The sequence below is a fragment of the Brassica napus genome, chromosome A3 (assembly GCF_020379485.1).
Source record: "Brassica napus cultivar Da-Ae chromosome A3, Da-Ae, whole genome shotgun sequence".
NCBI lineage: Eukaryota > Viridiplantae > Streptophyta > Magnoliopsida > Brassicales > Brassicaceae > Brassica > Brassica napus.
Genome location: NC_063436.1, coordinates 19,413,769 through 19,520,940, shown reverse-complemented (window position 1 = coordinate 19,520,940; position 107,172 = coordinate 19,413,769). Strand labels below are relative to the sequence as shown.

At 33.5% G+C, this 107,172-nt stretch overlaps 13 protein-coding genes, 5 long non-coding RNA genes and 2 other non-coding genes across 27 annotated transcripts; 10 read left to right on the top strand and 10 right to left on the bottom strand.

Annotated features, from left to right (window-relative positions):
• Window positions 1-9,942: 9,942 nt before the first annotated feature.
• Window positions 9,943-11,355, bottom strand: BNAA03G36400D (vascular-related unknown protein 1). Its single transcript, XM_013885679.3, has 3 exons — window positions 10,906-11,355; window positions 10,574-10,645; window positions 9,943-10,329 (listed from the first exon to the last, which is right to left on the bottom strand). Exons 1-3 carry the CDS (start codon window positions 11,290-11,292, stop codon window positions 10,147-10,149), a joined length of 642 nt encoding a protein of 213 aa, XP_013741133.1. The 5' UTR covers window positions 11,293-11,355; the 3' UTR covers window positions 9,943-10,146.
• A 121-nt stretch (window positions 11,356-11,476) lies between these two features.
• On the bottom strand, window positions 11,477-16,924 carry LOC106444174 (glutathione S-transferase T3-like). 4 transcript variants are annotated; one of them, XM_048776556.1, is made up of 4 exons: window positions 15,662-16,924; window positions 15,414-15,551; window positions 15,187-15,298; window positions 11,477-13,821 (listed from the first exon to the last, which is right to left on the bottom strand). In XM_048776556.1, exon 4 carries the CDS (start codon window positions 13,044-13,046, stop codon window positions 11,784-11,786), a length of 1,263 nt encoding a protein of 420 aa, XP_048632513.1. In that variant the 5' UTR covers window positions 13,047-13,821; window positions 15,187-15,298; window positions 15,414-15,551; window positions 15,662-16,924; the 3' UTR covers window positions 11,477-11,783. The 4 variants fall into 4 exon arrangements, with proteins under 4 accessions (XP_048632513.1, XP_048632514.1, XP_048632516.1 ...); XM_048776559.1 differs by having other exon boundaries at window positions 13,515-13,821; XM_048776557.1 differs by having other exon boundaries at window positions 11,477-15,551; window positions 15,662-15,856; window positions 16,224-16,924.
• Window positions 16,925-20,965: 4,041 nt separating this feature from the next.
• Window positions 20,966-22,928, bottom strand: LOC106439649 (septum-promoting GTP-binding protein 1). The gene is made up of 5 exons (XM_013881141.3): window positions 22,331-22,928; window positions 21,959-22,082; window positions 21,770-21,866; window positions 21,650-21,689; window positions 20,966-21,573 (listed from the first exon to the last, which is right to left on the bottom strand). Exons 1-5 carry the CDS (start codon window positions 22,667-22,669, stop codon window positions 21,325-21,327), a joined length of 849 nt encoding a protein of 282 aa, XP_013736595.1. The 5' UTR covers window positions 22,670-22,928; the 3' UTR covers window positions 20,966-21,324.
• An 8,254-nt stretch (window positions 22,929-31,182) lies between these two features.
• LOC106439650 (protein DETOXIFICATION 40-like) lies at window positions 31,183-36,003 on the bottom strand. Its single transcript, XM_013881142.3, has 7 exons — window positions 35,627-36,003; window positions 34,874-35,505; window positions 32,453-32,509; window positions 32,002-32,240; window positions 31,786-31,904; window positions 31,562-31,648; window positions 31,183-31,490 (listed from the first exon to the last, which is right to left on the bottom strand). The coding sequence occupies exons 1-7, from the start codon at window positions 35,942-35,944 to the stop codon at window positions 31,425-31,427; spliced, it is 1,518 nt and encodes a 505-aa protein (XP_013736596.1). The 5' UTR covers window positions 35,945-36,003; the 3' UTR covers window positions 31,183-31,424.
• A 1,575-nt stretch (window positions 36,004-37,578) lies between these two features.
• Window positions 37,579-42,159, top strand: LOC125607035. Its single transcript, XR_007338282.1, has 2 exons — window positions 37,579-40,162; window positions 40,193-42,159. It is a non-coding gene; the product is annotated as an uncharacterized LOC125607035 (long non-coding RNA).
• A 24-nt stretch (window positions 42,160-42,183) lies between these two features.
• Window positions 42,184-45,094, bottom strand: LOC125607181. The gene is made up of 3 exons (XM_048777017.1): window positions 42,979-45,094; window positions 42,382-42,904; window positions 42,184-42,307 (listed from the first exon to the last, which is right to left on the bottom strand). Exons 1-3 carry the CDS (start codon window positions 45,092-45,094, stop codon window positions 42,184-42,186), a joined length of 2,763 nt encoding a protein of 920 aa, XP_048632974.1.
• A 3,793-nt stretch (window positions 45,095-48,887) lies between these two features.
• Window positions 48,888-54,862, top strand: LOC125607034. Its single transcript, XR_007338281.1, has 3 exons — window positions 48,888-49,775; window positions 49,854-53,887; window positions 53,966-54,862. It is a non-coding gene; the product is annotated as an uncharacterized LOC125607034 (long non-coding RNA).
• A 1,773-nt stretch (window positions 54,863-56,635) lies between these two features.
• On the top strand, window positions 56,636-59,309 carry LOC106439651 (alpha-taxilin-like). Of its 2 annotated transcripts, none has more exons than XM_013881143.3 (5): window positions 56,636-57,363; window positions 57,451-57,524; window positions 57,613-57,724; window positions 57,827-57,894; window positions 57,978-58,187. In XM_013881143.3, exons 1-5 carry the CDS (start codon window positions 57,120-57,122, stop codon window positions 58,083-58,085), a joined length of 606 nt encoding a protein of 201 aa, XP_013736597.1. In that variant the 5' UTR covers window positions 56,636-57,119; the 3' UTR covers window positions 58,086-58,187. The 2 variants fall into 2 exon arrangements, with proteins under 2 accessions (XP_013736597.1, XP_048632512.1); XM_048776555.1 differs by having other exon boundaries at window positions 56,643-57,363; window positions 57,978-59,309.
• Window positions 59,310-59,934: 625 nt separating this feature from the next.
• Window positions 59,935-61,732, bottom strand: LOC111214659. 3 transcript variants are annotated; one of them, XR_007338280.1, is made up of 4 exons: window positions 61,277-61,732; window positions 60,869-61,008; window positions 60,706-60,781; window positions 59,935-60,550 (listed from the first exon to the last, which is right to left on the bottom strand). It is a non-coding gene; the product is annotated as an uncharacterized LOC111214659 (long non-coding RNA). The 3 variants fall into 3 exon arrangements; XR_007338279.1 differs by having other exon boundaries at window positions 59,935-60,781; XR_007338278.1 differs by having other exon boundaries at window positions 59,935-61,008.
• A 1,814-nt stretch (window positions 61,733-63,546) lies between these two features.
• On the bottom strand, window positions 63,547-68,093 carry LOC106444175. The gene is made up of 2 exons (XR_001288186.3): window positions 64,007-68,093; window positions 63,547-63,926 (listed from the first exon to the last, which is right to left on the bottom strand). It is a non-coding gene; the product is annotated as an uncharacterized LOC106444175 (long non-coding RNA).
• LOC125607334 lies at window positions 64,533-64,625 on the bottom strand. Its single transcript, XR_007338494.1, has one exon. It is a non-coding gene; the product is annotated as a small nucleolar RNA snoR118 (small nucleolar RNA).
• Window positions 64,709-64,782, bottom strand: LOC125607797. Its single transcript, XR_007338864.1, has one exon. It is a non-coding gene; the product is annotated as a small nucleolar RNA R66 (small nucleolar RNA).
• An 839-nt stretch (window positions 68,094-68,932) lies between the features above and the next one.
• LOC106444176 (CSC1-like protein At3g21620) lies at window positions 68,933-74,025 on the top strand. Its single transcript, XM_013885683.3, has 11 exons — window positions 68,933-70,306; window positions 70,952-71,289; window positions 71,374-71,523; window positions 71,605-71,740; window positions 71,823-71,924; window positions 72,007-72,126; window positions 72,199-72,279; window positions 72,360-72,700; window positions 72,774-73,344; window positions 73,417-73,650; window positions 73,727-74,025. The coding sequence occupies exons 2-11, from the start codon at window positions 70,976-70,978 to the stop codon at window positions 73,946-73,948; spliced, it is 2,271 nt and encodes a 756-aa protein (XP_013741137.1). The 5' UTR covers window positions 68,933-70,306; window positions 70,952-70,975; the 3' UTR covers window positions 73,949-74,025.
• Window positions 74,026-74,789: 764 nt separating this feature from the next.
• On the top strand, window positions 74,790-76,123 carry BNAA03G36360D (uncharacterized membrane protein YuiD). The gene is made up of 5 exons (XM_013885684.2): window positions 74,790-75,042; window positions 75,166-75,322; window positions 75,390-75,440; window positions 75,532-75,624; window positions 75,785-76,123. The coding sequence occupies exons 1-5, from the start codon at window positions 74,888-74,890 to the stop codon at window positions 75,842-75,844; spliced, it is 516 nt and encodes a 171-aa protein (XP_013741138.1). The 5' UTR covers window positions 74,790-74,887; the 3' UTR covers window positions 75,845-76,123.
• Window positions 76,124-76,318: 195 nt separating this feature from the next.
• Window positions 76,319-78,272, top strand: LOC125607033 (senescence/dehydration-associated protein At4g35985, chloroplastic-like). The gene has a single exon (XM_048776554.1). It carries the CDS (start codon window positions 77,629-77,631, stop codon window positions 78,193-78,195), a length of 567 nt encoding a protein of 188 aa, XP_048632511.1. The 5' UTR covers window positions 76,319-77,628; the 3' UTR covers window positions 78,196-78,272.
• Window positions 78,273-78,722: 450 nt separating this feature from the next.
• On the top strand, window positions 78,723-79,374 carry LOC106442353 (senescence/dehydration-associated protein At3g51250-like). Its single transcript, XM_013884051.3, has 3 exons — window positions 78,723-78,927; window positions 79,037-79,121; window positions 79,230-79,374. Exons 1-3 carry the CDS (start codon window positions 78,723-78,725, stop codon window positions 79,372-79,374), a joined length of 435 nt encoding a protein of 144 aa, XP_013739505.3.
• Window positions 79,375-79,808: 434 nt separating this feature from the next.
• Window positions 79,809-86,961, top strand: LOC106439653 (protein ABCI12, chloroplastic). 2 transcript variants are annotated; one of them, XM_048776553.1, is made up of 8 exons: window positions 79,809-80,223; window positions 80,543-80,659; window positions 80,818-81,054; window positions 81,139-81,303; window positions 81,405-81,480; window positions 81,554-81,618; window positions 81,702-81,854; window positions 86,907-86,961. In XM_048776553.1, the coding sequence occupies exons 1-7, from the start codon at window positions 79,882-79,884 to the stop codon at window positions 81,852-81,854; spliced, it is 1,155 nt and encodes a 384-aa protein (XP_048632510.1). In that variant the 5' UTR covers window positions 79,809-79,881; the 3' UTR covers window positions 86,907-86,961. The 2 variants fall into 2 exon arrangements, with proteins under 2 accessions (XP_048632510.1, XP_013736599.1); XM_013881145.3 differs by lacking the exon at window positions 86,907-86,961 and having other exon boundaries at window positions 81,702-81,962.
• A 1,382-nt stretch (window positions 86,962-88,343) lies between these two features.
• On the top strand, window positions 88,344-91,479 carry LOC106442354. The gene is made up of 4 exons (XM_022716572.2): window positions 88,344-89,239; window positions 89,790-89,997; window positions 90,074-90,203; window positions 90,293-91,479. The coding sequence occupies exons 1-4, from the start codon at window positions 88,476-88,478 to the stop codon at window positions 90,544-90,546; spliced, it is 1,356 nt and encodes a 451-aa protein (XP_022572293.1). The 5' UTR covers window positions 88,344-88,475; the 3' UTR covers window positions 90,547-91,479.
• A 4,952-nt stretch (window positions 91,480-96,431) lies between these two features.
• On the bottom strand, window positions 96,432-100,825 carry LOC106444179 (BAHD acyltransferase At3g29680-like). Its single transcript, XM_013885685.2, has 2 exons — window positions 100,772-100,825; window positions 96,432-99,015 (listed from the first exon to the last, which is right to left on the bottom strand). Exons 1-2 carry the CDS (start codon window positions 100,823-100,825, stop codon window positions 97,717-97,719), a joined length of 1,353 nt encoding a protein of 450 aa, XP_013741139.2. The 3' UTR covers window positions 96,432-97,716.
• A 3,128-nt stretch (window positions 100,826-103,953) lies between these two features.
• On the top strand, window positions 103,954-105,843 carry LOC106360630. The gene is made up of 5 exons (XR_001272793.3): window positions 103,954-104,447; window positions 104,513-105,000; window positions 105,082-105,132; window positions 105,228-105,265; window positions 105,439-105,843. It is a non-coding gene; the product is annotated as an uncharacterized LOC106360630 (long non-coding RNA).
• Window positions 105,844-107,172: the final 1,329 nt, after the last annotated feature.

Here is a 107,172-nt window from a genome sequence, read left to right as displayed (position 1 = left end):
ATATTTATCCTCTCTCTTCCTCTTTTGATTTTTCCGCAATTTCATTCTTTCATCTCTCATCTCTGATTTATCCGTCGAAACCATGATTTGTTAAAATCTGCCATATCTCTTCCTCTTTACTGGGTTTCGACGAAGAAACCTTGGAATAAATCTCCTTCTAACTCAATCGCCTCTATCTCTCTGGCAGAATCCCGATCGCTTGATTCTGTTTTCTCGGCTCACCGTATTCGATATCCTCTTGTTCGTTCTTGTAAATTTTTTCCTGTATTTTTTTGAATCATGTACTCTATACAATAGTCGTTCCTGCTCTTACTGAAGTTATCCGGCAAGACTTTACGTCAGAGTTGGCTGGTGCTGAAGTTGCTGATTTTTCACACATCCCCTCGTATCAACCCAGCGCACGCAAGGACCTTGGATGCCGCTAAAAAAGTAAGCCCCTTCACAAACTCCTCATCCTTCATTTGCTTTCCACCACACACGTATAGCTGGACATTGACTACATTATACATGTACTCTATACAATAGCCGGCCAACAGAATCGTGTTGTTGATTATGACTATTTTAGTCAATGTAGCAGGAAAACAACTGAGTTAGACATACAGTTTTAAAAGTAGCCGGTCCTGGAAGAATATCATAGTGTATATATAATGATTCACTTCTTTTGTAACCGGCTAATCATTCATTTGATTTTTCCAAATATACGTCTCCAAAAACGGTATGTGTAGGTACGTGTGACTTCTGTCATACCGCAGGACACAGACTTTGAGGTCGACGAGGAGTTACGGGGTGGCCAACTTCTTTGAATGGTACGATGAAGGCGAAGTTGTAGGTGGCCAAAGAGGTCCCTAATTAAAGCACGTGACGAAATTAGACAGAAAAGACTAGAGACGAAAATGTAGACACGTTACGGGCCGAGCTTCAGAAAGCAATGTCTTTCCGAGGCTCATCCAAAGATGTAGGACGTCGGCCAACGCTCCCATGAGGTATCGGTTGTCGCACCAGATTTCAATTGGAAGGATATCCTGTTTGGATGCTTTCGGTCGAATTAGTATAATATCCTTCATCATGCCCGTGTTGTTTGTAGTCATCTTAGTCATGTTTAGCGGGAACAAATCAGCACAATGCACTAGTTATCAATGCATGTTGTCTGTCATTTTTATTTGTAGCTGCTGTCAAATAACCTGCTATTTTCTTTACTTTCTCGTACATTATGTACTTAGCCGTCTAATGTTACTTTAGCCGTCTAATGTTACAGATACTCAACAGATACTTTAGCCATATAACATGTCTTTATATAACCGGAATCAAAATGTTTTATTTTATATAGACACGATTAGCCGGCCATTCTAAACTAAACATCAGCATGCGACCAACTCCCTAAAAATAATTTAATTAGAACTTCGAGACTTCACTAATCTTAGCACAACGAATCGTCATAAGTAGCTAAATAATCGTCACTAACTTCCTCACAACGAACCTTCAAGTATGTTTAAGAATAATTCTCAGATATCAAGCGGCTTGGTCACTTATATAATATTAAGCCGGATTTATGTAAATATATCCAGACAGAAACAAGAATAGCTTCTTGTTTTCTTAGACCATCTCCAATGTATTTCTCTATTTTTACCTCTAAAATAGAGGAACTCTATAATTGAGCTGGGTTTTACTCCAATATATTTCTTTAAAATAGAGATCTCTACATATAGAGCAAAACTCTATAAACAGATAAAAAAATAACAATTTCTATTTTAGAGGCAAAAATAGAGATAGGTTGGAGTGATCTTGCTTCTAAATATTATTATAGAGGTAAAAATAGAGGTGGGTTGGAAATGCTAAGAAAACCTACACAATACATATCGATTATATAACATGCATAAGTACATGCTCCCGTATGTTTTTAGTGAAAAGTTTACGATTTTTTAGATGATATAACTGGTCAGAATTCATGGCTACTCTAGATCCACGGGCTATACCAATGTAAACAGTTTTATGGGTGTATATATTTAGTAATGATTACATGCATGTAATGATTACAAACCTTTTGCGATTCATATGTAAAAGAAAGAGACGATAGGGTTAGAGCAACTCCAAGGGGACTCTATTTTTTCTCTATAATTTACACTAAAATAGAGTAACTTTATTATAGAGTTGAATTTGCTCCAATGGTTCACTATATAATAGAGTTACTCTATAATAGAGTGAAATATAGAATAATCTTTTTTTTACTCCAAATATATAGTAAAAAAACAAGAATACTCTATATTTCACTCTATTATAGAGGGAACTATTGGAGCAAATCCAACTCTATAATATAATTACTCTATTTTAGAGTGAAATATAGAGAAAATTATAGAGTACCATTAGAGATGGTCTTAGTGCTATCCTTTCGCATGAACAATAAATGGACCTCGTCTTTGGGCCTTTCATTTTTCCATCTTTACAAATTTCTCCATCTTTCTATAATTTTCATGTAAATCGCTCTAATAACACACTAGGTGTAAGGAAATTTTTAAATCTAACTTATATTTTAAAATAAATTTTATTAAATATTATAGATTTTACTATTTTCTTACTAATATTTAATATAGATTTTATATATATTAAATCAATTTGTATAAAACTAATAAAATAATATAAAATTATATAATTATCAAAAAATTTAGCCTAAACAATATTTATAAAATTTGTATGTATATAAAAAACTAATGATCTTACGATTAGATATTTAAATTTTTTAAAAACTGTAGAAATTTTTGAAAGCTTTAGTAATACAAATTGTATAATTATACAAAAATAATAATATTTTGAAATTTGAAACGTTATATATGAATATATTTATTTTATAGATGATGTATGAACTATTGCTATATTTAAAAAAAGTTTACCAAAAGAAAATATCAATATTAAATGTAATATATGAATTATTACCATATTCTAATAAGTTTGCAAAAAATATAAATCAACATTAAATGAAATTATCCATGTCATATTTTTCCAGAAGTCATGTCATCAATTTCAGTAGCCATGTCATATTTGTTTTGTGAAATTAATTGTAGAGAGGACTTGTGGCAAAATCACTTCGTAAATATAGTATTGGGGATGAGATATATTTACTTGAGTAAAAAGTAAAAAATAATGGGACGAAACAATAAGGTTATACAAATAAGCTTTTAGGACTCTTGCAACGTTAAAAACAAAGAAGACCCTATTAAAATTCCCACTGATTGATTGTTCCCAATTTTAATTATTGTTATATTTATTTCTGTTAATGTCATAAGATGATAAGAAATCCTAAAAATTCAAAAATAAAAATTATATTTCTATTAGTGTCGGGGAAAAGTAAGCGTCCACACAAATTTCTGTAAAGATTAAAACGGTAAATGAAAAATATTTAAAAATCATAAATGTGTATAATTGTAAGAAGTAAAATGTAAACAAAAATATAAAACTTCAAATATAAAGTATCTCAAAATTTTAAATTTGAAGTTTTAAAATTTTTTATAGAATTTTTTATATATTTAAAGTTATAAATTGTTTTTTTTGGAGATGCTTTAAAAGACTAATTTAGAAACATATTTTGTTTGCTCATTTAGCCAAAAAAAAAACATATTTTGGTTGCTCGACTTGTTCTTTGCCTTGGAACCTTCGCTAGACAACCTAAAATGAAACAGTTTGTACTACCTTCGAAGAAAAATTATACTCCCTCCGTTTTTTAATATAAGTCGTTTTACAGGTATGCACGCAGATTAAGAAAATCATTAACCTTTTATATTTTCTAAACAAAAACATCATTAATTATTTACCTAACCACAATTCAACCAATAGAAAAATAGAAGATATATTACCATTGGTCATACAACATTAACTATTAATAAATTTTACATAGAAAATCGAAAACGACATATAATTTGGAACAAAAAAGTTTCTCTAAAACGACTTATATTAAAAAACGGAGGGAGTAACATCCACAAAATAATAGCTATAAGGGGAAAGATAACTAGCATATTTTTTGCTGGGCTTGCTCTTTGCTTCGATTTTACAGAATCAGACTTCTTGGTTGCGGCATTTTTTTCTTTTTTTTGAGCAACAACGGCAATTAGTTTTCTGATATTAAGTTTTTCAATAAGATAAAGATCGTCTTCTTTTGATAATTTTTTTTTTTTGGGACCAGAAGTCTTCTTTTGATAGTTGATGCGACAAAAAGTAAAGAGTCTATTTTCATGTTATTTTCTGATTGCATAAAATACTTTGTTTCAATATCATTGATATACATGACGTATGTGACATTTTTTTTACAATAATGTCATTGCATGAAATTCCAGCGGTCCAAACGACTACGTTCAACGGTCGACGATTTCCTTTTACCTCACCACGGTACTATAATCTCCGTCATCATCCTTTATTTTTCTCGTCTCTCAAAGTTAATTACCGCGATATTGCGCCGTACAAGGCTGTTGTTTAATGTATGTATTGTGTATTGAAGTGTAAATGAGAATCATATTGCTCATTGCTATACTTTTGATTTGTAACATTGAAACAAAAAATTCAATGTATGATTGACACGTTAATTTGTCGAATGTAAACAGAATCAACCTTTGACAATAAAGCAAAGAGTTGGGCACTTTGCACATGGGATTAACTAACATTAATTTAAAAGACTAGTGAGATTAAACTTTATATTGCGAATCAGTGGGTCCCATACGTCCGACCATCGGAATGCCAACTAAAATTCCCAGCCCGGCAATCACGCGTTATATTCCTTCATTGCATTCGTTTTTGTTTTCTTAATTTTTTACTTATTAATACGATTATATTAGGATTCTTCGTGCATGGTTACATAGAACAACATGACAGTTCGCATTCATAACTTTTTGTTAAATATATATATATATATATAAATATATATATATATATCTTCATTTTTATTTGTATTCTATGAGATATTGAGACTTGAGAACATGTCCATCGCTAAAAACCTGTAAAAAATTCTAAAAGAAAAATATTATATTATAATGATGTATTTTTTTTTTACAAAACACAACCAATAAATAGCTGACACATATATATGAGTGTATTTCTACATATTTTAAAGGTGTTTGTTTGAGAATTTTTTTTTTCTCTTTCCTAACTTTTCATTATTTTTTAATCTTAAGAAACAGTGTTAAGAATTTAGTGTTAAACAATGCTCTGAAATATTAATCATTCGTATCTGATATATAAATGACTACTTATTGGTTTCCATGAGAGCAACTTCATCCATGAGATACTCTTTAAAGTTTTTAACCAAAAAAATTAATATTTTAGTATAATGTGAAAAAATTAAAGTTCAAATTTTGAATTAAAAATTACATAATAAAGAATAGACAAATGTTGGATAGGGTTCTAAAGAGGTTCTTAAAAGTTCTTATTTGAAAACTCCATTTCTTTTTATCTCTTAACTTTTATTTATTTATTATCATTTTTAATACTGAAAACTCTCCATGACAACTTCCCGTTAGAAATGATCAAAAAGTTCAAAATTACATACAAGTATCTAACCTAACTGTATGAGATGTGGAGTCATGAATAGTAGTAGTAGTAGTTAGTTATCAAATGGATCCTTTTCCTTTTGGTATGTATGTTAACAATTCCTCAGTTGTGTTTTAGGATTTTCAAAGAAATTTTAGGGGTTGATTGATTAAGATGTTGGTTTAGGAAATAGCAAATTGGTTTCGTTAAGTAAACGGTTTTAGTGATAAAAATCGACTAAATACAAAATTATTAATCTTAATCAACTTAAACTTCCAAAATATAATAATAAATTACTCAAAGAACCCAAATGAACAATTACTGAAAATCTAATGGATATTGAAGTTAGTGAAACTGTGAACTAATCAACGTGAACTGATGCTTTGTTTAACTTCTTAGTTGAAACCACAATTTAGGATTCAAAGATTTTAGGCAGTGAAATCGGTGCTTTGAGGAAGACCAGTCATCTTTCGTGATATAAGGTCAAGAACTCTTCTTAAGTATTATTTTTTATGATAATTACCTTTTTGCAAGTATGAGTTCTCATTAGCTGCTTCCATTTACTTGCTTAGTTCATACAAACAAATAAATCATTTTTTTCATTTAGCTAATTTTCATTTTTGAGAGACTAGTTTTGAGATCTTAGTTTTTTACTCAATTACATATATTCAACTGCCATTTCTCTATATAGTTGCAATATCATATTTGGGTTAACAAACTTGAGCTGTATCAAAGCTTGATATATCTACCTTTTACCAATTTCTAAAGTATGTGTTTGAGTCTTTTATCGAGTCAAAATATGTATTTTGGAATCTTTTGGTGTTATCCGGTGCGTTTATATGATTTAGGTCTATTTGAAACCAAATATGTTGAATTGGATGCAAAAAGAAAATTGAAGATGCAGAACTTTACATATGTGTCAAACGGATAAAAGACTATCCATCGATGGATGAAGCTCAGATTTGTCAGAAATATAAAATTATAGGTTTGAGTTTGATCTATCGGTTAGATAAAAAGTTATGTGTGTTTTACTAAAAATAGTCTTTCTACCCATTCAATTCAAAAAAAAAAATAGATTTTCCTTATGTTCAGTTTGGTTTTGTCTAAATTCGAGCAGAACATATGGTTGACCTATATCTACTATTTCGTGTCATTTATAGGCTAAGTTTTATCCTAGATTATATTTTAGGTTTTGGAACTGTGTGGGAGACTAGAGATTTTTTCTGAATGTATGTTATATCTCTTCAAATCTAATTATGTTTTCTTCATTGATTTGTGTTTATGCTTCTATGTTTTATGACTGAAGTTTTAGGATTTCAATAGAATCGAAAAGATTGAATGTTTATGATTGATATATTAGAAGATTTTCATTAGAGCTCTTCACTTAGATTGTTTTTTATGAAAACATGATTGTCATTTAGTTCATCGATCTTAGGTTGATTAGAGGTAGCAAAAATTGGTTTAATTTGTATGAATATAATTCTTGTAAGCAAAGTATCTTTAGTTGGCGAAAATTGATGTTAAGACAGCTTGTGAATCTAACAAAACTTGTTCTTAATGTGTGTTTCACACCTCTTAAGTTCAAGGACAATTAATTCATTAGGTTAGCTTTTTTAGTTCATTAGTAATTAAAGTGATGACAAGTGGAAAGATTATAAAACTCTGTTCGAGTTCAATAATGGTTCTTCGTTAATTCTCTTACTAATAATTTATATTTATGATCTGATTTTCCGTGAATTTTTTAATACCTAGCATTTTTCTTCCACAGTTTACATCGTTTAATCAACTGTTTTTAATTTAGTTACTTTCGAAGCCAATCTTTTTGTGTCATCTACCTTCATCTGAACTGAGAAGTGAAGTAAGTGTGTAGTTTTTGTGGCTTCGATTTTGTATTACTATTGTTGTATTTTACTCTGCATTTACAATTAGTTTATGAGATTAAAATCCGAGTGATCAAAGCTCTTTTTCAGTAGCAGAAAGTCTGTCACAGCTGACATTCCTTATTATTGATTTATCATTGTCGGTCATTATTATTGGCTAAACGTTGACGATCGGTCCTTGCTATTGAATAACCATTGACGGTCGATGGTTACAATCCAGTAATGGTAAATCCTTAAACTACTAAGGGTCAATTAATAGTGGTTTAGCAATGATGATTACTCATTGTTTTTACTGGTCTTGTTTTCACTGACGGTCATCATCCTCGATTCTTCATTAAAAATAGCCGGACCGTATTACTATAGTATCTAGCCGTGCGACTTCGGTTTTCGGTTAAATTTTTTTTTTTTAAAACCTATTCCGAAATTAACCGAATTAAATTTCGATTTGGTTATCGGTTTGGTTCGGTTATCGGTTAATTTCGGTTTTTAAAATTATTTCCGAAAATAACTATTTTTTGGTTTTCGATTAATTTCGGTCTAATTTTCCAAAAAAAAAATTAGATATTTTGGTTTTTTAGATATCTCAAAAAAATTAGAGATTTTCGATTTTTTTGGTTAAATTCGATTTGGATTTTCGGTTAAATTATGTTAACTAAACTATCAGTATCGCTGTTAACTTCCTAAAATTGTGAGATTTGTTACTATCTGTGCCTATAGACTTTTTTGGGTTCAACCTATGAACCCTATAGATTTTTTTCTTTTTTTTGATCAACATGAACCATATAGATAACAGAAGTATTTTAAAACATGAAGCCGGCAAGTTAGTGACGTGTCTTAAAATACGCAACACGATTGTCATTGACAATGGAGATTACGTCTCAGAAGCAACTTCTAAAAATATTATTGGATGAAAATTCAAGACATGTTTATTGTAATAATAATAATGCATTTTCTAATATAACCAGATTTACTTGAGATTTCTACATATAAATGAACACATACGTATATACGGCGGGTTCACTCTAGATAGTAGTAGACTTCTTTTTTTTTTTCTTTTTTTTTTGATAGTAGCACAACTTCTTTTTATCTATAATGAATTAAGCAAGCTATATCTCCGGTCAAAACCCGAAATGGCGAACGGAGATCATTTTATCACTGAAGACAAAGAAAGTTAAGAAAAATCAATGAATCCGTGATGAGATTCTTGTAAGATTTGATTTGACATCGAAGATGAGATTTAAGGTTGCTTTGTCTAATAGTAGTTCGTAAATATTCTTAGTTTGTTGGAAGTGTGTGAATCTCTAATTAATCATACAGTCTCAAATAATTGATCTTTTAACTTTAATCATATCTTAGGACTAAATGTAAGTGATATATTATCAACTTTGCATCATAAAATCGTGCTCGTGGAGCATGTACTTGGGCAGCTGGAAAATTATTGAATCCTTTGAACGTTGAACATTTTTTTTTTTGCTGTCTATGATGAAAACCAGAAAAGGTTAACCGATGCCCATTTCTTTAACATGCAACCATAATTAATTTCAAGCTTCTTAGTATAGATTGTAAGGAATTAGTTATGTATTAATTAATTTATGCAGCAATTAATATCATAACCGATTTGATTAGACGCTTCATCCAACACGTTTCAGAACCAAACGGAATATCATCAAATATCTCCGATTCAAAACTAAAACAAAGTTGAAAAAAAGTTATTCATATTTTGTGGTGGATGTTGTTTTTGGTATCAAACGTTTTATATTAGTTTTGTTACACAATAAGAAATGATTATTGGTAAGGACTTGATCGATCACCTAACAGGAAGGTTTGGCTAACGGATGCAAGATATATAATTTTAAATATTAAATCAGAATTTGACCTCAGTTCTTTTATCTATATCTAGAGATGCCCTTAACCTTTGTATAATCTGATCTTTTTTAATTGTAAAGGAAGAAAGTTTTTTTTTCATTTCTACAACCATCTTAAGAAATACACATATACACATATATATGTCTGCATATATTTACTTATAAGATATTGACAGATATTAATAATATCATATTATGTATGTACATAGAGATAGAGATATAGATATGCGTACATAATATATATTTGGATAATGTAATTTGATATAGTTATTAATCACCCTATAACATATATATTATGCATTAGCGCGAGAATTGATTAAGTATACCAAGTAGCTTGTTAATTAAATCTGAAGCCGGGACGGCTACGAGTTCATGTAATATACTGTGCCAAACATTTGGTCACTTTCTAATTGATATGTAAGACCACATATAAATATAATTTTGAATATAGAATGTACGTATAATTTAATAAATATGTGAGATTGATGAATTCTATCCCTCAACTTTCTAATTCGTTGACGGTATTAATTTCACACATATAATCTTATCATATCTACATTAAAGTAAACGAAATTTAAGTTGTGGTTACCATCCATATAATCTGCCATAAGGTCTACCCATGGTCCTTATATATAGATAACCTAGATATAACTCTCTCAAACTTTTAGAGATATAAATAATCGCGTGTATTTAAAAAGGCTTTGCATGTATTTAAAAAAGCTTTCGTAAGCTTTATGAGATTGTAGCTCTTAGATATGTTTACAAACGTAAACTACATGTTTTATTAAGCACATACACATTAAGATGTACACATATCAAGCGAATATATGCAAGATGGGGTACATACATAAACACCACCAAATTTACAAGGGTTTACTAGAATTGCTCATCATTCAGAAGCGGCCATTAAAATTACCCAACATGGAAATAGGGACGACGCATAATCCTCTAGCCCTCAAGTCCATATTATTACTGTTACTGTTGTTTCCTTCTCTGAGATTCCTCATCATCGTCAACTTTTGTTCATCTCCTTCTTGGATTTGGATTTGATGATCCCCCATGCCACTCATATTTCCCTATCAATACCGTATACATCCATCGAATATAATGTAAAGATTATTAATACGAAAAGATCATATACCTTCCTTATAAGACAAACAAAGCTTATCTAATAATACAGGACCAAGTCTGTCTTAATAAACTAATATTATGCAAAATGAATCTTCTCTATCTTTTCCGTATGGGTTATAAATGAAATTAAATTCAAATTGATAGGTGGACACATAAATTTATATGTATGAAAGAAAGCATAGAGATTACCATAACGAAACTAGAAGAGACATAGTCCTCATGTTTTCTAGGAGGCGTCTGAATATGTTCAATCTGACTGACCTGTTCAATATCATTTATATAAAATTATACATTTGCTATAACTACTACAAAGGGAGATACTACAAGAGGAGAATAATAATAAAAGGATAAAGTAATTATTGGAGGTAACTGACTCATAATCAATCATATTTGACAATTAAATTAAAATTATTTTTTTTTCTATAGATTTGCACCCAAAAAGAAAAGCAAAAGAAAGATTTTGGATTAAAATTTCAATCATGGATCATGTTTTAATTGGATTATGTTATGTAGTATCTAACCTTAGGGCTATTAACCGGAGAGCTAGCCGTATCCTCCAAAGAATCATCCTCACAAATCTTTTTGGTTCTTGCCTTCCCAAACTTCAATTTCACCGGAAAATTAACTGGAAAACTCCGGCCAGAAAATGCGTCAGTGGCGGCGTCGGAGACCAGAGAAGGAGAGGCGTCCAGAATCGAACACGAACTCTTATCTTGATGATCGTTATCTTCAGGATGAGTTCTGTATTGATTTGAGAAATCTTCAAGATAAGTTGTCCATCCACTCTCCTCTTGCTGAACACCATCATGATGATCATGATCAGGATCATCAATATCAGTATCATTATCGTGACGGTCGAAAGGAGCGTGATTTTGTTCATAAGAATTACAAGAGAATGTATCCATCATGTGGAGAAAGGAGGAATAAACCAAAATAAAATGGAATAATTCGTAGGTGGTTGCGTTTGGTATGTATATATATTAAGGTCGTTAAATTTTCATGATATATAAAAAAGGAGAAATAAAACTAATTGGAGAGACAGTAATCGGAATCTTGATGTGGTCATCACATGGGTCCCAAAGCGTTGATCAAAATATGGAGAACTAAAAGCCAACGACGGACCTCTGTAGAAGTGTGACATTAAGAGCATCTACATTGGTGAACCCCCCTTTGGGGTTCATACCAATTTTTTAATATATTTATGGTGGGACCATGAATAGTGATGAACTTCTTGATTTTGTACTTCTCCATTAGTGAACCCGAAGAAGGGGTTCATAGGAACTAAAATAATAGTTTTTTTAAAAAAATTTAGTTTTGATTTTTTTTTTAATACATGAATAAAATATAATAATTTATAAAATTTTATTCATTACATTGATAATTGATGAACATAGAAAGATTATTCATTACCGAATTTTTGCCATACATTTTCAACTAAATCAGCTTTCAACCTATCATGTTTTCCTGAATCCCGAAGTTCATTGCGCATGCCTAGCATATTATGTGCATGCAAACTTTCTCTCGTTTTGACCTTCGAACCTCTGCTTGACTCTCCTGACTCGAACTCAGATGTATCAGTAAGACTGTATCCGTCTCGTTCGTCCTCCACTATCATATTGTGCAATATGACACAAGTTCTCATAATTTTCCCTATCTTTTCCTTGTCCCATAGTAGAGCAGGGTTTTTAACTATTGCAAACCTCGATTGCAAAACCCCGAAAGCACGTTCGACATCTTTTCTGGTGGATTCTTGACGTTGGGCAAATAGCTCAGCTTTAGGACCTTGAGGAAGTGGGATGGATTGGATAAATGTTGACCAATTCGGATAAATTCCGTCAGTAAGGTAGTACGCCATACGGTAAGTGTGGTTGTTGACCTTGAATTTAACTTTAGGGGCTCGACCTTGCAGTATATCATCAAAAACTGGTGACCGATCAAGAACATTGATATCGTTGAGGGTACCTGGTAATCCGAAAAATGCGTGCCATATCCAAAGATCTTCTGATGCCACAGCCTCTAAGACAATTGTTGGTTTTCCTGAACCACGGGTGTATTGGCCTCTCCAAGCCGTTGGACAGTTCTTCCACTGCCAATGCATACAATCAATGCTGCCTATCATCCCGGGAAACCCGCGCTTCTCGCCAATGTCGAGTAATCGTTGAAGATCTTCCGGTGTTGGTGTTCTTAGATACTCAACTCCAAACAATTGTACTATCCCATTAGTGAAATGTTCTAAACATAAAAGTGCAGTACTTTCACCAAGTCGAAGATATTCGTCATACGTATCTCCAGATTGACCATATGCGAGCATACGTATAGCTGCAGTACATTTTTGAAGTGGTGATAGGCCGTACCTGCCGTGAGCATTTCTTCTTTGCTGAAAGTATGGAACTTCAGTAGTAAGGCGATCAACAATGCGGAGGAACAAGGGTTTGTTCATTCGAAAACGCCGCCTAAACATCACCGGCGGGTAAGTGGGATTTTCGTGGAAATAGTCGTTCCATAGTTGAATGTGTCCTTGTTCCCGATCTCTTTCAATATAAGCTCTTTTTTTGGGCTTGTTGGTTTGAACATCTAGTAGGGAGTCGATGATATTATCAAATTCTTCGTCAAACATATCTTCAAAGGCTTCATCAACGCCATCTGACTCTGAGGATGTCATAACTGAAAAAAACAAATATTTTAAATATCTCTACGAATATCATATTTTCGTTTTTAATTATAACATTAATTAAAAAAAAAAAATAAATCTTGGAATGTCATATTTTCGTTTTTAATTATAACTTATATGTGGAACCTTAATTTTTTTTTTTCAATAAATCTTGGAATTTCATTTTTTCGTTTTTAATTATAACTTATATGTGGAACATTAATTACAGACTATAGATAACAAAACAAAGAATTTTAGATTTTACTTGGTCACTCGATTTTGTAGTCGGCGAGTGTCTAGTGGTTGGCTGGTTCGACAGAACAAGAGTGAGGCAGCTGGTTTGAGAGAACAAGAGTAAGGCGGATGGTTTGAGAGAACAAGATGGAGGGGTATCGACCTTGAGAGAACTATGATTTGTAGATACAGAGAAGAGAACTATGCTTTGGCATTTGAGAGAAGAGAACATAAACACATGTTAGAGAGAAGAGAACATATATGAGAGACATGAAATACTTGTCCTTTTTATAACAAACTTTTACAAGTCCCGTGAAGTGTAGAGACAAACAAAATACTACACTTCATATTACAATCCGTGACACCAAGTTCATCACTAGTGTCTAGTACAAACACTGACCTGCTGCGACCCAAAAGATACATGTAGTACTACAACTACATGAACAACCCGTGAACTACTACTACTACAATACCCGTGACACCTACAAAACCCATCAAGTCCAGACTTTATCTCCCATATGCCCGTGACCAACGGCCCCACAGATCCTTTCACCTGCAAAATAACACAGAAGAATATAAGTTTCAAGTCAACAAAAGCAGTTGTAAAATTATCAAAGCAAGTAAAGAAGCAAACAAAGAGTTCAAGAAATTTTCAACTAAACAACCTAAAGCATCTCAGAAACAAGTTTGTCCTTCAAAGCGACCTCAGCTTCAGTTAGAGTAGCTATGTTCTTAGAGAGGAGACGATCAAGTATTTTCTGTTTCGAAATATTCTGTTTCTTCTCTAGAATGATCTCCAGGCGATCAAATGCAGCTTCATTGCCAGGCTTCTTGCGTTTGGCTGCTTTGCAAGCCTTAACGCCAGGAGGCCTAGCCTCATCCGAGTCAGGCACCGTCTCCGCAGCTTCCTTCATTTTCGCCTTTCCACCATCTCTTGATATAGAGTTCGATCTCCACTTCTGATCATACCTCAGCTCCCTCCACGCGTGTTCAAGTGCAAACTTCGCCTGGTGGTCGTTAAAGAAGATGTCATGAGCTGACTTCATGACATCGTTCTCGTTCTGCCCACTTGATTGCTCCTTCAATGCTGCCTCATAGCTTCCCACAAATTTACACACTTGTTCATTCACCCTTCCCCACCTCTGCTTACACTGACTCCACTCTCTAGGTAGAAAGCCACCTAGCTGAGCGCTTGCATTAAAGTAATCCTCTATTCTTCTCCAAAACGACCCTAGTTTCTGCTGGTTACTAACTATGGGATCTTTGCTTGTGTTTAACCAGGCACTGATGAGGATAATGTCTTCTTGAGTCGTCCACTTTCTCCTTTCACCAGCCGGTTTAGGAACCTCAGACGACCCTACTTCTACGGTTTTACTGGACTGGGAAGATAATAGGTTCACAAAACCGGGAGAACTTTGTGAAAACGTATCCATTTTGGTTTGGGGTTGTGTTTTGTTGTTTGTTAGAAGTTTTAAAAAGGATTATGTATTTTTTAAAGAACTACTTGCGTTTGAGTTACGGGTGGTTTCCTAACTACCAAACATTCATTACACTTAATTAGACAACAACTTGTTCACAGACATTCATTACACATCAAATCAATTCTAAAAAACTCTAAAACGTTTAAGACACAGCAATTTAAGCGCATTCATCACAGCAACCAACCAGAGGAACCAAACTAGTACTAGATATTTAATGAAGTACTACTACACTCCCTACACGGAAACAGTTCCTACTCGAGTTCCTAGTTAAGTCTCAGTTTCTACTCTACACGGAAACAGTTCCTACTCAAGTTCCTAATGTATTATAGACAGTTCCTACTCAAGTTCCTAGTTAAGTCTCAGTTTCTACTCTACACGGAAACAGTTCCTACTCAAGTTCCACACGGAAACAGTTCCTACTCGAGTTGAAAGTTTACCTGTTCTGTTTCAGTCGAAACAGGCCTTCTCCAGAGCAGCCGCCTGGACTGTGAGGTTATAGACGTCACCAGTGAGCTTATCAAGCAGCAATGTGAGCCTCTTAACCTGTGCCTACATAAGAGATAAAGAAAACTTGTAACTCACTTATAAAAACGTAAAAAGTGTTCACAAATTTGATGATCTCAAATTTGATGATCACCCAAAGAGATAAAAAGTGTTCACAAACCTCAAGACTGTCGATCTGTTTAGTGAGAATGGGCACACATTTGATGATCTCAACAGCCTCATCCACACGCTCACGCATGCGTACCATCTCCTCCTGGACACCTATAACCCAAGGCTGACGGTAATGCAACCCATCAGCCTTGGTTAAACCACGGAAACATCAGTCAGACAACATATTTAACTAGAAAATTTAGACAACATAATAAGACATGTGAGATTAATGAAGGGAATGCGAATGATGTGGGTTACCTCGTAGTTTATGCAGCTGAAGAAGCGCTTCCCGGGACGCGTGTCGTACTCCTCCTTCACCCGAACCTCGTCGATGATTCTACCACCACACGGACAGCTTGTCGGCATCCCATATGACGAATCGGCAACGTTGTACAGGTGGTCGATGAACTCCTGCTTCCTCTTAAAATCTGTTATCTCGGCTGAGGGATCCATCTGAAACAGAGAAATGAAATTGATTAACCCTTTTCTATTGAATCAAAAATAATCAAAACCGTGAATCGATTGAGACAAAAGTAGTCAAAACCGTGAATCGAACCCAGTACAAGATCTAAACCCACTTATCGAAACCCCCAAATTCTATTTTGAACCCTAACTCGAAAAACCCTTTTCGATTTCCAATCCGCGAGAATCGAACCTTAAAACTATAAATCGAACCCGTAGACGAGGTAATACAGCATTAAATCAAAACCCTTCTCGATTTCGAACCCTAAATCGTAAAAAAAAAAAATTGAAATTTCCCCTAACTCGATTTCGAAACCAAAACGACATCAATATAAAGGAGATTCCAGTCGAGACCCACCTCTGTTAGTAGAGGAGACAATAACTCGTCGAATCGATGGAGCAAATTCGAGAAATAGGGACAGAGATCGTCGTCGCACGGGGTTTCGCCGGGAGGAAGAAACCCTAGAGTTTTCGAGACAAAAGAGAGAAATGAATCTCTCTCCCCTTTCCACCGCGTGACGTCGACGCCGCGTCTCCAATCAATTCGCGACACGTGGTGTGAACCCGTATCGGACGGGGTCACTCGTAAGGGGCGGGTCGCGAGAAATAACCCATTTAATCTTTATTTTTAATGGTCCGGCCCTATGATACTGAGCCCATGAACCTGTCTAAAACCTCTAATGGGGCTGCTCTAAGCTATCTTTAGGAAATATGTTCCACCATACAAAAGTGAAATATAAGTCTATTTTTATTTTTCGAAATGGAAAACATTTTGCATATGTAAACAAAACAAATACGCAGATTTACATTCGTGGACCGTTCGGTAGAAAGTGGGTGATATATAATGAGACCATACAATCATATAAGTAGGAAACAAAACATTTATATTTGTTCTTTCAAAATTAGGATATTGCTAAACTTGAGATTTGTATGATTTTATTCCTTAGTTATGTTTTATCAATAGTTTTGACCCAAAAATAAGCTTAAATGTGATTTGGCCCAACTTATCGTTGATTTGCAGGCATCTATCTTATTAAAACTCAAGTACAAAATTGGAGTGTTTGGAGACTTGAATAGGACTTTTAAAAATTTGGAGTGTTTGGAAACATGGATTGCAGTCTTTTAAAAAAAAATATTTTTGTTTGAAAACAAGGATAGTAGTATTAAGAAAAAAAGTAATGGGCTTATGTTTTTTTTTAAAATTGAAAGTTATCTAGGCCACTTTTAAAATATACCAAAATGAGTCAATCTAATTCCCTAAAAAAAATTTTTCTAATCTAACCATAAAACAAAATTTAAACTTTATATACATATTTCAAATCAAAATAATAATTCAAATTTGATTTATATCAAAAATTGATTCAAAAATATACATATATTCAAAAATAGATTTTTACTAAACTATTTTTCAATAACCATTATAAAAAAATATTGTCAATATATATAAGAAAAATATAATACAAAGCCCAATTTGAAATACCAACTCAAATTATGGTTTTCATATTTCATATTAAGTTTTAAAAATATAATATATGTAATTATTTATATGATGGTATGTATAAAATACTATTAATTATATGATTACTTATATGATGGTACATATAAAATACGATTAATTATATGATGATAAAATACGATATATAATAATGACTAGGGATGGGCTTTTGGATACCCATACGGGTTTAGTTCTGATCGGTTTGTATTTTGGGTTTTCGGGGTCAAAGATTTCAGCCTTATTAGAATGTTTCTAAATTTTGGTTTGAGTTCGATTTGGATCTTTGCGGGTTTGGTTTGGGTTTGGATAACTAATTTAAATTATTTTTAAAGTCTTAAATCATTATATATTTTAAATTTCTCAAAATGTATAAATAAAATAATATATTACGTATAAATTTGAATAACATATGTCATAATACTTAAGCTTAACATATCAATTGGCTTGATTTAAAATTTTGGATACGAAATCAATAATTATTTTAAGTATTTTTGGTGATTTGAGTATACTTTAACTATTTCAGATATTTACTTTTGACTATCTATATATATTTTCAAGTATTTAAACCAATTTAAAAGTATCATTTTTGATGTTTTATATACGTTAAATCTAAAAATAATTATTATATATAAGTATATAAATCTATTTTTAGATAAATTCGGATACCCAAATACTTCGGTTCGGATCAGATTCGGTTCTTTAAATAACAAAATTTTGAATAATTAGAATATTTAATCAATTTATGTTTGGGTTTGGTACTATATCTTTGGATCGGTATCGGTTATGTTCCTCGGATTCATTTTTCCAAATCCTAATAATTACATGAAAAACAAATATCAACATATTTTTCAAAATATACACCCGCGCGCCTGCGCGGGTCAAAATCTAGTTTCTTTATTATTAGTTGAGACATAGCTTTCCAACAAATTCATTTACGCAATGGTAGAATATAAACTATACATTATGTGTCTGTCTGCAGAAAAAAAAAACTATTTGTAAAGTGCGTTATGATAATCGAAGCAAACGTAGACAACAACAAATTTAAACTTCGCTTAGTGCAAAAACGAAATTTCTAAATAAAAATAGAAGCCATAGAGGGTTGGTTAGTGTGAAAAGTAATCAAACGGCTGATTTCGTTGTGACAAATATCCTCTAGAAACGTTATCATGATGTGGCCATCTGATTTTTTTGAAAGAATAATTAAATAGTTAAACCTAAATTGTTAAAGTGGAGCAGTTGATGCATCAGTTATTAATATTTAACCCTAATACAAACCAAAATAAAAGAGAGAAGGAATGTTATGTATGTTCGTTGAACTTGACCACTTTTGATTTTGCGTGAGAATGGCAAACGCCAAATGAAGTAGACCTTTTTGTTTTATCGTTTAGCCGTTACAGAATGATGACAACTGAAACTATTGGATGTGATGTGCAAAAACATGTGAAGATGGGATACGATGAGAGCTCGGTAATTTTGAAAATAGTATATAGATTTTTAAGCTTAAAAAAATGGAGCACTTTTATAAGTGGATTTTCCCAATGTACAAAAAAATCACTAAATATTAACTAGAGCATCTCCAAAAAAATTCTCTATTTTAAAGTCTTATAAACTCTATATTTAAAGTTTCATGGTGTTTTTCTCCAAAATCAAAATTACATACTTAACTTCAAAATTATTTGTATTTTACACTATGATCTTTAAATTTATCATAATTAACGTAAATCCATTCAAAATTATAAATAACTAGCAAATATATAAGAATATGACAGCAATATCAATTAATAAAATCTTACACTAAAATATAAAATTATAAATTGAAATACAATTAAATATTAAACTACAAGCAAAATACCATATTATTTCATAAAATTATTTCTATAATGATCTATCTTTGGTTACACAAAATTTGTTTGGACAATATTTGGGATATTTTGAAAGTCTTGGAGAAAATTTACAAGATTATTGGTGTTGTTATAATATTTGAATTTATGTAATAATTTTGTCTTCATGTATCTTAAAAAAAACATTTTATTAAGTTTTGTTTATAATATTTTTGTTGTCTAATTCTAGTTTAAACATTTTATTTAATTTTATGTGTAAAATTTGAATTTATAAAAATAAATTTGAAATATATATGAGATATAATTTTTAAGGATTAAAACGCTAAATGAGAAAATACTTATAAATTATAAATGTGATATACTTAATTATAAGGACTAAAATGCAAACAAAAAATGAAACTTCAAATTTAAAGTTTTAAGTAGTCAAAATTCTAAATTTAAAATTTAAAAAAATAAATTTGGAGAACAAAAAAGTTCATATTTGAAAGTATGAATTTTTTTGGAGATGCTCTCATGCTCACTGTAAAGTATTAGGTTAAGGTGCCGTTTAGACTTTATTTTATAAAAATTACCTAGGAAAGATAATTTCTTTTGTGCCCAGTTTGCCACTTATACATCGTCTAGATCAATTTTAAAAACAATTCTTAATAACCATTTTAGAGGTAAAACTAGCGGAGTAGCTTCTAAATTTTCGTAATTAGAAAAGTGATATTTATGCAATTTGCCCACATTTGTATGGATTATAGTTTTTGTTGTTTTAGAAATGTTTTCTTTTTCAATATATAAGTTGTTTCTATATCTTACGACTTTTTATATTTATTATATTGTGTAATCAAGTATAATCTATAACTTTGATTTGAATTGTATAGATTTAATAACCAAATTAAAAATGTTTTCCTAATTTTCGCTTTAGTTAAGCACAAACTATATTATGAAACTAGGTATTTTGTCCGCGAGGCGGGCTTAAACATTTTCATAATTTTTGAAAAGTTCTTTCTACACTATATTTATTATACTAAAATAAATCTTAAAATAACTTAATATTATATTTTTAATTATATAATTAAAAATATTATTTGATTAATGTTTAATTATATAATTTATTTTTTAACGTTTTACTAAAATATATTTTTTCAGATAACAATACAATATATATATATATATATATATATAAATTATCTTTTTTTAATTATATTTTTAGATTTTGAATAATTCAATATTCTATTTTAATTATATAATTAAGAATTTTATTTGATTAGTATTTACTTATATAATTCATGTTTTTACTTTTTAGTAAAAGACTTTTTAAAATTATATTTTCAGATTTTAGATAATTTTTACTATTATTAATTTTAATCAATTATCTAATCAAATAAATTAAATTAAATTTCGTTTTTATTTTTTAGTTAGTTATAGATCTCATTCATTAAAGGTATAAACGATATTAACCACTCTAATTTTTAACGTGAGAGCTTGATTCTAAAAATTTAATTCACAAATAATAGTATAGATAAAATGAATAGTAACGAACAAGTTATTTATACAAACAATTCCCGCAAAGAAAAAAATTAGTTTAGATTGAAAATTTGAGAAATCTGAATTTTACTTTGGAAACCCTCCCATCCTCGAATAAATTAACATCATGCCTCAAAGTCAAAGAAACACACATTCTTAACTACAACGTACATAAATTGTCCAGCTCCTCACTCCTCACTTGAGAGCATGAACTCTGTAGTCTATTTAGGTTAAGGAAAAAAACTCAAAAGCGAAATGATATTTACTATTTAGAATTTGCTGGAACCAAAATTCTCCAGCGGTAATCGAATGCGGAAACATTACAAAGTGAATAAGAAAAATCCACAATACCCCTCTCTCTTTTTTTCTTATCATGTTCCTTTTCTCTCGATACCATTTTTTTCTCTGTTTTTCCTTTTTTTTTGTTTATTAAAAAAAAAAAACAGAAGAAAGCGGGCGAAATCTCCGCCTCATCTCTCCATTTCGCTTTAAAGACGGCTAGAAACTGTGCTCCAATCAACCCCACGGCGGTGAATGAAACAAAAGAAACTATCATCGGATTCACTTGTTTTATATTAGATATATCTACAAATAGGTTTTGGAAGATGCTAGTAGTCGATGATTGGTTCTCCGATGGTGAGATTTCTCTCCACCGTCCATGGTAAGTCGAAGAGCTTCGCCGTCACAAACTTGAAGATCTTATTTACGTTTATGTTGTAAGAAGCACTCGAGAAGAAGAGCGTCGCGTTTAGCGCCTTGGCATAGGTTCTCGCCTGGCTAGCAATAGTCCATTGCAGATCAATAGGGAGCTGAATAAACTCATCAAACTTTGTTCCTACCATAACTGGAATCGCCGTCTGCATAAAAACATAAAGTGTTTTATTAAGGAAAGACCAAACTGAGAATGTTATTAGTGTTGTCTTAAAATCCCACCTGATTAGACTTTCTAGCTTGTTGATACCAGCTAATCACACTGCATTATCATAAAAATAAGAAGAAGCTTTAGAATTAAATCAAAAGTTACATGTTGATAAGGCCAAACAGTAATTATACTTGTTAAGTGTGCAACGACTGGTGAGATCGAACATGAAGAGAATGGCTACAGAGTCCTTGCAAGCCGTGGGGACTAGATCCCGTGATTTCTCAGCTCCTGTTTGATTAACATTCTAGTTAACCTCCAAAGATTGCAATGGATTCAACATTTAATTGGGTGTTAAGAAGAAAAAGAAGAAGAAGATTAACCTTGTAACTCCCAGATACTGTAGGAAATGCGAGCTCCTCCCATGGATAACGTCTTGTCCGTACAATGGATCCCTTTCTCCAATTCTCTCATTTCGACTTGTTTCTCTCCACCAACATACTTCGCCTTCACAATCAAAATCAACCAATTCAAATAATTTTTTTTTTTTGTTTTCTTGTCGCAAATTTTAATGTATGTAAGTTAATCATTTTAGCTATTAAAAATTTTAATTTCAGTGATTTGCTAGTGATCAATGCAACTGACTGATCGATCTCAAATGCAGCAAACATGTAAACAAACATGACCAATTAACCATCAATTTAAAAAAAATAGTAATGACCTAGAGAGATCGAATGTGTATATGTAAAACTAACCAGGAAGCAAGTTTTTCCAATTTCTGGATCACCTAAGAGGCTTATTTTCAGAGAAACTAGATCAGATTCCGATCTGTTGCTGCTATCGTGGTCATGTACCGATGTGCGGCGTGCGACCTCACCGTCCACGTGGGGGACCGGAGGAGGCAGAGAACGAGAGACACTCGGAGACGGAGTGGCGGCCCGTGACAGCAGTAGATAACTCTGTGATTTACCGGGAGCGCAAGGGACGATTCTGCTCAAGAGAATGCGCGTGAATCGACGGAGAATCAATACCCGACGGTTCACTAGGTTCCTGAGATTGTTGGTTCGAGCGATCTTGACGCAGGATTGAGCCATTTCGATTGATTAAGAGAAGAAGGGTAAATGTAAACTAAAAGAAGGAAGAAGAAAGAAGAAGAAGAAGAAGATGCAGAATCAAAAGATAGCTTCAGGAAGATCTGGTGATGGCCAGAGAGAAGCTGATTGATTCCATTTTGGCCATGAAAGAAAAAGGAAAGGAGAGAGAGGTAATATACGGAAAGCTTTCTAGGTTTCTGTGTTTCCTCCTCTTTTTCGGAGGGGACGACACTTCAAAGCTTTTTTTTCAAAATATTATTTGTTATTTTTTATTGATTTTTTTTGACACATGTGTGGGGGCAACGAGATGAGAGAGAGAGGTGGAGATTTCTTGGATGTGACGACCACAAATCACACTACACATTTTCGGGCCTACGTTGACCTTTAATTTTTATTAGTCATGCATTCTAATCTAAATTACAGATTTTAGTATATCTTAAAATGTTTGAATTTCAGGATATTTTAATCTGAATTACAATCATCTAGATACCTATTTATCATTTTGAATATTTTCATTTGATAAATCTTTTCAGTTCTCAAGGTATTTGCAAAGTAGACTTGACTTTAAAATTAAACTGATTAAATTAAAAAAATACAAGATTTAATGAATGATGTGTGTCTTCATGTAATGAGTTCATTTCAGATTTAGCAACAAAGCATGCAATGATGATGTGTTTCTTCATGTACCACATGTGACATGTGAGCCATGTTTTTTATGTGTTTTTCTTTTTGTGAACGGGCTTTGATGTGAGCCATGTTTTTCGATTGATTACGCAAGTTTGGGTTTCTTCCTCTAATTTCGATATACTGAATCACAAGTTGAAGTGATATATACTCTATCTGTTTCACGAGGGTAGATTTTCACACACGAAGAAAATGCATTAATCATTATAATAAATGTATAGTTTTATGCAATTTTCAATTTCTATTTCTAATATCTTTTAACCAATAGTAATTTAATAAAATCAATTAATTGTTTTGAAGTCTACATTTTTTTATAGAAAATACAAAATATCTATACTTGTGAAACAAATTTTTTTCTAAAACATTTATCTTTTTGAAATGGAAAGAATGAAAAACAAGTTTCAAGGTTCTATCGACATAATCAAATATAGTATAAGAGTAAACAAAACTTATGAAACTGGAAAATCAAATGATGTTGATTTAATTCGATTTATAAAATGTTGGTACAGATGATGATATATATTTTGGTTAATAATTGAGACCCACGTGAATTAAAAAACCACATAATAAAAAGTAGCCAACTCAAAGACATGTCTCCGACCACCGTGGCTTTGTTTTGTACTTATTAAAACCTAAATGTACTAACGCTTGATGGCTGCTAACTTCTCTCGTTATTGAATGATTTACTAAAGTTGGGGACTGCATTAGGCTTTCAAAATCAAAGAATTGCATCTTTCATCATATCAGTGGCGATGCTTTGCTTGTCCAAGGTATTTAATTGTTGACAAGAAACGACGCCAATGTAACGTGGCGACCATTATTGTCTTGTTCAGTTTTTTACTATGTTTATAGTTTTTAGTGATTCTGGTCCTTTTTTTTCGTTAAGGTTTTATGAGAATGGTACATATAATATACCGAGAATTTATATTTTTATGGAAAAATGACAGTTATGCAGAGAAACGACCTTGGCTGTTTCTTGTAACAAGTAAATCGACACAACAATATGTTGGGCGAGTCCTCTCCAAACCGGAGACAAACTCTATATCACTATGAATCGAAAACGTTACAAGCTTCGCACTAGTTGCGTGTTCTATGCTTTAGAGAGTTTTATGTTTCTATATCTAACAATGAGAACCTAGACTTCTATTTATACAAAATAGATCGTAGGTTTTCCTAGATGGAAAAGGATTGTATTATTCCTAATACTATAAGGAAATAATTTCCTTATTGAACCTACACTAATCCATATCTCTTATGTCTTGTTTCAGGTTCTTCCTGAAGCCCACCAGCAGGCCCAAGAGACACAAAGCCTCACATTCTCCACCTTGGCTCTTGAGTCACTCCTCGACTTCTCCGCTTCTCCATCTCTCTCTCTCTGCGAAAATGAAAAACTGAAGCACCGACGAGCTCGCCGCCTCGTCTTCTTCAAGCTTCGTTTGTTCCTCGACGCCGCTTCACCGGAGTTGCATGCCCTTTCCGATCCTTGCTTCTCTTCTTTTCTCCGAACACTTCCTCTCTTCGATTCTCCGTGAACCAGACAAGATCCTGACTTCACCGCCGCTTGTCTTCACCGGCGTTGGCTTCTACCGCTTCCGCCATTGATATCTCAGGTTACCTTTGCTCCTCCTTTATCTCTTTCTTCAGATATTTTGAGTAAAGCTCTAACCTTTGATTTCAATTCTGTTTTCCAGCTTGAGCTTTGATGAATCCGTTGTGTCTCCGTGACAAACTCTCTCGATCTCATCTCACGACACCCACGAGACCGAAACCAATACTTGTCAAAATAAAAGGTACTTTCTTTGGTTTTGACTTTTATTCCTTCCTGAATACGTGTCTTGATTTATCTCTTGTTCAGTTACCTCTTTCCAACTTGTTGAGCTTTTGTTACTAAAGCTTTATATTGTTGACTTTTACAGCTCACTTGATGTAGACGTCTCTTCACCAACTTAGCTTCCTTTGGTAATGATCTGAACTTTCCTATCAACGTACACTAGTTGATATATTCAGTGCTGTTTATAAGAGCCTGTGACTGGAAAAATAATAATTTTCCTTTGTTATTAATCTCCAGCCATGTTTGTAGACGATTCTTTGCTACCAACACATTCTCCTTCAGGTATAACATTGGCTTCTTCCTTTTTAAATGATTTCCCAGCTTCTATTGAAGCTTATGGCCCCTGCATAGAAATTCTTTGACTAGTATGAATAATTTTGCAGGTTCCTTGCATAGACAACTCCTGTCTATAACCATTCTTCAAAAAAGTAATCTCCTTCACTCAAATTTTTTTTTTTTTTTTTTCAAGCTTTGTAACTCCCTGTCGAACCATCAGTTTGCTTTTCCTGAAACTGATACTTTCTTTTGTGGCCTTTCCGCGAGGTGATCAACTCGACAGCATTGTCATCTGCAGCCACACGAGACCTTCTAAGGCAGAACCTTGAGGATCTCCAAGCATGTCTCGAACTTCTGTCCAGGTACACACTTAGTTAGAAAATCTGCAGGGTTGATAGATGTGTGAATCTTGTGAACCGTAACATCGCCAGCCTCAATTACGTCTCTCATAAAGTGTAGTCTAGTATCTATATGCTTAGTCCTTTCATGGAATCCTCCATTCTTAGCTAAGTGTATAGCACTCTGTGAATCTGAAAACACTCTCACATCATCTTGCTTGAATCCCAATTCACTAACAAACCCCTTAAGCCATAATGCTTCTTTAAAAGCTTCGGCTAATGCCATGTATTCTGATTCTGTCGTTGATAGTGCGACAATATGTTGGAGACCTGATCTCCAGCTTATTGTGTTGCCTCCGACTTGAAACACATATCCTGTCACGGATCTTCTTCTGTCCAAATCGGTTGCGTAGTCTGCGTCACAGAATCCTCGTACTTTGAAATCTTCTCCTTTAGTAAACAATAGATCTGAATCTAGAGCTCCTTTAAGATATCTCATCACCCACTTAACAGCTTCCCAGTGTATTCTTCCTGGCTTGCTCATATAACGGCTGATTAAGCCCACTGCGAAACATAAGTCTGGTCTAGATCCCACCATTGCATACATTAAACTTCCAACGGCTGATGCGTATGGAATCACATTCATGAACCTTGCTTCCTCGTGCTCTTCTTTTTGTGTCAAACTTTTAAGCTTGAATTGTGGTCCGATAGGAGTAACCACAGCTTTGCTCTCTGCCATGTTAAAAGTTTCCAGCACCTTCTGTAGATACTTTCCTTGTGATAGTTTTAGAGTTCCTTTCTTCCTGTCTCTAATAATATCCATTCCAAGTATTCTTGAAGCTGCTCCAAGGTCCTTCATCTCAAACTCTCTCTTCAAGCTATCTTTGATTCTTTTAATTTCTTTAGAATCCTTAGATGCTATGAGCATGTCATCAACATAGATCAAGAGATAAACCATATGAGATAAGTCTGAACCTTTCATGTAGACACAAGGATCATATGCACTTCTTTCGAAGCCTTGTTGCTTCATGAAACTATCAAATCTCCTATTCCACTGTCTTGGTGATTGTTTTAATCCGTAAAGTGATTTCAACAGGAGACAAACTTGATCTTCTTTTCCCTCCTCAACGAAACCTTCTGGCTGTGCCATATATATCTCCTCGTCTAACGTTCCGTACAGGAAAGCCGTTTTCACGTCTAGTTGTTCCAAATCAAGATCATAATTTGCAACAAGTGACAGCATAATTCTAATCGACACGTGTTTCACCACTGGTGCAAACACCTCTGTGTAGTCGATCCCTTCAACTTGTGAAAACCCTTTAGCTACTAATCTAGCTTTGTATCTCGGCTTCTCTACTCCAGGAATGCCTTCTTTCAGCTTGAAAACCCACTTGCTGCCAATAATCTTCTTTTTCTCTGGTTTCTCAACCAGCTTCCAAGTCTGATTTTTCTCCAACGAATCCATCTCTTCTTGCATTCCCTCGTTCCATAACTTCCAGCTCTTACTTCTTCTTGCTTCCAAATAGGATTTAGGCTCATCCTTATTTATTTCTTCTGCTGTAGCTAGAGCATAAGCCACGCAATCTGAATCATCAAACCTAGAAGGTTTCTTTACTTCCCTCCTGATTCTATCTCTAGCAAGAATGTAGTTGTCTAGATTTTCCTGTTGAGCTCCCACAACTTCTTCTTCACTTTCTGAGCTTGCGGATTCAGGTTCCGAGTTTTCTGATGCTGGAGAAACTCCACCTTGAACTGTATCCTCTGTTTCAGTGTCTGTAGTTGTGTTTGATGGTCCTTGAATCAGCACAGGATTGAACGTTACCTTTTTCGTTTTCCTCTTCTTCTCGCTGATTCCTTTAATGTCTTTAAACATCTCTTCCTCATTGAAAATCACGTTTCTGCTTACTGTACATCTTAGTTCTTCTGGTAACCAAACTCGATAACCTTTAGTCCCGTCTGGATATCCCATAAAAACTCCTTTCATCGCTCTTGGACTGGTTTTGGCTTGAGTCACGTGAACATAAGCTGTACATCCGAATTTCCTTAGATGATTTAAGTCTGTTTTGGTTCCAGACCACACCTCTGCCGGTAGTTTGAAGTTAATAGCTGTACTGGGAGATCGGTTGATTAAGTAGACAGCTGTAGAAGCCGCTTCTGCCCAGAACTTTTGCTCTAAGCCTGCCTCTGTCAACATACATCTCACCTTCTCCATAATCGTACGGTTCATGCGTTCTGATACTCCGTTTTGCTGTGGAGTATAGACGCATGTTCTGTGTCTTTTAATCCCTGCTTCCTTACACAATGTGTCCATCTGTGTATTGCAGAACTCTAATCCGTTATCTGTCCTAAGACACTTCACCTTCTTTCCTGTCTCAGTCTCCACGCATGTTTTCCATTCCTTGAAGTTTTGAAACACTTCATTTTTTGATTTTAGGAAATAGATCCAAACTTTCCTAGAAAAATCATCAATGAATGTAACAAAATAGAAACATCCTCCGAGACTCTCTACCACCGAAGGTGAACCCCATAAATCTGAATGGATGTACTCTAGGACTTCCTTAGTCGTGTGCTTGCCTTTTGGAAAACTTAGCTTGTGTGCTTTGCCCAGAACGCAATTCTCGCAAAACTCTAACGTCTTCACATCCTTTTCGTTTAAATATCCGTCCTTGACTAAAATATTCATGCCCTTTAGACTCATATGTCCAAGCCTAGAGTGCCACCTTTTAGTCAAATCGATATCAGGTCTTGCGACTGCAGCTTCACCATCCAATACTGTCCCTTGTAAGTAGTACAGACCATCACAGTATTTTCCAGAAATAACCTTCTTATCTCCTTTGTAAAACTGCACCATGAAGTCTTTGCCTTCGTATCTGCATCCCATCTTTTCCAATAAACCGTAGGAGATAAGGTTTCTGCCCATTGTAGGCATGTAACGAACATCAGTGAGAATCACGCTCGATCCATCATCATTCATGATCCTGATTTTCCCGATCCCTTTAATCTCGCTGATAGTGTTATTTCCCATCAAAACCTTTCCTCCTTCTATGTCTTCAAGATCAAATAAGACATCTTTATTTGGGGTGATATGAAATGTACAGCCAGAATCAAGTACCCACTCGTCCTTAGTAGCTTGCTGGCTAGCCACTAATACCAATGGTTCCTCCTTCTCTTCTGCTATGTTGACCGAATTTGATGGCTTCTTTCTTTCTGGACACTGCTTTTTAAAATGTCCTTCCTTGCCACACGTCCAACATTCTTTAGAGAACTTAGGTCTTGATTTTGATCTGTTATTGCTTTTAGATCTAGCTCTCCAAGTTTTATCGCTCTTCTTCTCCCCTCTGCCTCTGTTGTCGCCAGCAAACAGCCCCTCCGAGTTACCTTTGGACTTGTTGAGGAGTCCCTTCTCTCTTAATTCTACTTCCTTAGAATAAGCTGAGCTAGTAACATCACGAACCGTTAAAATTTCTTTGCCGCTGCCGTATTTTAATGCATCAACGAGAGACTCGTATTGCTTGGGCAAGCTGGTTAAGATCTGAATTGCTTGATCTTCTTCACTGATCTTAATATCCAGACTTGCTAGATCAGCCACAAGTTTCAGAAACACATCCATATTTTCTTCAATGGACTTGTGCTCTTCCATTCTAAAACCTGCATATCTCTGCTTCATGTAGATTCGATTTGGTAATGTCTTGGTCTGATACTCAGCTTCTAGAGCCTTCCACATAGCCAGTGCTGTAGGCTCTTGCATAACCTTGCGCAGAATAAGGTCAGATAGACACAAACTGATCAGATTCTTTGTACGCAATTCCCGGTCTTGCTCCTTAGGATCAGGTTTTTCATCTTTCTGTTCTTCACCTTCAACATCCGTAGAAGGAGTTTTCTCCTTAAGAACAGACCCCAAACCAAAGATCTCTAACTGACACAGCATCTTATATTTCCATAGACCAAAATCACCTTTTCCATCAAATTTTTCCACTTCAAATTTCTTTGAAATTGCTTCCATCTTTCTTATAACCCGTAAACTTATTTTCCTTTGTTTGCAGGTTGCTGTAACACGCCGTAGTCTTCAAGCTTCAATCACCAACGAGCTGAGTCTTCTTCTCCGCACCAGATAAGAATTCTCCTTGCTTGTTTATTGAATCTTGCCTTCGAATCTCTGTAACTAGGATCTCTGTTAACCTGGCTCTGATACCACTTGTAGAGAAACGACCTTGGCTGTTTCTTGTAACAAGTAAATCGACACAACAATATGTTGGGCGAGTCCTCTCCAAACCGGAGACAAACTCTATATCACTATGAATCGAAAACGTTACAAGCTTCGCACTAGTTGCGTGTTCTATGCTTTAGAGAGTTTTATGTTTCTATATCTAACAATGAGAACCTAGACTTCTATTTATACAAAATAGATCGTAGGTTTTCCTAGATGGAAAAGGATTGTATTATTCCTAATACTATAAGGAAATAATTTCCTTATTGAACCTACACTAATCCATATCTCTTATGTCTTGTTTCAGGTTCTTCCTGAAGCCCACCAGCAGGCCCAAGAGACACAAAGCCTCACAAGTTAGTCTACTAACTAACAAGAATTTGTCTTTCAACCTTTTTACTATGTTCATGCCGTCCCAAAAATGTTTAGGAAGCTCAAAGTTTGTCAGAATGTTGCCTTCATAGTTGTAGTTAAAACTGCCAATGAAAAAATATATAAAAAATGTGTGTGGTGTGGTTTGAACAAAATATAAAGAAGACTAATTTCTCTTGTTTAACCATCAAAGCTACATATAGTTTTTTAAAATATTGCTTATATTTTTTGACTTAAAGCCAATGTTTTGCCAACTTTAGATAAGGATCGGGCCTGGTTATATATTTCAAATTCTTATAATAGTTTGTTATCTTTCTATTAAACACGATAAACATGGCTTCTAAAATTCCAGATAAAAGCTTATATAAAAACATATATATGCACTACTATCAATAGATGGGGTAAGTGGGATTTTTTTCTTTGAAATTTGGAGGAAATTCGACATTAACTCTGGCGGATAGAGAATAGAAAGATTCATTGTGTGGAGAGAAGATAACCTCAAATCAGATACTGACTATATCAACTCCAAAAAAATTTCTGTCTCATCTCAACGCAAACGAACTGGGCTCAAATTATTATATGGGTACTTAGCTTAATATATCATAGTTTCAGTTTTCTTACAGCCAGACATTCTTAGGCCCGTGTATAGGAAAAGCAGCTTCTGCTTTTTCAGTCAAAATTTGGAAATTCTCAACCAAATTGCACCATATTTGAAAAGAGGAACATTGAATGATTCATAATCCAACAAAATATCAGTTGATTATAAGTTGACAGTAATTTATAAGAAAAAGAGGCAAGAATCAAAGATATAAAGCAATGGTCATCTTAATTTGGCATACAAAATACATTACCAACTTATTATTTAGTTTTAACTTTAAAGCAAGCATGCACATAAATTAATCAAAGATAAAATACAGTCCTATAGTACATTTCCCCGTTGCCCCAAAAGAAAAAGTACACCGATTATCTTGAGCATTTGCATCGATTTTCGTTAAACCAATGGATCCAATCGGTTCACATTGGTTACCAAATTTACATCGACTTGCATCATTCGGGAACCACTTCTAGTTTTATATTGCTCCATTTGTCCAACCTTTTAGAAGCTTCTTCCACCTAAAACAAACATAACGTCCGATTTTTTTTTTCAAATCAATGAATGAACACATATGAAAACGCATAGTTACCTCTTTTGTCCAGTCCGTTCTAAACGTGACCCACGCTAATATAACGGTTTGTATAAGCGTACCACATATCATTCCCGTCCATATACCCTAAAATACCATCAAAATTTGAAGGGTGTGATTAGTAGTTTATTTGTAACATTATTAGTACGAGGATCACTGGATAAAATGAATAACTAAATGTAGGTATTTGAGTTTTAAAATGAATGAGCAAAAAATTATCTTGCCTTGGCATCAAATTTGAAGTAAAACCCAAAGAGAGCCCCAAGAGGAATTCCAACAATATAGTAACATCCAACGTTGACTTTTGCCACAAACGTTTGCCAACCACAACCAACCGCAACACCTTGAATAGATATTTTCAAATATTTTTCTTAAACACACATTTCTTCTATTTTGATTTGTAATATTGCGGTGTTAAAAGAGAAATAAAAAGATTTTACCGGAAAGAACTGGTTGGATTCCATTCAAGATAAGTGTTAAGGCAAGAAGTGGACATAGTTCAGAAACCGCAGCTGATACTTTTTCACCCTCAGTGAATGCATAACTCAAAACGTCACGACAAGCCAAAATTACTATAGCTAAAATCACACATGTGATGAACGAATATATGTTAACGATGATTACAGAAAATGCTGCTGATTTAGGATTCCCAGCTCCAAGTTCATTGCTCACTCTTACACTGGATCAATATCAATAGCATCTATTTTTACAGGCTTATTCAATTTTAGTTAGAGAAAAAAAAAGACATCAGGTTCAGTGTGATTTAGCATATTTGAGTGGTTGTAAAATGTAGGAACTTGTATATTTTGGGCGAATATTTTTAGATAGAGGCATTTTCAATTCTGTATAAATTAAATTGATGAAATGAAATCGAGAGATTGGAACACAGACCTTATCGCTGCATTGAATCCAACAGAGATCATAAACACCCATCCTGAAATCGTCATGCTGGATAAACAAATATAGTAAGAAATCGAGCAAAAATATTACAAAACATTGTTGCTTCTCTTTATACAATATTTAATTCTTCCAAAATATTTTAAATACTAGTTTAAATACACCCACTTAGAATGTTATATAAAACTACGAGACTGAGAATTTTATATTTTATTTAAAAAAAATTCAGCCAAAGCCGCTTTAAACTATAATAAATCTCATAAAATCAAATTTTTAATTTTTAATAATATTATATTCTAATTTCTATTTAAAATTTATTTTTTAGTAACTGAGTATTTATAATTTTTATGTAAATCAAATTCCAAATATTTAATTTAATACATTTCCTATTTTTTTTACAAGAAAATAAAATTCTATCCTAAAACATAATCTAGCATAGAAACTCTGTATCTATGTGGATAACATAAGTCGGCATGATTCTTGCGCCTCGTTCCACCTACTAAAATAGTTACTTGAAAACTAATTTAATTAATTAATGAAACAATATTGTATAATGGTGACAAAAAAAAAACAATTTTGTATAATATCTTCAACAAACAAAGGAGATTATGCACATTTTTTAATCGGTTATTTGAGCGAACAAAGAATGATTGCTCGAGTCCAAGTAGATAACTTCAAAATTAAAATTATATATTTAAACATAAAAAATACTAATATACAAAATTAGACAAAATGGAGGATATATGATGCGGCCTTAGATTATGTTAGTAGCAGAAGTGTACTCCTACAAACTTAACTTTCATATAACTACAACCAAACTTCGCTTTGTACTCCTACAAAAATATTTGGTATGTGATTTTCATATATCGAATAACAATATTAAAAGTGTTGTCGAGGTTGTCCAAAAAAAAGGGGTTGTCAAATGATTTCTAAACCATTCATCAGAAAGTCTATAAACATACATTTTAATGATGTTGAATCCTTTTTTTTTGAAAGAATGTTAAATTTTATTCAAAAAAAAAAAACACAGGTTTACAAAGAAACTCTGCCTCATTTCTACAATGTATTACTCATAATCTATAGACATTTTGTGAATCTATAAAAAAACTTAGTTATCTTCTTCCAAACCACATTTCCATAGCTTTCTCATATTTATGTTGAATCTCATGATAAATAAATATATATATATATATACACATCAGTATTATAGTGTTTTGATGAGGAGATGAAATATATTAAATAATATTATCTCTGTTAATAAAATATGTATTAATTATACATAATTACATATTAAAAATATATTAAAGTTGATTATAAATGAAATATTTTTTGGAATTATTTATTTTCATAAATTTAAATTAATAATATTTTGTTCTGAAAGTTTACAGTTCACCATTATTTCCTAACAAAAAATGCATAGAAAACTTCAGGCAAAATTTTCACCACTAAAATTTATAATTCATCTTTTTGAAATTAATATTTATTAAATATCTTATCTTCTAAAAATAGAAAGAGTATAAAATATCCTGTTAAACAGAAAAAGTGTATGATATAGTGAATCCTGCTATGACAAAAATATAGTAAAACCTGAAGCAATTATATCTATATAAACCATCATATGCATTGTATGCGTGAATACATAATTTTAAATTTTCAAAAATTAACTTCTACATAAAAATGGTGCGAATGCGATCAAGATTTGGTACAAGTCCCTGCAGAGAATGTCTCCTTCTGTTTGGTAATGGAGAAAGAAAGAGCCTGGGACGAATAAAATATGATAGTGCGACACCCCAAGCACAATAGGTTGATGGGAAAAGAAAAATCAAATTAAGAGACTATTGTATAATATAGCCCAAAACAAAGACGAAGATGCAAGTAACCGATCATTGGACGAAGAAAGAATGTTTTGTACGACTCCAAGTAAATAATTTCATAGCTACAACCAAACTTCACTTTGTACTCGTACAAAAGTTATGTTATGTTCTTTTCGTACCTAATTGACAATACTAAAAGAATTGACGAATCATTCATCGGAAAAGACTATAACCAACGTATTAATTACGTCGAATTTCAAGATAACAGAATAAGATTATTTGGCTTCGTTCAAGAGCTAGCTATGCCAAAGCATAGAATAAAGTAACGTATAGTATATGATTGTCTTTTTGGAAGAAAAAAGAGAGTATTACTATGTCTAAAATAATGGAATATTATTGTCAATCTTCTTTTACGAAGAAATTAACAAAGATATTGATTAAAAATTGTTAACACGAAAAGGTTTTTAGAAGGAAATGAATTTTTCTTATATATAGATGATTTTCCTCTTTCTTTTTCCTGCCAACCATTTAATTTTCCTATTTATAACAAGAACTAGTAAAATATTTATATATTAAGAAAATATTTTTGGAAAAGACTTACCAAATGGAGAGAGAATCAAGAGCAAGTTCCGGATCCTCGAGTAGTCCGGCGAGAAGAACCAAGATCTGAAAATACCAAGTCTCAAGGCAAAGCATCACGGCGGATGCGGCAGATAGCTTAAAGAAACTAGGTAGCCCCGAGAACGCTTGCACACTAAACCCTCTCCACGTCTCACGACACCGTTCACTCGTCACAATATAAACGAACTGAGCCACCACTATGATCCACCACGAGAGGCTGAGCACGAGAGACGCCCCGAGTAAACCCCACCCGAGCTTGTAAACAGCGAGCCAGCTTAGGAGAAGATGAACGAAGAGAGTGCCGGTCGCAATGTAAGCACTCGGAGCAACGATGCTTTGCGCCTGGAGGAACTTTTGGATAGGGAAGTTCATCGCGTAGGCGAAGATCTGAGGGATAAGGCCGTAGACAAAGAGAGACGCCGCGGAAGCGATCTCCGGCGACTCCCCGAGGAAAAGCAGAATGGGTTTGGAGAAAACATATATTATGGTGAGGAGGACGCCGGTGAGCGTGAGCAAAACGGCGGATCTTTGGAGATAAACGCCGAGCATGTCGTATTTTCTCCCTCCAAACGCTTGTCCACACAGCGTCTCCACTGCACTCCCCATCCCAAGCTACGTATTTTCAAAGTTGGGAAGTTCAAAATAATTATTTTTATTTTATTTTGAACGAACAACTTCAATATTATTACAAAATCTATAATCGCAAAACATAACTAAAAGATCATGTTGTTACCATGAGACCGTAAGCGAAGACTTGTATTCCTGTGTTTCCAAGAGAAGCAGCAGCTAGTTCTAGGTTTCCGAGATGACCGGAGAAGATTTGAGTAGACATGGACATGAGGTAGTTTATCATGTAGACGATGACAGCTGGCGCAGCAAGCTTGAAAAGAAGTTTGGATTCAATCATGGTGGCTTTACGCAGGCGGAGGAACAAGGGAGTTTCTAAGTCGGAAAGCACTCTCTCTAACTCGCCGTTGCTGGATTCCGGCAACGGAGAAAGCTGAGGCTGGAGAAGTGGTTGGTATACGACATCGTATTGAGACGAGTCCATGAGATTCTCGCTTAAGGATATGTGTTGTCTGTGTCAGTTTAAGTGTTGGTGTTTTGGAGGGTGGCGAGTGGCGGCTATATGTACACTCGTGATTCTCGCTTGATGATGTTTTTTTTTTGTTTGTTAATTAGTCAGATATTTCTGCCGAGGCATGATTCTGTGAGTCTAAAAGACGACATAAATTTTTTTTTTTATTACAATAACTTTTTCCTTTTTTCCATTTATCACTTAGTTGAGACTCTACATGTTCAATTAATTTGGAGGCTACGGGTCTCACTACCTTAAACACAGCAATTACGAATGTAGATACAAACGTTTGCGGATAATGTGATTTTGTATCACTAAAACATCGATTAGAAATAGATGTATTTTGCAGAATAGTTATGACATTAATTATCAGATTCATCATTAATTTAATATTAGATTAATGATAATAATATATTATATTTTCTAAAAGAATAATTATATTATATCATAATAAAGTTATCATTTAAAATAATAAATAACAATATTATATTTATTTTAAATATTTAGTTTAGAGAAAGCTATAAGTTTGAATAAATTGTTTTTACGGGTATTCATATTAGTTTTTAAAAAGTATTGTTTAGTTTTAACAGAAAATATTTTAATATAAAGTTCTTATATATATATATAACTTTTGATACTAGTTAGTAAACATAAATTAGAAAATAAAAATATATTCATATATTTGTAACTGATGTATACACTTTAATTTTGGTTTATTATATATATTATTTTAAATAAAAATTGCTTTTATGTATTTTTATTTTTATTTATTTATTAACAACTCGCAGTCAAAAATTCGCAGTCAAAAATGTAAAAATAACTATTTTATTTTGTAGAAGTTGATAGTAATACAATTTATAATTGTTTTAAAACATCAACAACTATCATCCGTAAATGTTATGTTTGCATATGATAACGTAAAATCAGTCTAACTATAATTAGTAGAATTAAAAATAAGAGAAAAAACTAATTTACAAGAAAAATATGTTCGCTTCAAAAAAATTAGAAGAAATTTTCATATATTGTAATTTCTTTTATGCTTCCCAATAAAACAAGCTCACAATTTTCCCCAAGTTTGTCTTAAATAGGTATTCTGATTTATTCTATTAGCAAAATTAACAAAAATTAATCATTCCTTTTTTGTTAATTCCATTTTTGTTAATAGGGATGAGTTTGCGTCAAATCCTAATCTCCCCGAGACCTAGAATCAGCCGACGCTAATACATGATGATATGATATTCTTCTCAATGAAAATCGAATTAAAAACACAATAGATCCACTCTTTCCACTAAACCATTAGTCTAACGACCCTAAAGTCAATCATTCTACTAGCCAAATTCTAAGACTTCAACAACATTTGTGAACGCAATAGCCGAATATAGTTATTTTGACATCTAACTGGTTATATAATGTGGTCAAGGAAATTAGTGGAAGAAAATGTAGGTCCAGCAAAAGAAAAAAAAAATTCTGGATGTGATTCCAAATAAATTTGTTTCCAATGGTTTTATGGTCAACATGCAAGCTTATATCTTGCCTTTATCTTTATATTCCATTGACAGTGGACGAGTTGAATTGTTTTTTTGCATGGTCTTTAAACAAGGAAAAAAATCCCCTCAAACAAAATTATATTCACCGTTTAAGTTGGTCACCTATAAAATTTTTAAATACTAAAAATATCTGGATTTTTTATAAACTTTAATTATTAATTTAGATTTCCGCATAGGATGATCATAACAAAAACTTACTTTATTCATAAAAACATCGTAGGTTTGGTTTTTATATATGATGATTCACAATATTAAATATATTATAGTGTAGATTATTCAAAATTTTAAGATACTTATAGTGTTACTATATTTTAGATTTATATTAAAAAATAATATAGTATTCATATTTTTTATAGAAGCCAAATACTTAAAAGATAGCACAAACAAACTGTTTTTTTTTTTATGTTAACTGAATCTCAAAAAGCAACACTTGCAGGCTTAAACACTAGTAAAAAACTTTCGTATAGCCACTACAACTCTGTGGCTATAGAGGAGAAATTCGTGGCTTGGGAGAGAAGAGCCACGGTTTTGGAAAGGAGAATTACCGTGGCTATAGCCTCGTGGCTGGAACTAAACCGTGGCTTTTCGTGGCTACTAGCCACGCTTTTCCCACGCTTCTTTTCGTGGCTTAAATAGCCACGCTAATAACTCCTTTAGCGTTGCTAGTTTTGGTTTTACAACTTATTTAAAGTGGCTGTCGTTACCACGGTTTTGCCACTATATATTCGTGGCTTTAAAAAGCCACGATTTTGTTTTTTATAAACGTGGTATTGGTTAGCCACGTTAATAACCATTTTTGTAAATGGTTTTCTTCTTTGATTTGTTTTAATTTTCCAAATTCAAAATTTTATATTTTCATTCAAATATTAAAACATTGCACATATAATTAAAACAGAAATTGCATATATATAAAAGAGTAGGTTCAATATTACACAAACTTAGATAATTATACAAGGAAGAAGAGTTTTAAAGAGTCTAAGAAGACTCTACAAAAGATGAGCTAGAGTTTGATGAGCTTTGTTACAAAAGAGAAGACATGAACCTACTTAGGGCTGAGGAGTTGGGACTTGGGGCTGAGCATAAGTCTGTTCAGTAGGTGCTTGTGGGGGACGAAGCATTTGGAGGAGCTGATTGATTGCATCTCTTGTTGATGCAAACTCCTGCTTCATCTCGGACACATCCTGCTTCACCTCAGACACGTCCTCCCTCACACTTTGGAGGCTTGTCTCAAGACCTCCCACCCGCATCTCCAGCTCCAGGTTGCGCGCAAGACCATTAGGGACGCGTGAAGAAGGTGCTTGCTCCCTGTATTGGGCACTGCCGAGTCCATAAACATGCCCCCTCTTACCCTTAGCATTCTGTTGAACATAACAGAAAACAATTTTAATAAAAGCTTTCTTCACTGTAAATAAACAGAACATGCACAGCTCTAAGTCATATCTAATTCTACCCGCAAATAACCAACCACATTCTTAAGCAGCTCTAAGTCATCCAAATCCACATACAAATCAGAACATAAAACAACTGAAACCTAGTGTATGAAAGATACCTTTAGATAAGCTTTGTTTATCTTGAGGCGAGAAGGAGTAGATGATGCACTTGGACTCCCGGGTGATCCGTCAGTGTTAGAGAGTTGTGTGGCTTCCATCTCGGCTTGAGTAACCAACTCTTCAGCACGGTAGTCCACAAAAGTTCCATCTGGTCTGGTGTGTGTCGCCCTAACTAGGTCGGTGAATGATGGCCTCTCATTAGTACCAGAAGCCACCATCTGCACAAAAGGAAAATAATTACAGTAGATTAGAAAAAAAAAAGAACATTATTAAGAGTATAGACATGGAAAGATACCATGTTATACTCAATCCTTGCAAAAGACCGAGGTCCTGCATTATGCTTGTGGCAGCCTTTACCCACAGGATCAGACTTGCGAGATTTTGCAGCCTTCTTGCTCTTCTTTTTAGCTGCCTCGGTCGCCCAATACTCTAACAGGAGAGTCCAGTCAGCTTCATTGATGTATACTTTGGCTTCTTATGTTGCCTCTTCTTCTTGCTTATCCTTTCACCAATGGTTGTCCACGTTTCTTTCTTCCAAAGACCGTAGACTAAGTCATTAAACTCAGGGTCCCAATAGAAATTTTGCTACAAAAGAAAGAAAAACAGTTAGCGATTTTAAAACATGTTAACAGCATATACAATGTATACTAGTCACTTACCACAAAGGTTTGCCACCATGATTCCCTCCTTTCATCAGGAACAGTCCTCCAACTCTTCCAAGGCCCCATGTAGTACGCTTGCCAAGTTGCCCGAATGAAAGAGTTGACACATGGGTCAATACCAAACCTAAATCGATAACCAACATCAGTAACAGAAACAATACATCACAAAAAATCCTAAAAAATAAACAATCATCGCTAACAATCCTAAACAGAAACTATCCTAAGCAATCACAGCCATAAAACAATTAACATAAACTATTTTAGTCTAAGAAAGAGATGGAGACCAAATGTAATCTTACCATAAAGCTCCATTGATTTTATCTGGATGGAGATGAGGCTGTGCTAGCCTAGCAGGTGAATTGAGCATGGCATTGAGAGTCATCTGCGGGTAGCTATTGGAACGAGAAGAGGAAGCAGCACGGTTCGAAGCCGGTCCAGTAGCACCAGGAGGCATAGAAGGAGGTCCAGTAGCACCAGGAGGCATAGAAGCCGGTCCAGTAGCACCAGGAGGCATAGGAGGAGGTACTCTTGGTGAGTTCATCTGTTAACAACCAATGACAAAGAAACATTAGTATACAAACAAATATAAACAGAGACAAAGCGAAACAAAAGAGACAGAGAGAAGAACATGAGAAATTTAGACAATTTTTTGGTCACAAGAACACTAACTAGACAGAGACAAAACCCCTAATCGAAACCCAAGTTTGGAACGAAATCAAAACCCTAGATTGGAACGAAATCGAAACCTTAAATTGCATGTGAAATCGAAACACACACAGAAGCGAAGAAATCAAAACCCTAGAACATCTAATCGATTCGGGATCCTAAGATTTCTGATTTAGCGGAGGAGAGAAAGGGGTTACCTTGAGAAATGAGAGACGGGAGACGGTGACGCTTGGAATGGGAGACGGTGACGCTTGGAATGGGAGACTTGAAACCGGAGAAGACGACGCGTTTCGTCAGTCGCGAGTCGAGAGAGAGTTTCGGTTTCTCTTCTGTGCTAAGTGTTAGAAGCAAGAGGAAAACCAATATAAACTCTTTCAGCAGAGCCACGAAAACAGCGTGGCAGATCGTGGCTTGGTTTTAGCATTAACCGCGAAATGTCAAATAATTGGAGCCACAACCGAATAAATTGGAGGCAAACCAATTGGCAAACCAAAATTTCCAATAAGCCACGACAATGCCACAAAAATGTAGTGGCTATTTTTAATATAAACCGCGAAACTAAAAATAATTGGAGCCAGAACCAAATACATTGGAGGCAAACCAATTGGTTTTTTCCAATTTTCACATCCACTAAAAAGCCACGAAATAAGCGTGGCTTATTTCAAAACCCGAAACCACGAACATCTAACACCTAAACTATAATCCCTAAACCCTTTCCCTCAACCTTATACTCACACAACAACTTACATACATATTCCAAAAATCTTACAATCTATTTTAAAACCTTACAATATTTTTTAAAACCATATATTTTACAACCTTACCATTTATTTTACATCTCACAATATATTTCACAACCTTACAACTTATTTTTCAACCTTACAACTTATTTTACAACCTTACAACTTATTTTTAACCTTAAAACATATCTTACTACCTTAAACACATATTTTACAGTCTTGGAATATAGTTTTCTATTCTGAATCATCATCTGAATCACGGTCTGCTTCTACATCACCATCAGATACATATTCATCGTTTGGAGGATTCACCGGAGCAATATCATAATCAGACACATCATCAACAACATGTGTCTCCACCCGTAACAATGAACTTTCAGCAACCTGATCACGTCTATCATCTTGCCATGCCGTTAACGCAATTTCTGGTGTTTCACGGATTCCTCGGGGAATAATTTTTGCGCATGCCCACCAATCATCGACTGACTGTCGACGTACCCGTGGATAAGGAATAAAACATGCTTGATCACAATTACCTGTTTATAGTACAATAACATCATAGTTTCATCAATAATATCAAATCCCAAAGAAATAATTATATATTTTTCACTTACCTGGTAATACAAAAGGATCATATTTTGCATATTGTCTTCGTGGTGAGACATCAACAAGACCAAATGGATGTATTCTCATACCGCGATTTGTTGTGTTGTCAAACCACGAACATTTAAAAACCATGACTTTCAAGCCAACATCACCATGATACTCTACCATCATGATCTCTTGTACAAGACCATAGTAGTCTGTCTCGTTGGTTCCAGGTACACATACACCATAATGTTGAGTTCTCTTATTTTGACCATGGTTATGAGTGTGGAAAGTGTATCCACGTGTGTGGTATATTGGCCAAGATCTGTAACTACGCCTTGGACCTTGTACAAAATCCAACATCCACATAGGAAATGTGTAAAACTGAGTCGCATCATTAATCTGTAATACAATAACATTGTTATAAAATACAAATTTAATTAAAAAAATTGTGAAACTTTATAATATAAAACAATAACTCACGTAGTCCTTGCACCAATCAGCAAATTTGGTGTCTTTCGCTTTTTGCATTGCAACTGGAGTAATATCAGGAACATTTAACGTCATATATTCTTCAAACATCCTGCACATAGACAAATCATAGTTATGTAACTAGAAATATGTATTTATATTATATTCTTCATAATATTAAATTACCTTTCATATGGAGCAAATGTTTCACAGTTGAGCATCATAAATGTCTGAAGAATAGTGTTATCTTCATCATTCAACCAACCAGTTGAGCATTGACCACTAATTCTCCCTTCATGGTAAAACAAGGGGGGTACATCCGGATAATTGTATGTGAAACGAATATCATTCGGACCTTCTGGAATGCTCATGATTTCAGGATGCCCAAAAAAATTTGAGGAAGCATTAGAAATCTCCTCATTTATCCATTGTGCAACTATTGAACCTGCAATACGTGCTTTGTTTTTGACCATCTGCTTCAAATGATACATGTATCTCTCAAATACATACATCCACCTAAAATGGACAGGACCACCTAAGGCTACTTCATCTGGGAGGTGCACAAGAAGATGTTCCATAACATCGAAGAACGATGGAGGAAATATTTTTTCCAAGTTACAAAGCTTCACACCGACATTTGCCTTTAATAAGCCAACATCTGACTCTTTCAAAATCTTCGAAGAGATATCTCGGAAGAAGAGAGCAATATCTGTAAACAAAATATTTAAGTTAATTATAGCATCAATTATAGTAAATTAAAAAATGATACAAACAAATAAATACCTCTAATCGCTGTGTGAACATTTTTGGGAAGGAGTTCAGCAAACGCAAATGGATATAGTCGTTCCATTATGACATGACAATCATGACTTTTCAGTCCATGTAACTTTAAATTGTTTTCGTCAATACATCGACTAAATTTCGAGGCGTATCCATCGGGAAATTTTATGTCATTTTTCAACCAGAGAAGAAATGCTCGTTTTCCCGCATTAGGCAGCCTGAATATTGGCACAGGCATCGTTCCATCCTCTTTCATCTCTAAATCCCGCCTTTTGCATAGTCCTGGAAGATCCAATCTGCTTTTGATGTTGTCTTTCGTCTTTCCAGGAGCATTTAACAATGTGTTCGTCAGGTTGTCGAAGAAGTTTTTCTCAATATGCATGAAATCAAGGCTATGCCGAAGAAGATGATTTTCCCAATACGGTAACTCCCAGAAGATACTCTTCTTTACCCAATTGTGAGTAACTCCATATCCAGATATTGTCTTGGATGGGTTATCATGTCCATTCCCTCTACATTCCACAGATGATGATAAACCTTCGATATTATTTATCCTTTCACGCAATATTTCTTCTCCGGTCAACCATGGTGGAGGAGGATCTAAAACTGTTTTTCCCCGTCTAAATGCTTGAGTGTTTTTCCGGTAAGGATGATCTGCATCTAAGAACCTTCTGTGGCAATCAAACCAACTATGTTTCCTTCCGTTAGATAACCAGAATGCACCAGTCTCATCTTGACAATATGGGCACGCCAACCGACCATGAGTCGTCCAACCTGAAAGCATTCCATAAGCTGGAAAATCGCTTATCGTCCACATCAAAACTGCTCGCATTTTGAATCTTTCTTTCATTGAAATATCATATGCCTCCACACCATCCCTCCACAACATCTGTAATTCTTCAATCAATGGTTGAAGATAAATATCTAAGCTTTTCCTTGGATGTTTGGGTCCAGGAATTAGCACCGAAAGGTAAAGGAATTCTCTTTTCATACACATTCCCGGCGGTAAATTGTATGGAGTTACAATAACGGGCCAAAGGGAATGTGCTTCCCCATTCATACCAATCGGATTAAATCCATCGGTCGATAAGCATAGATAAATATTCCGGCTTTCAGCAGCAAATCCAGGATATACCTCGTTAAAATGTTTCCACGCTATAGCATCAGATGGGTGATGCATTTCGCCTTCCGGAGTCACATGTTCCTTATGCCACCGCATATTGGAAGCTGTCGCCTCAAGTTGGTATAGACGTTTCAGACGATCTGCAATAGGCATGTAAAACATTCTCTGCTTTGCCTTGTTTTTTCCTTTTCCATTGTTCGGATAGTAGCGATCTTCTCCACAAAACCTACAACTAACCAACTTCGCATCTTCTTTCCAAAATAGCATACAATTCTTCACACAAACATCAATCTTCTGAACGGGTAAATCAAGCCCTCGTGTCAGTTTCTTTGTCTCGTAGTATGTTGCTGGAGCATTATTCGGCTGCGGAAGCATTGTTTTAAATACTTCAGATATCTCATCTACACAAGTTTCCGCCAAATTATAATCCGTCTTCATTTTCAACATCCGCGAAGCAAGAGACAACTGACTTATTCCGTCTGCACACCCTTCGTAGAGAGGTTGACTGGCAGCTTCAAATGCTTCAAAAACATTGTCACGATATGGCTCTGCCACATCCGTCTCTGCTGGTGGTGCAATGTCTGCTGGTATGTATGGTGGCGCAATGTCCGCTGGTACTTCTAAATTATCCTGGTAGTGATCTTCATGAGCATTCCAAGTAGGATTTTCCCACATTTCTTCTTCACCCGTTGAATGATTCGCTCCAGAACTCTCACCAGCAGTGTAGAATTTCTCTCCATGACTTGTCCAAACATAATAATTTCCCTTAAAACCGTATAAGAATAGATGTCTTGAAACAACTTTTGCATCTCGTTGCTTCACATTTTTGCATCGAGCACACGGACACAATAATGTTTGCCGCTCTTCATAATCGGCTTGATTACACGCAAATTGAAGAAATGCATTGATGCCTCCAAGAAACACTTCTGAAACAGAATTACTCTGAGGATCAATCCTTTGATCCATCCACTCTCTTGAATCAAAGTAGAAAGACATTTTAGAAAATTTGGTTGAAGAACAAAACTTCTAAATGTCTCATACGGGAAGTGAATATATGTTTGACATAGCCACGCCACAGCCACTTTAAGTTCGTGACTAAAAAAAAATATCACTTCCAAACGAATCTTTCTCTGTTTCGGTCTGCAAAAGTTAAATTAGCCACGACACAGCCATGAAAAAAGCGTGGCAGTGTACACTGTTGCATAAAACACAGGCGTTTTGATGTCGGCACAAAAAAACAAGACGTAGCCTCGACGCTTTAAAGTGCCTATTTCGTGGCTAGTTTAAGTTCCACGTTATATTCGTTGCTGTACCGTGACTTTTTTAGCCACGTTTTGTTTTCGTGACCAATTCGTGGCTCTTTTTTGCGTTTACCGTGGCTATATCTTTTCGTGGCCCTTGCGTAGCAATTTCGTGGCTTATTTTTTATAGCCACGGTTTTGTAGTGGCATTTCCGTGGCTATGCGGTAGATTTCTACTAGTGAAATTCGAAGTAACTAAATGTTGAAATGGTTTAGTTTCATATCAGCATGGGTATACTGATATATATATATACACAAACAAATATTTCGACATCATCATAATGTTAGCATCTGAGAGAAAAGGATCGCTCCTTCCTGTCTTACATATTTATAGTGTTTTCATAAATTAACCACAAACATCAATTAAATTTTGGATAGCCTTGATTTGATGGCAAAATCAGCTGAGACTAATAAAGCCCGACCAACATATTAGGTGGGTGCAATTTATGTGATCTCAGAACCAAAATTTTACTATTTGAGAAGTATATCCGAGAAATGCTACAGGTTTGTTCTTCATTGCCGATAGCTTAGAGAAAGTTTATTCTTACTGGGAGAGCTAATCCGAGATATATAGAAGAATACTGTTCTATTAATGTATATATGAACAAAACATCGAAATGTTTACAAACTTGGGTTATTGAGATATTTTTTTTTCATTTTCATTTGGTTAATTGAGCAGGTTTGAGTACTGCAAACTATTTATATGCCATGCTCATATTTTCATCAAAATATATTTACTATGTCAAAATTTATATGCCCTAATATATATCTATATAGTTGAACACCCCCTAATATATACATATATAATTTATTTCGGTCTTAAATAATTAAAGCCGTGAGTTATAGGTCTGCTGAATATTTAATATTTTAGTCATTATTTACACTATTTATTTTCTTATTCACTTACATTAATGATAGACCAAACCACCTCATATCATCAGGCACTACAAGAAAACAAAACATTAACGACGGCGAAATTCGTAGTAAGTTCGTCGTAAAATCAGTTTTACGAGGAACTAGCGAGGAAACACGTTTCGTCGTTATTTGTTCGTCGTAACGCATATTTCCTCGCTGATTCGTCGTAAACTAACGAGAAAACATTTCCTCGTAAAGACGAAGCAAAGTATTCGTCGTAAAAACCACGTAAGGGGGACGCTACATTTCCTCGTAAATACCTTGAAAACATTTCCTCGTAAATAACACGTAAATGTTTCCACGTCAAATACTCGTTAATCTTTCCTCGTAGTGTTGACGTAAATATTTTACTCGTTAATTCCTCGTAAAATTTCCACGTAAGGTTGTCGTAATTTAGCTACGAATTTACTTTGAGTTTATATTTTCCAGATTAAAAAAAACAATGTATTTAATTATTTAATAAAAATCTAATTTAAAAAGAATATTAAATACGAAAATAATTTATACATAAATAATTTTTGAATTTATAATACAACCAACGAAAAAAAAAACTAAGGGTCGTTCATCCCCGGTAGAATTCCTCACTCCTCCTCTCTACATCCGCGTCGGCATGTGTGACGGATGATGATTCGCCTAAAATTAACATCAACAATAATTAACAAATTCTATAAATCTAACTAAGTTCTCTACATTAACCACCTAATCAACACTAATTAACATAAAATCCGTAAAACTATCTAAATTTCCTACACTAACCACCTAATCTACCTAGACTAATCAAATTAGAGAGGAAATAGAGAGCGTACCATAGCTACAAAAGGAGAGGAAGTTGAGACGAAATGGGAAGTGAGAACTCGCGTGTATATATAGGAAATTATGAAATGTCGTAAATTCCTCGTAAAGTTACGAGGAACTCGTGAGGCCCGTGTTTTTATTTACGAGGAACTCGCGAGGCCCGTGTTTCGTTTCCTCGTAACATCGTCGTTAATTTACGAGGAATTAGCGAGGCCCGCTTTTATTTTTACGAGGAATGAACGAGGCCCGCGTTTTTTTATTACGAGGTCTTTACGACGATTTCTGCTTACGTGGAATTAACGAGTGCCACGTTCTTTAATTTTAAGAATCGTCGTAAGTTCCTCGTTAATTTACGAGGAAATAACTACGTTTATGTTTAAATCCCTAAAATCCAAAACCCCAAACCCCTTCTTCCTTATCTTCCTTATCTTCTACTTCATATATTCCAAACCCCAACCCCATCCTCCCTTTAACCTCAATCTCTTCTATCCATTCCAAACCCCAAATTCTGAAACCACAATTCCTTAACTAATAATCTCAATCTCTTCTTTCTAATTCAAACCCCATTACAAAAATTAAATTATATAAATAGATTTCCATGATTAAATCCATCAAATCACATGCATTAAATCTGAAAATCAATCATATTAAAACACAAATACATCAATCAGATACATCGACATTCTCGTCATTACTAGAAACATCATCATTTTCATTAAACTCGTCTTCAACAGCTTCGTCCGCCGCATCGTCGGTAATATCTTCGTACTCATGATTATGCGGATCAATGAGAAGGATGTCATCAATTTGTTGTTCAGGTACCTCAACTTCATCTATCTGTTCTTCTTGCAATGGTGGTTCTTCTCCACTGATGATTTGTCCACGAGGTGTAACTTTGATCACGGCAAACCAATTTATTCCCGTTTCGTTTCCTCGTTACATCGTCGTTAATTTACGAGGAATTAGCGAGGCCCGCTTTTATTTTTACGAGGAATGAACGAGGCCAGCGTTTTTTTTATTATGAGGTCTTTACGACGATTTCTGCTTACGTGGAATTAACGAGTGCCGCGTTCTTTATTTTTAAGAATCGTCGTAAGTTCCTCGTTAATTTACGAGGAAATAACTATGTTTACGTTTAAATCCCTAAAATCCGAAACCCCAACCCCAACCCCATCTTCCCTTTAACCTCAATCTCTTCTATCCATTCTAAACCCCAAATTCTAAAACCACAATTCCTTAACTAATAATCTCAATCTCTTCTTTCTAATTCAAACCCCATTACATAAAATTAAATTATATAAATAGATTTTCATGATTAAATCCATCAAATCACATGGATTAAGTCTGAAAATCAGTCATATTAAAACACAAATACATCAGTCAGATACATCGACATTTTCGTCATCACCAGAAACATCATCATTTTCATTACTCGTGATTATGTGGAATTTAGTAAGGTAGCCGAAACAAAAAACGTGTTACAATTACAAAGTGGGTGGACTCGAAAATTCTTCGTTAAGTAAACGTAAACTATTTCCTCGTAAAGAAGATGCTACTTTTACGTCGAGCTTACGAGGAAACAGTTTTTCCTCGTAAAAACGAAGTTACCTTGCGTGGTTTTTACGAGGAAATCGTTTCCTCGTTATTTTACGACGAACTAACGTTGATTGTAAATTTCCTTGTAAGATTCTCGTAAAGTCAACGTAAATTTACGAGGACCAGTTTTCCTCGTTAATTTTCATCGTTAATCTTGTATTTTCTTGTAGTGAGGGCTGGATCTGAAAATTTGATAACCATAACCATCTTCAGAATTTTTTATAAAAGTTTCTTTTTCATTATTTGGAGACTTGTTTTTATATAAAAAAACATTCAAAAGATTTGAGGACCAAGACTAATTTTTCCTTGAGCTTTGCCTAAATCTGATTCTGCATATCATAACAAAAGTTTAGATTTTCAGTCATGTGGTTCTTTGTTCTTGCTAATTTTTTTTTGAAACTTTGTTCTTTGTTAACCACATCATGGCACTCTACTGGTTTCCAATGAACAAAGAGCCGCTATGTTGATTTAGACCAGAGATCGATTCTCTTCTAATGCGAAATTGATAATTTTACTGTAACGACCCGGTTCACCCAAACCGGTGTGATTCATTTGTTAATTAATTGTACCAGACCATTTCTTAAACCGTGCTATATATGCATGTGTATATATCTCCTTCTCAAACCTAATAAAAAAACGCATCGTGGGTTAGAGAGAGAGCCGTCACGTTTTATCACCACCAGCGCCAATCTCTAAGGATGTGATCGGTTCATCACCGGAGTGTCAGCTTGCATTGTCGCATCACCGTGCCAGCACCATCGGGACCGTTGCCGTGATCACCGGAGTTTGATCCAGCCACCATTATCAAGCCGTGTCCCACCACCGGAGTCATCATCTTCACTATCAACACCGGAGCCGTCGTCATGCCACTGTCATAATCTTGTTGCAATAGATCCATCGATATTACCATGCTTTTGTTCAATAACGTGAACAGGCGGAGACTAAGAAAGAGAGTGAAACCAGATCCGTCAGCGTCTCGACACTACCAACACCGATCAACACCATTATGAACCGTGAGCCACCTGAGTCACAGCTTCCGTCGACGGAGTCCGAGAAGCTTAAGCCGTGAGGTTAAGTGCCATTGTTATTGGTCCTTGTGTTGCAAGAAAAATATATAACGTAAACCTTATTCATGCACATGCGCGCAGGATGCAATCATGCAACTTTAGTGTTACTTGTATTTCAAGTAATTAATTCTAAAGTTGGACTGAGTCTTGTTGGACGAGATCTTGGATCATTTTTGTGATTCATCTCCAATTTTGGCTAAGGTGAGGGTCTTTTCCCGAGCTTCTCTTACACGGCTTAGGACCTCGAATAAGTATAATTTATTTCTAATGTGTTTCCGTTTGCGTGAAATTGAGTCTGTCATTGTTTTGCTTAGTTTTAGGTTCTTTGCTTAACCGGAACTAGGGTGTTAGATGATTCAACAATGTTTGTTCATTTGTAATTGATAATATATATATATATATATATAGTATATTGATGTGATTTGGTTGATAGCCGACTATGGATATTTCGGCTGGAGACAGTACATTGGGTGTGGTGTTTGCTGCGGCACAGCGTAGTCGACCTGTTGTGCCAAGGCGTGGAGGTCGATAAATCGTCTACGGGCGTGTGTTACCGAGCACATATTCGGTGGTGTTTTGGCCTGTTAGTGGGCAGCTTGTTTGATCTCTGGGTACTTTAGGTACCGTGTTTTGCAACGTGTTAGGATTAAATTATATTTATTCGGAGTGCTCTGTCCGGGTCCATGGACTTCGGGTTTAGTATCCCCATACCTCACTGGGTAACTCACCTGTTACTCACCCCTCATTTGCCCCATGCAGGTGAGACTGACGAGTATATGATATTTGGATGGATTGGTGCTACTGGGCTTTATTTCGGATTTTTATTTGGGCTTAGGGTGAGTGGAGTCATGTATATGGGTTATTATGCTATGAGATATTGTTGGTGGCACGCTGTTCTCCAGATAGGAGGTGACGGGTGTTACAATTTGGTATCAGAGCGGGGTTCCGTCCCGGCCTCGACCCGGGATGGCGATTAGGGGATTCGGTTTTCTACGTTTTCTTTTTAAAGTATAAAATACTTTATATATATATATATATAATAAAAAAAAAATGTTTGCGAAGTTCTTTTAGCACCATTCGATCCAGTAATTACTAACTCAATTGTCTCTTTCTATGACGATGAGAAAAATCATCGTCATTCATCCTTCGGCTAACAGGGTTCTACACAGATGTTCAGCAGCAGATGTGTGATGTCTCAGTTCGTCAGTTGTCTCAGGAGTGTTATCAGTTCCTTCGGTCATGATTCTGAGATTATCCAGGAGTGGATATGTGACGTTTCTGTTCCACCCTACTTCAAGCAATCGTTCCACGAGTTTTTGATACTGGAGATTATGTGGTGTGACGTATGAGCCATTGGTTGGCATGTGTTGTTTTTGTGTACGAGTATGTTGACTATTTTGGAGGTATGTTCAGTTTGTAAACTCGTGGGGATCGCTTTTGGATTGGGAGTGCGGCAGCTTGCGTTGTATTAATACTGGAGTTACGCTTGGTTTTGTATGCTAGTTTTTGGCATTGTTAATCGTTTCAAAGATGTTTCAGTTCAAACAGCTGACATGGGATGTGAGAGCTATTTATATTCATCGCAATGTACCAGTTATGTTCGGAGGACTGATTTGTTCGGAGACTCTTCAGAGATGGAGCTACGTTTTTACGATGTTATCCATGGGATGGATTGGCTACCATGACAACGAGTAGAGTTGGATTGCCTGAGGACAAGAGTTGATATTGCTGGAGCAGATGAGAGGTTGTATTGTCTACATGCTACATGCTGAGGAGTTATTGGATATAGGAGTAAATGGATTTTTGGCGAACATTTTGATGGTTAAGGATGATGGACATCATGAGCTGCAGGATTTTCAGTTATTACAAAGTATGAGGATGTATTTGAGGCTTTAAAAGGATCACTGCCAGCTAGAGGAGACGTTCTTGCGATCGAGTTGGAGTCAAGGACGACACCGGTTTCACGATTTTCTATACCAATTAGCGCCAGCAGAGATGACCGAGTGGAAAGAGCATATGAAAGATTCATCAAACAAGGGTTTTACAAGACCAAGTACTTCATCGTGAGGAGCATCATTATTATTTGTGAAGAAGAAAGATGAGAGTTTCAGAATTTGTATCGACTACAGAGGTCTGAACAAAGTGACCAAAGGATAAGTATTGTTTCCGCGTATTGATAAGTTGTTGGATTACCTACAGGAGGTACATAGTTCTTGAAGGTTGACTTGCATCAGAATACCATCAGATTGTTATACCTGAGGAGTATCTACCGATGTGGATTTTTGTATATGTTATGGATATTATGAGTTATAATGTTACCCATTAGCTGTGGGCGGGTCGGGGCGTTATAAGTAGCATTCGTGAAGCTTATGAGTGACGTTTTTGAGAACACTTAGATAAGTGCGCAATTGTATTCATCGACTACATCCTGATTCATTCTCGGAGCAGAGAAGAGCATGCTGAGCATTTACAGATTGTGTTAGGTAAGCTTGGAAATCATCAGTTGTTGCTAGCTGAGTAAGTGTAGTTTCTGGCAGAAAAAAAAAATAGGAAGCTGTAACTACATTGTGTCTATATCAGACTTGTTAGATGGTTAAAGCAGAACATCAATTATTTATGGGATTACTACACCATCTACTTCTTCCAGATTGGAAATGAGATATGTTGATTGTTGGTTTCCTCATTGGACTATGGAAGTCAAGTTTCATGAAGAATAATGTATGATCGATCATGGACCGTCTCGCTAAGTTAAACTCGAAAGGGCATCCTTGGGTTTTGTCCTTAGCTCACGGAGAAAAAAAAAATTGAGAAAAACATCTACCGCTGGAATAGTTCATGTACAACAACAATTATCACTGGAGCATTCATATATCACTTTCGGAGGCTTTTTATGGAAGATCATTCAAACACATGCTAGACCCGGGGAAGCACTAGGACGTATAGCAACCAATGGTTTAATGGACGTTGAAGCAAATAGACAATGCTCAATAACCACCTTAAGGAAGTTGATGGCTAAAAAAAAAAAAAAAAAAAAAATGCAGTTAATGCTCGAGAGACTTGGAAGTTTAATTGGATAATTTAGTGTACCTGAAAATGAAGACATTTCAGAGAGGATCTAAGACTCGAGAGCTAAGGAAGCTTAAGCCAAGATATATGAGACTGTACTTTATTGTGGAGCAGATTGGAGTTGTGGCTTATAGATTGCAGTTATCAGCAGAGTTGTCAAACTTTCACGATGAGTTCCATGTGTCAGTATTGAGGAAGGTTGTGCGAGGGCCAAAACTTATTTTACAGCAGCCACCAAGTGATCTTTAAAAAAAAAAAAATTGTCTACACTCATCGAGTCTGTGGAGATTACAAATCAACAAGTGGAAGCAGTTCAGAAATGATGACCCTATTGATCAAAGTTCAATAAGAAAGAGATAATATCCAAGAGGAAACTTGAGAGACCGAGTCTAAGATGAGGATTGAATATTGAAATTTTATTTTGGAAAATAAAACTAGTAGACGAGTATAGAGACTTGAATTCGAGGACGAATTCCAATTAAGTGGGGAAGAATTGTAACGACCCGGTTCACCCAAACCGGTGTGATTCATTTGTTAATTAATTGTACCAGACCATTTCTTAAACCGTGCTATATATGCATGTGTATATATCTCCTTCTCAAACCTAATAAAAAAACGCATCGTGGGTTAGAGAGAGAGCCGTCACGTTTTATCACCACCAGCGCCAATCTCTAAGGATGTGATCGGTTCATCACCGGAGTGTCAGCTTGCATTGTCGCATCACCGTGCCAGCACCATCGGGACCGTTGCCGTGATCACCGGAGTTTGATCCAGCCACCATTATCAAGCCGTGTCCCACCACCGGAGTCATCATCTTCACTATCAACACCGGAGCCGTCGTCATGCCACTGTCATAATCTTGTTGCAATAGATCCATCGATATTACCATGCTTTTGTTCAATAACGTGAACAGGCGGAGACTAAGAAAGAGAGTGAAACCAGATCCGTCAGCGTCTCGACACTACCAACACCGATCAACACCATTATGAACCGTGAGCCACCTGAGTCACAGCTTCCGTCGACGGAGTCCGAGAAGCTTAAGCCGTGAGGTTAAGTGCCATTGTTATTGGTCCTTGTGTTGCAAGAAAAATATATAACGTAAACCTTATTCATGCACATGCGCGCAGGATGCAATCATGCAACTTTAGTGTTACTTGTATTTCAAGTAATTAATTCTAAAGTTGGACTGAGTCTTGTTGGACGAGATCTTGGATCATTTTTGTGATTCATCTCCAATTTTGGCTAAGGTGAGGGTCTTTTCCCGAGCTTCTCTTACACGGCTTAGGACCTCGAATAAGTATAATTTATTTCTAATGTGTTTCCGTTTGCGTGAAATTGAGTCTGTCATTGTTTTGCTTAGTTTTAGGTTCTTTGCTTAACCGGAACTAGGGTGTTAGATGATTCAACAATGTTTGTTCATTTGTAATTGATAATATATATATATATATATATATATATATATAGTATATTGATGTGATTTGGTTGATAGCCGACTATGGATATTTCGGCTGGAGACAGTACATTGGGTGTGGTGTTTGCTGCGGCACAGCGTAGTCGACCTGTTGTGCCAAGGCGTGGAGGTCGATAAATCGTCTACGGGCGTGTGTTACCGAGCACATATTCGGTGGTGTTTTGGCCTGTTAGTGGGCAGCTTGTTTGATCTCTGGGTACTTTAGGTACCGTGTTTTGCAACGTGTTAGGATTAAATTATATTTATTCGGAGTGCTCTGTCCGGGTCCATGGACTTCGGGTTTAGTATCCCCATACCTCACTGGGTAACTCACCTGTTACTCACCCCTCATTTGCCCCCATGCAGGTGAGACTGACGAGTATATGATATTTGGATGGATTGGTGCTACTGGGCTTTATTTCCGATTTTTATTTGGGCTTAGGGTGAGTGGAGTCATGTATATGGGTTATTATGCTATGAGATATTGTTGGTGGCACGCTGTTCTCCATAGGGGTGGGCACTTTACCCGATATCCGAAGTGGCACCCGAACCCGATCCGAAAAACCCGAACCGAAATCCGAACCGAAGTAGCAAAATACCCGAACGGGTATTGAATTATGAGAGATTGGATACCCGAACCCGAATGGATAATATCCGAACCCAAATGGATATCCGAAGATAACCGAACATATGTCTAATTAACCTTATATTTCTAGTTTACATCTCTCATTTTATATAAAATAATTATATTAATACTACACATACTTTAAGTTCATATGATATACATACAATTCCGGAAAAAATGATTTGCTACTCACTTAAAAAGTATGTCAAGGTTTTTTATTTCAAAAATTAACAAAAAGTTACATCCAAAATTTTAAAACAATAACTAAATTAATGCATTTTTAGTTTTAAAATGTTATGTCCAAATCTATTAATCATTTAATTTATTAAAAATAAAAAAGAAGTTAATTAAAATTTATATTCTTAAATACAAGAAATTTAAGAAATGAAAAATTTAATTTTTTTTTTCAAAATCTAAATATCCGAACCCGATCCGAAATAACCGAACCCGAACTAAAAATACCCGAACCCGATCCGAAATATAGAAATACCCGAACGGGTTCTACACCTCTATACCGAAATACCCGAAAATCCGAAATACCCGACCCGAACCCGAACGGGTACCCGAACGCCCACCCCTAGTTCTCCAGATAGGAGGTGACGGGTGTCACATTTACATTTGGCTACGTGGATATAGATCTTTGCTTAGTCCATTTGAATATCCAGAAAAAGTGTTCATCCGTGAACTACTCTTTCTCCTATAGATTCAATCTGAATCATTCCATACGCACGAAATACTTCTAAATTGAAAAAAAAACTTTGTCCTTGCTAATTTTCATATTTGAATAAAAAAAACTTATACTGTCCTTACATACACCAATAACTAGAGGCAAACATAGATAATTTATTATAGCCCTCGGGAAAATAGAATTATACGACAATTCTAGTTTTTGGCCTTAGATCGACTTATCCCATTGAATACAAAGCATACTTACCTGTAAATAACTCAATAAAACAGTGAACAAATGCAAGTTAAAATCTTAGCTAAAAAATGTTAACTAAGAAAAAGATATGTTAACTAAAAAATGTTTAGAATCGACGTTAATATTCTAGATATATGACATTTTTAATTCAATCGTAGAAATCAACCAAGTGATGTTCAAGCGCTAACTTTCTTATATCATTTTAACTACGCAAACATGGTTGAGTGGTATGCTTTGAAAAGTGTTAAGCACTCTGGATTCGAAACCTACTATCTTAAGTATACTTGTTTGGCCAGGTGACATGAATATCTAATTCCTATTACAAACAGCCGGATCTGTTTGTAGCCGGTGGACAAACCCCTAAAGAATTACTCGGTTGGACTTCAGTCCACTAAACACCCTTGATTATTCAAAAAAAAATATTATATCAGAGCTAAGTAATTTCTAAAAGTGATATAACCCAATATACCAAAATATAAATAACAAAACCAATCAAAATATGAACAATTAAATTAACCTATTATTATGATTTATTAATATATTAAAATCTTGAATTCAGATTTTTCCGTGCTCATGCACGGGTACAAACGTTTACTTAATGTTTAAATTATAACAATTCAAAAAAAAAATTCATTTCTTTATAATTTTTAAATCAGTTTGTAGTTTATTACTGCAATGCCAATGTCTAGTGAGGAAAGAGTAATACAAAATATTATATTTGAAATCACATTTTAATTAAGATGGGAACATGAAGATATTTATACAATTTTTTTTGTCATACATACAAATTACAAAATTACTTGAAACCTATAAACAAACAAAAACAAATATTTTTTTCATTTTTTCAATATTATAACTTATTTATTTTGAATCGAATATACAAATATCAGGTTAAAAATAGTATAATATACTGATAGTTCGAGCCAAATTGAATCGGATAACTGATTAGTTCAGATGAAACATACAGAATACCTTTAAGAACCAGGATATTCGATAGGTATCCCACCCCCATTGACCCGTATTGGTATTAGTTGAACTTTCGATTACTAGCCACCACCATTGACCCGTAGTGGTATTAGTTGAACTTTGGATTGGTAGCCACCCCCATTGACCCATACTGGTATTAGTTGAACTTTGAAGATACAGGTCTGTTTTTTAAGTTATTTTTCAATAAAAGTTATGGTCAGTTGTCTTGTTGCCTAAGTCTCCTGTCACACTTGTAAAATTGAGAGTTTCTCAATCTCGCTAGCTGATTAGTTGTTGGGTACCAGATCCAGAGGCAAAATGGACTCACCGCACTCGAATTTGCTAGCTGCTGCTGACCCACCTCCGGTGACCGACGAACAAAATCGTGATGATGTCCCAATCGAGAAAGCAGAGAAGCCCAGGACTTTTCCCTTTCCGTTGTCTGAAGAAACGGATGGTAATGACGACGACGTTGATGACCTAATCAAGGACTCGAGCAAGCTTAGCTTAGAGCATAAAAAATCATCTCTTCCTCCTCTTCCTCCTCTTCCTCCTCGAGCATGTGAGAGAAGATGTGAACTAATAGATTCTTAATTGGCTTTTTCGTCTTTGTAAACTAACGTTGGTTTTTTTTTTTTTTTTGAGTTAGTATCAAAATGGTCTACTCAACATCCAAACTTGTGCAAGCACAAGGCAACGGATTCGCTCAAACCCAGAAAACACGTTAGCACTTTTTATTTTATTATCAGGCCATAATCATTGATGCCTATACTGCTGTGTTGATGACATGTGTTGTTGATATTGAAAACAGGAGGAAGTGGAGATTACTAAGCGTAAGAGTTCAAAGGACATGTTCAAATCAGAAAAGGAGTTTTTTGAATTAATGCTCAAGTATCAACGAGTCATTTCTGAAAGAGATTCTGGTAAAAAATTAGGAAACCAGTTTTTATTGTCACGTCCGTTGTTCTATGCTCTTGGGAGCCAGCAAGTCATTTGTTTTTTTTTTTCCGCTTTATTTATCTAAGCTATTACTGTCCGTGACAAGCTTGAGTCACTTTGTAGAGAGTTACAACGCCAAAACAAAATGTTGATGGTACATTCTTTTCTTCTTCTTTTTTTTTTGTACTCTAATTGGTTTGCCTTATAGAGTGTCTTGTTGTTCCCTTTGTACAACAGGAAGAATTCAAGCGGGTGTCGACTGAGGAACAGACTTTAAGATCAGATTTGTCGACCAAGTTCCAGGAAGCAATTAACGTAGTTGAACTGTCACACAAGCAACCGTGAAAAGACAAAACACATGATAAAATAACGATCCACGTATGTGATAGATTGATTATATAGTTTGCATAATTCAATAAAATATAAACCGTGCTGTGACAGAACATCTAAGACAATAATTACGATACAATATGAAGAAAATTTTCAGACCTCACAAACTCATTGCAAATGCTCAGGCGCGTAAAACGCTCTCTGCATGTGCTCTCTCTCTCTTTCTCATTCTCAATTGTATATATACACACACCAACCACATAGTTTCATGTCTCTCTATTTTTATTTATACTATATGCATTGAAGACATATCAATGGGGAACTGCCTGGGACACAACAATGACCTTAGCGGAAAAGAGAAAGATAATCTCGAGACCGAGCGGCCGGTTGAGTTATTTGAAGAAGGTAAAGGGAGTAATAGTAAGGAAGAAGAGAGGGAAAGCTCAACAGAAAGAGAGTCAAACGTGGTGAGGATTAAAGTTGTGGTGACAAAAGAAGAACTAAGACAAATCTTGGGTCACACGAAAGGTATCAATTCCATTCAACACTTGGTTCATGTTCTCAAAGATAGTGGCAGAAACATCTCCAGGGCTTATGAAGAAGACAAAGAACTAAGTGAGGAAAGTTGGAGTCCCACGTTAGAAAGCATTCCTGAAAATCATTATTGAAACTACTCATATTTATATTTAACTAAGAATCCAATGTTGACTCAGAAGCATTGGCTCTCTTTCTTTCTTTCTTTTTAACTTTTGTTTCCTTGTGTGCTTTCTAGGATGTATTGTGCTTTCTGTTTTTTTTTTTTGTGTTTGTGCACTACCTTATATATGTCATTTTGTGTCGTATTATATACGCATAAATTAATTAATTGTGGCATTTTAAATATGCGATTGAAATGTCAGGACCTCTTATCTATAAGGAAGTATCTCAGTGTTTTTGTCAGTCGATTAGAACCCGAATGTAGAACTTCAGATAAGGTCATTAGAGCTTCACCATGTTTCCAAAAGGAGTATTGCATGAGTGTATAAGCTTAGGGCATCATTTAAAATATTAATTTATGAGAATTCAAAAGCTCTATAATTAGTTGTTACGACAAGTGACCTATAAAAGTTACAGATGACAAAATGAGTCAGCTTTAGAAGAATATTGAGTCAATCAATACTCATTTATTTTCCAGGAATTGAAGTCGTTTTTAAATTAATATGATTCAAAAACAAACGGATAAAATTAAGCGAGAGCAATGCAAGGCCCATTTTTATAAACAGACAAAATGGTTTTTTCAGTGGGAGCATAGTAATAATATCAGTAGCAAATTCAGTGGAATCGGAGTAGGGCTTGTGTAGAAGCCTTTGCTTATATTGGACAGCTCGATCAGTTCTTCGTAGAGAAGCACCATTGTGAGCAGCTTGCTTGTTTCGCTCGTGGATAAGAGCTTGGCTTAAAAGCATAATGGCATTGCAGAGTTGCTAGAAATTCTTGGAAGTATAATCAATGGTTTCGCTTTGCCTTTAAAAGAAGAGCACAAGTTCTTCCTTGTCCGTGCTTTGGTTCCTCTCCACAAGGCTAATTGGGCATCGGTTTATGATAGGTCCCAGTTAGAGCAATCAATGTTGTTCAAAACAAGAACAAGAACACTTTGGTTTTCAAATACAAGTTTACTGCAACTTTTTCTCTTCTCTCCTTCATTTAACGTAAGCTGATTTTAAATACAAAATAGATTAACTAACCAATACTTCAACTTGGGCAACTAAGAGCATCATTAACCCTATAACCCCATTTGGGTTTCTTAATGATTTATTTAATAATAAAAGTTAGTTAAGAAATTTAGTTAAGAAATCTTTAATTTTTGTGGTACATTGGGAGTTTCTTAATTTAGGTTTCTTAAAACACATTACACAATCAACAAAGTACACAATCACAATCAACAAAACATAATCCAAGATGATAAAATAGTTTAATAGTGTTGAAAACAGTAGATAAGTTTTAGATGAACCAAGATGTAGCAATGTCGTCATGGCTACCAAGTTTATCAAAAGTTCCAGCTTTTAAATCGAGCCTGGCAAAACAAACTTTCAATCATTGAAACCTCCATCGAATTATTTAACTGAACACACATGAGATATGAATAAACCAAAACATAAAGAGGTTCAAGGGTTTCAGATTATGATACCACGAATTCTAACACCTCGTTTCTTGCTTGGTAGAATGCTCTATCAAGAACAAGCACTGATATGTTGAAAGCAAAGTCAAAATTATTAGCTCAAAAGAAATGCCAAACTGAGAAAAAAGAGTTTTTGTCATTATGTAAAGGTTAAGTATATACCTCATTCTCACGATCCTCAAACGTATTCTGTAGTTAATCTGCAACAAAATAAAGTGTCAGATGCTTTTAGCCGATTACAGAGACACAACGAACTTCAAAAACAGGTCTAGTAGCAGGATCTTCAGCCAGTTTGAGCAATCTCAGATGAGTGAGTGCATACCTTCAGACAAAAACAAAGTAAAACATTGAGACATGACAAGCATCATACACCTTCGGACAATAAGACTACAATCATAGTGATTTAAACAAGAACCAAGCATAGTTGATGGTGTCTGATTTAGACAAGAACAAAAGAGAGACAAAATCAGAACTTACAACTCTACGGAGAATAGGTTCCACAGAGGAGCATAGCCTGTGCAAGCTGTCAACTTTCATAGCCTCAACAATCACACTAGCAAGAGCAACAGAAAAAGTTTATAAAGTTGCAAAAAAAACACAATTGGGTGAAACAGAGAAGATGAAGAGAGAACATAACAACATTTCCGACGGTGGAGAAGATAAGATCCCCGGGGAAGAGGAGAAGGACTCGAAGAAGATCGAAAATCCAAGGAACCTTGACATAACTCCAGCGCCACCTCGAGCCCTTCACGCCTCCTCTCTCCGATGCCGTTTCTGAGACTGTACTTCCTTAGCCATCAAGACAGGAACATACAAGTTCTTAAAAAACTAAACAACAACAATAATCAATCAAAGTCAAGCTACTTTAAATATACAGACTCTTCATCAATAAAGGGCCAATCTTTGAACTAGGGCCTTGATATTGAGACTCTTAACCATCTGGTAGAAGGTGAAAACTCAATAAAGGACCAATCTTCGAACTTAGGGTTTGTATCTAAGACAATAATGCTCTAGAGATAAAACTTTCAAGGAGAAGAAGAAAGCTTACGGTTTACAACGAAAGGTGAAAGACTCGGCGGCCGGAGAGAAACAGAATGCCGGCGATCAAGCGGGCGTCTCTGTGTTTTTCTTCTTCGAATCCAAACACGAGAGAAGAGGAAAGAAAGAAAAGAAAAAAAAATAAAAATCCTAAATCACAGTTCGCTGACACGTGTATTAAGAAACTTCATTATGATCGATTACCAAAACTATGTATTAAGGATCGGTTACATTGATTTTCTTTTATTTTGATTTAATTAAATCATTGCTTTTCTTAAAAACTCCACTTAAGGACCTGGGATAATGGTGGTCTAAGGGCAGGTCCAATGGGGATCCTTACCCAAAAATCCTTAGGGATCAATCAGGTATAATATCGTGTGGGACCCACTAAACTTAAGGATTTTTGTCAAAATAATCTTTAGATAAGGATTAGGTTTGTTACTGTGCACGGGTTCCACCGCTACGTGGAACCCCGCGATTGACTTTTTTTTTTTTTAACTAAAAAAAAAATTAAAATAATTTTAAAAATCTATCTAGATTATCGAGCTCAGAGGTACACCATTGTACCTGATCTAACACATCCACTAATTAAGGAAACAAAAATCCCACTAAACATCGAATAAATAAAAATAAACTATTGAAACTATTGATTTGATCTTGGTGAAGTTGGCCACGTCATCTTCTTCTCCATGTTGTATCTCATCAGTTTATCACCAACAGCTTTGTTATTGTATAGTTCAGTTTGTAGAGAAAGACTCATACTGTTATTAGAGGGCCTTGTGAAGTATTGTCCTATGATGAATAGCTCAAAGGAAGTAATGTTTCTTGGTGAGTTAGAAGAAGTCTTGGAAGCAACTCAAGACGTTGAGTTTAAACTTGTATGGTCTATTTATTCCGACAACTTGCTCTATGCATCAACAGTTAACATTTTCAGGTTCAGACATCATAACTCTGTGTTTCTCTCGTTAAGTCTTGTTACCTATAAGGAAGTTGTGTCTTTGTGTTTGTTAGGTTGCTGAAAGAGCATTGTTTCTATGTAACAATGATCACATAAGAAACCATAAAGTGATCATGCCTATAGTCTTGCCAGCTCTTGAGAGAAACACGCGTGGACATTGGACCAAGCTGTTCAGAGTCTGACTCTAAACGTTAGAAAAGTATTTTGCGACTTGGACCAAGTTCTCTTCGATGAGTGTTTAGTCAAATTCCAAGTAGAAGAAGAGGATAAAACAGAGGTTAAAGCGAAACGGAAAAGAACGTGGAAGCGGTCAGAAGATTTGGCGGATAAGGCAGTGATGGTCCCAAGACTTGTGTCCTCAGTCAATCTTGCAAGCATATTTGAGTCTACAGGGTAGTAGTTGAAGAAACTAGCCGATTCAGATTTTGAGTTGTTAACCTAAAGCAGAGGAGTGTGAAGTTATCTCAATTCTCATCAGTGAATACTTTTGTTAACAACTTTTTGGTTTGTTTTTGAGTTTTTCTTCCGGTAACGTATGTACCGTAAGAAACTATAGGGATCGGATATGGTTTTTGAGAGTCAACTGTATAAATATTTTTTTAATCAAACATTTTGGATCAAACTAAACCAAAGAAAATAATCCAATCTTGTTACCAGATCAAACCGACAAAAAAAAAGCAAACCAGTTAGAAATGCGATTCTTCAGAATCAACCCTTCAATTCTTCACATGTATTCTAAAAATCTGAACTGAAACCAAACCGAACATTATGTCCCATAAACCGAAAATATGAAAACTTATAAGAAACGAACCGAAACCTGGATTGGACACAGCTAATTCTAAAACCTGGTTAAAGATAAACCAAGCTCATAGGTGTGATTTATGTTGGTTTTGTGTGAACAACTGAAATATATTATGTTTTGTGGGGAAGCTTGTTAACAGGAGATTGCACAGCTACATCCCAGTCCAAGATATATTGTGGTTGCTCTATCCACTCTGCTTTTGTTAACCAGGAATTGGGACGTGTGAAACTTCCAAACCGATAATCTTGTCAACCTTACGGCCGGTAGAGTTTGCGGTTTGCTATTTATAGAAATGATTTTCTAGGGGGTGGGGATTTCACTTAAAATTTATTTAATGCTTCGGTATGTATGTATATTCCCACGTCACCAGTTGACATTTTTATAAATCTATATATATATAAATATGTTTGCTTCACTCCTGTGAAGCCACATCAGAAAGTCGAGCTCTCTGAATGCGACACCTGTCCCTGTCTTCAAAACTCAGCGTTTTACTTATGTTAGAAGCTATTGGTAACACGTGTCGGTTTGAAATATCAAATTGTTCTTTCATCGATGATGTTATATTGTTATAGATGGGCTTTCATACCAAGAATTGCTTTAGACTTAAAAATATAGGCTGTGGGCTTCTAATACAAGGTTTGGGCTAAAGAGTATTGGTTAAGTGGGTGATTAGAGACTATCGAAGAACGGCCGTCTAGGGTTAACAATGGATCTCCGGCTGGGTTACGAGGGTTGGAAACCCAGGAAATCTCTGGTGGAAACCGCCTTCAGTGCCGGTTCGTGTGGCTTCTTACTTGCTTTCCAAAATCGGAAACGTTACAGATCTCATATGCATTCAATCATTCTCATTAACCTCCAAATTAACATTCATTGCATCCTATTTTCACACAGTCGGTGAATCTGCAATTATAAATAGGTTAGTTTTTATCCAGAAATTCACAATTCCATTCCTCACAATCATAATAACACAAAAACCTTACAAACACAATCGACATGGAACTGAGATCAATTGAAGAAACATCGTCGTCTCTGCAAGTCATGCCATCGAAGGTACGGGTTCTTCTTAGGAGATCAGTATAGGGATAGATTTTTTTCAGGAAAAAAATGTTTTAAAATTTTGTAAAGTGATATATTTCTCTATACAAAAACAGAGATGGTAAAAGCTTGAAGGGGAAAAAAAGAAAAAAAGGTTAAGAATAAAATAGTTGTTAAAGAGAGAGAAAGACATAATCTTAGTTGTTTTCGAGTGAGGGGTGTGGAAGTAGAAAGCTGAAATGGGTGAGTTAAGATTTTAGTTCTAGATGAGAGAGTAATTGGAAGTTCTAAGATGCAGAAAATTCAGAGAAAGCTACATAAGCGTGGAGATGGAAAAATATTTATTGAATAGCAAACGACAGAGAAGTTACAGCTGTGCACAAATTACTTCTAAATTTTGTTGTTACTATGTTTAACCAAGAAACACACAAAAAGAAAGCAAAACGGACGATTATATAATGAAACAACTGAAAATCAGATTAAGCTTTCTAGGCTGCGTTATGCATCAAAAAGAAGTTGAATGTCAATCAACAACTCAGAGCCCAGTGCATATTCATCACCTTCGCTTTTTTTTTTTTGATCAAATTCATCACCTTTTCTAATTAGGATTATTAACATGAAAACAAATGTGTAAACAAATATTAAGGATCCTCAGAGTAAAAATGCTTACAGCGTTTCATCAATAAAAATCAGGTCTCAAAGATTTCATGCCATCATTGGATCCTTATAGAAACATGCAAAAAAAAAAAAGAAAAAAGAACGAATAGATATAAAATCTAGCAGGAGCTTATTGGATACGCATGATTCACATAGGCAAAGCGACTCAACGCCCCTGCTAAAATTTATCGCCTCTCAATCTAAGAAGCTATAAAAAATTCTACAGTATAACCACTCTTAAAAGCGAATCTAATCAAGGGAAAAAAAGATTATAAACATATAAAAAAAAAAGTAAATTACAGAGCGAGAATCAGCTGAAAGTGTTTCTTATTTATACATTGGGATATGATGGAGCTAGGGTTTTGTGGCCGTAAATAGGCCTCACTTCTAAGTGATAGATTAATGGGTCTTTTAATTCATTATTGGGCTGCCTCAAAGAAAACCCATAATCTTTGTATAAGTCCAGTTATATTTTTTTTCTTCATGTCCGTGTTTCTATCGTCAAACAAAACAATAATATAATTCAACAGGATAGGATAGTGCATATGGGGGAAGGAAAGGACTAATAGTATTTTTTTTTTTGTTCAAAGGACTAATAGTATAAAAAGGCGATTCGTTGCTTTCCCTTTTGTTAACAAAAAAACAAAAAAACCTTTTTCCTCTCCACATCTTTTCATATCTGGGTCTTTATTTAATCTAATTATTACTAATTTAATATTTATATCTACTGATTGGGCTGTTAAAACAGTGCTTCCTTCTAATACCTCTATCTAGGCATGTTCATTCCGATTCCTGTCTGATTTCGGTTCATTTTTTTTAGTTTTTTTTTTGGTATTTTGGTTTATAAAAATTAACTACCATATTGGATTCATATCTAATTTGGTTTGTTTCGGTTTATATACTATCGGTTTTCGGTTTATTTGGTTTTATACAAAAACAATATAACTATATTTATCCTAGATAAAAATTAGTTTATATGATTAGAAATCAGATTCATTTAAACATAAATATATATTCCTTACACTAACTTTAAAATATAATATTTTTTATTTTATAAATATATTTCTAGAACAAATATTTACCAATAAAAATCATGTTTTATTTAATTTGATGAAAATGAGAAAAACAAATAATTTTTAACTTAAAACAAAATACCAGATTAGTAGAATGGCTAAGTCGATTGAGAAAAATAGAAAACATAGTTATGCAACAATGGATCCAAATAATCAAAACAAAGACTTGCATGTATACCTTTGCTCTCTATACATAAAAATATGAATGTCAAAGACTAACCTCAACTTTAAAATTGTCCTTACTTTATTTTCGGCTAGAACTGATGTAATGCCACTTCAAAAAAAAAAGAATACTTAACTAATTATCAAAATATCATAGTTTATTTAGACTTTAAAAAAGTACATAATTTAACTACTATTTATATTTTTAACTAATAAAAATTAAAATAATTATTTATTCAAACTATTTCAATTATTTTCGAATATGCATCCCGCCCGTAGGGCGGGCCGACCCTAGTTTCTATAATAAATTTGTCAAGTTCGACGTCGACAATCTCAGCATCTTACGGCAATAATTGATTGATTGTACTGAAATGAATCAGATTTTCTCTTCTTTTTCTTTCAAGTATTAAAAATTTTGAAATTGTGACGGATATTCTTTCCAGGCTAGAATAAGTCTGCCATAATGTTGTGAACATAATGATCATTTCATTTTCTGTGTTATTTTCATAAACAATTGTGTATTACATATACTAAGACCACAGTTAAATGTAGTTTCCTAATCAGCTCAGATATGAAGATGATACTCAATAATTATAAATTGATATGCAATAATGATAATTCAATTATTATGATATTATAATCTTAATACATGATACATACTTCCTCCTGCTTATAAAAACTGTCACTGTCACCTTGACATTTTTTCTTATTACAGAAAAATGTTATTCTCGAAATTCAATGCAACTTTTATCCAAAATTTATGTTCTAACCTTGATTACTATAGTTAATTTTTCTCTATAGATATTACTAATTGTAGTTATTAAAGATACAAATGAATTTTACTCGGGGAAGAATTTTGAAAAGATCTACCTATAAAAGTTGTTTGGACCTATTACTTTTAAATTTTTTTGGACTTACCCTGTATATTATAACAATAATTGACAACCTTTTTTACCCAATAAACCCCCGATTATTACTATAACCATGCGAACTGTATACATTATTATTTATATATAACCACTAAAACCGATTGCTAAACCATCATACCCAAACAAAACACATTACATGAACCAAAACCAAAACACAACCTATTATAACTGTTACGTTAATGAAATATTCATTTCCCTTACATACTACCATCGACTACAAGACATGTTACATGTAAGACACTACACTACATAAAAACTTTATACAAGATTATATGATTCAAACACTAAATTTTCATTAGTGAAATAATCTTTAAGATTATATGATTTAAACACTAAATTTCATAATTAAGAAAAGCAAAACAAAACCAAACCCGCGCTTTTAAGCGCGGGTCAAAATCTAGTTTTCTTAATTAAAGTAGGCAGGGCCACTAGGGTCCTCGGGTTCGGATCTCGTCGGATCCGGGTCTTTCGAGTCTTAGATATTAAGATCTATTAGGATAATTAAAATTTGCTAAGTCGGGTTCGGTTCGGATCATGTCGGGTCCGGATCGATTATGATCTTAGATAGTTAGACCTAATAGGGTAATTAGAATTTTTTATTTTGGGTTTGGTTTGGTTCTAGATCGGGTTCGATTCGGGTCCAGTCCAAAAAATATCCGAAACACACAAAAATACTTGAAAATATTTAAATACTTGAAAAATATCTAATATTTTATCTAAAATCTGACCGAAGACATGAAAATACCCAAAATTTTATTTGATTATCCGAATTATTTTGAAAATCTAAAGTTTACCCGAAACCTAAAACTATACCCAAAAACTCAAATCCAAAACTTAAAAAAATACCCATAATACCAAAAATATATTGAAACACCCATATATACCTAATAGATACCTGAAGTCGGGTATTCCGGATATCCCATCGGATCTCGGGTTTGGGTCGGATCGGTCCAAGACCCGCAGGTCTTCCACAACAAGACTCAATAGAATAAAAAGATCGGTTCAGTTCCTATCCAAACCGAAATTTTTTGGATTGGTTTTGTATCAGATCTTCGGATCTGGATCAAATGTCCATGCATAAATTAAAGTGAAGAGTCAAAATAACACTTTTTAATAAACAGAGGGAATATAAAATTAGTTTTCTTTCATTGCTATTTAAATTCTGAAACATACTACAAGGATTTGATATTGATGATCTAAAAATTCATGAATGATCAAACTTCTCAATAGGGCTGAAAGAAATAACATTTAGGCCTGGGCATTCGGGGTCCCAATCGGGTTTCGGTTTTATCCATTCGGGTTTCGGTTTTTCGGATTTATCAAAATCAGCCCCATTCGGATTATATTGAAAGTTCGGTTCGGGACCGGTTCGGGTTCTATCGGGTTTGGGTCGGGGTTAGTAAATCTTCAAAGAACCGGCACAACCCAATATACTTTCGGGTTCGGGTCCCAATCAGTTTTTCGGTTTAAAAGTACCTGATTTTTACCTATTTTATAACTAAAACATGAGTAAAATCGGTTCTTCAGTTTTAAAATATCTGATTTGTACCTATTTTGTAACCAAAAGTTAAGTAAAATCGATTCAAAAATAAGGAACATCAACCTTGATCATTCAAAATCAAACGAAAAGTAAACATATTTACTGATAAAAAGAAAACCAAATAAATAAAAGCATAAAACGAAAACTAAGTTCTCATGAAATGAGAAACATTGTTTAATGAAAACAAAATCTAAATCTAAATACTTAAAGATTCAACGGCCAACTTCAACCATCAACCTTCATGCAATAGAACCACCAACATTCATGTAATAGAACCACCAACCTTCATGTAATAGATAAGTATTTTAGATGTTCAATATTTCTTAGTGTATTTTGGATACATATTAGGAATTGAGATCATGTTTGGTATAAGATCTTTTCGAGGTTTTAAATGTTTCGGGTTCTATCGGATATCCATTTAGATTCGGGTTCGGTTCGGATAATACCCATAACCCAAAATACCACAAAACAAGATCCATTCGGTATTTACATCGGGTTCGGATCGGTTCGGATTCATTTTTATCGGATCGGATTCGGTTCGGGTTATCGGATTCGGTTTATTTGCCCAGGCCTAATAACATTGGTACAACATATATTTCAATCCTTCCGAATTTCCTACCTACTTCGGGTTTAGAATGAAATTGTTGATTCATTAAGTAGATCTGCAAAATCATTTTATAAAGATCTTTTTTTTTATGTTGATTGTTATATAATTCAAGAATAACTCTTTGTATGAGTGGTAGTATGTCTTTTGATGTTTAAAAAGTTTATCTGTTGTAAAATTATTATAATAATATTTTTTATAATTTGTAATAAAATAACAAATAAACGTCATAAAGCAAAATCTGAATCTCTTAAATTTCTTTCTCTACAAGACCAATCAAATCATAGTAAATACTTTCTTTATTAGAAAAGACAAAAGAGTGACGATATACATTGATTTATTTCAACAACATATATAAATTCGGTAATTATCTTCTTTTTTTTTGCCGTCGGTAATTATCTTATCTATATACGTTTCTGTTCCGTTTTCATTGTTTGTAACTATTAACGAATTAAAAACTCAGGTTTAATTGAAATAATACAAGATCAAAATCATTCTTCAAACGGTGATTTTCTTTTTGACAATTTGTCTCAACTTTTTGAAAGCCGATGAATAAAAAAAGAAAGAACCGGGGAATACATAAATATCGAAAAACGTTAAACAAGAGCCGACGTCAGAAAAAGGGAAAACATAAAATATAGCCGTTATGAACATGTTAACGTGGCATGTATTATAACATAGATTATAAGTCGAAGTAGTCATCGCAGTTCTTAAAAATTTATTTTTAAGAGTCGGTTTTAAATTTTTTAATTAAAAATTAAGAAATGGTTCGCTAAGACACCATTCTACAAACCCTATTAATCATGCTCTAACGTTTTATAACCATTTGTAATTTTTTTTAAAGAAACTGAAAAGGAAACAGTAACGGACATTGTATATATAATTATATTTATCGTCAACGAACATTTGAAACAACAAAACAATTCATTTTTTCTTTAAATTATTTAACAAAAATAACTTTTTCCAGGTGACACATGCTGAACTAATTTAATACTATCATTTATTGATTTTACTAGTAACACCCAAAACGTAAGAATCAGCAGAGATCTGAGTAGAGTTGAATCTTGGATATATTTCCCACAAAATAAAAACACATATAGAAAATAATCTGTCATTCTAATTTTATTAATGATTTTATTTCTTCTTCTGATCCAAGACCCTTCTCCTTCTTCTTATGCAACAGAGTCTGCAGTTTCGTCTTCGTCGTTTCCATCCTCAACTTTGTTTGACTTCACCGAAACAAACAACAATCCGAGATTCGTCGCTAAGTTCTTGAGAAGGTAAATAAAGTTAATCTCAATTAAGTTTTCCAGTTGATTCAAGATCTTTAGATTTATGCTAAAATTTTGATTGTTTGAGTAGTTTTTGATTTTTGTTCTCGTTGTTTTTTGTTCTCGTTGTTAATATTTTGGTTTTCGATATTGTTTTAGTTCATAGTTTTACAAAAGAATTTTGAAGGGTGACTTATTTCAAAGTATTGTAACAATTTTTTAAACAAAAATACGTATAGATTTACATCCTTTTACCACTAAAAAGTGCACGAGCATGTGTTTTGATTGTTATCTAAAAAAGAAAAAGATATATAAATTATTTGCTTTAAATTATTATATTTTCTGACAAAATATATTTTTACTGAAAAATATAAAAATCTGGATTCTGGTTTTCCATTAAAATTTATTAATACACTCAAAAACTAGTTTTTTATTTATTTTGTTGAATATTTTTTTAATCGAAATCATGAATGACAATAAAACAAATCTCTCAAAAAGAAAAACTATAATAAAAAAAAACCACAACCAACATAAAACCATTTCTTTGTATTATATGAATCAGTCCTTGGATTGCAAGAAACCCGAGTAAAGCTCTTAACCCTTTTCTCAAAGCTCTTAAACCTCGTCGTTGTTATCTGTGTATTTTACTGTCAGGAAGATTGTTCATTCTTGAAAGTCATGGCTACACTAAGCGATATTGGAGTTGCAGCAGCCATCAACATTCTAACTGCATTCGCTTTCTTCATCGCCTTTGCTATCCTTAGGCTTCAACCTGTTAATGACAGAGTTTATTTCCCTAAATGGTATCTCAAGGGTTTAAGGAGTAGCCCCATTAAAACAGGTGGCTTGGCCAGCAAGTTTGTCAATTTGGATTTTCGATCTTACATCAAATTCTTGAACTGGATGCCACAAGCACTGAGAATGCCAGAGCCTGAGCTCATCGACCACGCAGGATTGGATTCTGTCGTCTATCTGAGGATTTACTTACTAGGGTATACATACATATCACTCAAAACCCTTTTCTTGAAATATGTTTGATAGTTCAAGATTATGATCAATGTGGGTTTGTAGTGCAGGTTGAAGATTTTTTTCCCAATAGCATGTCTTGCTTTCACGGTAATGGTGCCTGTTAACTGGACCAACACGACGTTGGATAAGTTACAGAACCTAACTTTCAGTGACATTGATAAACTCTCTATATCAAATATACCAAATGGATCATCAAGGTATAAAGATTACTCAGTGAATTTGATTTTTTTTTTATATATATTGTCATTGATTATATTCTATGATCATATATGTAACAGGTTTTGGGTGCATTTATGTATGGCTTATGTGATTACTTTCTGGACATGCTTTGTCTTAAAACGAGAGTACAAGAATATTGGTTCCATGAGGCTACAGTTTCTTGCTTCTGATCAAAGGAGACCTGACCAGTTTACAGTTAAACACAAATTCTCAATCACTTGGTCTATTCTGTTGTACATTTTTAATATTAAATGCCTTTTGTTTTTGATTAATCTAGGTCCTGGTGAGGAACATTCCTCCAGATCCTGATGAATCAGTTAGTGAGCTTGTTGAGCATTTCTTTAAAGTCAATCATCCAGATTACTACCTCACTTACCAGGTTACAATTTTGATCTGACTCATGATGATCCGTTTTGGATTCTTGTTTTTGGTTTGCTTCATCTTCTGGTTTAACAAAACAGGCTGTCTACAACGCAAACAAGCTGTCTGAATTGGTTCAGAAGAGGAAGAAATGTCAGAACTGGCTTGATTACTACCAAAACAAACACTCTAGGAATCCATCTAAAAGGCCTATGATCAAGGTAACTGAAAGTAATCTTTAATCTTATCTTTCATTGAATATTTAATGTAACCCTTCTACTACCATGATCCAGGTGGGTTTTCTTGGCTGTTGGGGTGAAGAAGTTGATGCAATCGACTGCTACACCGAAAAAATCGAGGGCCTAACAAGAAAAGTAAAGCCCCCCCTATCCAAACTCATTGTGTCTGATCACCTTGTTGCCTTCATAATCACACTTTACAATGATGTTTTTAGATAAGTGAAGAGAAGGAGAAAGTAACAAGCAGCACAAAGTCACTAGTCCCTGCAGCTTTTGTATCTTTCAAAAGGCGTTGGGGCGCAGTTGTTTGCGCTCAAACTCAACAATCAAGAAACCCAACAGAGTGGCTTACAGAATGGGCTCCAGAGCCAAGAGACATCTACTGGGACAATCTTGCATTGCCTTATGTCCACCTCACTATCAGAAGACTAGTGATAGCCGTCTCTTTCTTCTTCCTCACTTTCTTCTTCATGATCCCAATAGCATTCGTGCAGACACTAGCCAACATTGAAGGCATTGAGAAGGCTGTTCCGTTCTTGAAACCTCTCATCGAAATGTAATAACAATCTCACACACCTTAACTCTCTCTTCCTTTTACTCGTTGATGTTAAATCTTGTTTTGTGGACAGGAAAGCTATTAAGTCTTTTATCCAAGGCTTCCTCCCCGGTATAGCATTGAAGATCTTCCTCATTGTCCTCCCTAGCATACTGATGTTCATGTCGAAATTCGAAGGATTCATAAGTAAATCTTCACTAGAGAGAAGATGTGCGAGCAGGTACTACATGTTTCAGTTCATAAACGTTTTCCTCTGCAGCATTATCGCCGGTACTGCACTTCAACAGCTTGACAGCTTCTTGAACCAATCTGCAACCGAGATCCCAAAGACTATCGGTGTGTCGATACCGATGAAAGCCACTTTCTTTATAACCTACATAATGGTGGACGGGTGGGCTGGTGTTGCTGGAGAGATACTGAGGTTGAAGCCGTTGGTGATATATCATCTCAAGAACTTCTTTCTTGTGAAAACTGAGAAAGATAGAGAAGAAGCAATGGATCCTGGAACTATAGGGTTCAACACCGGTGAACCGCAGATACAACTCTACTTCATACTTGGTCTTGTTTACGCTGCTGTTAGCCCTATTCTCCTTCCTTTCATCCTCGTCTTCTTCGCCTTAGCTTATGTTGTTTACCGTCATCAGGTCTTCTTTCTAAACCCATCTCAAGCTCAAGAAACTAAGATCTTTAACTTAGCTTTGTTTCTTCGTTTGTAGATTATAAATGTGTATAACCAAGAGTATGAGAGTGCTGGAGCGTTCTGGCCTGATGTTCATAGACGTGTAGTGATTGCTTTGATCGTGTCTCAGCTTCTTTTAATGGGATTACTTAGCACAAAACATGCATCTCGTTCGACTCCATTGCTTTTCATACTTCCTGTGTTAACCATAGGGTTCCACAGATTCTGTAAAGGACGTTATGAACCGGTTTTTGTCAGATACCCATTACAGGTTTAGTAGCTAGTGTCTCTTCTCCTTTCTTTTGTGTGTTTGGTCTTGACTTGATGATGTCTTTTTTTGTTCGTAGGATGCAATGGTTAAAGATACCTTGGAACGCACGAAAGAACCGAATTTAAACTTGAAAACGTTTCTTCAAAACGCGTATGTGCATCCAGTGTTTAAGGCGGCGGATAATGTAAAGGATGAAATGGTTGTGGAGGAGCCGAGGGCTGATCAGACGCCGGATTTAGTGGCTACTAAACGTAGCTCAAAGAGACATACTAGTGGCTCATCTTTTGAAACCTATTGACAAGTTTTTTGATGAGATTTGTTTTATGGTTTTTTTAACGGATGATTTTTATAGGTTTATGGAAGAAGTTTTCCAAATCTATTGTGTTTTTTTTTTGTCATATTATCAATCTCTTTAAAAGTCAATGTGTAGATGAAGAATTGATTGATCAAAGAGCAATACAAAAAATGTTATAGTAGAACTTTGGTGAACAAAAAATAAAACTCGTGAATAAATAAAATCTTGTGGTCAAAGTAATAATTTATTATTTATTTAAAGACTAATTGAAATGAGTAAATACAAATTATTTACCTTTTAATCTAAGTGATTTTTTAGAATATTTTTTTTTGTTTCATTTTAACCGATGTATTCAAGTTTCTATGCAAAAATTAAATATTATTTAGTGTTTTTATTCTATAACATATTTTTTATTAATCTAACTATGTATAATTGTTTTTATACAAAACGAAATAAATTAAATAAAAATTGGTGTGCAAAAATCTTAAACATTAATTATTTTGAAATAAAATAAAGGGCAAATCTTCAAAATAGCACATTTCTAAGTTTATATCACAAAAATAGCACTCAAAAACTAAAATGACCAAAATAGCATTTTATCTTTTGAAAAATTTAAATATTTTTATTTTTCAAAATTTGAAATCTTATCCCCAAAACCTCACTTCTCAACTCTAAACCCTAAAACCTAAACTCTAAACCGTAAATCCTAAATTCTAAACCCTAAACCCCACCCTTTGAGTGCTATTTTTGTGACTTTTGACCTTGAGTGCTAGTTTGGGAACAAAAACTTGATTTAGTGCTATTTTGATCTTTTTCTCTAAAATAAATTTATTTGCTTTATAATATAATTTGTTGTTCCTTCAAAATTACGGAATAAAACAAAAAAGATCTGAGCTTTTTTTGTTTGACATTCCATCGAAGCAGAGATCGGAAGCGAGGCGAATGGACGAGGTGATGACAGTGGCGGACGCCGGCGGCGTAAATAGGGCGTTGTACGGATCTCCACCGTCGCATAATCTACTCCCTCACAACCTTCCCATCTTCTCCGCCTTTCTCGCATTGGCTCTTGCTCAGTTCCTCAAAGTTTTCACTAATTGGTCCGTTCTAATCTTGGATTGTGTAGAAATGAACAAACTGTTGCTTACCCTCTTTGTGATTTTTGTATCAGAACCTTAAAGTTGGCTCCTTTTGTGATTTTTGTATGTTAGATTTTTTTGTAGGTACAAAGAAAAGAGATGGGACTCTAAACGTATGCTCAGTTCTGGTGGTATGCCTTCCTCTCACTCCGCTACTGTCACTGCCTTGGCTCTTTCCATTGCCCTTGAAGAAGGTGCTGGAGCACCCGCTTTTGCCATCGCTCTTGTCTTAGCTTGCGTTGTGAGACTTTTCTTCTCTCCTGTTTTGTTTCTCTACTTCAAAACGTCTCTTACCTCTGGGGTTGCAGGTAATGTATGATGCCTCTGGGGTCAGGCTTCATGCTGGTCGTCAAGCTGAGGTAAATCCACATAGAGCTTGTTAATTTTCTCTTTCTATTTGTTGTCTTTCCAAAATGCTAAAAAATTTTTTTGTTTAAATGGAAATCTCAGCTGCTGAATCAAATTGTTTGCGAGTTCCCTCCGGAGCATCCATTATCTACAGTTAAACCCTTGCGTGAACTTCTCGGCCACACTCCTATCCAGGTTTGTTGAATTCATTAGTGATGAAATTCTTATGGCAATCTTAGAATCAGATAAGCAAGCTAGACCAATGGAACTTAAGTCCCCCATTCGCCTGTGTAATGAGTATATGTTGTTGATGTGGTGACGATCACAGAGCTAATTCATGAGTTTTGAGTTACAGGTTGCTGCCGGGGCCATTTTAGGATGTGTGGTAGCGTATCTGATGAGGAGTACAAGCTAGTTTCTACACAACAATGAGTCCAACATTCTTTTGAAGATTATAGACCCTTAAGAAGCTATATATAGATTCATCAGCAATTAAGCTGTGGAAGGAAGTAAATGGAAATTGTGAAAATCTGTGCAATATATATAGATCACTGTTAGAGAGACTTACGTGAAGTGAACTGACTTGTCGTCATTGTTTAAGAAATAGTTCTGTGTTTCAAAATTATCTTTACCATTATTGTAGAACATACTCACATTCTGCTTTTGCCTTTAGTTTCTATTGATTTAAACTCTCTACCAGCGTGTCAAATAAGCAATGGAAGCATGTGATTATGTGAAATAAATGGAAACTGTGATTACTATACGAAAAGTAGTGTTAGGAAGGGGGGGGGGGTAAAACGTCAGAGTCAGTGTTAATGCAATGATCTAGTTTACTTTGATTGATTCAGAATAAAAAAAAATAAAGAATGAACACAGAGACACATGCAAGAATAAATAATCCGAGAGAAAGAGAAAAAAATGTAAGTTACCAAAAAGGCAAACGGGTTGCATTGGTGATTTTAAAGGACATTTTGACAAATAAAATAGAAAATATGTTAAATATCATAATCAACTTATTTTTTAGTTAGATAATGAATTATAATTTTTTTGTTGATTACAGAGTGCAGTTTCCCAAATTTTTTAACAAAATCAGTTTATAAAAAAAATATTTTGTGGGTTGGTGAGAACCCGCGATCGACTAACTCGTATGTGTTTTGCATAAAATAGATTAGATCTGCATCTGCGATTTATTTTGTTCTTATCGTTCGATTTGAACCTGCCCTGCAGTGAATCAAACGGGACGGAGCCGACGTATTATGATTAAAATTTCCAGACCTCATCAAAAATTAAAATTTACATTAGCTGAAACCAAGATATGGCAAATAATAATTAAAAGAAAAAGATATGGTCAATAAAAACGATAAATCTAAGTAAAACTATAAAATATTTAAAAACTTGCCGTTAAAAGAGAAAACTTCAAGACAATTTTATAGTTCCTACTAGACTACTATAACATATGTGAAATAGTTCCTACTATAAGTTATTATTAATGCTATTTTCAACTATACGATCACAATCTATAGTCTCTTCTTAGTTAGCCATGCGTAAGATCTAATTAGAGAAAACTTCAACATACTTATATAAATATATTTTTATGTTTGATTTACTTATGAAAATAGAAATATAAACAAGTTATCTTACAATGATTTAAGAAAATGCATATTTGTTTTTTGTTCATTAGAAAAAAATGAATAACAAACCAAACAACGTTAAATAGTTATTTTTATTTTAATATTTGATACTTATTTTATATTTGCAAGTAATTTAAATAGATTCTTAGTACTTGATTTGGTCAAACCAGGTATCCAATTTTTACGAGTAAAGTACCAAGTAGCGAGTATGGAATAGGTAAGAGTAATTGTGTCAATTCCTAATTAAATGATGTTAAATGTATATCTGTAGAAACTTTAAAATATTTTTCAATTTGTTGGAAAGGTGACAAACTCAAGACAATTTTATAGCTCCTACTAGCTAGGTACTAGAAAAGATAGTTCAAATTTGAATAGATTATTAGTTTCCCCTTAGAAACTATAAAAAAAATATTTAGTCTAACTTCTTATTTTGACCATTAATAAGATCAAATATGAAGGTTTTAAGTCATTACCAATACCATCAATCTTCCAACATTTTTCCTCAAAAGAGCCTCGCATACAAACTAGACTTAATTAAGTACTCACTGCAAATAAGCGTAAGACAATTATGTCTTCGTCAATTCAACAAAACCCATCTTCCCAAAATATGAAAGATGAAGATTTGTTGCAAATTCCTGGTTGCATAGTCCATCTCGCCAATGCATCCGAACCGTTAGAGCTCGCCTCCGGGGAGTTCAAGCTTGTAAGAGATTCATCAGACGACAACGTGGCTCTAGCGCTACTTGTCAGAGTCGGACTTGAACTTCAGTGGCCGGTGGTTAAGGACGAGCCCATGGTTAAAGTCAGCGCTCATGACTACCTCTTCACACTTCCGGATAAAGACGGTGATTCACTTGGGTACAAAGTCACTTTCTCTGACGAAGAGGGAGGCGTCTTTAAAAAACTTGAGATTCTTGAAGAGTTAATGAGGGAGCACTCTTGTTTTTCATCTTTGAGTAAGAATAAAAATGAAATTGATTGGAAAGAGTTTTCGCCGAAGGCTGAAGAATACAAAAACGTTGTGGCCAAGGCCATTGCCGAAGGAACAGGGCATATCATCAAAGGAATCTTTATTTGTAGCAATTCTTTCTCTAAGATGGTCTGCCTCATATGCATAACTCCTTCCTTCCCATGATTCTTATGTAAATATAAATCGAAATGGTTTGTTATTGTGAAGAATCATGAACATTTAACTCAAAATTTTTTTTTTTTGAAAGGCTTATCATCTTTAAAAGTCAGATAATTGGACGTGTTATATGGATAATTTATAAAAGTTCGTATATTATAATATTGTATAATTGAAGGGAATAGCTTTTATGTGTTTTCACTATATAGATGTCCTTTCTCATTTTCAATGTGAGATTTAAAACACATGCGGAAATATGAACATGAAGATCTAATATGGTTGGTTATAAATGATCTTCTAATGTAACAGGTTCAGAAGGTAGGAAGTGAAATAACTATTACAAAAGAAACTGGGGAAAAGAGTGGTCATGATACAGAAATAAATGGAGGTGATAACAATAGAACTCCCAAGAATAATAATATCATCACAATCACAAATATTGCAAGGTACTCTACATATATTTTGGTGTTTTCTTTTCTCCAAAACAGGCAAAAACAATTAAGGTTTGGTCTCGTCTCATATTTATGAACGAAATAATGGTTCCTTTGTTGAATGTTACGTGTATTGTATATAGAGTGGAGACACTATGGGAGGCGAGCGAGATGATAGGAGCCATGGTGTTAGACGGTGAAGGTATGATTAGCGGTTTGATAATGGCTCCTGTGGTTAAATCGAAGCTAGGGAAGGCGTTGTTATCCACTGCCCCAGGAGAGATTCTCTTGGCTTCACTTGATTCTTTTGGTAAGTTGCATAGAATAGCTCCACTAATCGCTACTCTCTCCTCATCTTCATTACTTTCAAAGTTTTTTTAAAATATAATAAAATAGTTAATGTTTGATGCGTTCAATAGATAAAATACTTGGTGCTGCTGAAGCTGCAGAGATACAAACTCATTTCGCCACATCCATGGCTGCTACTAAACTTGTTAGTAAGAGGTATATCTGACTTCTGATCCTCAAATTGAGATTTGATCATGTATATTGTTTTGTGGATTCCTTTTTGAGTTGAATGTAAGATACTTCTAAATTTTTGGGAGGATACAGTTTTGGGGAAAATGCCGGAAAAATCACAGGAAAAGTGCTAGAAACAACCGGCAGTTTGGGCCGCATCGTGTGGAAAATTCAAAAAGCTATGGATCCATCTTTTTCCATGATATCAGGAGTTGTCAAAAATGCTGAGAGAGAATGATCATATGTTCTATCACAATAATGTATGTATTGGTTTGGCTGTGAGCAGATGTTTCTAATTTCATAATCATATGTCCTATCAAATTATGTTTGCATTGATTTTGGATTTGGTTCGTCTTTGAACATATATTTTATACAAAGTGTATAAGCAAATTCAGTACTGAGTTTCTTTCACACCATTTGAATTACCAAGAACCAAACCAAAAAGAGGAACCCTAGCAAACCACCAAACCGACTCTGGTAGAGATAAGCCACACGAGGAGTCTTCTTACAAAATCTTTTGAGCTGAGATTTTATAAAAGTGTGTAAGAAAATTCAAAATAAAATTTTGACCTCACATTCGAAGAAGAACTGGAATCAAAATTTGGTATAACAAAAACAAACCGAAGTAAACCGTTTCATAGAACCAACCCAAACAGTACAGTCTCCTCCACCACCAAAGTACATAACTTCCCGCCAGGACCGAATCTCCAGGGCATGTCTGGTTCAATCCGACATTGAACCACTCATGAATCTCTCAAATCTTCCAACTCCACACCCCTCCCTCCCCGTCAACCTAATCCCCAAACTTCCGATTCGTCATCTAACACCTCCAATCATCGGCCGGAGCTTCGCAATCCCTAAGCTTCTGCTACATGGGACTCCGGCCGCGAAAAGGGTTTTCTGGGTTAGAGCCACAGTCGACGGAGACGGAGAAAAAACCGGAAATTGGGTGAACCGGTTACCGATTCCGGGACTCGGAGCTGAGAATGTGTTCAGATTGATTTCGAGCGCGACGGGGAGTCCAATCGGCCAGTTCATATCGTCCCCTGTGACGTTCTTGCACTCGGTGGATCCTAGAATCAAGCTGGTGATCCAAAGTTTCAATCTTTTCTTCTTAATTTTATCTTAGTTTGATTAGTTTCTGATGAAGAAATGCGTTTATAGTAGCACTGAGAAGCTGAATCTTTTTCATGAAGTGAGCTTTCGTTTACTGTGTACAATTATGTGCTAGTTGTGGGTTTATTGATTGAACTGAGCTATGGTTTGTTTCAGATCCATTCATAGTTTAATGTTTGTTATTAGAGTTCTTGTTTGTTGGATTGTTGTTTGATACGAGGACTGTTGTGTTGTTTACAGTAGTTTAATACAATGTATGTATGTTTACTATGGTATTTTCAAATGTTCAGGTATGGCTATTAACTCTAGTAGTTCTTCCAGCAAGAGCAAATATCGTTGTGCGTTTGGGACTTGTTGTATGCACAGCTCTTTTGTCTATCTCTGTTCTCCCTAGACAAGTTTGGATGGTGAGTTCTTTATCTCTCTCACAAAGTTGTTTCTTTCTGATTATTTGTGGCCTTTGGTGACTAGAATGTTGCAATGAATAGATGTGGTAGATGTAATGCGGTTCTTGAGTTTGCTATCTTGTGATCAATCTGAGTTTCTTAACTTTTCTTCATGTAAGGATCAATTGGCGAGAGTCTCACTCCTTTCCGGTATCCTCTTCATAACCTTGGGGCTAGGTTCAGATGGTGCACCCCCAATGCTCCAATCAAGAACCCCACCATCTTCACTCACTGGCTTGCCTGATCTTCCCATGTCTTTGACCGGTTATTCATACATGTTGCTCAAGCTCGGATCTTTACAGTTCACTAGGAAAGGCTTATCTGTTGGAAGCACAGCTGCATGCTTAACCTTCATCGTAAGTCTTCGGTTCTCTAATTCTAACGTTTTCCCCTAGATCAGATCACCTAATGAGGAAACGTTTGTTTTTTTATTGTCACAGATCTTCCAAAGTGCTAGCATTTGCCTTGCAACCACAACTCCGGAGCAACTTGCGCTAGCTATGCGTTGGTTCTTGTTCCCGTTGACATACATAGGTGTCCCTGTTGGTGAAATCATCCTCACACTTCTACTCTCTCTGAGATTCATTAATTTGGTTTTTGATGAGGTGAATACTTTTTTCAACTTTTTGTTCTTTTTATATACATACATCTCCTGGCTAAGCTTCACATTCCTTTAACCACATTAACGTTTGTTGTTACATTAAAGGTCCGAAGTGTTGCGCTTGGAATTGTATCTCGAAGAGTAGACTGGAAGCAGCTTACTGTTCTTGAGACACTTGATAGTAAGAATCTAAGTTTCTTCTCTCCTTTTTAAAAAATCTGAAACTCATCTTACAAGCGACTTTTTTTTTGTAGTTTTCGCTTCTTTCATACGCCGGATCTTCAAGAATATATTCCGCCATGCCGAGCAAATATCTCAGGTGAAAATTAGGTTTCTGTTAGCTTTTTTACATTGATCATCTCTGTCTGAAAGCTCAAATATGAACTCTCTGTTTATGTGTAGGCTATGATTGTTAGAGGCTTTAGAGGAGAGAGCAGTAGCCACAAGATCTACTTCTTCTCAGGCTCATCAAATAAGTTTGCAGATTTTGCGTCAGTTTTGGGTTTAATCGGTGTAATCTCAACCGCACTCTTGTCCGAATACTTATTTGTATAAATATTAGGGTGTTTTTCAAAACCAACCCATATTTTCAAGTCAAACCCAAAACCAACCCTTTTTTTTTTGTCCATACTATTCATCAATAAAATTTCCATATTATCCTTATATTTTTGAATTATTCACAAAATTGCCATTTTATTTATTTTTTTTATTAATTTCGAAATTAACAAAAAACCAAATACACCCTAACAATTTCTTCTTATTTACAAAAATGCCATCATCATCAATTTTTTCAACCACCATGAACCACCATTTTTGAGCTCTAAAACTCTAGAATTCAATTTTCAACCACTTTTTTTCTCATTCTAACCCAAAAAACTACATTTCTTCTCATCTCTTCTACATTTTCATCTAAAAAACTCTCATAACTATCATTTTCATAATCATAAACTTCATATTTTCGAGTTTCTTCATTAGTGAATCGTTAAAGATGCTTTTTTTTGCTCATATTTGGAGTTTGGACGGTTGAAAAGGTTGGAAACGAGCTTTACACATGAAAAAGGTAACTATTTACATGGTTTTCGTTCTTTTTCAGATCTGTGTCGCGACGGTAGACTGTTTTGTATGTCTACGCCTCCGTAGAGACTTACGATGCAGTCTATTTGTCAACGCACGGGTTAGTTTTGCAATTGACCAGACAATTTTTTTTTCTAACGCAGACTTCCCCAGTAGTCTCCGTCTTTACCTTTGACAACAAAAATAAAATTTTCGGTAGACTTACTAAGACGTCTACCTAAAAGAGGTTAGTTTTTCATTTGACCGAACTTTTGACTTTTCAAAATAGACTTCAACGGAAGTCTACAAAATGTAGACTGCCACCGAAGTCTATAAAAGGTCAGTTTTGCATTTGACCAAAACTTTGACTTCGTGGAATAGGTTAGTTTTGTGTTTGACCAAAAAGTTTAAAAAGCAATAAAAAATTTATTAAATTGTAGACTTCATATGCAGTCTTCTTATCTTAAAAAAAAAATGTAGACTGCGTATAAAGTCTACTTTTTTATTTTGGTCAAATGCAAAACCAACCTGTCGGATTTGAGAGTAGACTTCACAAGAAGTCTACACACCCGTAGACGTTCATTTCAATCTACTGATTTGAAGTCAAACTTGGTCAATTGCAAAACTAACCTCTTTCAAAAAAAATTCAAACATGTAGACTGCATATGAAGTCTAGTTCTGAAAGTCAAATCTTGGATGAATTCTGGTCAATTGCAAAAAGTAACATTTTTAAATTGTAGACTGAAATGAAAGTCTACATGTACAAAATCACAACTTTTATTCAACTATAGAAAGCAACCCGTAAAATGGTCAATTGCAAAAACCAACCCAAAGAGTAGACCTATTTGACAGTCTACGTCTGTAAACTGAAAAGAACGTCTACATCTTCAGAGACTGAATATTAAGTCTGCATAGAAAAATCTATAAAAATGTGAATTTGTGTATTATTCATTAAATTTTTCTAGTTTTTTTGTTTGACAGTGTGTGTTAGTTAATCCTAATGGGTTTGAGTGATTTTGAAAAGAATTGTTTTAATAATTATGAAGGTATAATTCATTTAATTTGACAATGTTGTTAGCTAATAATTGTAGACGTATTTGTAAGTCTTCGTTTATAGTTTTGCTAATAAGGTTGAACTTGTTTTAAAGCTGAAGTCGGTGACTGTGGAATATAAATTTACATTCTCAGCATATAAGACAACGAAAACTCTGTATGTGGCTAAGTATCGTGTTCAAGGATGTGGTTGGAAACTTAGAGCGAGTGTGAAGCATGGGTCAAAGATATTTTGGGTGACAAAATATTCGAAAAGGATGAAGAATCGGAAAGGTTGAAGAATGTTCCTTGTGCATGATGGCTGTACACATGGTAAACTTCTTGAAATGACACAAGAAGATTATGATCTGGACAACAAAATTGAGAAGATTGTGCTAACCTATTCCTTACCAAACATCATTTAAAACAAATGACTCTGAATAGGAAAATACTCCTCTTATGCCAGTCACGAATAATCGACAAGTACGGAACTTGATCGAGTTATCTAAGACACACTTTGTACGCCTTTGTGTATCAAGCCTGCGCCAAATACACTAAATTTTTTGGATTGACTATATTTTAGATAATAAGTGTAGACGTTTTTGTAAATCTACAAATGTAGACTGCAGTTGAAGTCTACGTCGTAAATTCTATTAAAAGTGTATTTGTGTATTATTCATCATATTTTTTCATGATTTAATTATTTTACAGTGTATGTTAGTAAAATTTTAATGGTCTTGGATGAATTTCACAATTTAATGTGTTATAATTATACACTTGATACTTATTGCAAATTGTTTTGATTAGTGTTATTCTTGAAAAATTTTGGGAAAATTTTGTATAGATTTTCTTCTTCTCACATGTATGTTAGTTTTTATTTTAGCTTATGGTGGTTTTACTTGTTTGGTTGGTTAGATCTTGTGAAAAATTGATATCTAACAAAAAATTAATAATATCATACAAGTGAAAACAACTAAAAATGAATACAATGTTTATAGATTATGCATTAAAAAATTATTTAAAAATTAATATTTTATTATGAAAGTTATTACAAAGCAATATATTAAAAAGTATTATTGAGTATGTTTGATTTTTCATAATCTTGATGCTTCAAATAAAGTCTTGGAAAAAGTACCTGCAAAATAAGATAGAGTTATGAGAAAAACATAAGATAAAAACTGAAATCATATTTTAGTAGACCTTTTATTAAGTCTACGTAAAGTTATTGTTTAGTAGACTTTAGTTGAAGTCTACACTAATGGAAAATTTTCATATCTAAAAGTGTGCATTTAGAAAATTTGAAAATACTTTGTTCTGGAAAATATTTCAAAAATAGTTTTTTGTCATCCTTGTAACAAAGCAAAAAGATAATGTATGAATCTATAAATTTAGTTCATTATAAACACAAAATATCTTATAATGAATATATGGAAAGCTTACATTTTTGGGAAGATGATTTGAAAACATTGGAAGAGAATACCTGCAAAATAAAATAAAATTATGAAAAATAAGATAAAAATTAAAATCATATTTGAGTAACTTCTAATGAAATATGCTTAAAAGTCAAGGCTAGTAGACTTCGTTTGAAGTCTACCAGCCGTAAGTTTTAAGTAGATTTCAAATGAAGTCTACTCTATAAAAAAAATAGATCTGAAAAATAAATACACTAAAAATATGAAATAAGTTTAAATCTAAAAAACTTTTAAAAATATTATTTAGTAGACAAAATAGTTAAAAATTAAAGACATATTAATATGAATTTTAATATGTAACTTTATTTGAATATAAATACTAGAACACATATTTTAAATCTATAGATGTAAACCTTACATTTCTAGGAGGAGAAGAGAACAACTATGGAAGAAAATACCTGCAAAATAAGATAAAAATATTAAAAAACATAGAAAAAAAATTAAAGTCATATTTTTGTAGACTTCCAATGAAGTATGCTTAAACTTTGTGGTTTAGTAAACTTCATATGAAGTCTGCAAGCTTTAGTAAACTTCTTTAGAAGTCTACACTGTCTGATAATTTTCAGATCTGAAAAAATCTATATATTTTGAAATGTGAAAATAATTTTAAATCTGAAAATACTTTTCATAATAGAATTTATAAGGTAAACTAGTAGCAAATTAATGTAGAGAGCTTGATCTATAAATTTATTTGAATATAAACATATAAATACATATTTAAAATCTATTAATCTAAAACTTACATTTTTAGAGGAGATGATGAAATCCATGAGTGATAATACCTACCAAAAAAAGATAATATTGTGAGAAATAAACATAAAAATACACATTTAAAATCTATAGATCTAAAACTTACATTTTTTAAAGGAGAAGATGAAAACCATGAATCATAATATCTAAAATGACAAGATAATATTGTGAGAAAGACTTGAGAAAATTTTAGAGAGAAAGAAGATAATGAGAGAGATTTGGAAACAATTGAGAGAATTTTAGAGAGAAGAGAGAAAGTTTTAGAGAGAAGGGAGAGAGTTTTAAAAACTTGTGCAGCCACTTTAGAGAGAGATTGTATAAATTTTGTTTATATAGGGAGACACAAATGTAACTAGGTTAAAATTTACGATACTGTAGACTTCGTTTGAAGTCTACTAAAATTAAAATTTTGGAGTAGATCTTACTATAACATAGTAGTCCTTTTTGGAAGTCTACTATAATAATTTAATTATTGTTATTTATTCTTTATTATTTTAGTAATTTTAATATATGATTTATTAAATTTATTTCTTTATTTTTTAATAGTTATAGTATATGATTTCACTTTTTTATTCGTAAGGAACTTAACTTAGTTTAAATATAATAATTTTTTGTAAAACAAATTGAAAATTATAGACTGAAAAAGACGTCTTCAGATAAATAGACTTTATTGTAGGTCTACGAAACCCTAAACCACAAATCTCAAACCCTAAATGTTTTGCTTGATAATCAAAAGTCTCATTTATACAAAATATAAACTACTAAAAATTAGTATGCAGATTTAAGTTAATAAAACAAAAAAAAACAAAATCTAAAATCTAACCCTATGAAATCAACTACTAAAAGACATAACATGTTAGAACCTTTTGTTTCTAAACTATGAACATAGTCTAACACATGATAACTAAATTAGTATATATTCTTCAAAATTGTTCGATTATATGAAATTTTAATTTATTTACTTCATATTATCCATTATATTGATGATTAGTTAAAAATATCACAATAATTATTTTTATACATTTTCAAAATTAAATTATTAGATCAAATTAGAGTGTAGACTACAAAACAAGTCTATAAAGTAGACTTCGTAGGAAGTCTATATATATGTAGACTTCTTTTATTACATGTAGACTTGCAAAGGATAGAAACGTAAAATACATTTCTGTTTTTTGTTTGGTCATAAGGGTTAAATAGTACTTTCATTACTCCTTTAGGTTGGTTTTGCATTTGACTGAAAGTGGGGTATACTTTTACATTTGACTTGAATATTTGGGTTAGTTTTAGCAAATGTCCCTAAATATTATCACTGATTTTTTCAGTTTAATATATTTTAAAGAACATTAAACATATAAGACTTTCTTTATATCTTGAGATAAATCAACAATTACAGGGAAAGATCAAGACTCGTTCATGCGACATGAATTGCTCATCTTAAGCCAATGTAGAAAGTTAGTGTTTCTTTTGCCTTTCTTTTGCCTTGGAAGGGAAGAGACCTCTTGTTTCAAAATTAGGGATATCTTAGGTCTTTTGTTGTACTTACGATGAAAAAAAAAATTCCCTTAAATAGTACTCCCTCTGTTCCTAAAAATAGGATATTTTACATAATTTTGATGTTCTAATATATAAGATGTTTTCATTTTTTAGGTAACTTTTACTTTATTAAAAACTGTGTACCCAATCATATTTTAGTAGTGTATTTTGTAATTGGTTGAATACTATAAATTTATAGTTTTAATGATATTTTCTAGACAAAAAATAGTTTTCTTAATATGCGTGTTTCTGGCTAAACATCCTACTTTTAGGAACAGAGGGAGTATTTTTTAGTTTATTTTCACAAAAATAGATCTCTAAAGAGAAAATGACCAAAATTTTTTTTATTGAAAGATAAATATGCATTTATACCTTTAAGATTAACTGATCTAAGACTTATGGTTTTGGTATGAATTCAAAAATTTTAAAATAAAAAATAAATCTTAAAATTTTCAAAATAAAAAAAAAGTTATTTTGGTCATTTTATTTTTTTAATGTTATTTTTGTGACAAATACTTTCAAAACTATCTAAGCGAATTGCCTTTAAAAAATTATTACATTTTACCAAAAAAAAAAATTATTGATTACAGATTAGCTTAATGAGGAACCTATATAAGTTCATGTTTCAATGGTCTCGTCATGTTTTAAGATAATTCATTCTCATCGTCTCCTTCTCCCTTGCTTCTTACAAGTTTTGAATTGTGATATGCTTTTCTAGTTGTGTAATATTACTATTACGTGTAGCTCCAGAAAAACAAAGTAAAAAAACTTATTGTTTATAGAAAATTTATCAATCGTGATTAAGGTTTTACGTGGAAAAATCAATCAATAAATGCGAAACAAATTGGAAAATGTGTTGGTCCCAGGGTTGGTAACTTGTTTGAAAAGGTCAACTAATATCTTGTTTGAACACAATTTTTAATCACAAAATCTGATGATACGTATAAACAATACATTAATACACAGTTTAAAGTAAACCCACAGTTCCATGAAAGTCACCTGGTTGTATAAAATATAATATATTTTTGGCAGTTTTCTGTTTAACCTACTTGAGAGAATTTTGTGGAGAAGGTTGATGAACTGGTGAGGTTTTGGTTTCTTGCTGCTCTTTTCTTGTAGCAGGTTTTGACATTTTTAGATGTCAGACGCTCAGCAGAATTGAGTGAATTATCTGCCAAAAAGCAGTTGAGCTCATCCCTTCTCTTCATAAACACTTAACAATCTTTTTTTTTTTGTCAAAAACACTTTACAATCTCATCTCTGCATTGATCATATATTATATAGTCTTTTTTGTGTCTTTTGTTAAAGAAATTTCTAAAAAGGTTTAAGAGATTACATGTTGTGTGTGTTTAGAAGAAAGCTTAGTTTCCTTTTCTCAAGACTTAGATGGGTCATCAAGAAACGGGTGAAGGCTAGAGTTATTGTCAGGAGGTTAAGGAGAGCTCGAAGAACAGAGAGCCTTGAAACAGAAGTGTCTTCGTTCCATCTGAGATCAAACTCCAGAAGACATATCCGTGTTGCAACGTTCAACGTGGCAATGTTCTCACTTGCACCCGTCGTGCAAAACATGGAGGAAACAACTTTGCTTGATCATATAGATGACAACAACATTAGAACTCCCATCTCTCCAAAAGGGATTCTGAAGCAGTCTCCGTTACATTCTTCTGCAATCAAGAAACCAAGGGTTTGTATTAACCTCCCAGACAACGAGATATCCTTAGCACAGAACTTCAGCTTTCTGAGCATGGTGGATGGAGAGGAAGATGATAACGAGGGGAAGGAAAACAGAGGAAGTAACTCGATGAGATCACCTGTTTGTCTTCCTTCTTGTTGGTGGGATCAAGAAAGCTTTAACGGATACAACAGCAGAAGAAGCATAGCTGAGTTACTAGGAGAGTTGGATGCAGACATATTGGCTTTGCAAGATGTAAAAGCAGAGGAAGAAAAGCTTATGGAGCCGTTATCGGATTTGGCTTCTGCTTTAGGTATGAAGTATGTGTTTGCAGAAAGCTGGGCGCCTGAGTATGGCAATGCCATACTGTCAAAATGGCCCATCAAGAAATGGAGAGTTCAAAGAATAGCTGATGCAGATGATTTCAGGTGATAGCAAACTTTGAAGTCTTTAACCTATATATATATATATATTTTTGAATGTTATTTTTTTATTGTCCATGAGGTTATTGACCAAAGACGTATACATCAACTTAAGAGCATGTTTACTGCAGGTCTCTTAAGTTGAGTCTTTTAGCGTAATATAAGATATAGTCTCTTAGTTTTTAACTCTTATATCTCTTATTTAAGAGATTATAAGAGATGTCTCTTAGCTTTCTTAGTTCAAAACTAAGAGACCGTATCTTATTTTACGTTAAGAGATCCAACCTAAGAGACCTACAATAAACATGCTCTAAGTCGCGATCCAAACCATTTAAAATTAATTATGCTTAAGAGAGCAAACTCCTAACGGAAATTGAACCCTGACCCTTAGATTATTACTAGATAATCCAAGAGTTTTAACCACTAGAAAATATATTTTAATCATGGTTATAGCCTTATAGGAGACATAGAAGATGCAAATATTTTTGTTTTTTGTTCTCAAACACATGGTTTTGCGTCTTGTTGTCAATAGTTTTGTGTGTGTGTTTTCGCGCAGGAATGTGTTGAAGGTGACTATAGAGGTCCCATGGGCTGGAGAAGTAAACGTGTATTGTACTCAACTTGACCATCTAGATGAGAACTGGAGGATGAAGCAGATCGATGCAATTACTCGAGGAGACGAATCTCCACACATCTTGTTGGGAGGCTTGAATTCTCTTGATGGCTCTGATTATTCAACAGAAAGATGGAACCACATTGTAAAGGTAAAAATTTGTTAGATATCATATATACATGATCTTAGATTAGTCATAAGTTATTTTTTATAAATAACCAAAACAGTATTATGAGGATACTGGGAAGCCAACGCCTAGAGTTGATGTGATAAGATATCTCAAGGGAAAAGGATACTCAGATTCAAAAGAATCAGCAGGAGAATGTGAGCCTGTAGTCATTATTGCCAAAGGCCAAAGTAAGTTCTTCTCATGCTTCTCTTAATTTTATTTTTGTTCTTCCAATATTTATTGTATCAAATCATTTTTAACTTTTGATATGATGCAGATGTACAAGGAACATGCAAGTACGGGACACGAGTCGACTACATTCTGGCATCTCCAGAGTCACCTTACGAATTTGTTCCAGGCTCGTATTCAGTAGTTTCTTCCAAAGGTACTTCTGATCACCATATAGTCAAAGTCGACTTAGTTATAACCAAAGACCGGTCTAGTGGTAGCTTCAAGCATTCTCGCAAGAAAGCAAAGCAGAAGATCATCCGGATGAAAGCTAATTTGATGTCGTACGATACATGTAAATAAGGAAGTTTTATGTTTTCTAAAGTCTGGCTAATGAACTTATACACACTAATTAAGGAACTCTTGCTTATATAGTTATATTGTAACGTTTTATTCTAAAATGCTATACAATATTTTGTGGTTAGAAAGAAATAAAATCATGATTTTATTCGGGTGTCTGATCGGATACCTATTAGTCAAGTTACCTATTAGTCAAGTTAGTCAATTCATGTTTGGACTTTTGTGTCCAGTTAGAATACCAATGCTTATAAATATTCATTCTGAAATTGCGAGCCTGTTATTTGTAAAATCTAGGGTTAATTTACAATTTCTATACATAAAAAGTAATAATATTAAAATAAAATATGATATATAGTCATGACATGACATGTTCGATAGACTCATGCGACTGATCCGAATCTACTTCAAATCAATGCGACTGATCCGAATCTACATCGAATCAGTTAATCAGAGAAAAAACGATGATTATTCCGAGATTAGTTTTTAATCATTTTATCTATACACATGTTTAATATATATATTATAATTGCAAAACAAATCAGTAGAAACGTTTTGTTTAATGGACTTTTTGTTGACGTCTTCTCTGAGATCATAAGTTTGAATCCAAATTGTATTTTTGTTAAAAAAAAAATTGTTTAATGAATTATAAAATTACGCTTATTTTTTACCTAGTATCTGAATTTATACAATTATATTTCAACCGACTTTGTTACTTTTGTGGTTGATGATTGTCGAGTATTTTTACTATTCACACTAGGTAAGGAATCCGCGCGATATCGCGCGGAAACTCATTTTATGAAAATGTCACATTTTATAAAATAATATTTTTTAAAAATGGTTATTGTTTTCACAGAAAAACATTTGTTTCTTGCATTCAGCTATATTCTCTTATTGATTACTGAAAATCTATATTTTGTTCTATAGATTTAGTGGTAATAAAATAAAAATTATGTTTGCATCAAATTTGTCTTATTATTCAGTTAGTTAAATTATTTTGACATCCCGAATACAAATTAATATTAGAAATCAATAAAAAATTAAACACATTCTAATTTAATCATTTACTAATTTAATGAGGTAACTTATAACGATAACTCCGATATTCATGATTTATTGATTTGTTTAAATTTATTGAAGACGCATGTGGTAGATAACATGACTAGATGAAAATTTAAGAAATTGTGTCCGTTAACATATTCTTCTTAATATATCTGAAGGTGAATAATTGCAATTGTATGACTTAAAAATCTTTTGATCTCTTTGTTTGACTCTACAGTTCACGCATTCTATTATTTGTGAATTAAATTTTTCGAATCGAGTTTTCACGTTAAAAGTTAAATAGGTTATTATCGTTTATACATTTAATGAATAAAATGTATAACTAAATTAAAAAATAAAAACAAAATTTTAATTTATTTGATTAGATAATTGACTAAAATTAATAATACTAAGAATTATCCAAAATCTGAAATATAATTTTAAAAAGAGATAATTTCTGTATATATTGCATTGTTATCTGAAAAAGTAAAAATTTAAAAACATGAATTATATAACTAAATAAAAATCAAATAAAAATTTTAATTATATAATTAAAAATAGAATATTGAATTATGCAAAATCTAAAAATATAATTAAAAAGATAATTTCTATATATATATATATTGTATTGTTATCTGAAAAAGTATTTTAGTAAAAATTTAAAACATAGATTATATAATTAAATATTAATCAAATAATTTTTTAATTTATATAATTAAAAATATAATATTAAGATTTATTTTAGTATAATGAATATAGTGTACAACAAACTTTTCAAAAATTATGAAATTGTTTATTGAAATATCACACATAATATATAGTAGATGAGACCAATCTAGAGTTAAATTATATTGAGTACGCTAATAAAATATTTCCATAATTTTCTTTTAGTGTATTTTTATCTATGAAAAATGGGTCTTTGGGCACCCAATGTTTCCTTGCTTAAAAATATTGCATTTTAAGATGAAAATATATGTTATTATAAAAATAGATATTCTTAGACATTTTGACAATTTTAAGATGGAAAGCTACATCATTAGATATTTTAACGACTTCTTTTAAACCAATGCAACTCTTAAATTAAAATACACATTATATATATATATATAAACTAATAACTGAGAAGACACTTATTGGAATATTGTAAGTACTTTTTAAACTAATTTATTTTTATAGTGAAGAGATACAACTCTTAAGATTAATAGAGTTCAGTTGTTTATGAAAAGATACAATTTTTATATAAAGAAATACACAAGTTTTAAAACTAATACATTTTAGCTTCTTATGAAAAGACACACCTTTTAACATGAATTAGATTTCTATTATTAATTTATCTTTTATAATGAGAATATACAACTCTTTAAACTAATAATTACAGAAAGACACTTATTGAGATTTTAACTACTTTTAAAATAATTTATTTTTTATAATGAAAGGATACAATTTTTAAAACTAAAAAGTTATTTTTCTGAAAATACACAGTTTTTTATGATAAAAATACATAACTATTAAAACAGATACATTTGATTTTTTTTATGAAAATACATAATTTTAGCATTAATAGGGATTCCCAATATTAATTTGTCTTTTATAATGAGAAAACACAATTTTAAAACAAATAATTATAGAAATACACTTATTGGAATATTGTAACTACCTTTACACTAATTTATTTATTTTATAATGAAAAGATACAACTCTTAAAACTAATATAGTTCAATTTTTTATGAAAAGACAAAAAAATTATATAATGAAAAATACAGCTTTTTAAACTAATACATTTCAGTTTTTTTAATGAAATGACACAACTTTAAAAAATAATTGGAATTCTGTTATTAATTTATCTTTTACAATGAGAAGACATAACTTAAAATTGATACTTGTAGAATGAAATTTATTGGGATATTTTAACTACATTTTAAACCAATTGATTTTATTTTATTTTTTATCAAGAGCAAACCACATCGATTAGATTAAAATCAACAAATCTGGTAATTTGATTGATGAAACTTTAATCGATATGAGAGGACACCATTTGGAAGGAATAAATATAATTAGTGGTTTAAAATAAAAATACAAAATTCTTATATAACGAAAAGCACAATTCTTAAAATTAATATATTTCTGTTTTTAATGAAAAGACACAACATTTAATATTTATCACTAATATATCTTTTGTAATAAGAAGACACAACTCATAAACTAATAATTGTAGAAAGACATTTATTGGGATATTTTAACTACTTTTAAAAATATTTTATTTTTTATAGTGAAAAGATATAACTCTTATGATTAATAGAGTTTAATTTTTTTATAAAAGAACACAACGTTTTAATAATGAAAAGAAACAACTATTAAGACTAATACATTTCAGTTTTTTTCATGATAAAAACAACATTTCAACACTAATTGGAGATTGTTATTATTCCAACAAAACTTAATATCAAAAACTTGAAAAAACATATAAATATATATACCCTAACGAAAAAGGACAAATCATTTGGATACTTTGTTACTTTTCAAACTGAAATACCAACAGCATGTTATTTTTATATTTAATTTATCTTTTTGCTTTTTAAAAGGAAGTATAAAAATTTGAGGAAAAATGACAAGGATTGAAATCCATTTTGTCTATCTCGTTGCAGACCCTTTTGCACATGTTTTTATTTGTAGCTTGATCAAAGGAAAGTTGATTTTAAAACATAGTGATAGTTATATTTATAGATGAATGAAACAGTTAGTAAATTAATAATAATTGGTGAAAAGACATGTCCCTTTAAAAGGTATCCATTCATTTCAAACAGTTAAAAAAACAGAGAATAAAACACAATTTTGATAGACACATATGATCAACGGAACGCATGATCTTTCGCTCTTTCGATGTTACGCTAAACAGGGCTTTCGCATGTAAGGTTTAGTAACACGTTAATCAGTGTAAATATATAACTTCCACAACTGCTAAACATTAACACGTCAATGGTAAACATATTAGAATCCCAAAAATATATAAAGTGAAGTGACATAAATATGGTGTTGTGAAAAAAAAAAAATCAAAAGAGGGTGTGATGTTGCTTTTAATATATCGTTAACATTACAAGGAAGAAATGTGTAAAATCATCACATGTATAATTTTCTTGTTGGCCGTTCACCACTTTTGTTATCTTTTTGTTTTTCAGATTTTACTAAAATAGTTTTCTTTGTTTATTTCTTTTGTATTATGGCTATCACTCCTATTAATATCCTATATATATATATATATATATTGTAAATTGTATAGAGAAATATAAAATAATTTAACAGTAATCTAAGTGCTGAAAATATTTGTCAATTACATCGTTGGTAGCAATTTCTTTTTTTTAGGGGGTTCAACGATCATAATACCAGCGAAAATAGCCCTGAAGTCATATGAATTTATTCTTATTGTAAAAATATTTTTTTTACCAACATGATTTTCATTTAGAAAAGACATTACAGCATTGGCTTCCAGATCATTGTCATTGATGTTTTTCTATATATTATCAATATTAACCGTCCAGAGTGACATGATTGAAAGTCGTGTATAAAAAATTGGAATTGAATCATGTGTTTATAAAAAGTACATATCACAATACGAAAAAACATACTAATATATTTGTTTAGTTTAGGATTTTTGGTTATCCAAACACGAATAACCTCTCATAGTATTTTTGGTGACAACGTTTTATTTGAATATCTTCTAAAAATTCATAATCACATAATTTCACAAATCTTTTTTCTTATCATTTCATTAGATTAGTTAAAATTTTACTTTGAGAAACACATGACAAGGGCTATTTATAGATTCACAAAGATCTCTATGAATAGTCATATATTTTCAATTTATAAGTAATTATTTTAAAACAATATTTTTACAATATATTTTGAATAGACACATTAGTTCAATAAAAAATATTATAGAAGGATACCTTAACTATTTAAAAAAAATATTCAAATATTTATTTAATAGTCATATATTTTCAATTTATAGGTAGTTATATTAAAAGGAAAAGACATTTTTACAATATAATTTAAATAGACACATTAGTTAAAAAACACTTTTATTATAGAAAGACACCTCAACTATTTTTTTACAAACCACCATCCGATGGCCATGGCCATGCATAATCGTTTATTTGGCAGGCAGTGCCGTGCCTAGCTATTCGGGGGCTCAAGGCAAGATTCGTAAATATTTCCTTAATCAACTTTTAAAAATTAACTATATAAAACTATATGTTTAATGTTTATTGAACTATAAAACTGTACATAATATTTGAAGGTACAAACAAATAATCCACTAAATATTTTAAGATTTAATATTATCCATGATCATTTTTAATTACCTAATGATATATTGATATGAAGATCTGATTAAATGTGAAAGTAGATTTTTCAATAAAATATCAGAACTATGACCAAATGAGTTTTTCAAAAAAAATCAATAGCATGCATGTAATAGATTAACGTAACCAGCAGAAATACTTGTAAGAAACACACGCACTTGTAATAAACACAAACAAATCTGTAACAAATTACACTAGATTTGTATCTAAGAAAAGAGATTTATATACAAAAGTTTAACTAATTAAACAAAAATCAAAAATTGGGGCCCTAAAATTTACTTTATAAACTGGGGGCCTAAGGCGGTGGCCTTTTCCATTACACGTTGTGCACGACTCTGTTGGCAGGCAACAAAACATTAAACATTAGTATGGGAACAGTGTGCATGAACTGACTCACTTGACACATATATTTGCGGGAAATATATACTTGAGAGAAAATAAAATTAAATGACATAAGAAGACATAACTTGCAAGACTAAGACTAATAATTTCATTGTTTCATTGTAAATTTTTGGCTATTCAAACACGTAAAACTCTTCATATTATTTTTTGTTGACAACGTTTTATTAATTTGAATATTTTCTAAAACTTTGTAATCAGGTAATTGCACATAATTATTTTTCTACACCATTTTATCAGATTAGTGAAAATTTTACTTTGAGAAAGGCTTGAATAAAAACTATTTAAAGATTTTCAAAAGTCTATTTGAATAGTCACAACTCTTTAATTTGAATAGTCACAACTCTTCAATTTAAATAGTCACAACTCTTCAATTTGAATAATCACAACTCTTCAATTTAAATAGTCACAACTCTTCAATTTAAATAGTCACAACTCTTCAATTTAAAGGTAGTTATTTAAAAAAAAATACTTATAGGAATAGTCACAACTTTTTATTTTTTTAAAGATACTTATATGAATTTTTAGAAAAGACACAACTTTGCAACATTGAACTTTTTTGAAATGACACAACTCTTTTTGATATATTTTACAAAAGACACAACCTTTCAACATATAACTGGATTCACAACTTTTGGAATTAATTGGGATTGCTATTATTAGTAGATAGTTTTTCTTAGTTTAGATTTACACTGGAATACCTAAATTCAAACAATCAATTAAAAAAAGACTATGTTTGAATTTTTGAGTAGTTGGCCGGCAATGTCAAAATTGGTACGATTGCTCACCGGACAGCGCTTTCCCGTTGTTTAATCAGACACCTCAGCTGCGTTTTCGAATATGGAAATTAGTATCTGTTTTAAGCATGTGCCTAAGGTGAAAATGCACATGGTCCAAGTTTTTCACACAATTTCTTTACATTTTAGAGCCCAGCTAAATAGAGCATAAATATTCTTGCACTAAAATACGAAAATGCATATAAAATTAGGGTATATTTTAATATTTGAACAGTGTTCATTAGAATAAAAAAATAGGGAATGAGAGAAATGTACATTTGAGAGAAACACACTTAAAAAAAAGTAAGAAATATATTGTAGATGTAGTAAAGGAAAAATATGTAGCCGTCGACTTACAGATGGAAATAAGCTAAAAAGAATAAATCATTCCAAGAAGATCTATCCACAATTGGACACCAGGCATAAATTGCTATGAGCTCTTCAACTTTTATTTCTAGGGTTTTATTTGTTTTTCAAAAAGCTCGTTTTCGATGATCTAAATTTTTTTTTTTTGACGACATATATATATTCTTGCTTGTAAATCTCGAACTAGAGTTTATTTGTAAAAGATCTTGTAAACCAACAACTATATTATCTTAGTTTTACAATCCATTTTGAAACAAAGGAATAAAAGCATCCATCTCACATTTCTTCAAACAAATGCCAATCTCCACACCACTAGTATCATCCCTCCTCTCAGACATAGTGAAGAGAATGTTTCGACTGAGAGATACGAGCTCAGTATTAACGGGTCTTCCCCACCCAAAATCTGACCCATATATCCCAAACCTGTTAGACCCACCAACGGACAGCTTCTCTACACTTGGATCAAAAGTTTTTATTCCTTTCTCGTACAACTCCCATATCGACTCAACCCCTCTTGAGCTCAAATATCTAATGGAGTCGCTGAGAATGTGGACACCATTGACGAATCCATCTTCTCCCAAAAACGTCTTTGCTTTGTATCCAGCGATATTGATAGGCATCACGCAGTTCCCGAAGTAGCTGACAGGAACAGGCGGGTCTAACCGGTCTCTAAAATCAGCAACGTACATGAACGGAACTGGTCGGTCTGCGTCGCCTCCACGTGCCTTAACCACACAGGTTAATACATAGGCGTACGTTAGCACGAAAGTCGACAGGTGAAGAAGATCGGAGCGAGTTGACTCGGTTTTTGCTCGCTCTCTAAGTTTGTTCACGTTCTCCTGACTCAGCCCGAGCGTGATCCTGACAAGATCTTCGATCTCTCTGGTCGAAGGAAGCTTTAGGGACCTTACGTATGCTTTGTCCTGCGGGAGCTGGAAGATCTTGGATTCGAGTTCAGCTGGAACGTTGACGACCGTACGATCTAAAACCATAGGTAAATGAAAATCTTGAGGCATTGCTCCGTGTTTGAAGACGTGGGCCCACGATTTGAGAAACTTAACCGCGGTTTTGCCGTCCAAGGCTGCATGGTTCGACGTGATCCCCATGCAAACGCCCTCGTTCGGAAACAACGTGATTTGCAGAGATAGAATAGAAGCCGAATCAGAGGAAACGTGTAACTCGGGGACTAGAGCGCGTAACTCGGTCTGGTGACGGAGCCCTTTGCCGGAGAGGTGAGAGAAATCTGCGTCGATCTCGGCCACTGTGAGAGTGACGGTGTCTTGTGGCGAGATGATGATGTAAGGCTTAGGATCTTGTGGGTCCCGCTTGAGCTGACCGGAGAGAGGGAGAAAGTGCGATAGGGTGAGGGAAAGGGATCGCTCGAGTTTTGGGAGGGTTACGGTGTAGAACAAGTCGCGAGATGACTCAGTGAGTTTGTAAAAGATAACTCGGTTAGTGGTATTAATTTTTAGCCACACTAAAAATGACTCAGTGACTCTTAGAGCATCTCCAATGGTGTTACCACCATTGGAGTCCTTATGATTATTAAACTATTTTTTTTTTTAGAATAGTTAAGAACTCTAATCAAAATAGAATGTCCAATGGTGTTCTCCAATTTGGAGTCCTTAAGAATAAAAAAAAAATTTAAAACATGTAATATGATCAAATGTGTATGATCAAATGTGTATGGAAGATTTCTCAATCTTTTTGCTGTTATGAATGAGCGTTACCAATTTTCCCATCAAAACTAAAGTATCCAACTTGACGATCATAAACAGTGCCTCGCTGCATACCATAAGATTTCCTTTGATTCTACTCCATCTCGCATATAATCCCCAGATTTTAGATGTACTTTCTGTTCGGACAATCTATAAAAAGAGATTATCACAAGCATACAAACTCAGACAATGAGACTCACAAAACAGAGATACATACTAGTTATTGATATGTTTTGCTAACCTGCTGAATAATTTTTCCAAGCAACTCCAAGTGCCGCTGTGTTTCAGCATACGGTTTTGTTTCCGTTGATTCATCAGGAAAAAGCTTCAGTTTCAACCGATAAAGATGATGAATTCCTATTTTCTAACTATGTCATTATACGGTCCAGTAAAACAACATCAACCCTCTTGTTTTTGCTCATGCTCAGTATCTTTTGTATAGTTTCAAAGGCCTGAAAGAAAAAAACAGTACAGATAAATCCAAATCGTCTAACTCCTAGCACCTGGCTCTAGCATTCTATCCAAAGCAATTGAAGAGAAAGTAAGCATGGCTCTCTGCATATCATCAAACGAAACAATCAGGAGGAGATGCACCGCTTTTGTTTCTTCTTGTCTTCTTCTTTTTCACATGCAAAAATTCTGTTTCTTCTTGTCTTCTTCTTGTTTTCCTGTCAAGACATGTAGACCAAACCAGCTTGTATAACTTCTGCAACATGTATATTAAATATTTCTACCAAAAAATAAGAACATGTATAGCATTAGAATGAGCGATCCTTAACATTAACACTCCAGCAAACAAAACGTACATTCTCATTCTGAGAGATTCAAACTTCAGATGAACACTAAATTTCAGAGCATGTGAGATCCTTGTGAGCATGCCAGAACATTCAAATTCATCATACACATGCATCTATCTATCAAATCACACAATTTCTCATCTCAATTTTAAGTGAAGCTTCAATGCATCTATCTACTTCATTAACAAGTTTGAACCAGAACAACGCCATTCTCCGATGTCATATGTGAAACAAAATCGACACAGCAGTAACAAAAAATGGAAATCGAAAGGAGGATACACAAACTCAGATTCTTTTGATGGCTTCGTCGACAACAAGTCGATTAGGAGACTTCTTCCTCTCAAACATAGCTGTTCTGAAATCATTCTTCGATTTCCTGAATCAAAAACCAGAGCTTAGAGAAAAGATCAAATTTAAAGATCAAAACTTTGTGATCGGAATCACCGAACGAACCTTCGCGGTCTTGGCTGGGCGGATTTGGAAGAGTACGAAGCAGCAATCGAGCACCATCAACAACACAATTTCTCTTGAAACAAAGGAGATGGATTTATTAAGAAAATCAACACACAATCTCAACACAAAAAAATTCAATTGACGGAGAAAAAGAGACCACAGAAAGAGAGACTACAGAAAACACTAAAACGAAGAAGGCCACGTCAAGAAGGATTCATTCATTTTAATCCTTAATTAGGGACTGCTCCTTAAGTTATTTAGGTTTTATATTATTATTGTATTGGTATTTGCTAAGGATTATGTGGAAGGATGACTTGATCCACAGAGGGGATCGCAGGACTAACTGGGGAGATCTTGATCACCTTTAACGCCATCATTTTACGTAGTAATCTCACTTGGACTCTCTCTCACTATTTATATATCCTACGAGACTGGGTATGACTCTCTCTCACTATTTATATATCCCATGAGACTGGGTATGTGGAGCACCTAGCTAGGTCTCAATTTTTCCTTATTCACCAATTATGAAACCGAATATTTTTAATCAACGGAAGCAACGTATTGGCAGGTCTTTTTTTTTTTTTTGAAACACGTATCAGCACGTCTAAAATGCTTCTGTAGATGCATTAACCGGGCGAGACAGCCTGGACCATGATTTTAAGAGAGGGCAATTATAAATTTTTATTTTTATGTTTATTTGAAAGAAATTAAAATCCGAACTTAAAGAAAAAAAATTATACATATGTTAACTATTTTTTTATATAAATACATCATAAACAAATTTATCAAAATATCATACAAAATAGTTTTCTATAAATATACGCCGGCAATATTTTCAAAAAATTTAAGTTACAAAAAAAAAAATATATTTTCAAAAAATGACAAAAAACATGCCCATCCCCAGAAAAAACCCTGACCGGCACTACGAAATAAAACTCTGTTTATATTATTTTATTATTTATTTTTTTGCCATCTAGAATTTGAATACTAAAATATTTAGGCAAAACATTACAAAAAAAGTAAAAACGATAGCTTTAGATTGCAAGGGCGAAATTAGAAGGATTTTCTGGTAGGTGCACCGTGCATAGCTGTTAAGTATCAAATTAAATGACAATCGAACATGGGAAATCAAAAGCTTCATAAAAGTGATTCTTGGGCCTGAAAAAAATACATATACAGATTTACTAATTTTTGGAATTTATGTTAGTTATTGTTGTTGATGGGAACTGCGCAGACTTCGTGGTTTTGTTTGGTATTTTTTTGTAGTTACAAAAGTGTTGAAATACTATATGCATTTTTAAAAAATCGATATGTCTGATTTCCTAAAAAAAATAATAGATGGATTATAACCTGCACAAAAATCGGCCATTATGAGTCATATTTAAAACTAAATATCTTGGAAGATTTAGAAAGTACTGCAAAATGAAAATATTTTCAGCCTTTTTAAACTGGCTTTCAAATATTTTCAGTTTTTCAAATTAAAAATTCTAACTTAATTGAACCAAGTTCCTTGTACGCTACTCAATCCATGTTAAGCCGGAATCATATCATATACTTTCGGATGATCCCTAATTATGTACAAAAACCATGTCTCATCCTTGACCCATTCTTGGACTCTTGCAATAAATTATATCATCCCAAATGAAAAATATACTATTAACAAATAATCAAATAATGACAGGAGAGGAAAGTTAGCTTTATACTTTGAATGGGACAACAGGAGAAAGACACATGCAAAAGAATCTTCTCTATTAAAAGAAAAGTATCATTTTTATCTATTATTTAGAAGTCTACTAAGACCATTTCATTAATCACATAATATGACATAATAATTAATATGAATATTAATAATAAATTAATTTTAACTATATATTTGAATTTTATTTTCAGTTATAACAAAATCTGTTGAAAAAAATCTAACAAAATTCTACTAAATTTTTAAATAATTTTTATTAAATATTGCATTAATTAATTTCGTAATTAAGTAATATAATGCTTTCATTTAAATAAATTATCATCTACCACTAAAACGGGTTCAAATTTGTTAATCATGTCATATTTTTTATACAAATGAAGTTATTAACATATGTTAAAATTTTATTTCTACAGCTATATATTTTCAAAAATCATTTGTTGAAGAATATTTTTTATTTGATTATTCAAATCATGAAAATTCGAAAACGTAATAAAAAAGGTAAAATAAATAAAAAAAACCTTATATTAATAAAATAATAAAAAACCTAAAAAAATAAAATTAAAGAGTTATAAAATACATTACACTAAGATATAAAATGAAAATATACCCGCACGATGTGTGGGTTAAACTCTAGTTAGATTTAAAACACATTAGCTTTATCTCTTTTAAAATGAGTTTAGCAAGAGATCCGTATGCAATTTAAGATATTTTTTTTGTGATTTTTTATAAGAATATAAATTAGATGTAGATTTCACCCACTATACGTTTGGTGTTGTTTATCCATTTTCTTATTTTCTTAGCCTTTAAATAATTTTGTTATAAATAGTTAATTCGTTACAAATAATTAATTCTAAATTATATTTAATCTTCTTCTATAAATACCATATCTTCATTTTATTTTACTAACAAAACAATACTATTTATCTCTCTTTTTATTCATGTCTCATATAATTTTTACATTTATTTTTTATTTTTTATTTTTTATTTTTGACAGCAAAGCATTTACAAACACATGTAAAATGTTACATTTATTTAAATTGTTATATTTTATAATGTGTTTGTTTTAATTATAGTATTTATTATGTAAATATAGTATTACAGTGAACATAATTATACTAATGAAAAATAGATGTATTTTATTAATCGCTAACGATTTTCATATTTTTGATTTTAAAATGGTAGTACATAGTTTTAGTGTAATATTTATAGATATTTATGTATTTTAATTTTTGAAATTTTCTAAAAATGATTCAAAACTTGATTTTAAATGCAAAAGTATATCTCAAATTGAATCAAATGCAAAACTAACTTAAAATATTAGTAAAATTACAATCACCTCTTATTACCAAACAAAAAACCTATAAGCACTTTTACTAATATAATTCTGTGAAGTTTTCTCTGTGGTTAGTGAAGTCTTTTCTAAGAAGATTTTTTCGGAAATCTTGTATAAAAAAACGTCTCGAAATTTTTTCGCATTCACATGTATTCGTCTTAAAAATAATTTATAAATTTTATAAAAAAATATTTTTAATTGTAATTTATTTAAATATATATTATGTTTTGTTTGAACTGTTTTACTATTTAAAACTATTATAAACTATTAATATGTTTGATATGCATTTTCTCACATGATGCTTGATTTGACGAATACAATTGTTTTTACCATTTTAAATAGGACTTTATTATGAGCATAGATTGGAAAACATTGATCTATAACCCCAACTTAAAAGAATCTATTTATATAAAGAAAAGTTGATTCTCTCCTGGTGAAGCCACATAGGCAGACAGGTCAGAAATTCAAGTTCTGATGAGTCGACACGTGTCACTACTGAACGAGAACTCATCCGTGTTTCTGATGGAATTTTCTACGCATATGTATTATGTGGGTTTGCAAATATTAAATTGGGCTGAAACCTTAATGAGTATTGATTCTTTATAATTTTCATTCTGTATGGGCTTTATTGGGCTATTCATTTGTTATTTAGTTTTATATCGGAGCCCTATAGATTGAGAGTGAATTGATATAGAAAATTAGGGTTGTCGTCTTCTTCAGTCTGAAGATTCCCTGTGTCAACAATGGAATTTCAGCATTTCGATCGAGTGATACGAAACGTAACGAAGAAACTTTGGTGTCAAGTTTCGATGGAGTCGAATCGTCTATGATTCCTATCTTCTGAGATGTTACAAGATGTCTTCATTCATCGCCTTTAAGAAGCCTCTTAATTCCATTGACGTACATCAACGATTTATCATTCAATGCTGCTTATCCATCCTATAGTCGGTGTTTCTCTTCCTATAAAACGGTAAGCCCTTCATACCTTGAGCATCATCCTCACAGTTCGTGATAATAATAAAAAAAAAATTGCAGTGTAATGGTTTGCGAGTTGATGAGGATGGAATGGATATGCTCCTCCTTGATTCAAAGGTTTTACCATTCTTAAACTCATGATCATTGTATTTTAAAACTGTTCATACTTTCATATTCATAAAGTATGTAACTTTTATATTCAGATCTTTGTTGAATCTTTTTTGAATTTGTTTTTTAGCACGGTTTGTTGGTTATGCGTTCTTCTTCACATTTGTTTCAGTCAACGCTCCTGCCTGCCACCGTTAATGTTAACCGTCTCGCCACTTTCCGACACCACTTCAAGGCTGGTTCAATGTTCACATTCAGCAGATTTGATATGACTTGGTGCAATAAGAACTACAGGCTATCCGATTCTCCACTATCCATTCGGTTTATGTTATTCAACCAACTTTCCATGCGTTAACCAAACCAGTTCTCCAATCCCGATTCGGTTTTTCGGGATCACGATTTGCTTCTTGGACTAGCCAGTACGGACACGCATCTTCTAGGTACATCCTCTTATTAGCTGTTATTAAGCTTTCCTCATCTCGCAGACGTTATTGGTGAGCTAACAGCTGTGAAAAGTACAGTTATTGACGTTCTCCAGGGAAAAGAACGTGTCATGGCAACTATCAAACTGGGTAAGTTACTCTCTACCTCAATATTTTCATAAATGATGAGACTTTTTATTTTAAGAAGACGTTGATGATTTCAGATTATGTTTTTCCCTTGGCAGTGGTGAATCTGTGATTCCGAGTCTGTTTGACTTACAAGGTGTGTCATTTCACAACAACTGGAAAGCTTCCGGGACGATCCAAAGATTGTATTTCTTGCTAAAATTAGAATCACTATATTAGTGTCTTGCTCTACCTGTTATTATCTGTTTTATGATTATTAGGACGAACCTAATATTTCTTGGAACACAAATCAATTCTTTCTTTTTGCAGGACGTCTTCTTGAATGCCATTTTCCGACAAAGAGACTAATGCAGGGGAGAACATTAACTGTGGGAACATCTTCAAGTGGTCGCATCTACAAAAGGTGGACGTAAGTGGTAAGATCGTATGAAATCAGCAACTGTGGGAACATCTTCAAGTGGTCTCACATCCAAAAGGCTCCAGCAACACCAACTACTAAGGTGGCCAATAAGGCACGAGTGGCTTAGGTGAAGATAATAAATTACTTGGATGCAGTACTTTTAGAATAATGCTTATGCATCGATGTTGTTTTCTTTTTTCTTTAACCTTTGAGTACTTACTGGGTTTTGATATGTTTTCAAAACTATCTACCAAATGCTTATTTATCAAATTTATCACATCTCATTAAATAAATAAGATTGGGTTCACATGCTAGCACATATTGTCATAATAAAATTAAACATATTACATGTAAATAAGAACAAAAAACGATGTAATTCATGTATGATCTCTTCTCTGTCCAATGAATGTTCTACATACGTAGTAAAGAATGGCATTCATACTCTAGACACAAGCTTAATACATTTCCAATGTTACACTGACATCTTATCACCGAATCGGTGGGATCGACATCTGTAGCGTTGTTCTCAAGTTGCTACCCTCCTAACCCAAATCATTCTTAAAGACAAAAAAACATCATCATCCACGTCTTTCGCAAATACAAACCTAAATCACAGACTCTAAAAGCATATAGAACGAATGTAGTTAAACCACAGGTTAGACCATTTACACCATCAAGTGGGATCTGCAACTGTAGCGTATCTCTCAAGTTACTACCTCTTCACTATCCCTTTCATTTAAACCGAAACTTTTTTTTTAGCTAAAAATTTAAACCTAAACTTTCTAGATGATATATATTAAAATAAACTTGCACTAGCTTAAATTTGCCACTAAAGCCATAGAAATCCCTGCCTAAATCCCCTTTCCTTTTGCTTCCTCATATTCCTAACCATCATCTACAAAACTCCACACACATGCAAACTTTAAAAGCATAACAAAAATACTCGGAATTGTGGTAAAGAAAAATCGAAGGGAAGAGCTAAATCTTTTATAGGTGAGTCCAGCAATAGCAACCAGACTCGGCGTGTCATAAACCCTGGTAATATAAACATTGATGTGTGATTAAATGATATTCACAAAAAAATAACAAAAATAACTAACAACCCAATTACTTACTGTCACAGCCAAGTAAAACCAATATTAAAAACAATCAAATGTACCATTAGCATTTTCGTAAATTTGTTTTATTAAGAATAATAAAACAAATAATTAAAGTTAATGTTATTTTAATTGATAATAAAATTATATTTTCAAATTTTCATTACAATTTAAGATATTTTCTAATTTTCATTACAATAAATACACACTTTTTAACATTTGGACCATATATATTAACAATAAAATCAAATCATCCATAAATCATCTTTATAGCGAACAATACATCAAATAGTATGGTTCTCTATTTTTTTTTTTGGTTTAGCCTAAGTTTGGTGGTTAAAAAAGTAAAACAGTTGTGTAATTCATTATTTTAAAAACTTTTCATGTGAGTTTGAAGAAACATAAAAAGAAACATAAATATATTTTTCAAATATACTAATACATAATAGATAACCTAACATGTTATTTATAAATATTAAACAGTAACCATTATTATCATATTTTTTCTGCTACTTGCTTATTTAAAAAATTGGCTTTTCTTTTTTG

Coding starts and splice junctions, on each gene's coding strand:
- BNAA03G36400D (XM_013885679.3), bottom strand. CDS start 11,292: ATGATGGATACATTCTCTTGTAATTCTTATGAACAAAATCACGCTCCT. Junction 10,646..10,905: donor CTCCGGTTAATAGCCCTAAG/GTTAGATACTAC, acceptor GATATTGAACAG/GTCAGTCAGATTGAACATAT. Junction 10,330..10,573: donor TCTCTTCTAGTTTCGTTATG/GTAATCTCTATG, acceptor CGGTATTGATAG/GGAAATATGAGTGGCATGGG.
- LOC106444174 (XM_048776556.1), bottom strand. CDS start 13,046: ATGACATCCTCAGAGTCAGATGGCGTTGATGAAGCCTTTGAAGATATG.
- LOC106439649 (XM_013881141.3), bottom strand. CDS start 22,669: ATGGCTCAATCCTGCGTCAAGATCGCTCGAACCAACAATCTCAGGAAC. Junction 22,083..22,330: donor TTGGAAAAACTTGCTTCCTG/GTTAGTTTTACA, acceptor TTGATTGTGAAG/GCGAAGTATGTTGGTGGAGA. Junction 21,867..21,958: donor CAGTATCTGGGAGTTACAAG/GTTAATCTTCTT, acceptor TTAATCAAACAG/GAGCTGAGAAATCACGGGAT.
- LOC106439650 (XM_013881142.3), bottom strand. CDS start 35,944: ATGGACTCGTCTCAATACGATGTCGTATACCAACCACTTCTCCAGCCT. Junction 31,905..32,001: donor AATCCAACCAGTTCTTTCCG/GTAAAATCTTTT, acceptor TATCTATTCAAG/GTGTTGCGGTTGGTTGTGGT. Junction 31,649..31,785: donor ACTTCAAATTTGATGCCAAG/GCAAGATAATTT, acceptor ATGGTATTTTAG/GGTATATGGACGGGAATGAT.
- LOC125607181 (XM_048777017.1), bottom strand. CDS start 45,094: ATGTCTTTCTACTTTGATTCAAGAGAGTGGATGGATCAAAGGATTGAT. Junction 42,905..42,978: donor TGTTCACACAGCGATTAGAG/GTATTTATTTGT, acceptor TTTTGTTTACAG/ATATTGCTCTCTTCTTCCGA. Junction 42,308..42,381: donor ACATTTGCTCCATATGAAAG/GTAATTTAATAT, acceptor GTCTATGTGCAG/GATGTTTGAAGAATATATGA.
- LOC106439651 (XM_013881143.3), top strand. CDS start 57,120: ATGGACTCACCGCACTCGAATTTGCTAGCTGCTGCTGACCCACCTCCG. Junction 57,525..57,612: donor CGCTCAAACCCAGAAAACAC/GTTAGCACTTTT, acceptor TATTGAAAACAG/GAGGAAGTGGAGATTACTAA. Junction 57,895..57,977: donor GCCAAAACAAAATGTTGATG/GTACATTCTTTT, acceptor TTTGTACAACAG/GAAGAATTCAAGCGGGTGTC.
- LOC106444176 (XM_013885683.3), top strand. CDS start 70,976: ATGGCTACACTAAGCGATATTGGAGTTGCAGCAGCCATCAACATTCTA. Junction 71,741..71,822: donor GGAGACCTGACCAGTTTACA/GTTAAACACAAA, acceptor TGATTAATCTAG/GTCCTGGTGAGGAACATTCC. Junction 72,280..72,359: donor TCGAGGGCCTAACAAGAAAA/GTAAAGCCCCCC, acceptor TGATGTTTTTAG/ATAAGTGAAGAGAAGGAGAA.
- BNAA03G36360D (XM_013885684.2), top strand. CDS start 74,888: ATGGACGAGGTGATGACAGTGGCGGACGCCGGCGGCGTAAATAGGGCG. Junction 75,441..75,531: donor ATGCTGGTCGTCAAGCTGAG/GTAAATCCACAT, acceptor TGGAAATCTCAG/CTGCTGAATCAAATTGTTTG. Junction 75,625..75,784: donor TCGGCCACACTCCTATCCAG/GTTTGTTGAATT, acceptor TTTGAGTTACAG/GTTGCTGCCGGGGCCATTTT.
- LOC125607033 (XM_048776554.1), top strand. CDS start 77,629: ATGTCTTCGTCAATTCAACAAAACCCATCTTCCCAAAATATGAAAGAT.
- LOC106442353 (XM_013884051.3), top strand. CDS start 78,723: ATGGTTCCTTTGTTGAATGTTACGTGTATTGTATATAGAGTGGAGACA. Junction 78,928..79,036: donor GGCTTCACTTGATTCTTTTG/GTAAGTTGCATA, acceptor TGCGTTCAATAG/ATAAAATACTTGGTGCTGCT. Junction 79,122..79,229: donor ACTAAACTTGTTAGTAAGAG/GTATATCTGACT, acceptor GGGAGGATACAG/TTTTGGGGAAAATGCCGGAA.
- LOC106439653 (XM_048776553.1), top strand. CDS start 79,882: ATGAATCTCTCAAATCTTCCAACTCCACACCCCTCCCTCCCCGTCAAC. Junction 80,224..80,542: donor TGGATCCTAGAATCAAGCTG/GTGATCCAAAGT, acceptor TCAAATGTTCAG/GTATGGCTATTAACTCTAGT. Junction 81,304..81,404: donor TTAATTTGGTTTTTGATGAG/GTGAATACTTTT, acceptor GTTACATTAAAG/GTCCGAAGTGTTGCGCTTGG.
- LOC106442354 (XM_022716572.2), top strand. CDS start 88,476: ATGTTGTGTGTGTTTAGAAGAAAGCTTAGTTTCCTTTTCTCAAGACTT. Junction 89,240..89,789: donor GCTGATGCAGATGATTTCAG/GTGATAGCAAAC, acceptor GTTTTCGCGCAG/GAATGTGTTGAAGGTGACTA. Junction 90,204..90,292: donor CATTATTGCCAAAGGCCAAA/GTAAGTTCTTCT, acceptor GATATGATGCAG/ATGTACAAGGAACATGCAAG.
- LOC106444179 (XM_013885685.2), bottom strand. CDS start 100,825: ATGATGGCGTTAAAGGTGATCAAGATCTCCCCAGTTAGTCCTGCGATC. Junction 99,016..100,771: donor TTAGTCCTGCGATCCCCTCT/GTGGATCAAGTC, acceptor AATAATCATAAG/GACTCCAATGGTGGTAACAC.